This window comes from Mercurialis annua, linkage group LG5 (assembly GCF_937616625.2).
Source record: "Mercurialis annua linkage group LG5, ddMerAnnu1.2, whole genome shotgun sequence".
Classification (NCBI taxonomy): Eukaryota; Viridiplantae; Streptophyta; class Magnoliopsida; order Malpighiales; family Euphorbiaceae; genus Mercurialis; species Mercurialis annua.
In genome coordinates this window covers 50,455,236-50,597,038 of record NC_065574.1, presented here as the reverse complement: position 1 = coordinate 50,597,038, position 141,803 = coordinate 50,455,236, and the positions used below count along the sequence as shown (strand labels likewise).

Here is a 141,803-nt window from a genome sequence, read left to right as displayed (position 1 = left end):
TATTATTAATATTTTTGTAAATGAAAAAAGTCAACATATACTTTTGTAATTATTTTCATTTTTTTTTTTGGTAAATGGTGTAATTTCCTCTTTTATTATTGGGCTATCGACAAAATATGTCTTTCAAATCATTTGCAAAAAATACTTAATAAATGGTTCATTTACTTTTCCTCTCTAAAAATTGTCATTTTATTTTTTTACTCCAAATTTTACGGATATTTTTTATATCAAAATAACGCAGAGATCTTTTTATACTTCAACCATGTTGTATTTTTTGTACATTAACCACGAGGAGGTTGTTTAGTAATTTTTTACTTTACCATCTAAAATTGTACTAAGACGCAAGAAATGGTATGAAACCATGTTAAATTATATGATACTGTATGAAATCTTGTGAAACTAATTGGAATTAACTTTTGTGAATATACAAAATCTTTCAAAAGTAACTAAAGTCGTATGAAATTTTATGATTCAGTCTAAACTTGAATTATTAACTTCTATAAAATTATAAAAAACCTTTTTTAAACGGATTAATATTGTACACCTAATGAAATTAATAGGAACTAACTTTTGTGGATCTTAATGAAACATTTAGAAAACAAGTGAAAATGCAAAACCTTATAAAACTATATGAAATCATTTGGAAGTAATTGAAATTAACTTATAATAACTAAATGAAACTATATTCATAAAAAAATGAAACTATATGAAACTTTGTAAAACCTTTGAACTATATGTAATTATATTGTGCATATACCAAATAAAAGAATATAATAAAATTATTTTGCGATTATTGTCATTGTCAACATTACATGTCATATTATAGAAAGTATCAAATTTCAATCAGTATTATATAAAAAATTTCACCAATAATAGTAGATATTCTTATCAATTTCTTATCAATCTTTTTTACACTCCTTTTGAAAATTTAAACCCCTCTAAAAATGGTATATAACTTCAATATATAAAATGTAATATATGCATTCAATAATTAGAAAATTTATGAAACTTTATCAGATTATACAAAAATTAATAGATGCATTTTATTCAATAAAAAAAACTAATTAGCAATCAAAAAGAAATAACAAGATAGTCAATCCACAATATTAATTGCAAATATAAAGCTTACATTACTAGAATACAGGCGATTAACGACGGAAATTTTGGTCGCTAATCAGCTGTAATGACAGATTAGCGAGGAATCATGTCCGTCGCAAAACTGATTAGTGATGCAAAATTCTTTCTATCGCCAATTTTCGTCGCTAAAATTTTCAAATCAGTCGCAAAAAAGTCAAGCTAGGAGACGGAAAAGAAGACTAATGGCGACAAATTTTTTAATTTCGGCGACGAAAGTTATCCGTCACTAATTGCACTGTTTTAATATAATTTAAAAATAGAAATTATATTAAACCTAATTCTAATATAATTTTAAAAACAAAAAAGTTACCCTAAAAATAATATAAGTCAACACAAACTAATTAATTAAACTAATATAATTATTAACCTAATATAATTAAGCCTAAACTACTTTAATTTCTAATATACTAATTAAAATCTATAACCTAATTAAACTAATTTATACAATTTAATTAAACTAATTATTATTTAATAATCTAATTATATAATTTAATTAAACTAATCTAATAGCCTAATTAAACTAATTACAATTTAAACTAATTAATTAAATTAATAGTTAAATGGGTTACCTTGAAAAGTCGGCCAGAGGAGGAACGGAAAAGCGGCGGTCAGCGGTGGGGAGGCAGAACAGAGGAGATGTACAAAAAACAGCGGTCGGTTTTGGGGGAGGCAGCGTTGGAGAATCCGTAGCTGATGACGGCGTTCGGAGGAGGGACCGTTTGGAGGAGCGGCAGTCGGTTTCTGGGGGAGGCTTTTTGGAACGGCGGCAGTTTCATTGAAAGGAGAAGAAAAAATGGGGAAGAAAGGGTTCTGGTCGGTTATTAAGTTCTAATTTTAGCGACCGACGCTGAAATTCGTCACTAAAGTTAGAATTTAATGAAACGATTTGTTTCAGTTGCCAGATTAGCGACGGATTACAAAATCTGTCGCTAAACTTTAGCAACTGATAGCACAATTCGCTGCTAATCTGGCAACTGAAACGGGGTGTTTCAATTTTGTCCAAATTTAGCGATGGATTTCAGCATTCCTCGCTAAATTTAGCCAAATAGAGGCGCCAATCTTTCCCTCCAAGATCCCCCCATTTTTGTGACGGATTGTCCGTCGCTAAAATTGATTTGCGACAGAATATATGTCCATCGCCAATGTTCGTTGCTGATTGACTCTTTTCTAGTAGTGTTAGCTACAATATACAAGTAAATAAAGAAATTAAAATTTCTAAAAGTCGGAAAACTCGGATACACTCGTTTTGGATTGTTGACAATCGTTTCCTGACGAATCGTAAGTCTTATCCGTTATTATAATTGATATATTCGAATCAAGTTAAAAGAATTTTTAGTTAAAGGGCGAAATAATAATTTTCAGGGATGGTACCTAGTAAATAGGAGCGGCAAATAATAAAACCCTTAAAAAATATAAATAATAATTAAAAAATTTCCTATTATACGTAAGGCCAAGAGTCGTAAAAAGGCCAAACCTTTCACAAAAGTTTCACTAAAGTCCCGACCTTTCAATTTTGTCGATTTTGGCCAAAAACTGATTATTTGGTTTCACAAAAGTCATGACCTTTCAATTTTGTCGATTTTGGCCAAAAATGGATTATTTGATTTCACAAAAGTCCTGACCTTTCAATATATGTGCATGCCACGTAGGCACCACATAGGCAAATTGAAATCAATTTTAGAGTTGGCCACAATTGAAACCAAATAATATGTTTTTGACCAAAATCGACAAAATTAAAAGGTCAGGATTTTTGTGAAACTTTTATAAAAAGTTTGGTCTTTTTAAGACATTTGGTCTATATGTAAATATAACATGACACAATTATTGTATGAAATAAACACTCGTCAAAGTTTGCTTATTTTCACCATAACGGTGAAAATTTTGAATTTTTAAAAAATACAAATTTATTTCTGGCCAGTTGTGTAATTTTCTCTTTTGTTAAAGGCTGATAAAAACGGCAGCGTTTAGTACAGATGATAACCGACCAATAAAATATCTTTCGGTCTCACGCGGTTCAAATACATACGAAACAAATACAATCTGCACAATTCTATAAATATCTTCCCATTTTACCCTTGTCTTTGATATTTTCTCTCTTGCATGTGCAACTTGACTTCAAATACTTGGAAGAACAGTTTCCTAATCAAAATTGGCGAATAATTTGGTGTAATGGTGAAATCAGGGGATGATGGGTCTTTATTATCAGTGGCTCCTTTTCTCAAGAAATGCTATGAAATGGTAGATGACGATTCTACAAATTCCATCATTTCTTGGACCCAATCGGATGATAGTTTCATTATATGGGATTTGACTCAATTTTCCGTTCAATTGCTTCCCAAATACTTCAAGCATAACAATTTTTCAAGCTTTATTCGGCAGCTCAATATCTATGTGAGTTTTTATTTTCTTTAAATTTAATTGTGTTTTGGTGTTGCTTGAATTTGTCATAAAATTATTGAATTTTCTTGAATTCTTATTGATTTTGTATTGATTGTGGATTTGTATCATGTTAGGATCAAAAGTGTAGGTTTTTTTTTATTATTTGCAGTAGTGCAGTGTTTTTATTATAATTGGGGAGTGTAGCACTTGTGGAGGAGTAATAGAATGCGCGGCCTTTGCAGAATACTGCCCAACGCTTATACCATTCGAGCTGTAGCTCGTTGGTACAGTAGTTCATTGTTGAATTGAATATATTCTTTACTGAAGGATTAGTTAGGTGAAATGTTGGTGATGAAATGGATGTTCTTTGGAGATGAGTTGATGGAGTCAAACCAGTGAATGAAATTTTATTTTCTATATGTGGTTTCTCTTTAATGCTGTATTGTATCATGTTTATCTGGCTATGATGTAAATCTACTGATTTTCGATTGTTTATAAAAGTTATGATTAGTGTTCTAAGAAGTTGTGCTTCATCTTTGGGGCCGTCAACAAATGCAAAAGCTAAGTCATATTTGGGTAGAATCTTGATGCCAATGCACATACTTTTGTTTACATGTGATCTAGTGGGCACATAATACTTTTATGGATTATGTTGTTTCAACTATCTTTTTAATGATTTCAGAGTTTTAAGCCTTTTGGTGGCTAAATGTATGTGTAGAATGTAGATCAGGAATAGTACATGAACCTCTTATTTTCACATTCCTCAGCTATTGAATTCTTTTCATCGCCCACCCCGTTCTCCATCTCTCTTTCTCTAGTAATCCTTTATTGCTACTTTCCAACGTCCAACATCTAGTTTAACTTTACCTTGTTTTTAGATTTCACTGGCTTCATTTCCTTGCTTGGTTTTGGGGTTAAGTTTGTTCTTGGTTCGAGATTAGTTACATAGGATTCAAATTGAAAGTATATTCTTTTACCGTGTTGTTTCACAATTATTGAGCTGTAAACATTGGCTTGGTGTTTGTTCTGCTAACATATGGCACACTGAAACCTCTCTTGTATTGTGGCTTTTGTCGCTTCTCCTTGTGTTGTTGTCCAATCCTTTTGTAAAATATACTTTACTTTCTTGTGCTCACCTATGTTCGTTCTTTCTTATTTGACTTCCTTTAATGGGCGTGTTTTTTTTCTTGAAATTAATTATGTTTTGCGGTTTTTATGTTTTTGAGTTTTGGTGTTTGATTTTTTGTACGTGGATGTACTCAAGATTTTTTGAATTTGTCATAAATATATTGAATTTTCTTGAATTCCTAATGATTTATTTATTTATTGTGTATTTGTATAATGTAAGGGACGGAAGTATAGGCATAAAATGTTCGGTGGATTGTCGAATTGAAGTTAGGTGAAATGTTTGTGATGATTTACATGCTATTTGGAGATGAAATGATGACAATTTCCTTTTATTTGTACGGTTTTGTCTATCATGTAGCATTGTAGCATTTTTGTCCAACTATCATGCTCATACAGCCTATGCTTTGAATCGCTGATTTTTGGTTGTTCATAGATGTTTTATGGTTAATGTTGTAAAGGATTTATGCTACTTCTTTGGGGCCGTTGACAAAACCAGGTTGTGTAGGAAGACTAAGCAAACATATACCAAAGCTAAGTCACCTTTGAGTAGAATCTTGGCACATGCTTTTGTTTACATGTTAATTCTATCAGGGATTATGTTGTCTCAACCATCGTTTAAACTATATTAGAGTTTAAGTCTTTTAGTTGCTAAATGTATATGTGTAGATCATGAATAATCCTACGTGAATATCTTATTTTCACTCCTTATATATGCTTACCGCTAAAATTTATCGAATCCGTTTCATCTCCCTCCCTGTTTTCCATTTGTCTATATCTGGTGATCCTTTCGCTCTACTTTTTCTTATCATTTCAGTTCTACTTTTCAACATCCAATGTCTATTTCAACTTGCACCTCGTTTTTTTAAAGTTCACTGGATTCATTTCCTTTTACTTGATTTTGGGAGTTAAGTTTGCTCTTGGTTCGGGATTAGTAACATTTCAATTTTATTTTAGAAGAGCATTCTTTTTTCCGTTTCACAATTATTGAGCATAAAACATTTACTTGGCGTTTGTTCTGCGAAAATATGTCACTCTACAACCTTTCTTGTATTGTGGCTTATGCCACTTCTCCTTGTGTTGCTGTCGAATCCTTTTGTATAATATAGTGTACTTTCTTGTCTTCACCTTAATGGATGATAAAATGTACTTCCTGATATTGATCTGAATTTTTGAAGTCCGCATTTCCATGTTAGCCCTTAAAGTTAGAAGCGAAAACAATGGTTCTCATGCCATACTTTTCCTTTTTATACTATCTGTATTTATTTCTTTTGGCCTTGAGATGTTGTTTTATTACTGTTTTAGTTGAATAAATTTTTTGGAAGTACAGATTTTCTAAGCATGACTCCTTTTCAGGGATTCCGAAAGGTCGATACTGATCGTTGGGAATTTGCGAATGATGGTTTTATCAGAGGTAAAAAGCATTTGTTAAAGAATATTCAAAGAAGGAAATATTCTCATGCGACAGACAATCGAAAATCATTGCCGCAGCATAACAGCTCAGCTGAATCCTCCGATAAAATTGAAAATAAGGACCTGTGGAAGGAAATTGAGAATCTGAAGATTGACAGAACTGCGCTTATGCAGGAGTTGGTTAATCTTAGGCAGCATCAGGAAAATGCAGACACTAAGTTGCTCACCTTGAGAGACCGCATTCAAGGAATGGAAACAAATCAGCAACAGCTGCTGTCCTTCTTAGTCATGGTCATGCAAAACCCGGGATTTCTGGTTCAGCTGCTTCACCCTAAAGAAAATAACTGGCGGATGGCGGAACCAGGAAGTATTGTAGAAAAGGATGTAGAAGAAGAAAAATTGGTTTCTAACGGGATGATAGTAAAGTACCATCCACCAATTGTTGACATGCCTACGCCTATGGTTTCAGGAAGCCCGCAACAACCTAATCATTTTCCTGATGAAATTAAAGATTCTTTTTTGAATCCTGATTTTGTAAAAATGCTCGTGGATGAAAATTTGTATTCATTTGAAACTCTTGCCCCATTTATTCTACCAGAATCACCGGAAGATGGGGCATGGGAACGGCTTCTTTTATCGAGTCCTTTCGTGCAGAATGTTGATGATATCAAACAAGATGGGGAAGAACCTGATGATGCAGAAAATGGAAATGGGTTAGCCGCTTCTGGTGATCAGGTTGACTGGTTGAATGAGTCTGAAAATTTTGGGGTTTTATTGGAAAACAAATCAATGGATTATGAACCTCGGTCTCAGGAGTTGGAAATTGTGACCAAGAAGATGGCTCATTTGACTTCTGAAACCAACCAAGAAAATGGACTATAGCTCAGAAAAAGTAAATAGTAAATATCATATAGATAATTTTTGCTGTGGCCGGCGCAGTCCGCTTAGTATAAAACCATGTAAGTTGCTTCTTTTCTCGCCTGTTTTTTCCATGTGAATCAAACTAGTTTGACTGTTTGTTGATTATGGGAAGTGTAATCTTAAAATGCTGATTATTTCTTCATTTGATAGATTTTTGCTGTAATGATGGTGGAAGAATCGGCAGGACAAAGACAGTGTTTTGTTCCATGACAATGAAATCAACTGCTGTTAACTTGAGTTCTGCCTCTGATACGTAAATGTGTTCGCCTACTCTTTACATATCCTCAAATTTCAAAGATACTCAGTATTTTTATACTCCTCTCCTATGCAAAAGCTTGCCATTGTTGAGCTATTTTTGGGATGAATATTTGCCAACTTGGATAGTCTAGTAAAAACTTCCCTAATACTCCTTGATCTCTGATTGTTTTCAAAGGAAAAAACCATGTATTGTATTATGTTAGGGAGAACAAATCGGCTTCATTTTGATTGGGATCAGTTCAAGCATGAACTGGAACTCCATGATTTTTAAAAGGCATATGGCCGAAGTCCTAGCTTGATGTTCACTACTTTAGACCATGCTTGTGCTTGACTTTCTACTTAAATTTCTAGATTTAAGTATCATTTTTTGCTCACTATGAGCAATTAATACTAAAATTAATTCTTTTCAGGCCTAATGGTAAAAAAAAACCAAACCTTTACGACTTGTTGCAATTATATCTAAACTTTTTAATTTTTGCAATAATATCCAAATTGCATTTTTTTGTTGCAATAATATCCAAATTACATTTTTTGTAGCAATAATAGTCAAATTGATGGCTAAACTTGTTGTTTTTAATTAAGATATTGGGCTATTATTATGTTTTGATGTATAATAATATAGTAAAAGTCCCAAAAAATGACAAAAAACTCAAAAACATTCACATAAAAAGTGCAATTTGGATATTATTGCAATAAAATAATGCAATTTGGATATTATTGTAAAAATTAAAAGGTTTGGATATAATTGCAACAAGTCGTAAAGGTTTGGGTTTTTTTTGCCATTAAGCCTTCTTTTTATCTGTTAATCCCTTGAAAATTTTAAGTTTCAAATCAGTGTTTCCTTTTTCTAAATGTTAGAAAACTTTGACACATGAATTTCTGCACTATAGACTATGGTAAATGCCCAAGGCCTCAGCCGAGCCAAACCAATGAAAAAAAACAGTCAATTTACGATCAAATTAAAATGTTCAAAACCAGTGCAATTTTTCTAACATCTGAACATCATTGGCATCTAAACTTGAGCAAAAAACCATGTGTACTTACTTAATAGTAACTAGGAAGACTATGCTTGGATGAGCTTAGCCATACCAAACGCAGCAGCCGATGCAATGGCTCCAATAAAGCAAGTTTGCAATGCACTCCTGAAGGGTTTACTACCTGTAAAGTATCCCTTAGCATACCCAAAAATGAGCAATGCTATTAAGGTTAAAATGACAGATGCAACCACAGCCTCTTGAGCTCTCGGAATGAACATGTATGGAACGAGCGGTACTATGCCTCCCAAAATGTACGAAATCGCAATAGTTAGGGCGCTATGCAGTGCTCTTCTGGGGTCTGGTTTCTCCAATCCCAGTTCAAACCTGCATCAGCACAACATAGTCATCATTTGCTTTCTGACGATTTTGAAGATTAATTGCATATTTTAGTAAACTCATCTTCTTAAATATGCTACTTACAAGCTATGAACATAATTACTTTCAGAGCGAATTTGACATGTTTTAGGTAAGAAAACTCTACAAGTTGACCATAGTTGCTTAAAGCAGAGTCTGTATATAGTGAAATATATATTTTTGAGCTACATCCATATATGGGTATTAATTTCGGAATGTCACTAAATTTTGATTTTATTACTAAATATGGATTCTGAATTTTAATTTGTTTCTTTACCTAAAATTGAACTTTATTACAGTGACATATTTTTTTAATGAATTATTTAATGAAAAATTATTATATGCGCATGTTCTCCATCATCTACTAGGTCGGTGAATAACATGTTCATTGAAAAGGATTCACCCATTGTAATAGAAATTGATTTAAGATAATCATCAAAAAATGAACTAAAGTTCAGTATTTATTTTGTAATAAGAGCTTAATAAGCCATTAGTATATAATACAATGGCTGCGTTGGCATTATAATTAGGGACAATGTATTTGGTTCGAACTTAACCAAATTTTTTTAAAAATATTGAATCTAATCGAATTCGCAAAAATATAGTAATTTGTTTCAAAATAAACTGAATCAAATCATTTGATTTGATTGATTTTTTTATTTGATTTGGTTTATACTAAAATTTAACTGAACTTTGTTTTTGTCAAAACCAAACCTAACTAATTTATATATATATATATATATATATATATATATATATATATATGTATATATATATATATATATATATATATATATATATATATATGTATGTATAATATCAACAAACTAAATGAGTTTTATTGATTTAATTCAGTTATTCAGTTTAGTTCATGCTAAAAGCATATGCATGGGCAATTGAACTATAATATAATAGTGCCTATAATAATGATTGCTCAACTAGCTCAAAATGATTTTTGAATATACACACACAAAAATATGGCAGTCCTAAAAGCCGGGGCAATTAGGAAAAGAATCTAGAGATATCCATTCAAAACGTGCTATGAAAAAAAAAAGTGGTATCAACTAAATTGGAGTAGAATATGCACCACTTGGAATTGTCCTCATCTAAAATGAAAGTGGAGATACTATTTAAGTTGACATTGCACCTTTTGCTTTATCACCAAACCTTGGATTAATTACTATGGACTTATTCTAGTTTTATTATCACCAAACTTTGGATCAATTGCTATGGACTTATTCTAATTTAATCAAAGTTATAAAGATTAATCGTAAAAAAAAAATGAGCTTTAGTGTATTTTATAATTACAACACGAACTTTAAATTTTGACTATGTCAAACATAAACTATTATTTTTTTATAATTTGAAATACGAGTACTTTTCTAATAAACAATATTATCCTAAATGTCGAAAGAGTGCATATTTCAATGTCCACGTAAGCATTTTTTATTATAAATTTACTTGACTCTTCAAATGTTAAAAAAATTGATAGTTTGTAGTCTGATCCGATTCAAATTATAATCAATTGGTGTTTAATTTGGTGATTAGATAGGGATGGTTAAATAAAAAAGTAATTTTTAAAAAAATGCAGTTATTTATTGATAAAATATAGAAACAGTAAAGATAATATGAATCTAGATTCCTAGTACTGGATCAGTCGGACTAAACTAATTATTTTCGTACCGGACCGGAAAATTAAAAGAGATGAAGAAAAAAATTACTTACTTCATCATGAAATCAAGCCAAGCCTGAGGATTTTTCCGAAGAGCATTAACAACCGGTGCATATTCATGCGGTTCTATTCCATACTGTGCTAATACTTCTGCAACCTCAGCAGCTTCTGTAATTTCAAATATTAAAATCATTATAATCTTCCATTATTATAAAATTATTTTGAAATACTCGCACGAATTTAGTCTAATAGTTTAAGCCTCGATCATCTGGGCGCTATGATTGCGGGTTCAAACTCTCTGACTACACCTTTTTTTTTAATAAATATAGTGTTTGGAAGTGAATTATTAGTTATCATAGTCCGGAATTGCCAGGTATATAGACTTGCGGGCAGTCCATATTCCGGAATTTAACAGTGATTACCTGTTTCAGGAACCGCCACAATCTCTTCTTCTTCTCTCTTTAATTCTCTCGCGTAATGATCCGCTTCACTTTTAGCAGCTAAATACCTTTAAAAAAAAATGAAAATTTCGACTCTAAATTTCGAGTTTATTATTTGAAAGTAAAAAGAAAAATTTATTTTACCCTCCGAGTCCCATGGAAATAGCACCGGCGGCGACTTCAGCTACTCCGGCGGTGAGAATGATCGCGGAGGTGGCATTGGCGCCTGATAAACCGGCGGCGAGAGCGAAGGGAACGGTGAGGCCATCAGATACTCCGATGATGATGTCGCGGACAATTTCGCCGGCGGTGAAGTGGCGTTCCTTGTGCTGATTGAGGAGAGATTGTTTCTCAGGTTCTAGGTTAACTTGGATTGAAGAGGCGTCACCGTTACCACTAGCAGCCATTTTCTTTAGTTATTAGAATTGTCTCTATTACTATGTTAATTTATGCAACTGAATTTTGTAAAGAGTTTTGTTGTTTTGAATTGTTTGTGTTATGTTTGTTTGTATGCAAATATTTAGGAATAATTGCTATTGTGGTCCTTGGATTTTTCAAATCTATCAATTCAGTACAGGAATTACTATTTTTATTAATTTAATTAGTTAATTTAAGAAAATTATAGTGATTTTAGATGATTTAGTCTCACCAGAATACTGATAAGAAACAATTAAATATTTGAAATTAAGTTTCAGATTTAATCTATATAGATTTATTTTATACATATTATAAATTATTTAAAATACTATGAGATTTTATTCTATGCTATTAATATTTTAATGTGATTAAATTGAATAAAAACATTATATTGGTATAATTTTTCAACATTCATTAACTAATTTGATAAAATAATAAACATTCTATTAGTAGATTCAATAAAGATCAGAAATCATTGATATTATTATATCTATAAAAATAATTCTTTTATTTTTTTTGGTGATGGCCAAATTGTCGAATATACTCATATTTTATGTATTATTTTAAATATAATAATAATAATATCAATACTAATAATATATGTTCTATTTTTTATTTGTCAAACATATATTGATATAATTAACCGACTACACATGAACGATGAAGTACATTGTAAAAGAAAATTACAAATATGAAAACAACGGAAACTTATAATCGACCAAGAAATAAAATAGTAATAGAAATTTAAAAATATAAATTTGGCAGATGACTAAAAATAGCATGAATTCAATTAGTAAAAATTTAAAGGCACTAATCGCACCTTTATAACTTCTATTAACCACTGATTCTGTTGCTAACAGATTCGAACGAAATTAGAAAAATTTCAGACTTCTAACGAAACTAGAAAAATTTTGAATTTTCAAAAACGTGAAGCTGAAGGTTGAATAGATGTTGAATTTTTTTGAACGAGTCTAAAATCTACACAAAGAAAACGGAAAACGAACAAAAACACCTGAAAAAATATATAAATTTTCCAAAACTTAACAATTTATTCAAAAAAACAACACATAAATAGAGAGAAACGAGTTAAAAAACGGTAATGAAATTATATCCGTAGTTGACGCCTTCTAAAGATTTAAACCGTTTTTCAAAAGTAGGGAAGAGAAGACTGCTGGTGGGAGTTCTCTAGGGCGGCCGGGCTTCGGGTGTGACGAGAAGGTTAAAAAAATTAAAAGAAATGTTGCTGCCCGGGATCGAACCGGGGACCTGCAGCGTGTAAAGCTGACGTGATAACCACTACACCACAGCAACTTTGTTAATAAATGTTTCAATTAACTTATTACTACTTGAGACCTAAAGGAGGCTTATACAAAATTTATTAATACCACTGGAGGGAAGAATTTGGAAATTTTAGTCATTTAAATTTATGTAACTTCATCAATTGTAGTCTATAATAAATATTTTTCAATTGAAAAGAGAGTTAAATTTGATCACAAATTATATATAGGAATTTTTAAATATTATTTTATTTTTAGCAAAAAAATGAAAAAAGTAAATTTTACTTTGAAATATATATATATATATATATATTTGGTTACGATTGAAATGTACTTAACGAAATTAGGATAAAATTGATGCTTTTAAAAGAATTATGCATAAATGAAGTCCGGCAGCTGCCCATCTCCAGATCTATTTTTTTTGTAAAAATTATAAAAAAAGCCTTCTATGTTTTAATTTAAATTAATTTTATATATAAAGTTTTAAAATTAGAAGGGTTAAATTGAATTTTTAGATTATTATGTGTTAATTTAAAAAAATTAGAAAATATTTTGAACTATTTTGAACTTTTTTACCATCAAATACCACTATGTGTATGCCATGTGGACCATGAGTGGACAAATTTTTTGCCACATTGCTTTCATTTTTGCTTCCACTCTCGTTAACTGTGTTTGAAACGCACGTATAATTTGCCACCCTCGTAAGGGCTTGAACATGTCAATAATGAAAGTAAAGAGACCTATCAGTGACGAACTTTGAGGTAGGGACTTACTGAGTTAAAATGATAAAGTAGAGGGGCCTTTGAATAGGTTTAGCCGTTTTTAATAACTAAACCTATTTTATTTTAATTAAATTTCCAGAAAATTTAAATGTTTGCTGGCAATTCAGGTTTTCTTTCCAATTTTAAAAATGTCAGATGGAAAATGATTTTTGAAACCAGAATTGGATTTTTTTTATGGAACTAATGGATAGAGGAAAATAATTATTTGAAAGGGATTAATAATGTCTTCTTTTTGCCAATAATTAAGTTACTTATAAACGTATGAAATTATAAAAGCCACAAACACAGATGCGTGAAAGAAGTATAAATGGAAATTATGGAAGTAAAACAGCCATGGAACTTTGAACTTATATTTTTCTAGAGATAACAGTAGAAATACGGTGTCCAGATTTCAAGGGTTATTGCCATAAAAATCTCTAGCTTTCGTGCTTTTTTCGGTTCTAATATATTTTACCAAACGTGATATTTTACATTTTAATCTTTTATTAGCTCAACCTTTTATTTTTTTACATTTTACAATCCAAATATCTCATCTGATGTTGTTTTGATCATTTAAGACGGTCAAAACTGCATTTTCTTATATAGAATAGACGTCTAAAATAGCTCTGGAGTTATAGGATGAAAAGTTTAGAAAGGTAAGGATATGGGGTGCCATGTTCGGTATAATATTACTCAGATGGGAAAAACGCAAAAAGTGGAAATTTTTATATAATAACAACCCATCTTTAGATAAGATGATACATTGTTGATCCTCTCATCCCATTGTAATAAATAAAAATGTTATAAGACTTAAAATTATTCAATTATATATAATTTCAACATGAAATTTTATTTATTAATTTTTGTTAAGTAGTATTGATATTTATTTCAAATTGGAAGTTTAAGATTTGATTCTCGGTTTCTTCTTAAGAGTTTATATAGTATTAATTGAAGAAGTTTAAAAAGGAAAAGCAGAATCAACACAAACGCAGGAGGACCAAAAAGAAAGAGCCAACCAAATCATCTAACTGACCATACCCAATTTTAAAATTTTAATCTTATAACATAAACTATCTGGATATTTAAATGCAGAAACCAAACCCTGCATGATAAATGCAAATACCAAAATGAACAATGCCTATGAACACCCAAATAGGCAAATAGACAGTTCTTTACACTTAATACAAACAAAAACTGTATAAACATACATGTTATGTGCTACTGCATACAAAATCGGGAAACAAAGCTAATGATATTTTACCAATTCACGCCATCAAAATGATAATAATAGTAAAACTAAATGATAAAACATTTTAATCAAGCAGAAAAAAGATAACTATAACTCGACGCTCTTTTATAGACAATCTATCAACTCTCAATTGCTATAAATTTTTTATATTACTACTTATATTAGATATAGATGACTTCTGATCTATCAGGACTCCGTAAGCGTGTCCTCATGTCGTAACCCCTGTTGACACGTCGACTCGTCTGACTATCAGTCAAACGGCGGTAACGTCTTCCATCTGGTCCGGAGCTTCTCTCTCCACTATCGGCGACTGGACTGGCCACATCCTCAATCTCGTCATCATCATGCACATCAGGAGCAGGAGCCTGTGAGGAGGGGTCTAACCCTAATCCCAGAGAAAAAGAAGGAGCCTGCATTTCTTGGAAGTCACAAAACGGCTGTGGGTCCTGAACCAAATTGTTGATCCAAGGATCATCCAGAGAAAAATGCATCTGGGAGGGACTCTGAGTCGGGCGAGAAGAGGAGCCCGGATCTTGACCTGGCAGCATCGGAATGTAGCCCCCCTCCATAAGTCGGGACCGCTGTGAGGGAGGAGTGGTCAGGGAGCTAAAGTTCCAAGAATCGTCAAATACAGGAACAGTCGGCAAATACGTAGGTGTCTGAGGAGGAGGTGTCTGCGCCGTCTGAGTCGCCTGGAACGGGGTAAAAGCAGAAGCCGGATGCTGTGAGAACTGTGGAGGAGGAGTGGCCAGCGGCGTGATGTACTCTGCCTCCCCAAATGACGGGCCTACATAGGGTACAGACGCAGGCGGTACCGTAAAAGACGAAGCTGGATAGCGGCGAATGAAGTCCTCGGTATCCCCAAAGAAATCATGCTGAAAGAAAAGAAATTAATAATTATTATAATTGATATTAATTTGGAAAATATTTAAATTGAGATTGAAACGTACCTGTGCCGGGAGAGGGTCCGTAGGTGGTACCGAAAATGATGCAGCTGGTGGGCACTGTGTCTGCGCTGAGGTACTCCCATAATACGTCGTAGACCCGTAATACTGTCGGACGAAATCCTCAGTATCCCCGTGAAAGTCGACCTAAAAAACAAATTGTTTATTAGAATTATTGATTTAATATTCAATAAAAAAATTTTAGATTAAAACGTACTGGGGGTGGCATAGGGTTCTCTGCCATCTCGCGCGTCGCCTCGTGAGGTCTGGCTCTATCCCGACGACGACCTCGTATACGCTGTACGTCGACCGTCGGGGGATCTATATGAGGCAAGGGCTGTGGCAGAACAGCAGGCTCTGGGGGTGGCCACTGTGTGTCCCTCCGGTCCTCCATGGTGCCTAACTGGTGACTACGAGCGTAAGTACCAATACTTGACCCTGCCTCTGACTGTAAGCGAATCCTTTCCATGGCATCACGCTGAAAAAAAATTAAAATAGAAAGTCAGTTAGCATATTGAATAAAAGAAAATTTAAATTAGAATTATGTAGATTACATACAGCTGATCCAGTCTCTGCTCCGTGATGGGTAATCCATCTCCTACTGATGCGTCTGTACCACTCCATGTACTCTGAATGGAAGTGGGGCGGATGGTCCAGCAACGGGCCTTGGACCACATACAGTTCCCTGGAGTCCCAAATCGCGACATACTCTCTAAAAGTGTTTTGGAAGCTTGAGCTCCCCCGAAACTGGACAGTGTGGTGGATGTGGAGCTGGGAAGGTGGTTCAGGTATAGGCTGAAGCAAACCAAACTGCGCCATCACCCTATCCGGCTGGTGCCACTCGATAATATGATAGTAAATCAGTGGCACGCGAGCACGCCAGAACTGAGCACCATCCAAAAAATAAGGATGTAGCTGGCTGATAACATCCTCGGTGTATGGTTGCCAATCGATCTGCATTTATAAAATAAAGACTTTAGCAATGTTGTTGTGCAAATTGATAACTATAAAATAAAGGTTTCCAAAATAACTCACATCCGAGTAACGTAATACATCTAGTGCTAATCTCATGGCATCCAGATTGCGATGAAGAACCCGTCGAAAATCTAGCGGACCCGCCCATCTGCGCAAGTACAACATTTTTAATAAAAAAAATAAAAATTACTAATAATTGTTCATGTAAGTATTAATAAAATGATGTACCTGTCACCCAACGGTAAGTGCGGTGTGATGGCCGGGTATCTCAACCTCGGCCTGAATGGTCTAAGGCGCTCGAATGCCCATAGCTGAAGAATCCAAAGCAGCCCCCCGATGTTTCGCCTATTCTGCGAAACCATAGTACACAAGCACATCTCGCGGTAAAGGTGTGCGAGCGCCGCTGAACCCCAACTAATGCTCCCTAATGCCGTCAAGTCCTCCAGATGTGGAAGAATCCTCAGTCCGATCTGCCCGCTGTTCGTGTCGGAAAAACACCAGGCGTGTAGATGGAACAACAAGTACGCCCGAACTGCCCAGTCGATCTGCTCATCTGAAGCCGCATCAGGTATCCGTGTGAAGCTATCAAACTCATCGACTAGCCAACTAGTGGTAACAAAGGATCCCTGACAATTTCTACTCCCTACCATATCTCTTCCAAGCAGTCGGCGAGTAACACTGCTCCAACCTCTGATAGTCGATCCGGTAACAGCAGCCCTATTTATGGGGAGTCCCGTCAAGATCGCTATGTCCTGAAGGGTTATTGTGCACTCCCCCTCAGGAAACATAAAAGTGTGGGTCTCCGGCCTCCACCGCTCAACTAATGCAGTCACCAGAGTCATGTCTACGGTGTATTTCCGCATAGTAATGAAGGGTCCCAGTGCTGTCCGCAATACTCCATCTCGAATGCGCGGATGAATATCCTCTATTCGGGTCAATGAGGCACTCCTGCGCGAGCCCAAAGCCGAAGTCTCCTGAAATGAAAAATTTAAAGATATCAGTTGGAAAATAAAACAACAACGAAACGTTATCCGTTTAAAGAAATCATTGCCTACCGGATGCTGCCAAACCGTGTCGGACCTGTGATCATGCTGTCTGTGCAGTACTAAACCTCCATCCCGCGGTCCGGGAAGGAAGTAATCGTATGGAGCAGGGCCAGCCATATCTGAAAATGCACAAATAGATTTATAATAAATTAAATATATTAAAATTAGATACGAATTTAACGTCCAAAATTCCAGATACATTAAAAACATAGATAGATGAAAGCTCCAAAAATTATACACCAATTGACATACGAAATAGGAAATAGAAATTACATATGATAACTTCGATACAAATTTAACCGAATAAGTTCGATACAAATTAGATACGATTTTACAAATTTAACACAAGGTCCAGTTACAAATTCATCACAATAGCTTTCACCAGTTATAGCACTGTGAACAACATCTTATTAAAGTCCAGGGGAGATATTTCACAAAATCATCAGAATCACTGTCGTCGTAATCCTGTAATTCCATACTATTCCATGACTGGGGGTTACTTTCATCAACATGAAAATCCGTCAACCATCGGAAAGAAGGTCCAAAACATTCGCTTGAAAATTCTACATTGCACCCCACCGCAATCAGTTAGTCGGCCTGTTTAAAATGGATATAGTTAGGATATAATGTAAATTTAATTACATATTAAATTTACAAAAGTGATTTATTTTCATACCTTCACCATGCCAAAAGGATCCAGGATTCACTTCGACCACATTATCCATGAATTTCGTGATTTGCGTGTAGTTATATTCCCAGTCCCCATAGACGCTGCTAATTGCTCTCTCTTTTGCATACCATACCCGCTTATATGGAAGGTCCAGTCCTAAGGATTCTAAAATCCCTGCCATAAGCGTCTTAATCCGAATATCACGCTGCCCCAACACTTGAGTCTTAATAAAATCGGCAATTTGAATAATTCCAAAATTTCTGTGGTTACGAGTTGACGCTAGCATATCGCATTTGTGTGGCCCTATATATTTCGTCAACGTCCATGTGTTGGTTTTCTGAAGCAGGGTGGCCCGCAGCCACCAATCGCACATTTCTCGATGCTTGCAAACTAGGACCAGTGTTGTTTTTGTTGTCCGGCGACTCTTAAACTCTCGTCCATTATCAACCGAATAAGTAATGGCACATGTTCGCACAGCCAATCGACTCGAGAAAATCATCCCGGTTTGAAATTCCATCCCCCGCTGCCATTCAATGTTCGGCGCTTCCCATGTCTCGTCCACATCAAAGTCACTGAGATCGACACATCGTATGTGTTGCGGAAGTCGAGACTGGTAATGTGTAATATTACTTGGTTGTTCAGCGATTAGAATATCCTCCATATCCTCTTCCTCACTATCATAGTGCTCATCTTCTTCCTCTTCCACACTGCCTCTCTCAGACTCACTAGAACATAAATCTAGTTGCATCGAAGTTTCATTAGAAGCCGAAATATGATACTCCACGTAGAACTCTAACACGTTCAACGTCGGCATTCGAGCTGTCTGGTTCAGAATCGCAAATACGTGTTGGTCATCTTGCACTTCGAACAACGAGTATGAACATATCTCGTACCTTTCAACATGAGGTAGCCGAAAATAAATTTTCGTCACCTCCGGAGGGCTCACACTAGTAGATACTGCCGTTCTACAGATTTCGGCCAACTCCCCAAAATTTATTCTTCCATTAATCGGCACATGAACATATCTACCCCCCAAATATTCAACTCCACGAGGGGAGTTTATGATGCTACCATCACACCATATCACAAATAATATATTGTTTGACGCCATTACTACAAACATGCGTAATAAATTAATATTAAAGTAATTTCTACAAATGTACATTTCTAGGCTTAATTAATATTAAAGTAATTTCTACATATATATTTATAAAGTAATATTTTTAACAATTTATAAACAGTTTATTTAAAAATTTAAATTAATTTATTTAACTATTTAGCAAATCGTCCACATTTTAACCAAACTATTATATATTATATCAAATATTTATGAGTAATGTTCATTCTATAATGTTTTTGTGTTTTATATTCATACAAATCGTTTTAATATTCTAAATCTAAATTTAATAATATAAATTTTAAATCTAATATTAACTAAATTCTAAATCTAACAATACACATTTATTATTCTAAATCTAACAATACACATTTATTATTTATTAAAAAAATTAGCTATAAAAAGTAAAAAGTAATACGGACTTACCTCTTGTAGTCCTCGCAAAATAATAATAATAAAATATTAAGCTCCAAAATAATCCGATTAAGCTCTAAAAATAAACCGCCAAATTACTCCAAATCCGCCAAATTACTCCAAATCCGCCGAAACTAATCTAAAGCCATTTTTGTTATGTTTGTAGTGTAAGTGTGGTGAAACAATTCACCACACACCCCTTTATATAGGGGATGTCGCCCGCAAACAGCCATTGCGGGCGACATTAAATTCCCTGCCATGTGGCAGGGAATTTCATTACTGGCCCGCAATGGCTGTTTGCGGGCAGCGTGGGCCCCAGGCACAAAAATGTAATTTTTGTGTTCTGGGGCACAAAATTCGAATTTCCCCTATAAGGGGGGAACTTTTTTGTCAAAAACCCGGGTTATTGCCATAAAAATCTCTAGCTTTCGTGCTTTTTTCAGTTCTAATATATTTTACCAAACGTGATATTTTACATTTTAATCTTTTATTAGCTCAACCTTTTATTTTTTTACATTTTACAATCCAAATATCTCATCTGATGTTGTTTTGATCATTTAAGACGGTCAAAACTGCATTTTCTTATATAGAATAGACGTCTAAAATAGCTCTGGAGTTATAGGATGAAAAGTTTAGAAAGGTAAGGATATGGGGTGCCATGTTCGGTATAATATTACTCAGATGGGAAAAACGCAAAAAGTGGAAATTTTTATATAATAACAACCCATCTTTAGATAAGATGATACATTGTTGATCCTCTCATCCCATTGTAATAAATAAAAATGTTATAAGACTTAAAATTATTCAATTATATATAATTTCAACATGAAATTTTATTTATTAATTTTTGTTAAGTAGTATTGATATTTATTTCAAATTGGAAGTTTAAGATTTGATTCTCGGTTTCTTCTTAAGAGTTTATATAGTATTAATTGAAGAAGTTTAAAAAAGAAAAGCAGAATCAACACAAACGCAGGAGGACCAAAAAGAAAGAGCCAACCAAATCATCTAACTGACCATACCCAATTTTAAAATTTTAATCTTATAACATAAACTATCTGGATATTTAAATGCAGAAACCAAACCCTGCATGATAAATGCAAATACCAAAATGAACAATGCCTATGAACACCCAAATAGGCAAATAGACAGTTCTTTACACTTAATACAAACAAAAACTGTATAAACATACATGTTATGTGCTACTGCATACAAAATCGGGAAACAAAGCTAATGATATTTTACCAATTCACGCCATCAAAATGATAATAATAGTAAAACTAAATGATAAAACATTTTAATCAAGCAGAAAAAAGATAACTATAACTCGACGCTCTTTTATAGACAATCTATCAACTCTCAATTGCTATAAATTTTTTATATTACTACTTATATTAGATATAGATGACTTCTGCACAGTTCTAATTGCCTTTACATTGCCATTGAAACCAACTCACTAGTTTGTTCCATTGTAAAACCTTAATCTATCCTTGGTAGGGGAGGTCACAGTTCCTGAACCAGTAGACTAATGAACCGCCAACGATAATTTGGATAATTTTCAACCATAGCTCCTAATTCATTTCTTCTACAGGATGGTGTGATCTCCAGTGGAGATATATACAAATCCTTTGGTTAAATGAAAAATAGAATACAGAAAAATACTAGTGATAAGCTAAAAGTTGATAGGGGGACTAATTAAACAAGAACTTGGACAATAAACTAGTTCGGACAAGGATTCACTGTTCTATACTGATTTTTCAACCGCTCTATTTGAACTTCATATGGTGATCCAAGCATTGTTAGAATCATTGAGAAAAATTGCAGGAACACGGATTTCTGTAAATTCTTAGTGTATTGATAACATAAAAGAGGCAGATGCATATAATTAAGCAGAGCTAGTCTCTAAGTCACAAAAACGAAAAATAAATTAGTTCAACGACAGGTACTCTAATCAGCTTCAACAAATTCAAGGTTTAACTTGCATAAAGATGCAATGGAACTACCTCAGTACCTCCAACGTCTAGGAAAGATGTCGTGGAGAAGCCATTCGACCTCAACTTGAAGACAACTATCCCCAATAAGTTTAGGTTGAGATCGTCCAACATGGAGCGGAACAAAGAAAGTTGCGGCAGCAGACACAACAAGGCGGCCATGTTGATCACACAATTGGTCGACTCCAATGACCAGAGAGGCATTTGAGGGAACAGCAACGAGTGATCTCTTGAGCTGAATGGTCCCATCAGGTTCCACACCGGCTTCTTCGGCCCTGATAAGCGGGATTTTACCAATGAAAGAGCAAGGGCGTGCATAAACACAGCCATGGACACGGCTGACGTCCGGCCTATTCAAGATTTTAATTTTAATACCGGCAGCCGCTCCAGGACTCATAATAGCATAGCGTACAAACACATCAACAGGACCATCATCATCAAATGTCATACCCCAGGTTTTGATAGGCCTGACCTGTTCGTGCAGGACACGGTTCATAAGCCAGGGAAACATGCGAAAACGCAGCTCGTGAAAGAAGAGAGTTCCTTTATTAAACTTGTCGCCATCTTTGAATGCATCAAAAGAATCAACCTCCTCACCTTGAATGAGTTCTTGATCATCCAACCTTAGGCCCACATCCAATATCATACTAATCTCACAGTGAGGGAACCGTCTGAGATGAGGACCAAAGAGAGTAATCTCAGCTCGAGCATCGTCGGCCGACAGATCCACTGACTCCGCCTCCGTGTCGTCTTTTTTCATCTTGTACAAGTAGAGATCCTCCCTGTGAACATAATGTTTCCTCATCAGAAATGACTCCGCGATCTCATCCGGGATTTTGATAACCTCGGTGAAAATTGTACCGCTCAGTTTGCCTCGCAAACACAAGTTCTCACGGCCGGTGAAATTCTCGTTGGGCCTGAGGATAATTGAGTAAATATCCAACAAACACGGCAGTTCATCAAAAGAACGCCAATGAGCGAAATCACAAACTCCTCGCAGCGGGCACTTTCGTTCTTCCCACATCGTATCCAGATCTAAATCCTCCTCCATATCTGTTTTTTGTTCTTCCGCCTGTTCCTTTGGCAAGTCTTCGTCTTCTTCAGCTTTTAGAATGAAATTGTCATAATCACGTACATCTTCCTCCATGTCTGCAGCATCTTCATGGTGTTTGTTTTCAAAAAAATTGTAATCTTCCGCCCGTTGACGCTTCAACCGATATCCTCCTTCCGCCCAAATCGGCCCGGCAACGGACGTTTCTGGAGTAGCTGGTTTAGCTGGTTTTGGCTTCATCATTATTTGCTTGCAAACTCTGTAGAAAATAAATAATTAAGAGCTGAGCAATCAACTCATAAACTAGTGTAACATGCAAGACACCTCCCTTATTAACCCAGGTATCATGTTGGGGGCAGGACCTGTCTAGATTTATCATAAAATCATAACAAAAATCTACAACAGCAATACCTGTCAACTGCTTCTGCCTTCTTTCTCACATCAGCTGACAAAAGAACTGGGCTGACATATTTAGAAAGAGAGTCTTGTTGCTGCTTTTTCTCTCTTAGCCAAGCGTCTGCTTCTACACACTCATTCAATACCTGCAACACATCAAATTGACAGTTCTAAAAGTCTTTTAAACAAGGAGGGTCAGGATCAGGGCTAGCTAAAGACGGGACCAGCCGTTACCTTCTGCTTTACAGACAAGTCAATGTGGTCAAATTTGAGATCATTTGACACTGCTGCCTCTCTGTAGCTATTAATGCAATATATAAGTTGTTCGACAACAGATCCTCTTTCTGTGTACTCCTTGTACCTCTCTTCAATGGGATCACCACGCTGCAATTATTGATCATATCAAACATGCAACTAAAACAGTAGTTGAAAATCTGACAGAAACAAAGGCAGAGAAACACAAGAACTAATCATTAACACGTAAAAAGCAGTCACCTCTTTGAGCTCCTCAAGTTCGTCAGCATAAACACCTTTTGTTGTATTTTTACCATCTTCATACAACCAATCTTCAACCTCTTGCAGTTTTCTTATAAATTCTTTCCTCTCGGAATCAGTAACAAATTCCTGATATTTTTCGGTAAGCTGGACACACAAAACCATTAGTTATGCATACAACATCGGCTCAAAGTCATCAATGAAACTCATGCAAACATCAGCAGGCAAAATGTACCTTAGTTCTCATAACATACACATAGGACTCAACAGCATTCCTCTTGTCTTTGGTCTCTTGTATAACCCTATCCTGCAATGCCATTTCAAATTCCTTTTCTACTGCTTTCTGCACATCTGCCGGCGCCATTGCACCATAAACAACTTCTGCCACAGGTAGATTTGTCTTCATTACTTTCCTTTTTGGAGCCTCAACCTACTTCATCAGGAAAATGGGACCAACATGTAAGATTTGGCTCCATCAACCACACAATATCTCGCAATGGTCTACACATGCAAGATAAAAGAAATCCAATTGGCATCAGCGCCTACTAATTTACCTTGTTATCTGTTTCCATCTGGGTAGGCTTGTCTCCTGAGTCAGGAACACCATTTTCAGCGCCAGAAGCATCGGCAGTTTCTCTGGCATCTTGCATATTGACATCAGCATCATTTGAACTGGGAGGAGCAGCATCATTAGGAGCTTCGGTTTCCATTTTCGTAGCATCCTTTGCTGGTTCTTTTGTGACAGGAATTTCTACCTCTTCTTCCTCAATAAGCTGAGGAACACATCAACAAAATTTAATGAGAGGTTCAAAAAGAAACTGACAAGAGTAAACAACAATCGTAAAGCCACCGCAAAGCTCACCATAGCCGAGTCAACAGACACAATCCCATGAAGATTTAGGTGAGCTTTCACCTTCACCTTCGCTCGCTCACTTGTCGAAGACTGAAAAGGACCAATCTGAAAAATGGCATTACATACAGAATTTAGCAATTTAGAACAGAAGCATACGCATGATATTATAAATATAGAATAAGCATGAAGAAGGGTGCAAGCTTATTTCATACCGTGTATGTACTGATCTTAGCAGGCACCGGCAGCTCGCCTGCATCAGCATACAGTAGATCAATTGTGAATGTTCCTGACCTGTAAAACGTCAATGCCTTGACACTAGGTATGGCATTTCCTTTAGGGAAGACAACAGAACTTTGCTGATTATCTGCTTTCCCATCCTGACTATCAAGAGCAGCACCTTTCCAAGATGCAGCAATATAAAATGGGAAACTCTCATGTACCTGCAAGCCAGTTCAAATTTAACAACAAAATAAAAACATGCTAAAAAGATAAAACTAAGGACAATACACAATCCTGAATGAAGCAATTAAACTCCACAAGAAACAAAACGGAACATTGTTGCCCAATAGGTAAAACCAAATGAGTAACAGAACCACGATGAGGGTGTGCTTAAATAGAACTTCATGTAGTGCAGCTTAAAGAGAGGAATTTACCTGGAACTCTCTCACTTTAAATGTAGGGCTGAGAATAGCACACTGCAAGGTACAACCCCTGGCTACACACTCACTGGCATTCATTGTAAGCCTAGGCTCCTTACCAAAGAACTCGGTCAGTATGTTGATTATAGCAGGCACGCGTGAACCAGAACCAACTAGCTCAACCATGTGAATATTATCAATTGCCAATTGTGCATCTTGAAGAGCCTTTTCCAAAGGTTTCTTGACACGTTCTAAAATTGGAATACTTATCTGCTCAAACTCGTCCCTCTTGATATAACCTCTAACATCCTTCTCTTCCATTAAGCATTCGATATTCAGCGGAGCCTCAGCGTTGGCACTAAGAACTTTTTTCATTTTCTCACAGGCAGCTCTAAGCCGTAGACAAGCCCTAGCACTCTTGAGAACATCAATCTTGTACTCGTCCTTAAACTTGGCAGCGAAGTGCTGAAATAAACCCTCATCAAAGTCTCTACCACCTAAAGATTGATCAAAAGAATGTGCCAACACTTTGAGCTGACCCTTCTTAAATCCGGCGATGCACACTTGCATGCTCGCGTGGCCAATGTCAACAAAAGCAACATTTAGCGGGTCAGTCTCTGGTAAATCCGTCTTATATATACCATAAGCTAGCGCTGCAGCTGTAGTTTCATGAATCAAACGGAGAGGACGAAGTCCAGCGATAGTGGCCGCATCCATGACAGCCCTTCTCTGAAGATCAGTAAAATAAACTGGAATTCCTATGCAGCAATCCACCACTGCAGTATTCAGATTCTTCTCAGCTATCCCTTTCATATTTGAGAACATCATTCCCAAAACCTGGGTTGGCGTAAAGTACTTGGGTTCATTCCAAGACCAAGCGCGAATCATAGGAAACCCATCAGGGCCTTCAATTACAGAAAAAGGCACTGTTTTAATATCCTTCTGCAACTCCGGATCAGAGAAAGGTTTTCCGATGAGGCGCTTAAACTGAGATATAGAGTTTGCAGGGTTCGTCATAGTGGCTAAAGCTCCTGCAGTCCCAATGAAGCGCTGCTCATCACCAAAGCATACAAAGGCAGGAGTTTGACGCTTTGATTCATCATTAAGTACAACATCAATCCCTCTTTGCCTAGCAACTGCAACAATGCAGCTCTGATTCCCCAAATCAAACCCAACCACGCTCATTTTTCACCCAATTTATACCAATTAGGTTTCGTACAGCAATTAATAAATCAATTGTTCCCCCACAAATAAGAATCAATGACACATAATAGCATAATCAATCAACATAAAGTGAACAATCTGAACATGATAAGCACTACGAGAAGGCCATATGCAATCAATATAATTCAAGTTATTTAATTTTACCTGCGAATTCTCTTTAAACGGAGGAGCCTTCTTGTGGAACACTAGAACCACATTACTCAGCCCTTTTATTTGAATTGAAACAAAAGACATTTTTAAATTTTTAAATTTTATTTTTAGTTTATACATCTTTCCGGGAAAAAAAAAAGATTTCAAATTTTTAATTTAATTTACGTTTTTGTTTTATTTATTTATTAGTGCGGGAGAAAAGGAGTAAGTTCTAGAAAGATCTATCAGCATAAAAATCATTTTTGGGCTTCAATTCAGCTCATAAGTAAATAAATATGGGTTAATTCTTAAAAAAATCACGAACTTTACACGAAATTTCATTTTAATCATGATCTTTAATGTCAAAACAAAAAATATTTATCCACCCGTAAATCTGCGTAGTCGTGTGAAATTAATATAGCAAAATTTTTTTATAATAAATTTATATATCAAATTTAATTTATTTAAATTAAGAAATTTTATGTTAAATACTCCCTCCGTCCCACAAAAATAGACCACCTTTCTATTTTGAACGTCCCAAATTATAGACCACATTCTATTTTTGATTAATAATTTTAAACCTAAAAGTCTTGGGTTAATGACGTTTTTACATAAAAAATTAAGAAAATTTCTAAAATTACCCCATGATTAGAATTTTTTCTATATTTAGGCTATACAGACCGCGGAACACTTCAGCGGTTTGTTGTAAACCGCGGAAGTGTTCCGCGGTCTGCGCACGTGGCTCCACCTGGACGCAGGTGGAACCACGTGGATGTAAACCGCGGAAAGCTTCCGCGGTTTACAGTGACAGGTCACTGTAAACCGCGGAAGCTTTCCGCGGTTTACAGAGGGAATTTATTCCCTCTGACAGGGAATAAATTCCCTTGACCAAAGTGGTTGTAGACCGCGGAAAATTTCCGCGGTCTACACCACTATATAAGGGGGAAATCGTTCGCCCTTATCTGCACACAAAGAAAATTTATTTAGGAAAAAATTTTAGAGAGATGTTAGAGAGAGAGAGTTAGAGAGTTAGAGGGAATATTATTTAGGAAAAAAATTTACGGAGCCTATTTTCGGAAAGTGATATTATTTTCGTGGTGGATATTATTTTGCGTGGCGGATATTATTTTGCGTGGCGGATATTACTTTGCGTGGCGGATATTATTTTTCGGCGCGGAATATTATTTTTCGGCGCGGAATATTATTTTTTGGCGCGTAATTATCGGGTGAGTCTTTAAAATTTATAGATATATTAATTTTTAATTATTGAATATAGTTAGATTTAAATGATGTTTACTTAGATTAAAATAATATTTCAAATGTAGTTAGTTAATATTATAGTTAGATTTAGTTTAAAATTCTAAAAAAATATGTATTTTATTGAATATAGTTAGATTTAAATGATGTTTACTTAGATTAAAATAATATTTCAAATGTAGTTAGTTAATATGGTAGTTAGATTTAGTTCAAAATTTTAAAAAATATGTATTATAAAATAAATTAGATTAATGTGTAAATTTAATTAGATTAATGTGTAAATGTAATTAGATTAAAATAATGTTTGAAGTGTAGTTAATTAATATTAAAGTTAGATTTAGTTCAAAATTTTAAAAAATATGTATTATAAAATGAATTAGATTTATGTGTAAATGAAATTAGAATAATGTGTATAAAATTTATAGGAATGAATAGAGTATATTAAAATTAGAAAATCGAATATATGAAATTTTTTAAAATATTTTAAAATTAGGTTGAAATTAGTGAAAATATTAAAATTTATTAGATTCGGAATTTACATTTAATGTAATCCATTTGAATTTACATTTAATGTAGGAATTAGTGAAAATATTAAAATGTAGTTAAAATTATATTTTTTTAATGTAGTAATGACGACAAATGCGCTGCCAGCCCTAAAAATTTATTGGGATGGTACAATATTATCGACTCCGGGTGGAGTGGATTATGTTTCCGGTAAATCGGAAATGGTTGAGCTGACGAGAGTAGTGAATTTTGCACAACTACAAGTCGTAATTAGAAGGGTAATTGGGCTGAACGATGCTGACGAGATAGTGAAGATTTATCTAAGAGTACCTCGGTTCGATGAACATGGAAGATTTCAAAAATATGATGGTTTTCCTATGGAGACAGATTTGTTACCCCGCCACCAGCAACGACGAGTACGGCCATTCCCCAGGACCAGCAGGGTGACGACGGAACCGACGACGAGGACGCTGATGCAGGAGAGGGAGATGGTGACGGTCGCCCAGGTCGACGTTACCTCACCATCAGTACAGGCCGTCGGGCGAACCGTAACAGAAACAACTTGCGCTCGAACCTCCCGGTCACTAGCAGATATGACGATAGGACTCCTAGGAGATTTCTTTTCTGTACTTTGTACATTATTATCTGATGTAGTAATCTTTTTTAATTTGTAATTTTTAGTTTATTAAATATGTTATTGTTATGAAGTATAAATTATATTTGAATATTTGTTAATATAATTATTTTGTAGTATTTTATACATTTATTTTTGTAGAATGTTAAAAAAATTAACTAATTCAAACGTTTTAAATTTAAAAAAATCAACAATTAAAACGTATAATTTTTTTAACCAAAGATTGTTTTATTTTCAAATAATAAAATATATTAATTTTTTTTTAATGATTGGGAGAATTTTCTCCCAATCAGTGCAGCCAGGGAATTAATTCCCTGGCTGCACAAAAGCAAACCGCGTAACACTTACGCGGTTTGCCACGTTGGCAATGCAAACCGCGTAAGTGTTACGCGGTTTGCTTTTGCCTATGTGGCTCCTCCAGCGAGGAGCCACGTAGGACAGACCGCGGAACTGTTCCGCGGTTTACATAAACCGCTGAACAGTTCCGCGGTCTGGAAGCCATAAAATGGGAATTTTATCATTTTGGGTGATAATTTTGGAAATAATTAACAAAAATCCAATTTAATGGTCATTAACCCAAAAGTCTTAGTTACCCTTAATAAATGTACATTGTTATCTTCAACTTAATAAATTGCTCTATATTCTAATATGGAATAAATGTCAATTTTTAATATCTATGCAAAATACACTAATACAAAAATTATTCATCAATATATTATTTATTTATTTAAAAAATTATTAAAGGCTAAAAATGAAAAAGTACATAAATAAACTAATTTTAACTAATCTAACTATTTTTTTCTTAATTCTCGTATTTGTTCAAACGGCCTAATTTTAAATTTTCATGTTAGGAATGGTAGTTATAATTTTACTATATATAGTTATACAAAAACTATTACATAAAATTGGGTTAATTTCATAAAAAATTATGAACTTTACGTGAAATTTCATTTTAATCACAACCTTTAAAAGTTGTCATATAAAATCATGACCTTTCATTTTTTTTCAAATCTATCATCTCAGTATTAATGAAAGACTCAAATTATAAATCGACACCAAATATTATTATCTTTCAGTTAGATAGTCTCCGGTATCTTTGGGTTTTTCATGAATGCATGCATGTATATATGATAAACTGTATCATTTTTTTGGGAAGAGGGGTGTTCGGAGGCATGTGGTGGAATGTTTTTGTCTGTTTTTCGTTTGTGGAAATATTATACAGTCTAGTTAGAGATTTTTTTTTTAATTAATTGGTTCTTGATGTTTGATATCTGTTCACAGCATAAGTAAATGGAGGAGGAACTGTACAATTTTATCACCTAAAGACTGCCCATCTAAACAAAATTCCCTTTTCTTGTTGCATTGTAAGTAATTGTTTTGTTCTAATTCAGTGTGGCATTCGATTCTATTAGCTGCTTATTATTGATTCATGCCACAGAAATCTCAAGCAAGAAAACTTTAGCGTGCATGTAATGCTCCATGGATCGGGAAACTTGGCAATTTCTTGTTATCGCTTAATCTTTATGTTGGCTGGTTCTTGATTTATCTTCATATTCCAACTCTTCAATCTGATTTAAGGATATGAAGATGACTATATTGAATTCCGCATTGAAAAAGAAGAGGCTTAATACATAGTTTAACCTCTGAACTTGTATTTCTTTATTCGATCTGACCCCTAAACTCAACGTGTCTCCTATTTCAGAGGTCAAATGGGTTTATTTTATAAGTACAGAGGTTAAATAGGAGACACGTTGAGTTCAGGGGTCAGATCGGATAGGCTTAATCACTAAAAAAATCCTCACCTTTTAGCCCTTTTTCAGTTGCACCTTGACGTTGCAATTTTATCAGTTGCGCCCTAATTCGCACCTTTGGGTTTCAATTCCACCCTCAAAATTAAATTGGACTTTTTTCATTTGGGAAAAATTCATAAAAACCCTTATAAAGTACTCGTTTGAACTCTTTTACACATAAAAAGTTAAAAATAGATGACTGATTTTAACTTTTTTAAAATGAAAAAGAGATCAATTTAGTACTCGAGGGTGGAATTGAAAACCAAAGGTGCGAATTAGGGTGCAACTGACAAAATTGCAACGTCAGAGTGCATTTGAAAAGAGGCTAAAAGGTGGGGGGTATTTTGGTGATTAAGCCGATCGGATAAAGGGTACAAGTTCATGGGTTAAACTATGTATTAAGCTAAAAAGAAGATATATAACTTGTACTAGTATTTGTTTAGGCCAAATAATTAAAAAATGTCAAAATTTTAATAAAAAATTTATAAACGTTCAAACCTTTCAATTTTATCTAATTTGTCCTGAAACGCATGATTTCGTTTCAATTTTGTCCAATTACATAATTCTGCTTATTTGGCACTGATACGTGACATGCCACATCAGCGCCACATAGGCCCCACATGAATAAAATTACATAATTGGACAAATTTGAAATAAAATCATGCGTTTCATGATAAATTAGATAAAATTAAAATATTTGAATTTTTGTGAAACTTTCATGAAAAATTTGGTCTTTTTTGGTCGGTTGGCCATTTTTTTATGTTTATGCTTTACATTATTAGTTTAACTAGATTTCACTTTTTATTTTGTTATGTCATGTGTATTGATTCTATCCATTTTTAGCTGTAAAATTGTGAAATCTATATATTTATATATATAGGAGGGAGAAGAAATAATTTTACTTTAATTTTAGACTGAATTCTACCGCATGATTCAACATACTTATTTAAATTTCTTGGATGAAGAGAGAATGAAATTTACAATCACTTTCTTATCACATCAAATTTGTTGCCTCCAATTTCATATGTAGAATCCTTTTAGGCCCTCTTTGGAACAATTCTTTTTACTCACTGGAATTCATTTATAAATGAATTCCATAAGAATTCATTTGCAAATGAATTCCGCTGTTTGGAATGAAAAACTGTAAACTATAGAATTAAAATGAATTCTGCATATTTATGTTTGGAATGAATTCTAGAATTCAATTCTTTTTAATCTATTCCTATATTAACCTTATAACCATTTTACTAAATATTAAAAATTAACTAAAATACTATTAAAATTTATTATATGCTAAAAATAACTAACTATATTAAAATATATAATTTATTTTTTAAATTTCAAAAAATTAAAACATAGCAACATAAACCACAAATTAGTATTTCTAGAAATTACCGTGGGCACGCTTTAACTGAAGAGATCTTCCGTTTTTTTTTGTTCAAAAAATTTCCGAAGCACCGATTTTTATAAATTTTATAAATTCAAAATATAACAACATAAATCACCAAATTAGGCATAAGCTACTATTTTAAACAAAGATCAAAATGCATAACTTGTTCTTCAAATTTTACAAATCCAAAATATAGCATATATTTTGTTAGAAGTATATGCTATATCAACATATTTAACATACATATTATTGAATATATTCATAAGCAACAAAATAACAACTAATATAAAAAATTTAAACCATTTAAAAATTATACACATATAATTAAAATCAAATACATAATATATAATAAGAAAAAAATAAAAAGAAATTCCACTAGTTTATTTACCTAATTATAAAAATCTGAAAAAATATTAATACACTATTTGAAATAATAATTAAAAAAATAAAGATAAGTTGATAAAACTAAACTTTTTGGTTTGAGATTTGTTGTAATAGGTATTATAATGATTGGTTGTGTAATATGGAGTAGAGAAAATTAAAAAAAAAACGAGAAGGAAAATTGAAATCAAAATGGAAAGAAATAAAATGAAAAGGAAAATTGAATGAAAATGGAAATAGATAAAATGAAAAGAAAAATTGAAATGAAAGTGACAGCAAATAATGTCAAAAGAAAAGAGAACCTTTAAAAAATTGAGGGTATCATTGTCAAAAAAAGATTGTTCTTTTTGTCATGTGTTGTTCATTTGTAAATTCTATCTATTTTGCTTGAATTTATAAATCTACAAATTATAACTAACATTAATTCCCTGATTTTAATTCCAAGAATTGTATTTGTCCATTCATTCATTCCAAACATAAAAAATTGGAATTATAAATGAATTCCAACTTTTTTTAAGGAATTCATTCATTCCAAAGGGGCTCTTAATATCTAACGTCTTATTTACAGAAAAAACATTTATCATCTCTATTTTACTCTCTCATTTACATACTACTTTAATGCTTTCTTGAAAGAAATAAACATATTAATTTGGAATAAAAAAATATCTTCAAATGTGCTACTCACCTTGTTTCAAGTCAGTAATTAGTTGGAGAGTCAGACCTTAATATAGTAATATAATAACGGCTTAATGCCTTAAAAAACCCCGACATTTCATCCCCTATTCAATCCTACCCTGACGTTGAAAAATTGTCAATTTTACCCCAATTTATATTTTTTTCATTTCAATTGTACCCTGAAGCATAAAATTGACCTTTATTTATTTGACAAAAGTTTAATAATTTTTTTTAAAAATGGTAAATTTAATATAAAAAGTTAATGTAATGCAAAAAGGATCAATTTAGAAAATAAATTGCCAAATAAAAAATCAATTTTATACTTTAGGGTACAATTGAAATAAAAAAATGCAAAATAGGTAAAATTGACAGATTTGCAACGTCAGAGTAAGATTGAAAAGGGGACGAAAAGTCAGGGTTTTTTAAGACATTAAGTCTATAATAACTAAAGTACGAAGAGGTAAGAAAGATTATTATTTTCTTCAATTTGTTGTTGCTTTACTTCATTTATGAAATACTATTATTTATATTTTAAATGTATATTTAAATAAAAAAGTATTAAAAGTTCATTATGTAAATTAATATCATCGTGTAAAACGCGTGTATCGACCTAGTTAAAATAATAGAGCATAGTTTAAATGTTATAAGCGGCAAACAACATTTTATTAAGATTGTGAGTTCAATTTCTCTCGCAAGCGTTCTCACTTTTTAAAGAAAATAAATCAGAAAATTAAAAAGAAATGTGCCCCAATTATATTAAACATTAAAACCCATACAAATCACAATTAGTCATAGATTAAGACCAAGAAATGAGAATGAAGAAAAATCAAACTCTAACAATCTTGGCAATGGAATAGGCAGCAGCAGAAGCTATAGCTCCGATGAGAGCTGTTTGGAGAGCACTCTTAAAAGGCTGATTCCCAGTAAAATAGCCTTTGATAAACCCAAAAAATAGAAGTGCCAAAATAGTTATTATAATTGATCCAAACATGGCCTCTCTAGCAACTGGAAAAATGATGTATGGTGAAAGAGGAATTAATCCACCCAGTATGTAAGAAATTGCAATTGTCAATGCACTTTGTAATGCTCTCATTGGGTCTGGTTTTTCCAATCCAAGTTCAAACCTGCAGCATCAGTTAATTTACATTGTTATTGCTATTTTGACTAGTGTTTTGTTTCTTTTGATAGTTAATTAATGTTTGTTATAGAAAAAAATAAAATATTTTAGAAATAAAATCAAAAATAGATGAAATTATAATTTTCACTGTCTTTTTCTTTTAAGGAAAAATGATTCTTTTATCAATAAATATAATTTTTTATTAAATATATTTCTAAAAACTAATTTGAATATTTTGATTCATCCCTTTTATAATTTAAAATAGTTATTTCAAAGCTTTAAATTGTACCTACTTTTAGGATTTATTTTATTATTTTTAAATAATTAAAATGATTATTTACATAAATGACAATTTATAAAATATTATGTGGGTTTAAAATGAAACGTGTGTCTAGAAAAAATTGAAGTTGAATATAATTATTCGGACCATAATATTTATGCTATTTCTTAGAAGATATAGTTGATAAAATAAACTAATATTATAGATTTACAAAATTATTTTCTCTATTTTAATAATTCTATCGTGGTTTTAAATTTAAAAAATATATGGTGTTGTGGAAATTAGGCTGCCCCTTTGTTGCCTTCAAATATGTCGTCATATCATATTCAATTCGCTGACGGTGATAAATTTATAAAATAAATTCATTGATAAATAACATTGCTGATTTTTAAAATAAAGTGATAAAATTATAGTAATTTAATGTAGAAAAATGCTATTTAACCCACCATTTTGTACCTCATTCATTGTCTCTCCTTACGTGGCAGCATTTAATTCGTCCAATTACCCTCTAAAAGTGTATATCTCAAAAAACAACTTTTAATGCATCCACTAGTTTGTTGCCACGTCAGGTGGGTTAAAGAATGTGGGTTAAAAAGGAGAGTTATATAGCACTACTCTTTAATGTATTTGTATATATTCTTAAAAGAATTAAACTAAATTAAAGAAATATTTAATTTTAATTACCTCATCATGAAATTAAGCCAATGCTGATGGTTCCTCTTTAGAGCATTTACTACTGGCTCATATTCATGTGGCTCAACTCCATATTCTGCTAATATATCTCCACATTCAGCAGCCTCTGCAGTTTTCAATAACATTTCATTAATTATTTTCACCTTTGTAAATAAATAATAATCAAATTTAAAACTCGAACTCGAAATCCATCCTTAAATAATCATTTTGGCAAATAAAAATAATAAATTTAGATGAGAAAATAAATAAAAACCTATATCAGGAACACTAATAATCTCTTCTTGTTCTCGTTTTAGTTCTCTCATGTAATGATCAGCTTCACTTTTGGCTGCCAAATATCTACAAAATCAGTATTAATTTACATTATTTGAATATTAAACTTAAAATCTGTAATCAATTAAATTAGAAAATATAATATGAAAAATTAATGACATACCCTCCAAGTCCCATGGAAATGGCACCGGCCGCCACTTCAGCTATTCCGGCGACCAGAATGATATTTGACGTCACATTAGCACCGGACAAGCCGGCGGCTAGGGCGAAAGGAACGGTGAGACCGTCGGAGACACCGATGATTATGTCACGAACAATCTCACTGGACAAGAAATGTTTCTCTTCATGTTCTTCAACCAACAACTTTTGCTTCTCTGGATTAATGTGACCGTTTTGTGCCATTTTTGGTAATTAAATTAAGCACTAAATTTAAAACCAAGAACTGAATTTCAAATTTTTTTTGTTTGTTTTTCTATGTTGATTGGAATGAATATTTGAGCAATAAAAGAAGGTGTATTTATACAAGGAGAAAGTGTGGATTTGGAGTAATTGTTCATGTATCTATGTACATTATTGTAATTTAGCAGATTCTCATAGAGAAAGAAAAAATATTTTACCAAAAGCGACCACTCAGTATTTTGAGAATCAAATTAAGATTGACTGATTTAACCGGTTTAATCGCAGTCATTTTGGTTCGATTCTATTTCAAATATTAAAAATATGGTTCAACCTCTTTGAATTCTTTTTTCTTCTTTTTAAATCACAAGACAAGATCAGTGTAAGAATTAAACAAAAAATCGTTTAGTACTATTTTTTTTTATCATATTAGAATATAGAGATTGTTTTTTTATTTAACTAGTTGAATCAATTATTGAACCTATACAAGAATAAACTAGTGACCACGTTGTATTTTTTTTGAAAGTTTTTTAATAATTATATATAAAAGTTTAATTAGTAAATAAATAGACAAAAATAAATCACATTATGACTAGCAAATAAAGAATTAAATAATTTTTACAATTCAATCGGTTCAATTATTTTAAATCACATTTTCCAATTTTTTAAAAAGGAATAAATCAAACTAATTTTAAATTAATACCGGTTGGATCGATCAATCCGATACGGTTCTCCCAACACTGCTCTCAAATGCCCTAGAAAGGTGTGTTCACATTGTCTGATTTGAAATTAGTGTATAGGTAATTGATATCTTGACTAGCTAGCTATGTTGGAACAATACGATTCGTGAAGTTAAAATTAAGAGCAATTTACAATTTAATCCCTCTTATTTAAAAATTGAATTATATAACCTCTCACTTTTAATTTTGTTAACGATTTAGTCCTTCCATTCAATTTGGATGTTAGTCAACAAAGTCAACAAAACTATATGGTTCCCCACTTTTATTTTTCTCAACAATTTCACCCCTCACTTTTGTTTTTGTCAACGATTTCGTCCCTCAGATTTGATAATTAATTTACCCATAAATCCCTTAACTTTGTTGACTAACACTAAAAATGGATGGAGGGACTAAAATGTTGACGGAAGCAAAAGTGAACCACATAGTTTAGTTTTTAAACAGGAAGGACTAAAATATAAATTATGTCAAATTTGAAGGGTTTCATAGTAATTTGCTCTAAAATTAATTAAAACAAATCTGAGAATAATTGGGCATGTGTGCGGCACAAGTGTATAGCGACAGTGTGAAATGAATAATCGTCGGATGAATTAATTGATTAATAAGACAAATAGAGAAGCATGGTCATCTTGAGTGGGGTATGGACTTGTGGCTGGCACACGCCTTGCTGTTTCATTTTCCCCTTTTTTCAGCACAACAGTATCACCTATTGCTGTCATCTTTCATAGCCAAATAAGGATAAGTTTTGTAGGATTAATTCATTTTAAGGTCCCTTATCTTTACGCGTTTTAGTTATCTAATCGCTAAACTTTCATTTGGATTTAATTTGTCCTTTAATTTTACGTTTTTTATTTATTTGGTCCTTAAACTTTTAATTGGTCTTATCTGTCCCCAAATTTTGATTTTTTGCTTCCTCGTATCCTCAAAAACAGAAACTTAAAAGACCAGATAAAGGAAAAAAATGTAAAATTAAGGGACCAAATAAATTCAAATGACAGTTTAAAGACCAGATAAATAAAAAATACAAAATTAAGGGACCAGATAAGCCTAAATGAAAGTTTAAGGACTAGATAAATAAAATTTATAAAGTTAAGGGACCTTAAATGAGTAAACCATTTGTGTATAAACTCATGAATTCATATTAAATCATTTTGACAGGAACGATTAATAACTTTTAAAATATGAAATCACAATAAATAAATGTCTTAAAATTTTATAAATTATATTATTGATAATTTTTTAATAATGTGGTGTAATACGGGTGAAGCCAAAAATATTTTAAAAGGAAAAAATAAAAAATTTACACTGATAATAAAAATGGACAATACATTATATTGAAAAATGTATAAAAATATTTAAATACCTATAACAAATTAAAAATAAAAGCTATAGATATTCGCTTTAATCCAAAGGTGATTTCTCCAATAATTGCAAAGTGATTCATTCTGTTTATGGATTATGTGTATGAGCATGTTTATTTATTTATTTCAAGAAATTAATCTTTTCAGTCATCTTTTACAATTAGGGATGGGGAAGTTTGATGTTTTTTGGGATGTTCCATCCCAAAAATTTAAAAGAATAATACCCGGCACATATGCCACTTGAGATAAAACTCGTACGTTCGAACAAATTATGTAACATTTTCTAAAATATTTATTATTATATAAAATAGAAAAAATAATAGCTATTGAATTCAAAAAGTTACGTCATTTTTATTGAGTTTAGAGCATCTCCACTCTAATGCCAAAATACCTCACAATGCTATAATTTAGTATTTAGTATAAAAAACACATCTCCATTGCACTTTTATTTCATGTGCTAAATTTAGCATATGCTAAACTTTGTGCCAAATTTGTTAGAAAGTTTAGCATATGCTAAATTTTATTATATCTAAATTATTTACAGATTTGCCATCAATAATGATAATCACTTATAAAACTATAAATTTAGCATTTAGTTTAGCATTTTGCAATGGAGTAAATTCCAATAATATGTACTATATGTAGCATTTTATCTTATTTTGTGCTAAAAATAGCAAAAAAATACAACATGCAATGAAGATGCTCTTAGTCTTATCATCTTTTTGCAAATACGAGTGTGGATGAAAAAGTTCAGTAGTGAGGCACTGATCAGTATATGTAATTTATAAGATAAAACAAGAAAATAATTGGTCTAATGGTAAAAAAATCAAAATTTTTATGACTTCTTATAATTATATCCAATTTTTTTAATTTTTACAATAATATCCAAATTGCATTTTGTTGTTGTAAAAATATCCAAATTGTATTTTTTATAGTAATAATAGTCAAATTGATGACTAAACTTGTTGTTTTCAATTAAGATATTAGGCTATTATTATATTTTAATATATAATAATATAGTAAAAGCTCCAAAAATAGCAAAGAACTCAAAAAATTTACATAAAATGCAATTTGAATATTATTACAACAAAATAATACAATTTAAATATTATTGTAAAAATTAAAAGATTTGGATATAATTACAATAAGTCGTAAAGGTTTGCCATGAAGCCAAAATAATTTGTAACAACAATTTTACATTTATCGTATGTCACATGCACAGGAAACTGAATTGCTACACCACGTCTGTATGTGGAGAGTGATGTATCGATCATGACTGCAACTTAAAAACTTATCCATCCACCTTAATCAATCCCAAAAGAGGGAAGCAGCCAAATACAACATTGTAATTTGTATATATCACGTGAATCTGTTTTCTTGTTAATCAATGTTGAGGTGAAACCTCTTTTTTTATATTTTTTTGCATAGCGTAAATTATCAGTGATCATCGGTCGAATCGGTTTAGTTCGATTTGATTCTAAATTGACAGAACCAATGGCGTCGAAGTTTTATAAATGTAAAATAGAATTGTTACTTTTTTTATCAAATATTGAATTTTTCTTAATTGAACTTTTTGATCGGTTCAGTTTCGGTTATAAAATTTGGCTACAATATGTTATCTTCGTTAGGTTATAAATCTTGCTGCTTGTTGCGAATAAAAGTAGAGTAAATAATTGTGGATTGAATCTGAAAAATAGATTAAACATGAACAAAAAACCCCATCAAAAGGTAGCACAATATTCATTTTCATTCAGCATATTTAAGTCTTTAATCATTAAATAAAGGTCTAATGGCAAAAAAAATTACGATTTGCTGCAATTTAAACCAAATTTTTTAATTTTTATAATAATAGCCAAATTACATTTTTTTTATTATAATGATTAGCAAAATTTATATTTTTTTACTGTAAGTTTGGCCACCAATTTGGCTATTTTACAACAATAAAATACAATTTGATTATTATCATAAAAATGTAAAAGTTTGTTTTAAATTGTAACGAGTTATAAAGATTTATTTATTTTTCACTATAAACCTTTAATAAATAGAGTAAATTAACACAAAACAATATACTAAAATATACCAAACTACATATGGAATATTGCAAAATCATATTATATTTCTGATAATTTAAATTGATTCTATCATATATATATATTTGCCTGTTGTATTTTGTTTCTATTCGTGGGTGGTTTGTGCCAACCACACGCCTTTTATTAAATTTAAAATAAAAAAGAAATTGATAGTGGGTAGCTGGTACTGGTAGTGGAACTTTATGCACTGGTACTCCATTTGAAACATGTATGAGAACATAATGTTTTGCAATTAAGTGTGTAGGGAATTTGAAATATATCAAAGTTTGAATCTTGACATAAAGCAGTCAATAGAAATGTTGACATCCTTATAACATATATTAACATGTACATTTATATATCTACATATATAATAACTAGAACTAGATACGTCTTCTACTTTTTTTTTATTCAGATTTTAATTTGAAATATTATTATTAATGTATTAAAAAAATAAGAAAATAAAGTTCGGTTTTCCACTCATGACATTGAGAATTTCAGTTACAAAAATAATTTCGACTCTTCATATCAGTCAGGACGAAATTCAAAATGGACTACCTCCGGTCAGAACGGACACACAGTCATGTTCGTGTATAACTCCGCTATAGATATAAATGCAACACTATCTTTCTTGAAATTGAATATAGATGATTGTATGAGGATAGACTATTTTTTTTTTTTTTGAACAAGAGGCTGGCTATGGCCAGAAAAACTAGAACGTCCAACTCACGCGAGGAAAGGCGACCCCCAGAATATCATTCGAGATGAGCTCAGAAATGTAACCAGCATTAGACTCATAAGTGACCAGACCAAGATCATGAGAAAAACCAAGATTTGCCATCCAATCTGCATACCGGTTCCCTTCCCGATAAGTATGACGGATAGTCACTTGCCAACTTTTTTTAAGCAAATTTCTGATACTGCAAAGAAGGTACGTGTTGGCATTAAAATTGTCATCATCTTTGAGAAGAACGTCAACAGCAAGCTTGCTATCCATCTCCAAAATGATGTTTTTGTAACCTTGATTCCAAGAAATTTCCAAACCATCATAGGCACCCCAAAATTCAGCTTGAAGGACGGAGCAACGCCCAATACACCGGCTAAACCAAAAAGCCAATCTCCATTATTGTCACGGGCTATACCACCTGAAGCCGCACTGTTGGAAGGAGAGCGGACCGCGCCGTCAGTGTTGATTTTAATCCAATTCAAAGGAGGGGAAATCGAGCTTATTAGCATCTCCTTCTTGGAACCTAAACCTGGATTGTTGAGAAGAACGTATTCTTGCGCTTTGATTGTATAGTTCACCATGCGATTAACAGAAAGAAAAATCTCCTCGAACTGCAAGTAACGCTGTTGAAGATGAAGTTGTTCCTTTGCTTCCATAAGCTCCAGCAGGTAATGCCAAAGACAACCCTCCAATTTGCATCGTCTGCTTCGTTATGAACCTGCAAGTTCCCCATAAACCAATCAGAAAAGGGAGAAGCGAAAAAAGCAACATAATGATTAGGATGTATAATTTTACGCCACACTTCCCTTGCGATAATGCAGTGCTGAAGCACATGGTCCCTGTTTTCAGCTGGGTCACCACAAACAATACAAGTGGTATCATTACACATATGTCTCTTTGATCGTTCTTGATTAGTCAATAATTTATCTTTAGCTGTCAGCGAAAGGAAGGATCTAACTCGTTGAGCACCAAGCCAACTCCATATTAACTTCCATATAGCCTGCTCCTCTTCCCACATGTCAACACTCTGAAGATTATAAGCAGAGTTGACGCTGAAATTTCCAGAACTAGTTAACCCCCAATACATATGGTCTTTTTCCTCAGAATTCGTCGGAGGTTTAACTGCTGCAATACTGAGAAGGATGAAGGTAGCAAGTTAGAGAGATAGCTCCAATCCCAAATACCATTCACAGCAACATCTTTTAATTTCTTGATCAGATCATGCTCATTCAAAGGGGCGAACGACAGCAGCTGAAGAGGGCCGAAGTCTCCCAGCCAATTGTCCCTCCAGAAGTTGATAGACGAACCATCCCCGATAGACCAATGAGTACCAAGCGAAATATAATCCCAAAGGTGGGAAATGTTTTTCCAAAGACTCGAGCTTCTGCTATTGGATTTACAACATATATTGCACGTTATTTTATAATCATTTCTCGTATTAATAGATATGCAAATCATATTTTTAAATATATTGATTGTTTAAACAAAAAGTTTATAATGGTGTACTACTCGCATGACATAATTATCCTATGACCTATCTAATGAGGTGTTAGAAAAATGAGAAAAAAGAAAAAATAATGAGAATAGAGAGAAAATTGTGTTAGATTTTCAAACATCTCATTGGATAGGTGCATGGAAAATTCATGGATTAAATTTAGGTTAGAATTTCCCATTACCCTATTATGAGATAGTCGTGGGTCGTTATATGATGTCAAAGTTAAAATTCAAAAGTAGATCATCTTAAAATTTGATAATGTTTAATTTGACATGAGATGTTTAAAAATTAGGACATGGGGATCTATGAATTTGGAAACAACAAAATCTAGGGATTTTAACAATTAATATTATACCAACGAGCTGTAGCTCAAATGGTATAAGCGCTGGACAACAAACTGTCAAGGTCGTGGGTTCAATTCCTCCCACAAGCGCTCCCCCTCCCCAATTATTAAAAAAAAAACAATTAATATTATATTTTATGGACATTTATTGTTTGACACCAAAAAATAAAATAAAATTCATGAATTTTCAAAAATTTCATGCTTTAAAATCCATCACCTAAACCCCATCTCTTAAATAAAAAAAGATTAAAATTTATTAATCTCTCTATTTTTTTTATATTATCCATTTAGTTAAAACTATACATACCAAAATAGTGATCTTTTTATTTTAACTTATAAGGAAAAATACTAATATGGTCCTATTAATTAATAAATACTTTATAAATTAAAACATAGTCATTTATTAGAGATGGATAAACTTAAAATATAATACTCTTTCCGTTTTTATTTAATTGTCCATTTAGCAAAATGTATTTATCTTTATTTACTTATTTATTTAGAATTTCAATGCTAATTTAGCTATTATCTTCCAAATATAATCCTTCTTAATAAATAAACTATATGAATTAATTTACAAGTATTTATTAATTAAGAGGATTATATTAGTAGTATTTACTCTTATAATTTAAAACAAAACACCCACAATTTTAATATGTACAATTTTGACTAAATGGACAACTAAATAACAACGGAGGGAGTAGTTAAAGTCATATTAAAATTTTAAATAGATAATTAATTAGATATAAATATAATTTACTAAATGGACAATTAAAAAATGGAAGGAGTAATTTTTTAATAAATAATGAACTTCAATTATTCCAAATACATTTTTACAAATACAAAATTCATAAATTTATTAAAAATTCATTAAAAGTTCATCACTTCAAACTGTGTCATATTAAATTTTGATTTTTTTTTTGCATTGTTCCTAAAAAAAGCTTCCACCTCTCCTATTTGTTTTGATGGTCGGTTTATTTTGTTTTTGATAGCATGTGGCCAGCACACGCCACACATCAAAAAGTAAATATAAAAACAAATAAAGTGATGTATTAGAGATTCAGTGAGTATTATTTGATTTTGGATCACTCCATATCCAGTATTTTATTCAGATGCCGCCATACTAATTGGAATCATTTCTCTCGTTTCAAATATAGATAAGGACTTGACAAAAAAAAATATATAGATAAGTCCCTCTTTTTATTTTATTTTTGGATTAATCATTTAAAATAATTTTGTATTTCTTGAATTTTCTGATTTTGTAATCCAACATTTTTGAAAATTATTAATTTTTATATAATTTTAATAAATATATGATCAACCTTTTAAATTTTGTCAATTATAATTTAATTTTAATAAGTATCTTTTTATCAAGAATTATTGTCCATATTATATATAAAAATACAAATGTGGAATAACATTTAATGCTCTCTATTTTATAATATTAAATAAAATTATGAATTTAGTTATTAATTAAAAATTAAACTTGTAACATATTTGATATAGATTTCCGACAAAGATATAAACTCATCTGAAATACTAATTAAATTACTTAAAATAAAATATAATTTTAATTATTATCTGATAACTTTTACTTTTTAATGTAATATATAATTAAAAAAAATTAAATTTCTGAGATTGATTTATAATTTTAACCAAAATAAATTATTATTTTCATTATTATCTAATTATTTTAATTTAATAATATGTTTAGACTGTCCAAAAAGCTTGGTCCACAAGTTGAACTGGCTTTATGGTTTAAGACCCAAAAGACCTTATTTAAATTTAATTTTATTATTTATTTATTTTTTCGTATACATCTAATAAAAGGTTAAATTTCAATAGAATATGTTGTTCATTAAAGTTTGTTTTCTATGAATAATTGTAATTTCTATTATTCAAATATACACATTTTATCAACAAAAATCAAAGCTAATATATTATCTATCAATTTCTGAGATTTTTTAATTTAGAAATAGATTTGAAATTTATTTTGCGTTAACTTTTAAGCCAGATTAATACTTCTTAAAATTCAGATAAGTTATTTAACCAAATAGAAATCTAGTTACTGTTCTACATAAAATTGATTAAAGCATTAGACCTGGTAGAATCCTTTAATAAATGTATAATTTTATATAGAATCCATCATAATCAATTGTTCATATAAAAGATTAATTCTACATATGAATTATTTTTCCTAATTTTTTTTAACAGGTTCATGAGTGGGAAATCTATCATTTTGAATCATTTTTAAAATCCACAGCCACAATTGTTGTTGCAGCAGGACATATAATATAAGAGACTACTGAGGATGGCCTCTAGAAAATTAAATTAAAAAAATCAAGTAATTAAGATAGTTAATTTGCTTAATATGAAATAAGCTTATGAGGTAATCTGAATGTTAACCAGAAATTTCTTAAAAGCATATTCATAAGGGCTTTTTACACAAACAACCTACATTGCCCACTTTATAACTTTTATACGGGTGCAGGTTTGAATTTTCTAAACTACCATGTGCGGATTGAATTATAACTTTTATACGGACTCTATATATTAAACCCTAACAGCATACAAATCATAATTTCATTTATTTTCTCTCTCCTCATCATTCAATTCTCTCTTCCTCTCAGTTATTCCTCTCTTTTTTCACCGTTCGCCGTCTTCCGCTGAGCCGTCCTCTGTTCCTCCGCTCCTCCGTCATCGTTCTTATCATCATCTTCGTTGTCATCTTCGTCAACGCCATCATCTCCTCGGCTCATCGTCGTCATCTATTTGATTTCAGATCTATAATTTATTAATTGTTCTTCTTCTTCTTCTTTTTTATTTTCAGATCTACAATTTTTTTACTGTTTTTCACCATTAAACATGTATAGAGATTATATTTTAAGAATATAATGCTAATTTCATGTTATGTAATATAAATTTATGGTTATACGGAATAAATTTTTGTTATTTCTGCATTTTTTTGTGTTTGGTTGTATTTCTGTGTTTTTTATTCTGCAGTTCGATTTATTGATGATGGTTGATTGCTGAAATATTATAATATTACAGTGTTGTTGATTTTATGTTGATTTTGTGTTGATAATCAGTTGGTATTTCCTTAATTTTAACATTCAAAAAATTTATTCTAAAAAAAAAATTAGCAAATTAGATAATTTTGTGCGTGAACTAACTAAAAAAATAAAATTTAAATGAGATTAGATAAGGATATGTTAGCATTATCATGTTGACATGTTGTTGATTTCTTGTTGATATTTTATCGATTGTCACAATTTTTCAAAAAATTATGTTTTATTTTATTCCATATGTTGATTCGTTGTTGATTTATTGTTGACATTATGTTCATATGTATTTCAACTTTTTTTTATTTTCAATTTTATGTTGACATGTTGTTGATATACTGTTGATAACATGTTGACTTTTCAATCATTGAAAGAAAAATAAACTTAGTCTTAAATTGATGTATTAATGAGCTATTGATATGTTTTTGATAATATGTTGATTGTTTTTGACTTAAATCAATCAATGTTCTCATTTTACAAATATCTTGACTAAATTAGCATAAATTGTTGATTCGTTGTTGATTTATTGTTGACATTATGTTGATAAGTATTTCAACTTTTTTTGATTTTCAATTTTATGTTAACATGTTGTTGATATACTGTTGATAACATGTTGATTTTTCACTCATTAAAAAAAATAAAGTTAGTCTTAAATTGCCGTATTGATGAGCTATTGACATGTTTTTGATAATATATTGATTGTTTTTGGCTTAAATCAATCGATGTTCTTATTTTACAAACATCTTGACTAAATTAGCATTAATTGTTGATATCATGTTGACATTATGTTGATAACTTGTTAATATGATAGTAGTAATTCTACTAAAAAACAAAAAAGGTACAAAATGTTTAAAATAAATGAATCAGATAAAGATATTAGCAGAGTAAGTAATCAAAACAATATGAAAAAACAACAACAATAATTCAAATAAAAAAATAAAATTATTCTTACATATAAAAATAAAAATATATTAAATATACACCAACACAACAGTTCACAAATTAAAAAAATCTATTTTTTCCTCAATTCTCTTTACAGCTGCACAGTTTCTTCAAAATCACTTGTATAATTGTTTTGCGTTCCACCTCTCATACCTAACTAAATTTCGACAAAGACGGTTATGATACAGTTTCATTTCATCAAACGAAAATTTATTTCACAAACAATATTATCTTATTTGTCAATGTTAAAATAAAAAGAATCAGTAGATATCAACATAATATCAACATAAAGTCAACATAAAATCAACAACACTGTAACATTACAATAATTCAGCAATCAATCATCATCAACAAATCGTTCTGCAGAATAAAAAAAACGCAGAAATACAACAAAACACAAAAAAATGCAGAAATAACAGAATTTTATTATATAAAATCACAAAATTATTCTATAGAACATGAAATAAGTATTGGATTCTTTAAAGACCCTCTTTATACATGTTTAATGGTTAATCAACAGTAAAAGATAAACAAATTGCAGATTTGAAAATAAAAAAAGAACAAAAAATTTCAGATCTAAAACTAAAAAGATAAAAGAAAGATGGCGCGGCGAGACAAAGGCGGAACGATGGAGGCGAAACGGCGAAGGCGGAACGACGAAGGCAGAACGGCGGAACGGAGGAGGCGGAACGACAGAAGCGAAGGAGCAAAAATCGTGAATTTTTTTTTTTACAGCTCAAAAGAAATCGTGGAGAAGAAGAATGATTGAGAGAAATAAGAAAAATCGTATAAAAGAAAAGAATTTGAAGTACAAGTTATCAAAGTAAGAAAATGAGGTAGGTAAAGTAAAGAATTGGGTTGGGCCGTATAAAAGAAAATAGTGGATGAATTCCTGTATTTTATATAAAAAGCCCTATTCATAATTGGTTAATACTTAATAGGCCATTTCGACTTTGAAGGACTTTTTTTATATGATGAAAGAGGAAGAGCGTTTGTGAAATAAATTGAGCCCACAATGTAACAGATTATTGTGCATCGCTTATACCATTTCAGCCATATCTCATTGGTGACTTCCAAATCCTTTTTGAAACAATATCAAACTAGAGGAATCAGATGTTACAATGGTTATCTGTATACACAAGATATCTCTCTCTAAAAAATTGCTCTCCCTTCTCTCTAGAAAAAACTTCTTCATCTTCAACACTTTAAGGGTGGGAGAAGGTGATTTTCCGGCTATAGCCGGAAAATCATCTTCTCTCCGCTCATATTAATAAGATTAGAATCTTTAGTTTGATTTCAATAAAACTCTTTTATGTTGTTTATGTTGATTTGGTCTTTTTTTTAAGTCTAATAAAGCTTGTTCATTCTTCATATTCAAGTTCTTATAGATCTAAAGATCGGAAGGTTTATGGCGTCTAACTTTGTAGATCTAGATGAAGATGTTGATTGGAGATAATAGGATTCAACGGATCAAGCGTTTCTTCCGTCTCATCGATTGGGAGAAGGAGATCGAAGTCCCCGCTCAACGGATTTGTTCATCGTTGTTCTAAGTTTACGGGATCCATGACTAGATCTCTTTTTATCTTTGCTTGTATCATGGGTTGTTTGCCTTTATTTGGTTTATTCAAACCTTGAAAGATCATATAAAAAGGCAAAACCCATACGGAAGCCCCTCTACTTTATTGGTTTTGTTCGAGAGGTCCTTGTCTCAAAGTTTGTCTCGTCTGGATCCCTGTACTTGTTAATAATTCAATTTTTACGCCCTTACTTGGACGGAATTGGGCAAGTGTATCTCACTTACCGTTAAAGAGAGTATGAATAAGTAATTTATAAAATAACCTCTTAACTTTTTACGCTTACAATTAATACATAAAATACATGTAAAGTATAAGGACCTTTAACTATATTTTTCACATCATCTTCCACCTCTAGACCTGCAAAATCTTCATGAAATATCTTCCAGGAAAAAAATTATCCCTCACGGCTCCACCGATAAAAAAATAGGTAAATGTTAAAAATAACAAAAATAATGCAATATCCGGAAAGAACAAACAACAAAACAAATTAAAAATAAAAAAATCGAATAACTTTCTAGCTAGTAGGAATTATTGCTGAGTAACTTTGGGGTTGAGATTGTAATCGAATAACCTTCACTGCTTCCGCCACCATCACCGCCGGGAAGCGCCTCCGCTATTTGATATGCTGTTAAGAGATGTTGGTTGAGCTTGTCTTAACATTTTTGATATAATAGCGGGTTCCGAAAGGGTAAACCCAAACCTTTCTACTTCAAAATGCTTTTTTCTTATCCCAAATTCTCAATCTTTCAATTTTCGTATTTTTTTTAGATTTCATATTAAAGAGTTCCATATCATAACACCAATACCCACCAAATAAATTAGTGTTTTTTTAATGATTTAGCTGGTTTAGCTTAAATTAGATCATTATTAAGAACTTGGCTTTATCAAAGTTTATTTCAATTTCATTATCTTTCTAATTTTATATTTTGTTGTTCAGTCTAGTGTCTACTACGAAAATTGAAATTTATGTTCTTTATAATTTGTAATATTATTTTTGTATGATTTTTGGTGGGGAAGATAGAGAACTGAGATGTCCAATTTATCCCGATAGATTGGTCAGGGCAAGTCAAGCTTCAATCATTTGCAGGTATTAAAAATCTGGTTTGTTGCTGATGAAGAATACCCAGAAAGAACAAAAATCCATTGTTAAAAATGAGAAAGATGGAAAAATTATCATTTTGCCATTAAAATTATTTTGTTTTACTGTTTTTTATTAAGTAGTAATTTTATATAAAATAGCTCCTCAATTTTTTTGGAATTAACGGCAATTTTGTTAGTTAACGGCAAGTGAGATACACTTGCCAAATTCCGTCCATGTAAGGGCGTAAAAATTGAATTATTGACAAGTATAGGGATCCAGATGTGACAAACTTTGGGATAGGGACCTTTCTAACAAAACCGATAAAGTAGAGGGGCTTCCCCATGGATTTTGCCTATAAAAAATTCTTGTGATATGACTTTCATCCTTGTTTTGTAATCTTAATCTTCATCAATGGATTTACCTTTGGGAAAAAAAAAATGTTACAATGGTTCAAGGATTTAGAGAGGGATAACGAATATAATTAAAAATTGTATAAAAATGTCAAATTTTATTAGCTGTAATAGTTTTAGGAACTGAAATGAAGACTATACACTAATGGGTTCATGAAATTTCTGTTTTGTTGTATTAATTACACTTTACAAATATTTTATTTTTTTAATTAACCAGTTGAACAAGCGGTTCAGTTTGGCCACCAGTTCAGAATTCAGGATTTAAAACATTGACTAATCGCATAATTATACAACAAATACAAGTTCAACAATTTGAATGAAAATGGTGAATATCAACTCTAATTGATCATTATTAAGAGTATGTTTGGTTCAAATAAATTTTATAATTTTTACAAAATTGAATTGAATTTTAAAAAATATATGTTTGGTTCAAATAATTTTCACAATTTAAATTTGTACTTGCATTCCAAATATAATATTCAATTTAGTTGATTTCATTTAAAATTCGGAATACCAAAAATAAAAATTCAATTAGAAATAAAATAAATTCTCCACTAAAATTTATCCAAACAATACCTAATTGTAAATTACTTGACCAAAATTACAAATTTGTCATCAGAAAGTTTTTAAACAAACACATCATTATAGAACAGATACTCACTGCCCACAATAATAACAAAAAATAAGGTCTAGAAAATCTGAAAATTACTGTAAAAAAAAATATTAAAAGCCTCTTCAGTTCAGGTCTCCAAATTAAGTTTCCGCACAGAGAATCTCAGAAGAACGAAAGTAATTTTTTAATCATCATCAGAGGCTAAAACAAAATCTCTTTCATAATCAAATAGATTTTAAAACAAATTACAAGGCAACAAACTAAGAGCACAAAATTTTAAAAAAAATGTCTCTTCAGTTAAAATATTTAATAGATTTCCGCAAGGTGATTATCTCAGAAGAACGAAAGTTTTAAAAATTAAACATCATTAGAGACAACAAAAACTATAGATCTAACATAATTATGAAACAGTGAAAAAAGGGAACAAGGAGAAGAATACCCGAGTGACGGTTTCGGATCCAACGATGGATATGGTCAGTAGTGAGTTTTATAGCCTGCGGTTTTACCGCAAACCCTAGCCTCCATTAATCCTTTTCTTTGTGTGTGGGTTTTAGAATCGAAGCCTTGTCATTGTGCTTGGGTTTGTTTTAGCCCAGCCCAACATAATATTTACAAATATAGATAAATAAATTTAAGTTTGTAGAACACTATCATTTAATTATTATTTTTAACAAGCCGTTTGAAAGTAAATATTGCAATTTTTTTATCATATGTGTATTTTATAGGTCTACAATCGAATCTTGCAGCTAGGTGCGCCTCATTTTATTAAACATTTTAGTGCTTTATTAGCTATCAAATTCGACGAAAAATTTAAAAATAAACTCTAATTACCACTTTTCGACCATTTTAATGGTGATTGGTGAATAATGATCATTTTCAAGGTTTTGGAGCTTCTAGTTCCATTCTCAAAATTACTTTTTTACTAAAAATTAGCTGAAATCGCCGAATTTTGTTGTCTATTTTATAGTTCAATTTTCATTTATAAATTTATCAATTCGCAGTTTTATTACACTAAACTAACTATGGTAACAAGTGAGATGAAAAAATTATTTTTTATAAATTTTGATTGTCAATAAAAGTATATTGGTTGAGTTTTAATAGAGAAATAAACTTTTTGTAACTGTTTATGATTTCAAAATTAAAGAAAATTAAAGAAAAATTATTGCACACAACCGTTGCGCCATGTCATTCGTGCAACAAACCAATTATGCGTTAGCCATGTGGAAAATTGAATGATAAAAAAAATAAGTAATAATTAAAAGATTCCCTATCGCAAATGCTCATTGGCTTGATGTAAAAATGACGTGGCGCAACGGTTGCATGGGATAAACACTCAAATTAAATGATAAGAGATGACAGATAGTACATTTTAACAAACAATGGAATACATTTTCGTTAAAAAAACTCAATGAAGCCATCAAAGTATCTATTTCGGTCCCTATTTTTTAAAATTAGATAAATTATAAATTTATTTATTCCACTTATAAATTTAGTTAGGCTTAAATGCACCAAAAATCAGAAACTTTCGCGTGTTTTTAGTATTTAATATAATCTTTTAATTTTGGCAAAAAAATACATAAAATTTTAAAATTTTATAATTAAAGACACCGGCACCGTTTTGGATGTAAAACGGTACCGTTTTACATTAAAACGACGTCGTTTTGCTTATAGAATTACACTATTTTTCAAAAGAAAACATACTTGGTCTTAATTGCAAAAAATTGGAAAGTCTATGTTAAATATATCAAAATTAAAAAATTATGTTAAATACCAAAAACACGCGAAAGTTGGTGATTTTTGGTGCATTTAAGCCATTTAATTATATAAACTAAAAATATAAAAACATACAATGCAATATGATAATAGTATAACAAAAATAAACATATACTATCATTTTATGGATATTATATAAATGGAAAGTATAATAAATTATACCAACAATGAATACACTAATATTTTATTAAACTATACTAAAATTAAACTTACGATATTTTAAAAATATACACATTTTAAAATATTTATAATTATAAATAAACGAAAAATATACTTATATGCAGATAATTACTAACAACATACTAAACCTAAACGAATGATATATCCAAAATTACATATTAAACTATATTTATATTATATCAATTATAATATTAAAATTATACTAAAAATAAATTTATTATGTTCTTTTGTATTTCTTTTATTCTTTGGTTCTTTTACAATTTTTGATGTCAACTTGGTATTAATAAAATCAACACCTGTTTTAGTAAATAATTTTATAATTTTTTAGTATATGTTTTTATAAAACCACCATAAAATATACGCTCCATGATTCACTTTTCTTAAAAAAATTATATTAGTGATCCAAAAAAAATTAAGCAAAAATATTTTAAATTATTGATCGAAATCAACTCATAAAATCAATTATATGTCAATTCGAAATCAACTTTGTGATATAAATACAAATTATTTTTAGATTTGAAAAAACCGGCTCATCCCTATTTCTATGTTAACTCTTTCCGTCCAATAAAAATAGCATTAAAATTAAATAATTGTGGTAATATATTAGATATTCCTACAACACCTTTAAAAGCTTTTAAAGCTAATTATTGAGAAACCATTATATTTGGTGCTCATACAGTAAAATATTTTAATAATTTTTTTTTTAATAATTAGAAAAGAAGAGCGTCTGCGAGAGAAATCAAACACACGACTTAATAAATTTCTATTTAACGTTTATACTATTTGAATTATAACTTGTTGATAATAAATTTTATCTTTAACTAACATAAAATATATGACATATTTTTTCCTATCTTTATTGGCTACCAAAACTGATAAATTTTTATATCTTAATGGGATGAAGTATATGTTACTGTATTGAACAATGAACAATGAACCCCTTAACATGACACAAAATATCGAAAAGAGTATTTTTAAACAAATAGGGTCACTTTTATATTAAACTTGATAAAAAGAAAGAGTGAGATATTTACTTTAACTTAATTAATTAAAATTTAATCATACTTAACTCTAATTATCCCTAATAAAATTCATAGTTAAAACCCTAATTAGTCTCATAATTAAAATTCTAATTAATCTTAATTAAACCTAATTAAATTTAATTAATTTACCAACAACTGATGTCGCCACCACCCTACATTCTATGTTGAGCGGCCACGAGCATCGCTATCTTCGTGTTCTATCTGAAGACGATTTGTTGGTTCATCGAAGACGAAGATGACCCCTGTTGAAGATGGTTCGTACTAGACAAATGAACTAACGAAGGAAACATGATTGTGAGATGAACACAGTTTGTCTTCTTCTTCGATTTTATATGGATGGCAAAGGAAAACGCGGCGGCAGACAGCCAGATTTGCAGACGGCGACTACGGTGAAGGAGAAAGAAAAATAATTAAATAGAAAAAGATCAAAATAGCCTTTACATTTTTATTTAATAATTGATATGATTTTGTACTTTTAAAAATTATAGAGATTATATTTAAATTTTAAATGATTAAGTGCCAATTTGAGGAATGAACAAAATAAACCTTTCAGACTTCTGACAATTCCGAATTGTAGCGCGTGTTTCACGCAAAGGAATAAGATCGAAGAATGGGCTTTTTAATCCACCTCTGCCAATAATAGAGTTAAAGTGATCCAGTTTGCTCAAAAATGAGTTGAGGGAATAAATTGATCCTTTTTTCTTACTGCTCTCTCCGTCCTAAAACAATAGTCCATTTTTCTCTTTTTACACAGTTTATGAAACACAATTAATGCTTTAATTTTTTACAATTTTATATTTATATCTCTTATTATTATACTTATTAAATGTGATGACTAATTTATTTTTTAGGCTAATGACATTATTTAGTAAACTTTAAATAATGGTAATATGAAAAAATCAACCTCTTGAATTGTGATCTACTAGGACAACTATTTGAGAATAAAAAGAAAAAAGTATATTTGAAGGGCTTAATTATCAAAAAGATATTTGAAGACGTAAATAGTCTTTTTGTGAAAGTTGAAGGTCTTATCTGTAAAATGTGCCCAAAAAAAGTGTGCACACACAAGAAATTAATTAAACACAAACAGTTGAATTTGAGTATTACTCCTCTCACTTTACTATTCAAATTTTCTTACATCTCAACCGTTCACGCATATATCCATCATAAGAAAAACAATCAACGGCCATAGTTTATTTCATCATATTTATATTGAATTAACAGAATGTATACAATGCACTCTATCAGACCCCAAAAATGGCCATCAACAAACAACAAATAAAATTATTTTAAAAAATAAAAAAACTGCAAGAAAGAGAAACTGATCACTCCCACGTGGGTCCACTCGCAGCGTATAAATTGCTCATTTGCACACACAGAGCATCACCACCACCACGCACTACTTAACGTTCATAACCGCTTTTTCTCATCTCTCTCAACTCTCTCTGTGTAATTTGAATTTGAAATTAGACAAACAAAATGAAGCTCAAATCAACTAAAAACTATTCAAAACTAAAACCAGAGCCTGAGCCTTACATTATGAAGAAGCAGCGAACCAAGACCACTCGCCGGCTCCGGCAAAAAATCTCTCCGATTGTCATTTCTCCGACGGCGAACTCCGTATCTTGTGACTCAAGCAGAGTTACATTTGATTCAAATGCGAAGAAGAGGAAATTACACGATCTCGACGGTAGCAGCAACACCGTGCCGGTTCGGAGAATCACGAGATCTTACTATAAGCAGCTACAGGACGAGAAGAGATTTCACGGAGTTAACGACGTTGAAGTTAGTGAAGCTTCTTCATGCGTTGAATCTAACTCCGAAGCTGATTTTGCTGCTATTTCTGCTAATAATGTACGTAACGGTGTCGTTTCTAGTGCTTCTGAAGCACGTTATTGTAAACACAAGAAATCGCTTGAAACAGAGCAGCTGATTCAGCCTGAGTTTTCTAAAAACGACGCAGTTTCAGTTGATGAATCATCTGTCGTCGACCAGAAGTCGAAGAGCAGCTTAGGATTTGAAACTGATTTATCTTGCGCAGAGCAATTCTCTTACGACGATGTCGTTTCGGAGTATTCTTCTAGTCACGAGAATGATTTCTCTGAGCTTTTCGAAGTGTTTCAGAGCTCATCGGACGGCTATGAGTTCTCAGATGACTACACACCGTCGATTTTCTTTGACTCTGGAAGTCAGTTCTCCGAGAAATCTACCGATGATTCTACTCAGTCTCCTACGTACTCCTTATCGCTTGAGTTTCGACGTCAATTCTTGAGATCTAGTGTCTCTCTAGATCCGACTGGATCTTCGCTTATGAAAGCAGAGTGTCTAAACGTAAGTTATCAAACTAATTTTCCATCCATCCAAACAGAGCCTTAATTATGTTTGTTTTATTTCTTAATCAATAAAGTTAGTTATTATTATTATTATATTATTATTATTAAATTCTGGTACGATTTATTAATTTCTACAGTTCGAGAAGTTCAAAAATGAAGATGACGAGGATAGCTATCAAAGGCTACGGGAAAGAGAGAGACGGCAATTATTTTTACATGACTACGTGGAGGTTTATCGGTCCACGACGGAGTACGGCGAGCTAGTATCACAGCAACGGCTACTAATGGTCCATTGGATTATTGAGGTGAGATTTTAGACTTTGATTATTAATTTATTTGGTTCAGTTCATCAATTGCGTAGTTAATTAGTTTTCCTAGTGCTCGTACAACTGATAACATGTTAATTAAAATAGAACATCCAATCATTTAATGACACGTCATAGTAGCAAGATCTTCTGGTTCTTCTGTACTTTCAGTATCTTGTGTTACTATGGAGCTCTACATTTTTGCACTTTTTGTTCTTCTATTTTTCTATTGGCTAGGAATGTAGTTTGTTTTTCTATTTTTATTTATTTGTTGTCGTTTTGGCTCTTGAAGCTGTTCCATCAGTATTTCATTTGTATTTAGTTATAACTTTTTCTTCTTTTTAGTTTTTTAATAGATTTTTAAATTGCTCATTTTATTACTATTTTGCATCATCAACAGCAAGCAACTGCTAAGAAGTTGCAGCAGGAAACTTTGTTCCTTGGGGTTAGCCTTCTGGATAGGTTCTTGAGCAAAGGACTTTTCAAGAGCCTAAAAAACCTTCAGATTGTTGGAATAGCCTGTCTTGCATTGGCTACCAGAATTGAAGAAAATCAGCCCTACAACTGGTAATTTATCTTTAGCTACCTCATTCCGTCGTTGTCATTACTAGTCCTTTGATCGACAACATCGTGAATAAAAATAGGGGCCGGTTTTAGTTTCATGATATATCATTATCACTAGATGCAAAACATGTCTCCACTTGACTACAAACTCATTAATTTGTTGGTTTAAGATGTAAATTGTGATAGCTAGACACAAATTGATGTGAAGTTGCCATTAGATCAAAGCTGAAATGAACCTGATGAGTCCAAATTTGATTGTTGCATCCATTAGTTTATGTTTTCTTCAACTGTTTTATAGCCAGATACAGCTAGTCAGCTACACACACTCCAAGAACACAATGTTTAAACTGTATATATCTAGCTAACGGGACTTCTTTTCAGTGTGAGGCAAAGAAATTTCCATATAGAGAGCAATAAGTATACCAGGACAGAAGTAGTTGCCATGGAGTGGGTGGTGCAGGAGATCCTCAACTTCCAATGCTTATTGCCTACAATCCACAACTTTATGTGGTAATTTCCTTTGCCTTACTTCACATATATACTGGGAATGAATAAAGTAAAGTTAGAGTTTTAAACACTGTAATTTGATTGATGAATTTCAGGTTCTATCTGAAAGCTGCTAAAGCTGATGCGGAGATGGAGAAGACTGCCAGATACTTGGCAAGACTAGCACTATCAGTCAATGAGCATCTTCGCTACTGGCCCTCGACTGTTGCAGCAGGACTTGTTATTCTCGCTTCTCTGCTAAGCGAGCAAATGGAATCCTATCAACGGGTCATTGAGGTAAAATTTAATACTTCATAGGCTTGATCCTCGTAGTACTGTGTTCTATATCATATTCTAATTAATTGAGCATTTCTGCAGGTTCACATCAGAACAAAAGAAAACGACTTACACGAGTGCATAAAGGTAAATACATAACTTTATACCGTCTTCCGAAAAACTTCAATTTCTTATATATTTCACTGATTATAATTTTTTTTACTTTGACAGACAATGGAGTGGCTGATACAATATGTAAGCTAGAAAAATGCACAAAGGATTGTAACTTCACATTTTTTCTCTCCAGCCATTCATTACTACTCATATACATTACAAAAGTCATTTAATAGCTCCCTATATACTCATAAAAAAAGCAACTTATAGGTATCTGATTCTTTTCCAATTGTAGTATAAAGTCTCTCGTTTTCTGTCCATAAAATGGCCGGAGACAGAGTCTGTAATTCATTCAAATGTGCAAATTTTTGAGACTAGGCATCGCCTGTTAATTGCAAATATCCCCTTTATTGGTTAAAAATTCATTATAATACAAACAAAATAGAATCTTGAATGGTAATCTCTCCTGTTCCAACAAATTTCCTCCTATATTCTTTGTTTTATTAGGCGCAGCGGCAGAGTTGATCTCAATGCTTACTGCTAAATGGCATGTCGTTTACTGTACCAGAAACAAAACATGTAGCAACGACGTGTCGTTTGGAGGACATAAAACAACAATTTTCTTGGTAACCAAACAAAGAAGCATTTTCTCATGAACCCAACAGAAAATAATAACATAGCCAAGTTTCTTTTTCTTGAAATGGAAAAAGCAAAAAAAATCTTTTATAGACCCAAACCTATCTACAGATCCTCCTCAGAAAACGTGAGAGAGAGAGAGAGCAGAAGCAACAAAAATCAAGTTAGTTACTCCACTATTTCTTTCCTCTCTCTTAAAAACAACCCAAAATTACAAAAATACCCCAACGAAATTCTCCCGCCTATAAAAAGGGGCCTCAACAAAACAATCGTGAAAGAAAAAAAAACTCAAAATAAATTGCAGTTTCCTCTTCTCTTTCACTCACTCCCCAACACTAAAAAAATTTCAAAAATGGCGATCACCGTATTCGAAGCTTGCAAGAAAAGAAAACGAACCCCAAAAAACATCTTCGACACTTCGCAATTCTCCGATAACAATTCTTCCACTAATTTCAAAATGGAATTCTCCCGTTCTTTCCGTGAAAACATCAAAGAATTTCTCAAACGCTGCGCCGAGTCGGAAGATTATCAACTCGCCGGAGTTAACCCTGTTTATTGCGCTTTACTTGTTCACGAATCAACCGGCGTCGTTTTCCCTTTATTTATCGTCGAGGAATCCGTTTTTCTTGTGAAAGACTCCTCCTCCTCTCCGTCTCCTCCTCATCACCACCACCATCACCGCCGCCGTCTCCAAGAACAACAACCGCCGCTTTGTGACTTCTGTAGATTCGTCGGTAATTAAATTGTTTCTCACGTATTCTTGATTTTTCTTTAATGTTTTGGTTGTGATCTTGAATTCTTGATCGATTTTGGGGTTTTCTTGATAGGGTGGAGTCATCATTTTGTTTCGAAACGGAATTATCATTTTATTATACCTGATGATGATAAATGGAACAAACCCTTGAAGAATGATTCACTTAACCATCAGAATCATCTGTTACATGGTGTAATCCATTGTAATGGATTTGGTCATTTGCTTTCCCTCAAGATCGAATCGAATTCGGATTCTCTTAATAGTGATGAACTCATGAATCTCTGGGATAATCTCTGTTCTTGTCTTCAAACACGGTATGATCAAGATTTTCTTTTAAATTCCGTAATTTAATTAGTTATAGTCTTATAGACTAGGTAGCACGGACACAAAGAATCAGACACGGTGAAACGGTGTTAGTTTAAGTAAAAAAAATGAAGTTTCGTGTCAGAAACGTTTCTGAAACGGGACACTTTGGTTGAATGAAGTGTCGGTGCTACCTAGTTATTATAGACTTATAGTGGGGTTTTAAGTTATTTTTCTTGATTTGAGTTGTTTGTACAGTGATATTTCAGTGCATGATTTGTCAAAGAAGGGGACTATGGATTTAAGATTGCTTCATGGAGTTGCGTATGGTCGTTCTTGGTTTGGGAAATGGGATTATAAGTTACGCCGGGGGAGTTTCGGAGTTAAAAAGCAGAAATATAATCGAGCTATTGAGATTCTTAGTTCTTTAGAGCTTAGTAAGATTGTGAGTGACTTTGTTAAATGGAAACGAGGTAAGTTAATTCAACAAATTGTACAGACTTATAGCGATGTTAGTGAGACCGAGTTGGTTACGATTAGAGATTTGATACAATTCATGCTTGCTTTTGAGTCTAAACCACTTATTCAAAGAAAAACTGCATTAGCATTGGCTTCAGTGTCGTTTGAATCTTCGAGAGAAACAACCCGTCAAATTAAACCTTCTGTACGTAGTGATTATCGATCACTTGATGCTTTTGTTGCTAAATTAGATGGTAGATGGCCTAAGCGGAGATTTGAGCAGGCAGTTGAAGTGATTTTTCAGTGTTTGGAAGCAAAAGGGTCTGCAATGCTCCGCGCAGACTTGAGAGGTGACGTTAGAAAAGAAATTGGTGATACTGGTTTGATTGATTTTGTGCTAAAGCACATAGATAAAGTTACTTTGGGAAGTAAAGCTATTGTTCGCACAACGAAGCCGGTGAACAAATTGTTAGAATTTTCACTTGAAAATGTATCTGATGAAGCTACACCAATTGAAATGAAAACAGAATCGCGTATTGATGTGCCATCGTTGAAGCCGGGTCTAGATGTTTATAAGGATTTACTTTTCCTGTACAAGAATGTTTTGCTGGGCTACCCTGATTATCACGCAGTTGCTATTGCTGTTGGTGTAATCATAGACTGCAAGCATTTTGTTAAGGAGTGGCAATTTAAGAGCGATAATGAGGATCCAGTGCTGAAGCTAAACTGCCAAGTTAGGCCAAGTTATGATGAGTTAGTGAATGACTTAACTCGGCCACTACCGCCGGGTGAACCAGTGATGGCTCCTGAGTGTGCAACAGTCGGTGAGCTTAAATTAACAGTGCAATGTGCATTAAGAGACACTTACTGCATAACGGATAAGTTTATAGTGAATGACATAAAGATTGGGGAATTAGCAATAAAAGAGGATCAGGATTTGCTTAAATGTGGAGTGAAACAGGGTATGCAAGTTTGGGTTAGAGGGTGTGACCTGGACTTGGATACAAAACTGCGATATCAAGGCGGGGATAATGATTGGACCGTGGATTGTAAATGCGGGGCAAAGGATGATGACGGGGAACGAATGGTGGAATGTGATGCTTGCCATGTTTGGCAGCATACTAGGTGTAACAGCATAAAGGATGACGCTTCCCCTCCGACTTTGTATTTATGTCGTACGTGTAATTCCAGGATGAAGAAGTTGTCTTCATGATCTGTATCCGTTGACAAAAACGGATCTGGTAGTTCGCGTATTTTACGCAGTATAATTGAGTTTGAACAGTTTAATGTAGTAGAATTTTATACAGATCTCAGGTTTTTATTTAAGAGTCTGCTAGATCTCAGGTTTAGGAATCTGATTCTTTTTTTCTTTGTTCAAATTATTATTAAGTTAACAAATAGATCAGTTTGCAAGCAATGGCATATATACATAGAAGTTCTATGATAGAACACAAATCTTTTTCTATCTTTTGAAGAAAATTTTACTTTGCTGTATTAAATCTTTTCAGAAATTGTCATGCAGTTATTCTGCTTTGCTTTTTCTCAGCATCTGTCAAGTTGTACTTAAGTATTCATCAAAAAAAAAAATTTGTACTTAGGTATTTTCTTTTCGCTTCCACAAGTACAATTGAAATTCCGAAATTTTATATTTATATATAATATATTTATATATAATATATTTATATATAATATATTTTTGTAAAGAAAGCACTCAAGAAAATTCTAGTGTTGCATTCAAATTATATCCATCTTGTCAATGTAGAAAATCCACCTAAAAGTACAATTAATCTAGAAAAAATCTGGATATTTTAATAGAGATTTCAATCCGTATTTTAAAACTGAACCAATAACCAAATTAATAAAGTCACTGATTCATATTAGAGTCAATTTAATCAGCAATTGAATTATTTGAATAAATATAAATTATTTTCAATTTTTTATATCATGTATTTGTATGTATTTATATAAAATTTATATACAAGTCTCCTTTATAACAATAAAAATACAATTAAACCTTATAGTAAAAAAATATTATAACAATTTATTATCCACAACAAATAATAAATTTATAATTTTTTATTAAATAAAATAAAAACTAATGATAAGAGTTGTTCGGTGATTCTAACAAAAAGCTGAAATTCATTATTCTTTTATGAATTGAAATTTCAAAATATCAAGATAATAAATTTATATATTATTTATTAATAGTTATCTAGATTTTATGACGTATCTTTTGCAACATATGATAAATATATGAGTATTTGTAACAATTTTATTTTTGTTCAAAAAAAAGTTAATTTTTTTTGTCACATTTTGGATGTAATTTAAGGAATTTATTGAACTATTATTGCTTTTAATCATCAAAGCTACTAGTTCTTTTAAACATCAATTTAGCAATCTTCTATACCGAACATGATTCAACTTTGAATCTACTAAAACTATGCAACATCTACTTTCTATAAAAGTGCTCACTCAATTTAATTTTCACTCCAAATCAAAGAAGGACAAAGTCCAAGAAACTCACATCATTAACCAAATAAAGGAAAAGATATAGCAAAATCCCACATCGCCATATAATAAACAATTCCAGCGCTTTATATAGTTTTTACTAACATTATTGTCTCGTCGAGCTTAGTAACGTGGGCTTGTAACCCAAGTGGGGACTTTGAAGTGGTGGGATGCTGCTTTGGCCCAGAAGGTTGGGTTTGCTCTGACAGTGTCTGGCCCGCTCATTCCAAGCTGAGAGTTGGGCTGCGTGGAACGAGCGAAGGCTTGGCCCACTCAGCTCTTAGAGAGGAGGGTACTGCGTGAGGCTGGTTTCACAGAGCAGCGAGTACCTCCCGCTCCTGGCAGTGGAAGGATAACGGGCCGGTGTCATCCGGATCCAATTAGCCCAATGGGTTGTGCTTAATGATACCACCACTTTTTTGCTTTTTTATTTTTAATTTTCTTTAAGGTCATAACAAAATTTGAGTGTCAAAAATACAGATACATTCCCTTTCCATTTTTTTTATTTCTTATTAATAAAATAAAATGTTTTGAAAGGATTGATTCTCTCTTCAAGTATATTAGGACAGGGCTAATTTTTTTTGTCGATCAAATAATTAATATTATAATCTTATTAATAAAATAAATTATATTTCTTCTAGGTCATAATAATTTTGAATGTCAAATAAAGATACATTCATTAAATTTAATATCTAAGAAAAATCATTTTAATACCCAAAATAATCATTACTCTGTTTTAGTATAATTTTCACTACTTAAAATGTTTTGAAAGGATTGATTCTCTCTTCAAGTATATTAGGACAGAGCTACTTTTTTTTTGCCGATCAAATAATTAATATTATAATCTTTTTAAATTGATAGATGTATTTAAATTTTTTTTCTATCATAAATTACAAGAAGTCAAAACTTAACAAATCCGTATAACAAAAAAAATCATAGCTTTTTAATAATAAAGTTGATTTCTTCTCAATATTGTAACCGAGTCAAATACTTTCATCACCGACGTGCTAGTCGCAACTAACATATTCTATATAATTATTTCATCAACACGATTAGAAAATGTTACATCAAAACTCATCTTTATTTATAATGTACTTTTAAAAAAAAATTGATAGCTTACTCATTATTGATAGAAAACTCCACTATTTATTTAAACAATAAAGTTATAAGCGCTCATATACTATTTTGAATATTGTCATATACATTTTATTAATTATAAGTAAAATATATTACAATAACCACTGAATATATAAATTTACCACAAAATTAAATGATTATATTACTTTTATTATAGATTAATTCATTTTACTAATAACTAATTTTTTTAATATTTGCATTTGTTCTAAAAAAATTAACAATTAAAATGAAATATATTCAAGTTGATGTGTCTTTTAAGTAAAATATATTCTCCTAAATATACTGTTTTATTTAACTATTATACAATTTTAATTCTATAATTATATTATATTACTAAAATAAATATATTTAACATAATGATAAGTGCATTAAAAATATCAATAAAACTTTATTATGTTGAAAGTACATATAATACATTATTACTTTCCTATAAATCAATTTAAATTATTTTTTTAAAAGCTATTGTTAGAATATGAAGTCTTATGACTTTGCATAATCTATATACTCTATATGTTTTTTTGAGAGGATATACTCTATATATATTTCTAGAATAATTTAGTTTTTAGTATGAGCATCCATTTGATAAGTTACCAATAAATTAATAAGGGATTTCAATTTTTAGTATAAAATTAAAAATACCATTTGTATTATTTATCTAACAATAAAATTTTAAGAACAAAATTATAAGTTTGTTTAATATGGATATGTTTATGGTTAATTTTATATAAATTAAGTCAATGCGATTTTTGGAATGGTATACTCCTTCTAACTTCAATTAATACAAATCCGTCTCTCTTAAAATTTAAATAAACTACTATTTAAAAAAAATGTTATTTTGAGTTTAGTATGAAAAAACAAGTACATTAAGAGTGTAGGATTACCTCAAAAAAGTGTAGGATTATAACTCATGAAACCAAATAAAACATAATGATTTACATCATGTTTGCTTTATAGAATATAAAAAAAATATGAAATCAAGTAATTAGTTTTTATTTATGGAGGAATATTTGTTTTATAAAAATCATAGTTTAAACAATAATTTTATTATGTATAAAATTTAAATCAAAACTAAAATTAACTATTTCGGTATATTCCCTGACTAATAAATATACTTTCACTTTGTCCATGTCTGGACAGTGAGAAAAGTATCTCTATAGCTGGTAAAATCTATGGGCAACACCAGCAATAGAACCTTGTATAAAAAATATTTTTATATATGACTAGTCAGGATCACAGTCTCAACACAGCTCTAACATATTTTTTTTAGTATCTGTTAAAATTTATAGCATTATCGCAACATCTATAACACAAAAATTTTAATTCACATGATCCTAAGTAGAGACAAATTAAGAGCATATAACAAGCCTTTTCTTGCTTATTATAAAAAAGATTATTACTTTAATACGATAAATCTTAACATTATATGTATGACTAGTCAGGACCACAGCCACACACGAACTTTATCAACCGGCATATGTCCTTTTAGTATCTGTTAAAATTTATAGCATTATCGCAGCGTTTATAACACAAAGTTTTAGTTCACAAGATTCTTAGTAGAGGTAAGTGAAAAGTAATACCCTTATCTCTTTTTCTAACATTTAAATTTAAATTCTAACATTTAAATACCAACATTTAACTTATAACATTACTTTTAAAAAATTCTAACATTTAATTTATAACATTTAAATTTTAATATTTAATTACTAACATTTAAATAATTTATATAAATTTAAATTCTAATACTATGCAACATACATTTAATTAATTTCTAACATTTGAATTTCAATATTTAATTAAAAATTAAAATTTACCTCTTGATGATCTCATGCTTTGCGAAAAATAATAATGATTCAAATTTCCACCACTCCAAAAATATGCAAAATACTGTTTACACATATTTAAAACATTTAAATCAGTATATAATAATATTAATAAACGTTAAAATTGATATTATTAATATTTTATAAAATCTACCTTTAAAATCAAATCAACAATATAGCGCAAATAATAACAATATTTTTTAGGAGAGAGAAATGGAAAGAGGTATATATATATCCACAAACAATTTTACAGACAATCAAACATAACCAAACTGAATGTCATTTGACAGCTAGTTTGACTGTGTAGTGTTGTTCGCGGATGTAATCCGCAAACAACATCAAATTTCAAATATGTTTGCGTATTATATTGCAAATAGGCTCTCAAAAGCCACTAAATAAAAATATGGCAATAACATACGGAAATTTTTATCTAGATCGCTCCATACAAAATTTATGGACTTATCCAATAAGATGTTAGAAAAAAAATGGAAAGCGAGAGAAAATTGTGTTAGATTTTCTAACACCTCATTAGGTGCATGAAAAATTTATAGATTACGTTTAGATTAGAATTTCCATAGGAAAAAATATTTCCTGTCAAATAGAGAAATAGCCCCGCATAAACAGCATGTTTTGAATTATTTTCATGGATGGCACACTTATTGTGACTGCGATTTTTTTTTTTTAAAGAAAACTTAAAAGCATGTCCAAAAGAATGTTATACAAAAACAAAAATATGAAGCCAAGCCGAGTAATGACAATAACAACAACCAATCTCATTGGCCTACCACACAAAAAGCTCACGATGTGAAAACTATTACAAAAATAAACATCTCAAAAAAGCTTTTTATCTTTGAAGCATGTCACGTTTCTTTTTATAAATAATAGATAGCCAAAGATTTAAATTTGGAAATTTCTTTTTTAAAATCATAGATAGCCAAACATCTAGAAATTTAGATAATCTATATCTTTATCATTATTATTATATTAATAAAAATGTAGCACAAATGTTTCATTTTACTTATGTATATAATCAATAAAATTATTACTTATTATTTCTTTTAATAAAAATGTGTTAGTTTTCTCAAAATAAAATTATTAGATACTTCTCAATTAGACTATATTTACAGAAATGTATCATACTTTTAAAAAATTATATATATATATATACATATATTATGCCGATTATATTATTTGTAAATACATGTAATAAATATCCATGAATAATTGTTTTTTTTTAAATAATTGACGTGTATCTAATAATGTGTGTAATTTTATTAGTTATGTAACTTATGTATGCAGATATAATTTATTGGGTTAATTTCATATAAAATCACTCGTCCTCATAGAATCGTTGGTGGTACCTTATCTATGGGTATTTCGGTAATTATTCTGGCGTAGCCTCAAAAATATTTTGTTGGACATAGTCAGTGGCGGAACCAGAAACTTTTTTTAGGAGGGTCGAAATTTCATAAAAAAAAATGAAAATAATAAAAAAAATTAATTTAATTCACCAAATCAATTTATCAAATTATAACAAAAAAAAAACTGTAACGCATAAAATAGAATATTGATTGTAATTTTTTTTACTATAGAACACAAATTTGAACATTTTGATATTTTGTGCTAATTCAAAGGGGTTTAAAAATTAAATGATATTGGGTGATTAATTTAGTGAATGAAATTCAATTTTAGGGTCTAGAATTTGGATACTTTTCTTTAGTGCAAAGAATAATCCTTAGTAAAATAAAAAATAAAAATAAAAAATGATATATGTTAATAATAGGAATTGAACTAAAGACCGTTTGAAGAGAAGATGAATCTTTCAACAGCCGAGCTAAAGTTTTTTCAGCCCGGCTAAACGATATCTAATTAATAAATATTATTTGCATAATAACTTTTTATATTAATATAAAAATTTATAGAAATTTAATAAATTAAATTTACAAATATCATTGCGGACATGCCGCTTAACACGGGACTGGTGCAAATGAAATTAGCCTTAATCCGTTTTACTTTGTTTTATCAAAACATCATATGGAATATTTGACCGTGTTATTTAAGTAAATGATGGGCCAATTGGCCTTTTTTTTAAGGGCTTTTTATACAAACAACCTACTTTGCCAATTTCTTATCTTTTATACGGGTCCAAGTTTGCCTTTTCTAAACTACCATGTGCAGCCTATTTTATTACTTTTATACGGACTCTATATATTAAACCCTAACAGCATACAAATCATAATTTCATTTATTTTCTCTCTCCTCATCATTCAATTCTCTCTTCCTCTCAGTTCATCTTCCTCCCTCTTTTTACCGTTCGCCGTCTTCTGCTGAGCCGTCCTCTGTTCCTCCGCCCCTCCGTCATCGTTATCATCATCGTCTCCGTTGTCATCTTTGTTAACGCCATCATCTCCTCTGCTCATCGTCGTCATCTATTTGATTTCAGATCTATAATTTATTCATTGTTCTTCTTCTTCTTCTTTTTTATTTTCAGATCTACAATTTTTTTACTGTTATTTCACCATTAAACATGTATAGAGATTATATTTTAAGAATATAATGCTAATTTCATGTTATGTAATATAAATTTATGGTTATATGGAATAAATTTTTGTTATTTCTGCATTTTTTGTGTTTGGTTGTATTTCTGTGTTTTTTTTATTCTGTAGTTCGATTTATTGATGATGGTTGATTGCTGAAATATTATAATATTACAGTGTTGTTGATTTTATGTTGATTTTGTGTTGATAATCAGTTGGTATTTCCTTAATTTTAACATTGAAAAAATTTATTCTAAAAAAAACATTAGCAAATTAGATAATTTCGTGCGTGAAATAAACTAAAAAAAACAAAATTTAAATGATATTAGATAATGATATGTTAGCATTATCATGTTGACATGTTGTTGATTTCTTGTTGATATTTTATAGATTGTCACAATTTTTCAAAAAATTATGTTTTATTTCATTCCTTATGTTGATTCGTTGTTGATTTATTGTTGACATTATATTGATATGTATTTCAACTTTTTTTGATTTTCAAGTTTATGTTGACATGTTGTTAATATACTGTTGATAACATGTTGATTTTTCAATCATTGAAAGAAAAATAAAGTTAGTCTTAAATTGATGTATTAATGTACTATTGATATGTTTTTGATAATATGTTGATTGTTTTTGACTTAAATCAATCAATGTTCTCATTTTACAAACATCTTGACTAAATTAGCATTAATTGTTGATTCGTTGTTGATTTATTGTTGACATTATGTTGATAAGTATTTTTACTTTTTTTTATTTTCAATTTTTATGTTGACATGTTGTTGATATACTGTTGATAATATGTTGATTTTTCAATCATTAAAATAAAAGTAAAGTTAGTCTTAAATTGCTGTATTGATGACCTGTTGACATGCTTTTGATAATATGTTGATTGTTTTTTGCTTAAATCAATCGATGTTCTCATTTTACAAACATCTTGACTAAATTAGCATTAATTGTTGATATCATGTTGACATTATGTTGATAATTTGTTAATATGGTAGTGTTAATTCTACTAAAGAACAACAAAAGTATAAAATGTTTAAAATAAATGAATTAGATAAAGATATTAGCATAGTAAGTAATCAAAACAATATGAAAAAACAACAACAATAATTCAAATGAAAAAATAAAATTATTCTTACATATAAAAATAAAAATATATTAAATATACACCAACACAACAGTTCACAAATTAAAGATATCTATTTTAAAATATTTTTTTCCTCAATTCTCTTTGCAGCTGCACAGTTTCTTCAAAATCACTTGTATAACTGTTTTGCGTTCCACCTCTCATACCTAACTAAATTTCGACAATCACGGTTATGATACAGTTTCATTTCATCTAACGAAAGTTTATTTCACAGACAATATTATCTTATTTGTCAATGTTAAAATAAAAAAAATCAGTAGATATCAACATAATATCAACATAATGTCAACATAAAATCAATAACACTGTAACATTACAATAATTCAGCAATCAATCATCATCGACAAATCATTCTGCAGAATAAAAAAACGCAGAAATACAACAAAACACAAAAAAATGCAGAAATAACAGAATTTTATTATATAAAATCACAAAATTATTCTATATAACATGAAATAAGTATTAAATTCTTTAAAAATACTCTTTATACATGTATAATGGTGAATCAACAGTAAAAGATAAACAAATTACAGATCTGAAAATAAAAAAAAGAACAAAAAATTTCAGATCTAAAATTAAAAAGATAAAAGAAAGATAACACGGCGAGACAAAGTCGGAACGATGGAGGCGAAACGGCGGAGGCGGTACGGCGAAGCCAGAACGGCGAAGGCAAAACGGCGGAACGAAGGAGGCGGAACGGCGAAGGCAGAATGTCGAAGGCAGAACGGCGAAACGGAGGAGGTGGAACAGCGGAAGCGAAGGAGCAGAAATCGTGAAAATCGTCTTCCACAGCTCAAAAGAAATCATGGAGAAGAAGAATGATTGAGAGAAATAAGAAAAATCGTATAAAAGAGAGAAATTTGAAGTACAGGTTATTAAAGTAAGAAAATGAGGTAGGTAAAGTAAAGATTTAACTTGTCCTGTATAAAAATAAATGAGCTGCCAAAATCAGTATTTTATATAAAAAGCCCTTTTTTTAATTAAAAGATGGGCCAATTCAGCCCTCTTTTTAAAGTAAAATTAGGGTAAAAATATCTCTTCATTCATCTTCCTCTTAAGAACTCTGAAACGAGTTCATCGCCGTCACTGTAACTGTCAACCATGGCTGAACATAGAAACTTTTCGCCAGCCTTCATCACTCATATATCGAACTTTAGATTTTCAAACGGCAGCCCAGTTTAAGCCTTACCAACCCTGAACGTAGTTCCGCCCCTGACCGGTGAAGTTGCACCGGTCCCTCGATTTTCTCCGGCGAGGAGGGTCGGCCGACCCTCCTGACCCTCCCGTGGTTCCGCCACTGGACATAGTGACGTTACATGTTATTGAAGTTGTTTCGTCCTTATGATACGTTATCAGATACGAAAAACAATTTCTTATTCATTCTCTTTGTCACAATAAGTGCGAACTATACAATAGAAAAGAACTCGTTTCCATACATGCACCTTAAATCATTTCAATTAGTGGTGTGCACTATTCGGATATAACCGAATTAACTGATCAAGCGAAATAGAAATTTTAATTTGGTTTCAGTTTCGGTTAATTCGGTTCAGTTGCGGTTAACAATTTGTAAAAGATAATAATTAATTTAATTCGGTTCAGCTTTCGGTATAAAATTTCCGAACTAACCGAACTAACTTAATTATATGTATATATAATGCTAGTAATAGTGATCGATACTATAGAAACATAACATGTTGATGCCTTGATGAACATAAAATCTAGTAACTCGTAAAGGCTAAAGCAGTCGATGGTAGCATGGTGTAATGAAAAAAATGGAATAAAAAAACAAGATTGATGTAATGCTACATGCTCTGTATTTAAATTATTAACTCTATTGTTCACTCACATGATTCTTGAAATATAAAATTGATATTCAATCTTAAAAACCAACCTTTTAGGCGGCTTTTTGTGTCTGCCACATTAAAATGAAAACATTTTTGCCATAACGCCAGGAGAAGAGGGTCCCCCAACTACCAAAGAAATCTACAGTATGAAAATGTGACTCCCACCATTTCTTCTATTCTCACATATATTGCGACGACCGTCGCATTTCTTGACGGCCGAACTATTTAAGTTAGGCGTAATTTCAGAACTTTCATGTAACATGTTTTGAGTCCGACCAATGAGATATAGCTCAAATGGTATAAGCGCTGAGCAGTAAACTACTAGGTCGTGGGTTCGATTTCTCCCACAAGCGCTCTCCCCTCCCCAAATTATAAAAAAAACATGTTTTGAGTCCGATCCCTAACTCGTCATCTATATTGAAAAAGGAAAATTATACACCAAATATGCCATCACACTTAAGATATTGAAATATATATACAGAAAAAACGGGAAATATTTTGTTTAAATTTTGAATTAACTAACTCGACCTAACTAACCAAATTATATAAAGTTATTTTTATAAATTTTTTAGAAATATAAGATACTTTATGATTTGTATAAAATTTAAACACCAAATTTGACATCTATATTATATGTAATTAAAAATTAGCTTAATATCTTAAAAATATGAGAATTTTAGGGGTGAAGTCAATTCTAACCAATACTTTCAAAATCATCTCATTTATCTTGATTTTGTATTTGTTGTATCGGTTATGGTAATTTTAAAAATAATTATAAATTTTAGGCAGAAGGTACAAAAAAGCCCTCGAGTTTTTCTCAAAAGTACAGATCAGCCCTTTTACTTTATCTGTGCACAATTAAGCCCCTGTATTTTTAAAATTGAACAATTAAACCCTTATTATTTTAAAATCGAACAAATAAACCCTTTTAATTTACTCTTGGGACACTTACCCCCTCAAATTTTTGGTAAATATTTTAAATATTAAAATTATTTTTGAACTTTTTTTCTATATGATTATGAGAGACATGTCAACCATTAACGAGTGTTTCTAATGATGTTGGATGAAAGGGGTTATTTGTTCTATTTGAAAACAAAAAGGGTTTAATTATACCCCAAAAAAGTAAAAGGGCTGATTTGTATTTTTGTGAAAACTACGAGGGTTTTTTTGTACCTTTTGCCTAAATTTTATCACATGTCAAATATGTCACAATCAAATCAACAAATTTTAATCACAAATGTTGACATGTCATCTAAAAATCGACCTAGACTATTAGTCATCTAAGAATCAGTTGGTCAATTTTATTTTTGGATTAAAGGTTACAAATAGTTTGGTTCAGTTTTTATGTGATATATCAATATTTTTTATTAAAATATTTTGAATCACATTGACATGACTGACATGTGATAAAATTTTCAATTATTTTTTACAAATGGCTATAATTGACATAATAGATACAAAATCAAATTAAATATGGTGATTTTAAAAGTAATGGTTATAATTGATCTCATTTTGCAATATTTTGGTATTTTTAAGATATATAAAAAATTAGAAGCATTTTTATAACGTAAGTGAAATGCTGGAAACGTAAAACTCGACAAATTTCCATGCTAACATAATTCCGAAAGCTAAAGTTTCACATAATCAAGAAAGGGAAGAAATTAGAATTATGATGGGAGAAGCAAAGGAAAAAAAAGAATGAATTAAAATTCATCAACAGATCCATTTCTATACCTATCAACTCATTCTGTACAGACTCTCAAGAAAAGTTTATCATCAAAAACAAAAATTATTACAATAACTAGCTGTGGTTATTCAATTTTTTTTCATTTCTGAGGCCAAAATTGTATAAATTGCTTCTGCCGATTAATCAATTAACAAAGAGGAGCTCTCCGAGGAACGCCTTTTCTTTTGCGGAGTTGTTTTGTTGGCTTCAATGGAGAGCTCATCATCATCCATTCTTGATTGCTTGTCTCCTCAGAAATCTCATCATTCAACGAAATCGAAACCGCTTCGTTTTCATAACTCGTTTCTTGATTTATGTAATCTTCTTTCCAAGAAAACTGAGAAAATTCTTGAATTGAAAATGTTATCATTTTGTTGTTTTTCTCATCTTTTGGCTTCAGTGCAACTGATTCCACCTGAAAAATAAAATTATAGATACAATCAAATACAAATTTAATTGTCATTCCTGCAACAAACTTGAGACGTTTGCAATATTAGAATATTTAATAATAAAAAATAAAAAATAATTGAATATTCTTATACCGCAAACACTCGTTAGCTTGTTGTAAGAATGACAGCGACATAACCGTGGCGTGAAATAATCACTAATTTTCATGAAAATTTAAGTTAGTACCTTGCATGCAATAGAGCAATAGAGATTAGGCAAATCTTGAAGATATCTTCCACAAGCATCACAAGAACCACCAAATTTTGCTTTAGTTGATGGTCTTGCATCCTTTTGTTGTGGCCTTGGATTCAAATGCACAGCTTTTTCTCCATTAATCTTATATGTCTACCAAAATAATTTAATCACAAATTTAATAATTCATAACTACATATAAATCAACTAAGACAAATTATAAATTTCAAGTCGTTCACATCAGCAATTTTTTTTATTAAAGTTTCGAATTACAAAAATTTAGTACTAAAATTTAAAATTCGTATTGAAATTGTAAGATATGATTTCAATCAATTGATAAGGTAGATGAACTAGATTTCAGTTTTAATACTTATCAACAAATTAATGATAACACTTATCTCCATTAATTCAGTATTAAATTTTAAACACAAAAATTAATAAAAAAAACAGAAATTAATTAAAATTAAGTTAAAAAAAAGAGGAGAATTTAAAAACCTGGATTCTAGAGCAATCAAGATGTTTCTGAATGTCAAGAAGACGAACAACATCATGATAAACATATTTGCAGATCTGAAGCTGGCGATGAAGGAAATGAGATTTGACACAGTGCCTACAAAATTCAAGATTACAATCCAAACAAAATACATTTTTTTCATTTTTTCTTAGTTGTTGATGATGATCACATGAATCAAAAAATTTGCTCTCTAATAGTGCACTTAACCAATCTCCTTTTTTCTTTATATACAATTTGCACCCCACCTGCATCACAAATTTAAACAAATCTCAAAAATTGATTAAAAACTTAAAAATACTTAAAAATTTAGCAGTTCATACCATTTCTTGAATTTGGATGAAATTACATGTATATGTTCTTGTTGTAATAACAATTAGAATCAAAAATTGGAGAACTAAAGGGAATATATTTGCAAAATTTGCAAAATTTGAAGAAAAAATTGAGAAAAAAAAGAGAGAGAAAGGAAAAAACAGAGAGTGTGGAAGCAAAGTAGAGTTATAGTGTTAAGCAAAAAGAAGTGGCCTACCAACGGCGGGAAGCTGAATAATGTATATATCTCTTCTTTTAGAATTAATAATAAATATACTTGGTAAATGTTTTAATTTACCACATTAACTTTTTTATTAATTTTTTTTGACCCAATTATTTTTTAAATTTAACTTTTTTCATTTTTATCAATTACGATAATTTTTTTAATTATTATAATTAGGTCTAATTTGAAAGAACTTTTTGCAATTATAATAAATTTTTTAAATTTTATCTTTTAAATTTATTTACATAGCGCCTTATATATTACGACCAAATTTTCAATTGATCGTAATTGATGAAAATATAAAAATTTGAATTTAAAATATAAGTTAAAATTTTAGACGTAATTAGAATATAAAACATTTTAACCCGGACTTAAATATAAAAATTAAAATTTTAGTTGCAATTAATAAAAAATATTAAGTTTGAATTTGAAATATAATTTTGACTTCTTTTTTCCCCTTCATTAAAAGGGAAAAGAAAAGGAAATGGTTTCATATATGGCAGTCTTTTGTTATTTTTATTCAATATATGGCAGTCTTTGTTAAGCATCTAATAATTATGTTTTTTTGACAGTCAAGTTTTTATGCATAAAAATCAAACTCAAAATTGCCATTAATAGCCAATTCCTAGATTGGATTTGGAAGGTTGTTTTTACAGTCAATTTTACAGTGGAGTATAAAGATATTGAAAATTATATAGATGGTAGTTTCCGATTACAATAATAAGAAAATTCTTATTTTAAATTTTTAAAATTAAAAATTCATGTAAAATATACTAAAATTAATGATTTTTAAATTATTTTCTTTTCATATAAAATGTACTAATTCCAAAATAAAACCAAAACTTGTTACTTTTGTGAATGAAAAAGGAAGAAAGAAAGCCATATATATATTTTTGTTTGTAATAGAAAGATATACTAAAAAGCAAAATCTTTGAGGTTTTCTATGAAAAGAAAAATCTTTGAAGTTTGACAAATAAAGATAGAGCCACAAATTTCTCCAATAAGTCAGCACTTTCCAGATTATAAATTACTGTAATTTACCCTTTAATCATGGGATGTAAATATTCTTCAATGTCTTTTCATTTCAAGGATGTGCCGAAAAGAATAAAACCAAACTTGCATTTTCATTTTATGATAAGAAAATGGAGGAATTTAAAAAAAAAACTCAGGCAACCAATCATAAATAAAGCTATCACATTTAAATACATTATTAAATATATGAAGGTTATAATTAATAAGATCATATTATTGTGATTATTTGATTATGATGAAATTTATCTACGAATGACGTACTGGATAGAATATATTTACAATTTTTTTTATTTTTTTTGTCAAAAGCTAAAACTATTTATAATTTTTTTAATAAAAATAAACATATCTTTTTTGTAATGTTTAATAAATAAATACATCATGTACTATAGTTTTGAATGGCCTGGAGTATCTCCAATGTAATGTTAAAATGAGGTGTTAATGTCATAATTTAACATTAAATTATCAAATGTAACTCCAATGCAGTTCATATTATGTGTTAAATTTAGCATATGTTATATCATGTGCTAAAGTTAACATTGATTATAGCATATGTTAAATTATAACATCCAATTGAAATTCATTATCAATTATAATTTTACCGTAGTTATTTTTTTTGCATTTATTATTTAACATTTTTTACTTTTTTATTTTAAATTTTGTGTTTCTTCAATTTACAATCTCAATGAACTGATTATTTAATAATAGACCACACACCAATATAATAAATAATTTTTTTTATGTACATCAACTTTTTTAATAATTTTTTTTAAACAAACTAATTTTATCAAAAAAAAAATCATTAATTTTTAGTTAAAATATATAATAAAAATAATCATCAAATAATAAAAATATTAAAAAAATAAAAAACAATTATAATAATAAATAATTATAACATTTATTTTTAACATTTTGTATTGAAAATATAAAATAAAAATACTATGCTAATTATAGCATTATACTACTTTTTTATACTAAATTTAATATAAAAGATAGCATTATATTGGAAATGCTCTTACATGATGCCCTTCTTACTACTTCATTAACAAGTGCATCTTATTTTTTTTCTCCATTATTAACAAAATACTTTTCTTTTTTCAATTATAATTTACAAAACTATTATGATGTGTAATTTTTATTTAAACATATTTTTATGTTGCTATTAAATTGATTTTTTCATATCTATATATTGTTTTTTTAAGAGATACTAGTACTTGTATAACTCTTAAGTTTATTTTATTTTAATTTTAATTTTAGCATTTTTGGTATTATTATCTTAATTATAGTAATACATTTGATACGAATATTGTTATTTATAGTAAATGAATTTTTAAGTTAACTATAGACCAGTATTTGATGGCATGGTAATTTTTTATTTTAACTAAAATTTGGTATTTTTCAACTACGGTAGAGGACCGAAACTTCAAACACTGATGAAGAAATTATTTTATCATCATTTCATCTTTAAAAAGAATTATTAAATTCCTCTAAATACAAAAAAATTCACTTTTATTAATAATAGAGAAGTTAAAGTGACAATTATTTTAGAATTAGAGCATGTTCAATCAATATATATTGTTTATTGAAAATTTTTTGTATATTAAATTAACATAATTTAAACTTTTTTCATCATAACCATTTATTTTATAATAAAAAATATAGATTAATTGAATATGATAGGTCATGTTTAATCAATTTGAAAGGATTTTAATTATTTTTTTAGTCTTATTAAAAAATAAATAAATTTCAGTTTGTACATTATACATATAATTGGATGACCTGTTTAATGGCTAAAAGGTTTTGTGAATGAGTATTTTTCATTAATCAATTTTGGAATAACTCACTCGTTATTATTGTTGAAGACCTTTTTGTCTTTGAATTAATTAAATGGTCTGATTGTTAGAAATAAAGTTCAATTTGATCCTTAAACTTATTTTTCTTTCAAAGAAGTCCATAAAATTATGAGATAATTTCAAATAATTTTAAATTACTTACCAAATCGTAATATTTTATAAATATTTTAATTTATTAAAATAAGATTAAAAATAATTTTTTTATCAAACTAAAGATAAAAATATTAAAAATTAATTAGAATGTAATTTAGTTTATTAAAAAATTTAAAATTTAATTTATTTTGTTTAGTTTAAAATTTAAAATTTACATAGTTTAAAATCAAGTCATATCATAAATGTATTGGATTATAAAATTTGCAAATAGAATTGAAACAAAAAAAATTATGTCTAATTCACTTAAAATTATTGAACTTAATTTTGAATTTTTATTAAAAATATTTAAAAATAATTATGCAAATATTTATATAAATATTTTTGTTGTTTATCAAATCATTATAAACAAACAATAAAAATTTATTTATTTGAATTGTTTATGATTTTACGACTTTATGAATTTTTTGATAGAAAAATAAATTTAATAGATAAAATTCAATTTTTAATTTTAATAAAAAGACCCTCTAATTGACTGGGAAGGAGGTAGTTAATTTAAGGCAAAAGGCTCACTTTGGTCCCTGAGGTCGTACCATAAAAATAAATAAGCCCCTAAAGTCGAGGTTGGCTCACTTCACACCTTGTAGTTGTCCAAAACGGCTCACATTGCACCGCCGTTAGTTTATTCCTGTTAAATGATGACATGGCAGGTAAGAAAAAATATCAAAAACATCCTTAATATTTAAAATACTCACCAATCTCATATTTATAGAAAATTTTAATCATTTTCACCCTTTTCGTCATTTAGATATCAATAATTAAAATATTTAAAATTAAAATATTTATTAAAACAATCAAAACTTAATTTAACGCTTCGAAATCCAATTAAATAAAAAAATAATCAAAAAAAACAAACGGAATAATTTTTCCTCCTAATTTATTCCAAAACGATCCGATATTTTTTGGTCAATTTGTTCTTCCCCATTTGGAAAGAACAAATTTGTTCTTCCCAAAATGGGAAGAACACGATTTGTTCTTCCCCTTTCGGAAGAACAGTTCAGTTCTTCCCACTTCTGGGAAGAACAGCCCACTTCTGGGAAGAACAGCTCGGACCGGAGATGACCGCCGAAAATTCCGGCGGTTTATAAAAAATGAGTGGCTAATGTTTAGAAATAACGGAAAAAAAATTGACGGTGATTAGAAATATTTTGATTACTATTGTTTTAGTGATTTAATTAGTTTTACATTCAATCGATTGATTTAATTGGATTCGATTTGTTTAGTTGGATTGCGAAGTGTTTAATTAGGTTTTAAAATGTTTAATTGCGTTTTCACTTTTTTAATAAATATTTTAATTTTAAATATTATTTAATTATATATATTTAATAAAGAAGAGGGTGAAAATGATTAAAAAAATTATAAATATAAAATTGGTAATTATTTTAAACATTAAGGATGCTTTTAAACTTTTTTTTTAAGGGTCTAAACAGAAAAAATTAACAGAGTTAGCATCCGGTGTAATGTGAGCCGTTTTGGTCAACTACGGGGTGTGAAGTGAGCCAACCTCGACTTTAGGGTCTTATTTGTTCTTTTGGTCCGACCTCAAGGGTCAAAGTGAGTCTTTTGCCTTAATTTAATCAAACGTCAAGAGAGTAAGCAGTTGACTTTTTAAAACTCGTGGAGGAACTAGTAAGTATGACCTAATATCAAGGGTAATAATAATTATCTCTTATATTTATTTGTAACAAACTCATTTGAAAAATCAGTTTTTAAAATCCAAAAACTGTTATCTATCATTATTTTCACCATATCAAGGGTATAAAATAAAAAAGTACAAAATTGTTGAATTAAACAGGGGATAAACTATTTTTCCTAATACATTTGAAAAAAAGAAACTTCATCTTTTTCATAGAGCAGATTTAGTCTAGAACACTAATTTATTCTGCTGTAGGCAACAGCAGAAGGAATACTATACATGATAGATTTAGGAGGCTTGAACTTGAATCCTCTTATCTCAATAACCAAATGATCTTCATTTGCAAACAAAATCGAACCGAATAGGCGAATATCCCCGTCAAACTCAAAACTGACAGGCTAGATGACCGGTATCTTTACCTTAAGCTGACCGAAGATTTGTCGCCCTTTCGTACAAGGCAAACAACTGCAGGCCTACGCCTCCAGCAGAATGCAGAAAAAATGCTCTTCGACAGCAAGATGAACCATGCAGGACATGTACGGAGTATTTATGTGGTTCTTCTTTGTATAATTAATCATAGTGAAAATGGAGTTTTCTCTTTCGGCACCTGTTAACATACCAAGTCGCATGCTTTTGTAGTCCCATGCCAATCATGACCTTCAAACTTGTTAGCATAACATAGGTCATTGAACACAAAAGCAGGATCCAAAAGAATCTCCATGCGAATGGACTACAGGGGAGGTGAGCAGCGTAAACCGGAGTCAACACTCGTATAACCTGAAAAACATTCAGAATGACTGAATATCTTTAACCACAACCCAATACATTTCTTATGTGAAATCACGAGAAACATCTTGAATCCCCTATTTAATATAAGCATACAACTAGCGCAACATGGAACAGAAGTTTGACACAATAAGAATTTGTTGCTACCGTAGAGCTTTGGAACTTTTAACTAAATGTTTACTGAAGTCCACAATAGTCTTAGCACTCTATTCCTGCCTTGTACACAAGTTAGTTAAGTTTGTCTTCAAAAGAGGCGCCGGAGGCCTCAAACTCACCCGGGGTAGGAGAAAGAATTTATTTTTAAAAAAAAAAACTTTTTAGAACTCTAACTAGAGCATAAGGGTAAAAAGCCAAGAATATTTTCCATTTGAAATGTAGCTCTCTAATTTTTTGGAGAATTAGGCACACGGAAAAAAAATGATAAATCACCGACCACCAAACCACTACGGTAATCTCCTTATCCAAATAAGAACACGCCAATATGTGTTCTTGAATCACAGTAACTCTTATAATCTAAAAACTGAAGTGCGTCAATGAAAAAGAGTATTACCACACAAGCTGGAGCCAGAGGAATGAAGGTGAGTTGTTTTTTCTTTCCCCCAGTTTGAATATCCAATGTCTGCAACAAACATAGTCCAACAAAACAGTTATGTTACAAAATATATATTATATTAACAAACAAAAATATAATGGTAGACAAATCTCATCTCTTAAATACAAACAGATAGACAAAGTTTGTGCCGCTTAAAAATGGAAAAAGAATTTGAAAGGGAAAAATCAAAAATTGAACGATCTTTACGGTAAAGAGGAAAGATTAAAAAGTAGTACAAGAACTTACCTGGTTGCAAAGCTCTTCAAGAAATTCGGAGTATGAAATGGGCTTTATGTCATTAAATTTGGCAAGAAATGAATGTTTGATGATGTCAATTAACATCTCGCACAGGAAGACCGTCATAGCATTCTAGAAAAATAAAATTCGATGTATATAAGCGCGCAAGTGAAACATATGAGGACGAACTCCATCTTAAATTCCACCTCTGAAAACACGAAGCGAAAATAGCTTTTATTGTTTAACTTACAATAAGAAAACTCTCGAACCAAGGACCCTCAGCCTCCAGAATGTTTTGAGCTAAGACAAATAAGAGAAATGCTGAAATGTGGAATCTCTCTACCGAATCTGGGGATAAGCAATGGCATCAAAATACATGAGAGAACATAAACTAAACAATTACACCAGAAAAAATGCAGCAAAAATGAGAAATGCAATAGCCAAATCTCTATGGATTTCCGTAACAGCAATAATGGGATTTTAAGATATAAATTGAACTCAAATGTGAATATGCCGTGCTAGATTGCATTTATTTACTTTATCTTTCCATCGAAATGCAAACTTGGATTCAGTTCCAAACACAAATGGAAATGGAAAATACATGACCTATGTACACTTGAACAACAAATGCAACTGTTAATAAAAATGTGTTGATCTGAAGACTAAAACTTGCATTAACATGCTTCCGACTGAAAAATGCATTAAATTGCTGAAAACATCACACAGGGTCTTTGTATAAATTTTCAAGCTCCTTATACATCTAGTTTGAAAAGAAAAAAATTTATCTAGAGATAAAAGCTCTGATCCTTATAATTATGACGGAAGCATCTACCAACAATAATAAACATGACAGATATCAAGCCCATATATCACCATTCCTGTAAAATTAATATGTTGACAAAAACTGGAAGCATAGGCTGCTGTTCAATAAATAGATGACAAATCACATCTTCATCAATAGTTCAACAAATTACAAGGAAGCAAACTCACCAGCATATACAAGACTATGAATGTTATCCTTGCTAAAACGTTTGAAGACGTTGCTTTTTATCTCAGCAAAGTTATTGGATACTAGCAACGCCATCAAGGCATTGTTATGTGCAACAATACAAACTGATAAAGTGATTGCCTGAACTAATAAAATGAAAGAATGAAGAAGTATTAACCGTCAAGGAAACAAATTGAGAGATGAGAAACCACTGAAACAAATAAAATCAATGCCATATAAAAGGATATTGGAAAAAGCCATAGCTAGAGCCTGATCACAGATAAATCTCCAAATCCAGAATCTTGTGCTTTCTTCTGAACAATTAGCCATCCCTTCTGCAGAATTAAACAGAGTCTCCATCACATCCCCGCCAAAACTTTGGCACAGTCTATCAAATATCTGCATGAGGACACAAATATGTTCATTAAGTTTTAGTACAACAGTCATGATTTAATTTGTTCAACAGATACAACTCAAGAGGTTAGTTTACAGAACCAGACAGACAAATAGAAATGGTAAAATAAAACCATCAATCTTAATCTGAGTTTAACGATTCTATGACCAGTTCTGTTTTTTCACCTCCAAAACATTGTAAACTACATAGAGTTTGATTGTTCCTTGACCACGAATCATGTGATAAATCAAGCTGATATCTGAAAGATAAACAAAAGGATTAAAGGGAACACAATTCTCAGCGTCCAAATCTTGCAAGTAAAATATGATATGATTTTCCCTTAGAAGTAGTGGTTATGGAAATTGAATATGCAAATAATACTTGTCACCAGACTGTTTATATTGAAATATAATTTACCATACCTGTGCGCCCCAAAAGTGCAACACCGGAAGCCAACACTATTAAGCAGCCAATATCAGAGAGCTCAGCTGCAGAAGGCTTCTTGAACTGCCTGCCACAAGCATGGTTAGGTTATCTTTGTTATTATTGAAAATTACCACAGATTTATAATAAAAACAGAAAAGGAGAAGAATCCAGTGCACGTATGTGTTAATTAAAATAAAAGAAGTTCCAGATAAAAAGAAAAACAAAGAAATGCTAACCAGAGATAATTCCAGTTAACATTCCTTAACTTTAAAACACAATAGCTATGCAGAAATCAATCCATTACTTCGGAATCATAATCTCCTAATCAGAGTAGGAGATTCAACAGCCTCTCCTCTGACAAACACGTATATTTTTCATGATCTAGTCCCATGGAAACTTCAACGGCAACCCTTAACCTCAAAAATATACCAGAATAGAATCCCGAGAATGGATTAACATATGAACCAGCTACCATGTCCAGGTTAATATCACTCACCAACTGCTCTTAGTTTGTTCATTTATAGGCTTCACAATTTAAAATCAAAGCGTTGATTCATAATGCCCAACAATAATCTCTTTTCACTCTACAACAACAAAAACGCACCTAACTCAGAAGTCAGAAATGTTCTAGCCAAAAGGATAAACCTACTAAAACATACCAGTTCTTTTGATATCCCAATAGACACTATTTTTCTTTTGGGTTAAACCACAGGTGTACCAAAAGCAGTCTCATTGAAAAGAAAGGTGAACCTGCTCGTAAAGAATCGACATAGCTGGAATCATTGACACCAAGTACTAGAAATCTTTCTTTGCATTTTCACCCTCAGAACAAACAATGTAACAGTATACAGTCTCAAAGAACAGGCATACGATAAGAAGCCAAAAAGATAAGCTACAAGTCACCAACTTGATAAACAAACGCGAATTTATTACAGCTTTGGAACAAGGTGGAAATTAGCATAACTCAACATGGCACTGATAATTCTTTTTTATGTTTCAAATAAACTTCTATACATTGATACTTATATTCTATATGCAGATACAGCCAAGCCTCTAACCCCAATACTACGATAAAAAAGAACAAGAAAATCAATTTACTAAAACACTTAAGATCTAAAGTATGCAAGTATGAAAGCATGCCATGTGAGCATAAAAACGTATGACTGACCTGGTATGATAAAACCTCCAAAGGATCATAAAAATCCTAGTTGGCATGATAGTTAAAAGTGATAGAAATGAATCCAAACATACAAAGAACCCAACATCTATAAGCTGCAAAAAAAACATAATTACCAATGGCATTAATCAAGGAAACAAAACGACGCACGGAAATGGCAATCGCATTGTATGCATAAAACAATTAAAAGGAGGACGATTAAATAAGTACCAATTCGCATCGCCACGGTAATCGAAAAATAGTATCATAAACTTTCTGTCTTTCTTTCTCACTGCCAAGAGTACTTGTGCTTCTTAATGAATTCCCTTTATACATCTCATCCATTAAGTACTTTACCGGCGATTTATCAACAGTAAATACAACTGTCACACCAAAATGTAGCAATTCCAATCACCAATAATCAATATTATTACTAATTCAAGATAATTAACACATTAGTAATTCATGATATAATAACTAAATAAAAATAAAGGAGCTAATTAATAGAAAAAACTTACAATTAGGATCTTGAGCCAAGAGAAGATTCCAATCCAATGACTCAGCCGGTTCTAATTTCGCCATCGGAACGTCAACATTTCCGTTAACAACCGGTTCACTACTCCGTTCCTTCTCCGGCGCCGTTATAACCTCCTGCGCTGCAGATACCGACGACTTCTCCTCCGTAACCGATTCATCTCCGCCGAAGCTAACATTCCGCTGTCTCAACTCCCTAGAACCACCGCCACTGTTTCTCCGATTATCATGATTAAACAAACTCTGTTTAAACTCCAAAATCTCCGGCACATCACTCACTGTACTACACACCGTACTGCTTCCTCCTCCGATATGATTACTCAAAAAATCATGTCTCCCGTCTCCATTTTCAATCAAATTAGAATCGGAGAAGCTGCCGTCGATCGGATCTTCCGGTATAACAGACGGAGACGGAGGTTTTTTCTTCTTGTGTTTCTTCTTTCTCCGATTGCTAGGTTTACTAATACCGTTACTGTTATCTGTAACGGAATTTGATTGGTCGAGAAGGAATTCATCGTCGTCGCCGTTAGAGCTGCCGGTCTCGCTTAGGATTTCGAAGGATAATTTTCTACCTAAGTTTTTTTTAATGGATCTAATTAACGCCATTAGTGAAAGATCTAAGTTTTGATTAAATATTTAAAAGAAATGGGTATTTATATGATGGGATTTTAATTTTATATTTTGCAATTATGCATGGAGATTGGAGGGGCTGAGCTGTGAGTTTTGTTTTTCCAAATTCTCGGTCTCTGTGTCTATCAGTTTCGTTTCCCAGTACAACTGGAAATTTTAATTTTTAATCTTTGTTCAGATTGACTTGGAATTAGGCTAATTACCAAATAATACCTAAACTTGTTGTGTTTATTCAATTTTTGGAATGTCTTTTGTAATTTTTAACTTTAGTTAATTTACTTATTTATAGTATTGTTTCCAGTTTTGACACTACCCTGAAATTAAATTTAGAAATTGATGATTCTTTTTTTTTTTGAGTTTGAGGTAATGGAGTAACTAATATGGTGACTCATGGATTTTTATTTTAAAATATGAGTCAACTTTGTTTTGTAGGAAGAATAATTCAACTATTTATTATAATAGAAATTAAACTCCTCTCTATAATATATTAATTGTGTATTGATTCAAATAAGTTTTATGAAATTTATTTATAATTATATTTATTTTAATTACAATTTAATTTCAATATTTTATAAACTAATTATGTTTACATTAAATAAATGTATTTATAAAAAACAGAACCATAATCAGTAAAAATTAACTTGAAACTATGGTCTGAGTATAGAAAAACACCATTGTTATTGCATAAGATAAAGAATAAATTACTGTGAGGCTCCTTATATATGTCATAATTTGATAATTTTTTTTAAATATTAAATAATTTAAATATTAAATATTAAATATTAAATAATTTTTAAAATATTAAAATATTAAATAATTTTTTTCAAACTAAAAATATCAAACTGTGAATTATAATGTACATATTCTTCTTAATAATTTTCTATAAAATGAAATATAGTTTTTTATTTTTAGAATTATTGAGAAATCGATACTATACATGTTAGTAAGTTTGAGACATTTTTAGATCATTTAAGCCTAAAAAACGAGAATTTCTCCTAAAAAGCAATTATTCCATCAAGTACTATTTTGGATAATTGATTCTGAAGGTCATTGAACTTTCAAGTTTTTTTTATTCCAGTCACTGAACTATTTGTTTTTTTTATCACTGAACTTTTAATTTTTTTCATTTGGTATTTTCTAGCCAAAAATGCTTCGGTAGCAGCCGGAATTATTTTTTTTACCTGAAAATTTGCCATATGTGCATAATTTGATCTAAAAATTAATTTTTAAAGTGAAATTATGTATATATGTGATAAATTTTCAAAATAAAACTAGCAAAATCCGGTTATCACATGTCAATTTTCGGCTGCCACCTAAGTATTTTTGGCCGAAAATACTAAATAAAAAAAATGAAAATTCAATAATTAAAAAGAAAAAAAATAGTTTAGTGACTGAAATGAAAAAACTGAAAAGTTCAGCAATAGTCAAGATCAATTATTCAATTATTTTATTTGTTTTGGTGATGGTGGTGACCGAATGGGAGTGTTGCACGGCATGTGGTGTCATGCTGGTGGTATAACCAGGTTTAATGACATGTTAAAACGAATCCAATTTCGCCACGTTTCACTTTTGTACTTATTATTGGATAAAAGGGCAGGTAGACCATTTTATTTTAAAGTCAAGTCCAAATTGACACGATTTTAACTTCTCGGTCTTTCTATAAACTTTTTTGCTTCCATTTAAGAACGCGTAGTGGAGTCAGGTGCACTTAAAAGTTAAAACAATGCGACAGAACTTCCATAGTTACGTGCGATCTTTGCTTCTTTTGTCGTAAGAATTCGATGAAGTTCAATCCGATAAGTTTTTCTATAGGAGGAATACTTAACTTGCTGGATTGATTATTAAATTAATTAAGCTACTGATTTGATTTCAAAACACTCATCAAAACAACTACCAATGTACAAATTCACTTCCTAAAGTTAATGAAAAGTATCACTAAAACTCATGGCAAGCAACCAACAGAGTTGGTCTAAATGGTAAACAACTTGTTATCGCTTAAATAAGATTTCGGATTCGAGTCTTGTGAATGCAGAAAATTCACAGACTCACCCATCATGCCAGGTGTGCGACGCGAGTCGGATCCGAATTAGTCAGGACGAAGCCCTGGAACCCGGATGAGCAACCGAAAAAAACTCATGGCAAACAATCTTTTTTTTTATATGTAATATAACATATTTTATTAATAGAAAAATAAAAATACAACTTAATTAATGATTATTTCAAAATTGTTTATAAAAGTTTATTTTTATATTTTTAAGCACAATAAGTAAACAGTGTCAGTTTACATTAAAAACGGTGTTGGTGTCTTAATTGCAAAAATTAAAAAGTTAGTGTATTTTTTTATCAAACTTAAAAGTTTTATATTAAATATGAAAAACGTAAAAATTGGTTATTTTTTTGCATTTAAGCCTAAAACTATATAAGAAAAGTATTATTCTAACAAAAAAAAATACGTATTTTGTTGACTGATTTCCAAGGAAACGCTTTACCTATACAGCCTAAAAACAGAAATAACTGAAAAGAAAGAGCAGTAAAAAAAAGCTTATTACTATTTCACTGCTAAACCTTTTACCAATTATTAATCTGCCAAGAAGAAAATAGTAGGCTTCTTTGGTTCAGTAATCTCCACGGACCCTTCCAACATTTTAGCCACTTTCCCCATAGAAGGCCTAGCCTCTGGTCTATCTTGTAGGCACCACATTGCACTTTTCACCATCCGGTCCACCATCTCAAAATGATGCCTCTCATCATAACAATGCTTGATTTTACGGTCCAATATCTCATCTACTTTCATTTCCTTGAACACCTTATCAAATGCCCATCTCGGAAAATACCAATCATCACTCTCCACCATTGAACCTTGCATCTCGAAATTCCGAGACCCGGTTACTAATTCTAGTAACACCATTCCGAAACTATATACATCGGCTTTCGGGGTGATCGGGTCGCTTTTTACCCATTCGGGGGCCATATATCCACGTGTGCCTCGAATGCGAGACAAGCTCACCATGTCTTCCTTTTTCCTCAACTTGGCTAGACCGAAATCTGATATTTTCGGACAAAAATCATCGCCTAATAGTATGTTTTCGGGCTTGATGTCGCAATGCAAAACCCACTCCAAACACTCCTCATGTAAATATGCAATTGCTCTTGCCACACCGAGGGCTATCCGGTATCGGATCCCCCAATCGAGTATGGGTTGCCGCCCGTCGATAGCAACTGGACCTGCATCCATCTCGGATCCTGAAGACGCAAGCTGACCCGCAGGAAAAAGGTACCTATCAAGAGAACCATTAGGCACATACTCGTAGACTAAAATCCTCTGCCCTTTCTCAGCACAGAAGCCCCATAACCTGACCAAATTGAGATGGTGCATCCTTGCAATAATCGTAACCTCAGCCCAAAATTCAGCATCACCACCGGTGACATGTTTCAAGCACTTCACCGCGACGATTCGCTTATCGGTCAGCTCGCCTTTATAGACATCACCGAACCCACCTTTCCCTATTGCATTAGAGAAGTCATTAGTTGCTGATTTGAGCTCTGCATATGTGAAACGTTTCGGCCCGCCAGCCGGGAAAAATTCAAGGCCTAAAGTTCTAGCCATGTCCCTATACGTTATATACTTTTTCAAAAACGCCCAGAAGAACAAAATTCCTGAAATCAACTCAGCAGCAAATAGTGTACATATAATTGCAATATTTCTTGTTCTAGAATTGGATTTTTCAGGTGGGAATGGAAGGCCGATTCGAACAGGACATGTCGTCTCTTGCACGCTAGTCATGGTACCAGCGTAATTCGACACGTCCTGTTCTTTAGCATCGACACGCAAGAACATAGCGGTTTCAGTGCCTGGAGACCAATACCCATAAGGCATTTTTCCAAGCTGAAGAACACAGTAGCCTTGACCATCATATTTGAACATAAAACCTTGACAACTCTTGTTTCTCAAGCAACTCGTTTCACAAGTTGTGAAATTCCTGACTTTCAAATTCGACTGATTTAACCCACCAGTGAAATTAACATAATCAAGTCGAAGAAACTTGGTTTTGTCCGAAAGTGGGATTTTCCTGTCACAAGCATCAGAATTTACAGAATTTCTCCTGAAACCTGGTGGACATACACATGACCTTAAATCTGATTCTCCAGGCATACAAATTGCATTAGGCCCACAAATCCCATGAACCTGACAGACCTCTTGTATTGCTTGCCAAGCAACAAACCATTGACCCTGACTCTGATCATAACTATAAATTCTCAAAACACCATCATCATCAAGAGTCAACCGTCGAATCCGATCGGTAGCATTAACAGAAAAATCAGCAGAAATTATAGAACCCCCACTTAATTGAGCCACACTACCATCATTTCTTAACTGTAAAAAAGCACTAGGGGTAGTGTAATAATTTTCAGAATCAGAAATAAAAACCAACTTGGAAGAATTTTCGAAACTGAACTTACCATTCCTGGAAACAAGATTAGTTTTCACAGTTATATTCTGTGTCGGTAAGAACGTATCAGTAGGATAATCAAAGCTATCCCAAATATCATTACCAAACACAAGCCTTCCACTTTCTTGCAAAGAAAGTAAAGAAAAACTGGAGTTTCTCATACTCTGAGAACCAGGCCATAGGTTTATTAATCCTGAAGAATCATTCAACAAGCGGAGCTGACCGGTCGGGGTGATAACCAGAGAGGCGGCGGTGGAGAGTGGAGAGGAAGTACTAGTCGGAGCTGACCAGATAATAGTCTTGACCGGCAATTTGAAGTACCATATAGAGAAAGTAAAGAGAGTTGATGAATTGGGTAGCGGTAGAAAGGCGGCGGCGAAGGTGGAGTTGGGAGAGAGGAGGATCTTGTTGTCGGCGGGACGCCATGGGGAGGCGGAGATGGAGAAAGAAGTGAGATTCTGTTGAAATGAGAGTGAAGGGGAATTTGAGAAGACAAGAAGAGCAAAGAGGAGATAGAATAGTGACATTTTTTAATATTTGTTGATGTTTGGTGTTTGTTTATGGGGACTGGTTGTTGGTAGTTATGGTGTGTGTTGAAGGTTTATTAATGGCGGACTGCCGTGGATAGAGTGGTATATAGTGCGTTGACCTGTGATGGCTTTAGTTACATAACTGTTGATAGTGCATTTAGACTTTGGCTGAGTCTTGGTCAAGCACTGGACCAGTTGCGCACTGGAAACAAAGTTAAATAAAACACAAAACAAAACCAAACAAAATATTAATTGGATCAACACTTAACAGAAAAAATTAGAGGAAATTACACCATTTACCAAAAAAAAATGAAAATAATACAAAACTACATGTTGACTTTTTTCATTTATAAAAATATTAATAATATTTACAAAAGTACAAAAAAATAAAAAATAATATCAAACATACGGTGTATACTGTGGGTATAATGTCAGTATACTAATAAACTAACATTATATCAACATTATATAAACATTATATCAAAATTATACCGACATTATACATACTGAGATTTTATTAATATTAAGTGGAAATTTACCAAAATTACATCAAATCGTATACTAAAAATTAAATTAATAATATACCAAAATTATACCAACAGTATACCAAAAGTATACACATCAAAATATACTGAAATTTTATTATTACATCAACATTACACCACATCGCATACTAAATATTAACCTAACAATATACTAAAATTATACCAATAATATACAAATTCTCTAGTTCATTACCAACTATAGTGAAAAATACATATAAAAAAAATATGCATGTTATCAACTAGAAAATATATATAAAAATTTATAATCGATATACCGAAAATATACTGAAATTATACCAATAATAAATCAAATATTATTTTTAAATTATCTTATTTATAGTTTTAGTATTCCAAAATTATACCATAATTATACCGACATTATACAAATCGTACTTTTGTAATTAATTTTTATTTTTTGGTACTTTTGTAATTAATTTTAAATCAGTCGTATTTTTGTAAATAAAAAAAGTGTACTGGTACTTTTGTAAATATTTTTAAAATTTTAGGTATTTTTGTCATCGCCCCAAAAAATTATACATTCATTTTCCTTTTCTTTTATTTATTTGCATAATACATTTATTTATTTATTTCTATTTTCTTTAAAATAAATAAATAGAATAATTTTTAAAAATTTTGACAGTTGAAAATGGAACAAATTAAGCATATATAAATTTAATTAGATAGAATAATTCATAACACGAATTATATAAATTATAAATTAATAAAAATAGTATTATATATTATTTAAATTTAAATAAAAAATATAATATTATTTATTCTATAACTAAATTTATTTTTATTAATATTTAATATAAGTAAATTTAAAAATATAATAAATATCACGCTTTTTAGAGTTTGAAATTTAATTATTAAAAAATTATAAACATATTTATATAAAATGTATGATTTGGTAGAGTCGTCATGCCTCCGCATAAGCAATAACTTCAATGACAATTTCTTCTTTTTTAAAGGATGAATTTGCATTTGATGTCTTCTTAAAAATTAGGGTTAATTGCAAATGCATACACAAACTTTATCCTAATTTGCAATTACAACATAAACTTTAAAACTTGACAATGTCAGTAACCAACTTTCATTTTTTGGCAAATTGGTACACCGACCAATCATGCAACGACACATGGCGGTATATTACAATGTACACGTTAGTGTTTTTCGTGTTTGGTGTATCGATTTGCCAAAAGTGTAAAGTTGGTTACTAACATTGTCAAATTTCAAAGTTTATGTTGTAATTGCAAATTAGGATAAAGTTCGTGTATAAATTTACAATTAACCCTAAAAATTATAGGTCTTTGAATTATCTTTTCAGTTTCGTTTGAATTTTTTTAGATTTGATGTCAGAAAAAAAAAGTTATACCAATATAATCAAATTGACTATCGATAAGAGCAATATGGGGAAAATTTCGTATTTTTCGGTAGATGTTAAGTATATTCATAGAATATTGAGAGACATATTAGATTAGATATGATGAAATTTTCCTAATTAAATTTTAAAAAAATAATTAAATTTCCTGGGTTTTATTTGGGTAAATCATCAAACACATGCATGGTGACCAATCCGAAAGTGTATAACAGAAAACCCAGATATGCTTTCTTTAGAACACAAAACATAGAAATACGAAGATTCATCATTAGAATAGGATAATAGAATAAAACGTTTGAAGAATTCTTTTTATGAATATTTGAAGAATATTCTTTAAAGGGTTTCTATTATAGATGCTCTTTTTTCATTAAAAAAATTAAGGGTAAACAAACAGCACAGCTAGTGGCAGTGATCATTCATATTAGGCAAAATCCATATGGAGGCCCCTCTATTTTACCAGTTTTGTTCGAAAAACTCCTATCTCAAAGTTGTTCATGTCCGGGTCCCTGTACTTGTCAAAATCCAATTTTAATATCCTTAGTTAGACGGAAATTGGCAAGTGTATTACACTCACCGATACTGAGAGTGGGGAGAAGAAAAAAATGGCATGGTCATTTTTTTTATTAAGTGGTGACATGGTAATACTGACTGGGTATTTCTTTTTTCTTTTGTCTCTTAAATTCAACCGCAGGTTTACATTTCTTCACCAAACACCGACCAATAAAACGAACAAGCAACCATTTTTCCTTCACTTTCGTCTAGCCTTTTACCAAATGTAATTCTGCAAAAAGTACTCGAAAAAGTCATTGTTTCTTCAGTCAAGTTTACAGGTTTAGATTCTTCGGCTAGTTTGGAAGAAACTTCATCTTCTCTAATGGGTCGAAAACTTTGGCCACGTTTTGATTTAAAAAAAGAGCAAATTACTATGACACCCCTCACATTTAACATAATTCACAGTTTAGTCCCTCTTATTTGAAAATTGAACTATATAGCCCCTCACTTTTGTTTTTGCCAACGATTTAGTCCTTCCGTCCATTTTGGATGTTAGTCAACAAAGTCAACAAAACTATATGGTCCCCCATTTTTGTTTTTCTCAACGATTTCACCCCTCACTTTTGTTTTTGTCAATGATTTAGTCCCTCATTTTTGATAATTAATTTATCCATAAGTCATTTGACTTCGTTGACTAACACTAAAAATGGATGGAGGGACTAAAATGTTGACGGAAGCAAATGTGAGGGGCCACATAGTTTAGTTTTCAAACAGGAGGGAGTAAAGTGTGAATTATGTCAAATGTGAGGGGCTTCATAGTAATTTGCTCTTAAAAAAATGAACAACGATGATTGAACCACATTTTTAATTAAGCTTACAAGATAGAGGTTCCCCTGCAGGCAAAGCATTACGAATTGCTCTCCAAATGTAAAGCTTCAGTTTAGACGGGATTTGAAGGTGCCAAAGTTGTTGCCACTAAGATTTTGAAAACAGACAATGCAGTTCATTATCCATAAAACTGACTAGAAAAAGGAGCCAAGGAACATGTAAAACAAATTAATTAACAATTTTTCTTCACATTAGGTTTCATAAAAGCTTATCAATGAACCCCGAAATACATGAAGAGAATCAGAAAATTAACAAGAACAAAGCAAATGCAACGCTTATCTAGCCTTTATGCTGAAAAACCAAAGAAAACTTATGGTAATATCCATCAGAAATTAACCATTTCTCGTCAAATATTTGCAAAATAATGATGCAAATGATTAGCTTTACGCATTTCGATTTCTAACCGTTTCCACCAATCCATACATATGGGTTATTTTTAAATTCAATTTTAGCAAGTGGGTTGATCTCAGATTTTCAAAAGAATAAGATAAAGTTTTTAATTTCAGAGCATGCAATGGCATCGAGGAAACAAAAATTGTTGTTGACGATGTTATGTTGCTGAAGCTTGAAGTTCATTTGTTTATTAAAGAATCCACATCATATTACTTCAATTATTTTTTTATAAATTTGTCTTTTGAAGTTTGAAGTTTGAACTTCCAGATTTGGTTACAATGGGAGAAAGATGATAGAGGTGGTCTTTTGAAGAAGATGGTAAAATATTAACTTTGCTCCCTTAAGTTTACTCTTAATTTTAAAGTAAATTCTGACGTGGCTCTGATACCAAGTTTGTCACGACCCATTTTCATGAATCGCGACCGGCGCTAGGGTATGGGTATAGTTGTACCAAAACCCGTAGCTAGCCTTGCGGATAATCAATTTATAACATTTAAACAATGTACCTGCATAAAACCACATGCTCGGGGGCAACCGAGACTTCAGCCTAGTCTAGCAGTACATAAAGCAATATATATTTAAATTACGCTTATCTCAGAAAAATCTCCAACAGTATGGCAATATAATATAAATACCATAAACACTGTAATCATGCCAAAAGCGATAAAGTAATAGTTGGACAAATCCAACAACAATAGTCAAAAATATAAATAAAAGACTAAGACATGAATAACTGATACTACTACTGCGGTCTAAGAGTTTAAAACAGTTCGACTCTTTTATTCTGAAAAATAAAAACCTCCGAGAATGAAGAAACGGAGATCGACCAAAGCTCAAATCATAAACCTGGAAAATTTGGGAAAACAACGGGGTCAGATTTACTGAGTAGAGTTTATATAACCATTTACATTTATTAAGTTAAAAACCTTTAAAACGTTTAATAAAACATTTTCATTATGGATTATCAATGAAACCCTAAACCACAATTCTAAATCCATTGTCGTGTCGGTGAGACGTATCTCAATAACCGATCCCCGACTATCACTTAATAAATAGTGAGCCCAGGAGACGTATCTTCCACCGGTGCCCTCACTAAGGTGAGACGTATCTCAAACCTACCTCAATACCATAATCATTACCGGTGCGCACGCAGTCCCGATGATGCCCATCGAGTAGCACGTTCCAAATCAAGTCCACAATGCCGAAAACAGTTCAAAAGCTGCTTATACATATATATATACAAAATATAATAATTGCTTAATAAAGAGGTAAATAGAGATATAAACTCACTGCTTGCTATTCCACGTGAAACTTGGCAAGCAATTTAAATCTTGTTCGCCTATGAAGTACGAACAGTCGACGGGTCTAGACAAGGTATAAAATCATAATTAAAAACAGACCCTAACTCTTGAGAGTACTAGACACCACATAGGACTAGCACAAACAACAAACCACGGTAAAGCAATTCAGAGTAAACACAAAGCTCAATAAATTGTAATGCCCAAAATAATACAGTCTATTGAGTTCTCGCTTAAAATACATTTCGGAAAAATATATTATTTAATTCATAATTAAATAATAAATAATAATAAATTAAATCAATTTTCAAATAGTGGGTTAGCCGAGTTACCGATAGCTACCAAGCTAACCTCACATGTCAGGCGACCCAAGTCTAACCCGACCCAAATATTTTATCAATACTATAAATCATAATTTATAATTATAAAATGATACTCTTGATAAAATAATAATTAAATATTAAAACAGAACTCAATAGCTTAAACACAAGTAACCAATAATTACTGACAATTTACTTAACTAAAATAATTTAAGAAAATAATTAAAAATTAAAACGTAAATTAGCCGAATTGGCACAACAAGTCAACAATTTAAAATTGACAATTACCCAAATAATTTTTCGTTTACAAGATTGTAATATAACTTATCGTTTTCAAAATATGATAAAAAAAATAATATAATCGATACTAATACTATTTTTAGATTTAATATAATTAGCAAAATTTAGAAATCAAAACGATAATCTAAAATACGGTTTTAAAATTTGTATTTAACCAAATTTTAAATTTAGATCAACATGATTATATCTTCAAATATAATCAATTCGTATAGCCAAAATAATTTAATAAACTACTTTAAAAATTAATTTATAAGTTTAATTCAAATTGGCATGTTAAATCTAATATTTATAAAACGATTTAAATTAAAATCAAACCAATATTATTATTCTATGTGGATAAAATCATCACTTAATTAGATTATTAATCAAAACAAAATTTTGATTAACCAACCTATAACTGAACCAATCAACATTTAATTTGATTAAATATCAAACAATACTTGGCATATAAACCCACTCAAATTTTTAAAATGGCATTATAAACTTGCCGCAAGAAATTAGAAATGTAATGTATTAGTTGTTCCTATTAGGGACAAGTTGCAGATTTTCCCAATTAAATATGAAACAATGTTGGCCTATTTGCTTAACTAAGCAAACCAATATAAATAATAAAAGAATCACAAAAAAAACCATACCCATCAATTATTTCAAACACAACAGATTATACATGATACCAAAAGTTAGTAAACTAATTAAGATATGAAACCGATTTATGCCCAAGTAAAAATGTAAATTTCAAAGATATTTGAGAGAATGAGAATACCTTGTAACGAAGAATCAATTTGAATCAAACAGTTGAAATTCGATGTTTTTGTTCTTTTTTTCTTTCAGCGTTGTTAATGTCTATATAAAGAATAGTTAGGAGTCCTTATATACACTTAGCTAGATTAGGGTTTTATTTAAAATAGATAAAATTCCAGCCTTAGCCCTTATCTCTTTCTTTACTTTATTTTATTATTGTTATTATTATTATTATTATTATTATTATTATTATTATTATTATTATTATTATTATTATTTTGGGTCTTACACAACAAAGGTTGAATTCTTATAAGGCCCACAAGTGATGAAGGAGCAAACCCAAAATGTATTCAACGAGTCAAACGAGACAGCCAAATCACAAAAACAATTAACCCGACATAATTTACAATAAAAAGAAAAAAAATACGGGGTATTACATTCTCCCCAACTTATATAAAATTCGTCTTCGAATTTAAAATAAAAACGACTAACGTAGTACACAACATAAATTACATACAGAACGCATATAACCAACGTAAAACTCACGAACCAGATATTTAAGGTAAACAAGGACAACAATAATAATAATTATGCGTAACGAACTCCGTCTCTTAAGAACATTCCCCAACCAAGTAACCAATAAAATCAAAACCATACAGTAATTAAGCCCTATCGAGTTCCATTTGAAAATATAATCCGGAAACCTTTTCAAACCATTTGGTAAAACAACTTAAAAGAAAACAAAATGGTATTTAGCCGAGTCAACCAAGACTTCCAAACTTAAATCACGTGTCGGGCGACCCAAGTCAAACCCGAAACAAAGAAACCCCATATATTTTCGGCATGTTTCGTCTTGAGTTAACCTTTCCGAGTGGAAATTTTGTTTGGAGTTATCATTGCAAGAGATTCGAGGTTTCGTTTTAGATTATTTTAATTGAATCTGAGACAGAGGAGGTGGCTAGAGTTGTTGAAAGACTACGACTGTACTATTCAGTACCATCCTGGTAAGGCTAATGTGGTAGCCGATGCGTTGAGTCGCAAGTCTTCGGGCAGTTTGGCCCATATTTCTGAGGTTGGACGTAGACCCATGGTTAGGGAGTGGCATGGTTTGATAGCTTCGGGCTACGGTTTTCAGGTTTCTCAGAACGGGAGTTTGTTGGCACAACTGCAGGTGCAGCCGGTTTTGATTGATAGGATTAAAGCTTTACAAGCTGAGGATCCACAATTGAAACGGATTATGGATGAGATCCATCTGGACGGGAATTCCGAGTTTGTTTTTGTTGACGGAGTTCTCAGGTTTGGTTCTAGACTGTGCGTTCCGGATTCAGATGGTTTGAGAGACCAGATTCTGGAGGAAGCGCATAGGTCAGCTTACAGTGTTCATCCGGGATCTACCAAGATGTACCATGACCTCAAGGGTACGTATTGGTGGAGCGGAATGAAGAAAGATGTTGCAGAATACGTTTCCAAGTGTCTGACTTGCCAGCAGGTGAAGCTGGAACATCAGAGACCTTTTGGCTATCTGCAGCCACTACCTATTCCAGAGTGGAAGTGGGAGCGGATTGCCATGGACTTTGTTGTTGGTTTACCACGTACTCGACAGGGGTACGATTCCATCTGGGTGATAGTTGATCGTATGACCAAGTCAGCTCATTTCCTTCCTATCAAGGTTTCGTATCCTGCTTCGAAGTTGGCTCAGTTGTACATCGACAGGATTGTCAGTTTGCATGGTGTACCGGTTTCGATTGTTTCTGACAGAGGTTCTGTTTTCACTTCGAGGTTCTGGAAAGCGTTACAGGGGTCCTTGGGTTCTCGGTTGGATTTCAGTACAGCTTTTCACCCTCAAACTGACGGTCAGTCTGAGAGGACTATTCAGACATTGGAGGATATGCTCAGGATGTGCATTCTTGATTTTCAGGGTAGCTGGGATACTCATTTGCCGTTGATTGAGTTCTCCTACAACAACAGTTATCATGCGAGCATTGAGATGGCACCTTATGAGGCTTTGTACGGACGCAAGTGTCGATCTCCTATCTGCTGGGAAGAGATCGGCGAGCGGAAGTTGTCTGGTGCTGAGATCATTCAGATTACCTCAGAGAAGGTACCGTTGATCAAACGGAGGTTGGAGACTGCTTTTAGTCGGCATAAGAGTTATGCTGATCCGAAGAGAAAAGACATCGAGTTTCAGGTGGGAGACTTTGTGTTTCTTCGGGTTTCGCCTATGAAAGGCGTGGTTCGTTTTGGTGTCAAAGGAAAGTTGGCACCGAGGTACGTCGGTCCTTATGAGATTTCAGAGAGGATTGGAGCTGTGGCATATCGTCTGGTTCTGCCGCCAGACATGTCGTTAGTACATCCTGTGTTTCACATTTCTATGTTGAGGAAGTGTATTTTCGATCCTTCGCATGTGATTGTGCCTCAGAGTGTTGAGATTGACCAGGAGCTGTCCTATGAGGAACAGCCAGTTGAGATTGTCGATACGCAAGTGCGTAGGTTACGGAACAAGGAGATTCCGATGGTCAAAGTTCTGTGGCGGAATCATTCTGTTGAGGAGTGCACTTGGGAGACGGAGTCCGATATGCGGAAACGTTATCCCTTCCTCTTTCCTTGAGGTACGTGTATCGTTGCTTATGTGATTTAGTTGATTGTTTTTGTACTTGGTGTGTTGTTATGTTTATTTGTTATGTTTAAATTCGAGGGCGAATTTTTAATAAGTTGGGGAGAATGTAATATCCCGTATTTTTTTTATAATTATTATTTTTAAATTATTTCAAATTTATTTTAATTTTTGTATTCCGTCAACCTTTAAATAATTTAGCATTATTATATTTTTTTTTTATTTAAATTTATTAGAGTCGTTCGTAATTCGGTCGTAGTTCGATTCGTAATTGGTTTGTTTTTTTACTTTTAAATAAAAAAAAAGGAAGAAAGCTTATTATGCATGAAAATGAGCCATGCACACTTTCCTTCCACGTGATTTGCCTTGTGCATAATAAGCCCATAAGTGTGTTTGGTTTAGCCATAACATAAAAAGAAAAGAAGCCCATACAAGTTGTTACATATCATCTTCTTCCTCCCTCATATATATGGTTTACTGCTTTACGTCTTCACTTCCTAAACCTAATATTTTTCATCATCTGGAATCAAACCTCAGCCGCCACCCTTCCTTTCAATCTCAAAAATCATAATCTTCATTATTCCCTTGCTTTCGATCAAGTTTCAGTAAGTAATCCTTTAACTTTCTTTTATTGTTTCGATATCGTCAAAATACGGTTCTTGATTTCAAGCTTATTGTTTTAGCTTTAAATCTGATTGTTCTTTGACGGTTCTCATCGACTCAGCGATCTCTTCGATCCTTACGTATTACATATAAAAAGGTACGTACAAATTCCTCCGCTTAATGCCGTCACGGTTTATCGTCACCGTAGTTTGGGTTTTGCCGTTGCTTAGGCTTTGAAGTTTCTTGATGTTATAGTTGATTATTATTCCATGATTCATTGATTGTTAATGGTTTGGGTAATTTTGGCCATCGTTTTTATCCATCGAAGTTTAGTTGTGGATTTGAATTTTGGTTCGAATCTGAGTTCATAATGAAGTTCTGTCTAATGGTTAGCCGAAGGTCATATCATTCTTGTTGAGTTGATAATTATAATCTTGCCTAATATTTGATTATGATCCCTTATTGAATTGTTTTGATAAGAAAATTATGTAGTTGTTTATATGGTTTGGGGTTACTGTGTAAAAATTCAATTTATGAAGATGATAAAGGGGCGGGGTTGTTGCTGTGTATATATGGCCTTGTTTCTTTAGTTTGCAAAGTGATGGTTAACTGGCATTTTGATCACCTTAATTGTTTATTTAAATATATTGAATTCCTTAAGTTATTATAGTTATAGTTTTGCTTTTCGATGATAATTTTTATATTGTTTCAACTTTAAATTGGCAACTTGAAAAGATAATTATTTTATAATCTAAATTAATATAATTACTCGAGTAATTATAGTTAATTTTGATTGACATGCCAATTTGGCTAATTTACGATTTAGCCCCTAAAAGTTTCTAAAAGCTTATTAAGTTATGTTTTATCTTTTGGGACTTCTAATTGATTTTTAATTAGTAAATGAAGAATGGGAAATTTATTGGATTTCATAATTGACTAAAGTACCATTTAGCCCTTTTTGGCTAAAGTACAGTTTAGTCCCTATTTGGCTAAAGTACAATTTAGTCCCTAAACTTTTATGACTTATTTAATTAAGTTTTTGGGGTGTAACTTGGGTTACTTGAATTATAAGATATTAAATTCTATTTTAATATAGATAATTGTTTTATCAAGTATCTTTAATTTATAAACTCGGGTTTATAAAATTAATAAGTTTTGTTTGGGTTAGACTATGGTCGCCCGACAAGTGGGAAGAAACTTGGTAGTTTTTAATAACTCGGCTGACTCACTGATACGGATTTTAACTCGGGTTAAATTAATTTGTTTATTTAAATTACTAAAATCGTAATTTAATATATAATTAATATGATTGTATTCTATAACTTGAATTATATTTGGAATGCATTTAATATAAGTGTTTATTAAATGTGGTTTGGTTTTGCGTTGTGCTAGTCCTATGTGTTGTCTAGTACTCTTTAGAGTTAGGGTCTGATTTTAATTATGATTTTAATATTTTATTTAGACCCGTCGACCGTTCGTACTTCAGAGGCGAACCACAGTTAGATTGCTTGTCAGGATCACGTGGATTTAGCAAGCAGTGAGTTTATATCTCTATTTACCTCTTTATTAAGCAAATGTATTATTTTGTATATATTTATGTATAAGCAGCTTTTGAACTGTTTTCGGCATTGTGGATTTGATTTGGAACGTGCTACTCGATGGGCATCATCGGGACTGCGTGCGCACCGGTAATGATTATGGTATTGAGGTAGGTTTGAGATACGTCTCACCTTAGTGAGGGCACCGGTGGAAGATACGTCTCCTGGGCTCACTATTTATTAAGTGATAGTCGGGGATCGGTTATTGAGATACGTCTCACCGACACGACAATGGATTTAGAATTGTGGTTTAGGGTTTCATTGAAAATCCATAATGAAAATGTTTTATTAAACGTTTTTAAAGGTTTTTAACTTAATAAATGTAAATGGTTATATAAACTCTACTCAGTAAATCTGACCCCGTTGTTTCCCAAATTTTCCAGGTTTATGATTTGAGCTTTGGTCGATCTCCGTTTCTTCATTCTCGGAGGTTTTTTATTTATTTCAGAAATAAAGTGTCGAACTATTTTAAACTCTTAGACCGCAGTAGTAGTTTCATATTATTCATGTCTTAGTCTTATGTTTATATTTTAGACTATTGTTGTTGGATTGGTCCAACTATTACTTATCGCTTGTGGCATGATTACAGTGTTATGGCATTTATATTATATTTCCATGTTGGATTTTATTTGAGATAAAGCGTACTTTAAATATATGCTGTTTATCTGTAATGCTAGATTAGGCTGAAGTCTCGGTTGCCCCCGAGCATGTGGTTTTCTGCAGGTACTTTGTTTTAAATGTAATTAAGTTGTTATCCGCAAGGCTTGCTACGGGTTTTGGTACAACCATACCCATACCCTAGCGCCGGTCACGATTCATGAAAATGGGTCGTGACACTTTATTATACATATTTTTTTTTTATTTAACGGAAAATTTTGTAGTTAACGGCGAGTGTAATACACTTGCCAATTTCCATCCAACCAAGGGTGTTAAAATTGGATTTTGCCAAGTACAGGGATCCAGTCGTAAACAATTTTGAGGTAGGGGTCTCTCGAACAAAACCGGTAAAGTAGAGGGGTCTCTATATGAGTTTTGCCTTCATATTAATACAAATAATCAAAATTTGAATTATGAGCTGATTAAATCCATTAAAGAAGCCTACATAAGGTGAGACTATCTCCGATAGAAATTTGTAATACTCAATGCGAGAATCGTTAGCCAAAAATTCACCCAGTTCCATAGACGTAAAGGCAAATAAAATCATAAACTATAGCAATTAAATATCAACTGATCTTAAAACATCAATTTGCCAATGTTTGTACAATACCAAAACTACTGCGTCTATAGAAATATATAGTTACCTGAGTCCATACTTGCTGGCAGAAACTTCTCGTATATATTTAAGTTTCTCATGCTCTCTAGGATATACGCTTGTTTTAAAGATACTGCCAACAAAAAACATGCAAATTCTACTAAACTACCTAGCTATTCATCTGAAACTTAATGAATTGCTATGTAAAATTGATAAAATCAGTATATATATAATGTAAAACGGAGGGTTTGGGTTAAAATATTTTGAGGTTGTCGAAATATAAGCCTTTTACATTTTGATAACCAACATTTTATTTGTTATATTTTGGTAATCCAGTTTTTATTTTTGTTACAACGAGAGGTTATTCATTTTAGGCGAAATTTTGCTTATGTGTCAAAAAAAAAAACTAATATCCTTCATGTGTCGTTTTTTAAAGGTATGATCCTTCATGTGTCGACATTTTTCCAGTGGTATGATCTGTGTCGATTTTTTCTATCGTTTTGCTAATATGACATTCTTACATGACACGGTTGGGTTAAAAAACGATTTAACATTGCCACTAAAGTAAAATTTAATATAAAATGAATGAGTGACCTCCCCTCCCATAGTAACGAATATGAAAATTTAGATCATCAAAATATAACAAATACAATATTAGTTACAGAAGTGAAAAAATATATAATTTAATAACAGCAAAATATCTTAATCCCGAAAGGTTTACACATAACTCTTTATCTTCTGACTGGAGTATGCATTTAGGGGGAAATTTAGGGAGGAGATTCACGAGCTTTAATTTGGAAACAAGAAAAATAAAAATAAAAATTTGTAGATGAGCAACTTGAAGAGGGGAAACCTCTGCTTACAAAGGGATGAAGAAGATAGAGTGATATCAGAGATTATTGTTAAATGACAAAATTTAGCAATACTTATTTTCAGTGGCGGAACCAGAAAATTTTTCCAGCCCGGGCTAAACGATATTTAATTAATAAATGTATAAATATTATTTGTATAAAATTTATATTAATAAAAAATAATTGCAATCATTACAATAATCTCTAATCACTGCGATGTATTTGCATTCTTCGCGTCAGTATAGTTTGAAAGCATTGTAAATAGACTAGTTATAAATTCTCACAAAAATAACATGTCTTTTTTTTTTGTTCGGAAATTGAGTTCGAACTATCTTCTTTACCACAAGAGTTGACGTTTTTTGGCGTCTTAATAACAAATTTATCTATAATCTAAATTGATTAATTTTCATAAGTTTTCATCAAGTTCTATTTTAAAATATTCTCGAAAACATCCAACCAACGAAATTATAGGATAGAATAAAATGACAATAATTCTAAAAATACTTGTAGTATTCTAATTAATAATTTGACTTTGATTTTTCATGACTAAAATCGATATAAATAATCTAAAACTATAATTTAATATAGTTATCATATAAAAATACAAATATATAAACTAAATCAATTTTTACAATATAATTTAAAAAGGGAAAAAAATTTCTTAAAATTTAAGGTGGATTGATTTTGGTGGAGAAACAATTAGAAAATTGTACGAATTAATAATCTACGAGTGAAGAAATTAGATATATTTAGGTTAAAATTTTTAAAAATAAATTAGAAAAATTGAGAATTAAACTAGAAAATTTGGTTAAACTTTTAATTAAATTTGAAAATTATTGGTTGGATACAGAATTTGAAAATTTTAATCCTCTTTGTGGGTTATTATGCTGAAAACGAGATTGTTTTACTCTCATTTACCAAAACAGTAGAAGTTAAAGATGGGCTAATTAGCCCTTTTATAAGTAAACAATGGGCCTATTTAGCCCTCCTTCTAAAGTAAAATTAGGGCAACACTATATCCTATTCTTTCTTTATCCTCTTTAGCCACAGAAGTTGGTTCATAGCCTGCAGCCATGGCTGAAACATAGAAGCTTTATGCCGGCGTTCATCACTTACATATCAGATTTTTTATTTTCCGATGGTAGCTCGGGCTCAAGCCTACCCGAGGCTGAACGTGGTTCCGCCCCTGCTTAGTTTACAAGGAGACATGCATAACCGTGTCAAAACAAATAAAAAATAAAAAGAGACATGCACAATTTTTGTTAACTCATATATGCAGCCGTTTGGGATTAGAGTTTCCGCAAGTGATCTACACAACTCGAGTGAAAATTAATCTGAATATAGAAGGTTTAAAAGTGTCGTCTTATAGTTGAAAGTCGTTCAGTAAACTTTATGAACCCTGCACTATAAAAAATTATGCAATTAATACTTTAAAAAGCTAATTAATAATGACATAATACCCATAGAGAAATTCTTATGTAAACTCAGTCTACCACGTCATCCGTGGACTAAGCCAATCATATTATAACATCTCATTAAAATGAGGTTATTCTTGTAATTTCGTTTGTTATTTGCGTACACTTTTAAATAATGATATTACAAGAATATCCTCATTTTAATAAGGTGTTATGACATGATTGACTTAGTCTACGGATAACGTGGTATACTTAGTCTACCTAAGAATTTCTCAATACCCATAATATTTTATTCCTTTCAACTTCAGTCTCACTATAAATACAAAACCATTTCGATTATGAATTTAAGATTTGGGCTTGAAATTAATAATTTCACCATCCTAATTAAATAATTATAATCAATTTTTTACTTAATTAAATAAAATATTATTCTAAGTAATTAAAATAATTTTTTTTATAAATAAAAGATATAAAATTAGCGCAAAATTATGAAAATAATCAATTATTTTTACTATTAAGCAAGCCATCAAAAACTAAAAATCACTAAAAATCAGTTAATAACTTATTAAACTGAAAAAATAATAATTAATTTAAAATAATTAATATAATTATATTTAACTAAAATAATTATCTTTTTTTTTAAGAAAAATTTAAGTTAGTCAATCTTTGATCACAAGTGTTTATTAGTATTTTTTATTTTAAAAATATATTTTTTTCAATGGTGTTAACTGTCAACTTTTTTCGTACTGTTTTTGATGATACAAAAAAGTCAAAATATTATTACCGAACCAAAGAATAAAAAATGGTTTAAGGTACAAAAATGATCCTAATGTTTATTTTGTGTCTCACATGCCTTCCTAATATTTTTTAAGTCTCAAAATGACCCTAATGTTATCAAAGTAGAACAAATATACCCTCTGTCTAACGGTAGCGTGCTTTAAAATTAATTCGGCTGATCTAGCATCCAATTAGCTATTGCCATAATGTTTTTAGAGTTTTAAATATGACCCTAACGTTATCAAAATGGAACAAATATAACCCTAATATTATCGAAATGGAACAAATATACTCGCCGTTCAACGATGGATTGGAGGGTATAGTTGTTCCACTTTGATAAGGTAAGGGTCATTTTTAAGATTCAAAAAACATTAAGGGGGACTGTGAGACACAAGGTAAGGGTCATTTTGTACCTTCTCCCTAAAATTTTGTTTTATTCCATTCACATTGGTGAATACCGAACCAGCCCTCAGAGGACAGAGCAACTCTAATAATGACACACATCGAAGTTGACGCACAAGCACCGCCGGCCACGGCGGAAACGAAGACAACTCCGACATTATAGAAGACAGTTTTGATGTCATATTTACTACCGTTGCAATGGCCTCACTCTCACAGCGAAGAGCTCCCGCTTTCCACGGAAGAATTTCAATCTTGAAGAGAAGGTACCAATTAAGATTCCCCAGTCTTGTATTTCATTATTTTAATTGATTTAGTTAATGAAACCAAAACCTAAATTATTTGCTTGCTATCAGTATTTTAACTTAATGTTTTTCTTTAATTTTGTATTTTCTATTAATTGCGCATAGTCTAAGCAATTTCTTAAAATCATTGATTTTAGGGCTAGATTCATTATATAATCTTACACTATCTGCAATGCATAATGGAGGATTAAGGATGAGCCATCATGTAATCAAAGGTTAAGTTAATCCCCAGTAGCACGAACACTTCATTCTATCAACATGTCCTGTTTCAAAAACATTTCGGACACAAAACTTCATTTTTTTACATAAGAACCCTTAAATAACGCTGTTTCGCCGTGTCCGTGTCAGAGTGTCCCGTTTTCCATGTCCGTGTCCATGCTACCTAGGTTATTCATTAATGACTATGAAATTTTCCTTTGTTAATCAGATGATAAGCTTTTGTCGACTAGTAACAGCTACAGTGATATATTACGGAAAGTGGCAATGGTGAAATTATTAATTTCAGGGCCAAATGCTGAATTTATAATAGACAAAGTTTGTATTTATGGGGAGACTGAAGTTGAAAGGAATTCGAAACAAACAGACAATATTATGGGTATAATGTCATTATTCATTAGCTTTTTAAAGTATTGCTTAATTTAACAAGAATTGTGCATGTCTCTTTATAAAATTAGTATTGCTAATTTTTGTCAGCTAACACTAATCTCTGATCTCACTCAATCTTCGTCTCCATATATTGCTCTGTGAATACAGGTTTCCCCTCTTCAAGCTGCTCATCTACGTATTTTGTTTTTATTGTTATTGTTTCCAAATTAAAAGTTCATGGATCGACTTCCTAATTTTCCTCCAAAAGGCATCCTCCAGTCGGAAGAGCTTAAAGAGGTATGCAGAGACCTTCTATTGTATAATATAACTATATAGGATTTGTTTTATAAATTTTCCATAGCGATTCATTAAGTTTTCAGAAGAATAGCTAAGTAGTTTAGTAGAATTTGCATGTTTTTTGTTGTCAGTACATCTTTAAAACTAGTGTATATCCTAGAGAGCATGAGGAACTCAAACATATACGAGAAGCTACTATCAACAAGTATGGACTCAGGTAAGTAGATACTTTTCTATAGACGCAGCTATATTGGTATTGTACAAACATTGGCAAATTGAATTTTGAAGAGTTTTTAGAGATTTAAAACTGTTATTTGTTTATAAGATTATTTATTAAAGGGTTAAATGCAAATTCATACACCAACTTGACCTAATTTGCAATTACAACATAAACTTTTAAATTTGGCAATGTCGGTAACCAACTTTAATTTCTTGGCAAATTGGTACACCGACCAATCATAAATCGACAAATGGCGTTTTATTACAATGTCCACGTTAGTGTTTTTTGAGTTTGGTGTATCGATTTGCCAAAAGTGTAAAGTTGGTTACTGACATTGCCAAGTTTTAAAGTTTATGTTGTAATTGCAAATTAGGTCAAAGTTGGTGTATGAATTTGCATTTAACCCTTTATTAAATGGTAAAAAAAAAATTGAAAGAAAATGGTAAAAGATTAAATGTGAATAAAACTATCAATTATGAACTATAACATGTTTTGTAATTTAACACGAACTTTTAATTTTTGAAATTTAAAACACGGATTTTCGGTTTTTGAAATTTGAATCGCCAATTTAAAACTCTGATCAGTCGGTAGTGTCATAGTGATATAAATGCCGAATCCTATGATTTGAATTATAGAACATTGAAAGTACATGTTTGAAATTGCATATATTAGAAGTTAAATTCATGATGAAATTATATAAAAAGAATAGTTTCATTTTATTTGCATAGGTAAATTAACGCAATTTTCAAGTGCAGGAGTATAGCATCTGTGCCGGTTGATGAAGGGCTATTTCTGACAATGCTTATGAAGATAATGAATCCAAAGAAAACATTGGAGATTGGTGTTTTTACTGGCTATTCTCTCTTAGCAACCGCACTTGGGTTGGCTGATGATGCCCAGGTAACTTACTGTTTTGCCCGTCAAAGATTACATAAAATGTGTGTTTCATTAGAATATATGAAGATTGTGTATGAACCTTTCTGATGATGAATAGGTAACAGCAATTGATACAGATAAAGAGGCTTATGAAGTTGGATTACCATTCATTCAAAAGGCAGGTGTAGATCACAAAATCAATTTCATCAACTCAGATGCTGAATCCGTTCTAACGAAAATGTTGGACAATGTAAGTAATTTGGAAATTCTTACCTCACTCATTAGTTTATATGAATTGCGTTTACGAGTTAAATGTTATAGAATGAAGGTTTGGAAGAAATTGATTTTGCATTTGTGGATGCTGAGAAACACAAGTACAAGGAATACCATGAGCCATTGCTGAAACTGGTCAAGGCTGGAGGAATAATTGCATATGATAATACCTTATTTTTCGGACTTGTTGCTCAACAAGAAGACACTGTCCAAGAGAATCTCAGGATAGCAACAAATGGTATATTGGAACTCAATGAATTTTTGGCTAACGATTCTCGCATCGAGATTTCACAAATTTCTATCGGAGATGGTCTCACCTTATGCAGGCGTCTTTAATGCAATTTAATCACCTCTTAATTATTTGTATTCTCATGTATGATCATTACCAGACTTGTTTTAGCTGTGGTGTTTGTTTTTCCATTTTTAATGGAAGAAGAGCTATGTCTAATAAAAAATTAGCCAAACCCATATAAAGGTCCTTGTATTTTACACTTTTTTTTCTGTAGGTCCTTATACTTCATTTTTGTATTATCTGGTCCCTCTATTTATCTATTTTTGATTTTCAGGTCTTTTGTGAGTTTTTTCCAGTCCCTCTACTTACAATTTTTGTTTCCTCCAGTCCCTCTACTTACAATTTTTGTTTCCTCCAGCCACACAAAAAGACCAAAAAAAACTCATAAAGGACTTGAAAATCAAAAATAGATAAGTAGAGGGACCAAATAATAGAAAAATGAAGTATAAGGACCTACGGAAAAAAAAGTGTAAAGTACAGGGACCTCTATATGGGTTAAGCCTAAAAAATTCTATAAAATGATAAAGACATATCCATAATTCAATAATACATCTGATAGTTAATTTTTTTTTCTTTTCATGGTTTAAGTGAACCACCTCCTAGGGGTGTTCATTCGGTTAAACCGAACCGAAATTTTTGATTTTTTCATAAACTGAACCGAAGTTTTGGGAAAATTTAATTTTTCAAACCGAACCGAACTGAACCTGTTGGTTCGGTCGGTTATTTTGGTTTGGTTTGATTTTTCGGTTCGGTTTACGTGTAAAATTGACTGAAATTTTTTTACTCTAAAAACCGAACCGAACCGAGCAACCGAAATTATTCTACTTTTCCAAACCAAACCGAACTGAATTTATCGGTTCGGTTCGGTTATTCAGTTTTAGTCGGTTTTTGCACATCCCTACCACCTCCTAGTTAGCAACAAATAAGCAACTTAATCCAACAATATCCTAACTGGTATAAAAAGGATCAACAATATCCTAACTGTTAAGTTGGATCCTTGAATCTACCTAAAAATATTAATTCTTAATTGGAAAATGTAACATGTGCAAAAGATGCTTGGCATGCTCTCCGATCTAAAGCCATAGTTTGAACATTTAAAATGAATTTCCATCGATTACAAAATGATCAAAATCTTCCTATACTGGGTAGGAAGAGCATGTTCGACCAACTTGCAGCTCTCGGTAATAATCCTGTCCAGGTTATTACAAATGGTAGACCTTCTACGGGCTCATTAGAATTTAGATTCTAGGAGTTACCGTACTTTTCCAAAGTTACAAAATGGTTACCGAACTAATGTTTGTTCCAAAATAGTTATTGAACTAGTTTGCTCCGGTCCAATGATCAACGACATAATCTGCTAAAATCTGCTGGCAGATTAATAATTTATTTAAATTATAAATTTATTTAAAAATGTATAAAAAAACTGTGAAAAAAAATCATAATATGTAGACTAATAAAATAAAAATCTATTTTCATGTTAATAATAAATTATTTGAAAATATTTATGATATTACTCTTTTAATAATAAATTTTATATTAGATAAAAATCAAATAAAGTATAATGTTAAAATAATAAAAATTAAATAAATATTTTTATAATATGCGAGTTTGTCAAAATTCTATCTTAATTTTATTTTTAAAACATTAATATTTAAAAAATTAATAATTTATAGAAATTAATATATATATATATATTTTATGATGAATAATTAATATATATTAAACACTATAAAATATAGAGATTAGAAATTTACCCTAATTGAGTTAGGATTGGATTCGAAACTCAGATCTATAGTTGAAACTTAAGACAAAATTATTTTTAACAATTAAATTTTATTTTTACGTATAATGAAATAAACCAATTTTAAGGAAAAGATTTTTCATTTTATTACCATAATTTTATCAAATCAAACTTGCAAAATATTAAAATGATGATGACCATAGAAATGAAATAGATTATTTTTTTTCTTTAAATGATGTAACCAAATGTGCCCTTGGCGATATATTTGTTGTAGGCAGGGGCGGAACCATATGAAACTCCGGGTACGTTTTAGTCCACTTCCATTATGTTATCAGAATTTTTGAAATATTTTATGAAAAGAAAATACTCTCTTCATTTTTATTTAACCGTCTATTTAACTAAAATTATACATATTAAAATAGTGGGTGTATATTTTATCTTAAATTATAAGAATAAATATAAATATAATCCTATTAATTAACAAATACATTATAAATTCAGTCATAAAATCATTTATTAAGAAGAGATAAATTTGTAAGATAACAACAAAAATTTGATTTTTATTTGTATTGATGGATATCAAAATATTATAATCCGAGTCCTGTGTGATTCGTCCACCGAGGTAGACCTCGAGACTCGCTGAAGGATGACATAATAGACAATCAAGATTAAGAAGAATCTATACGGATTCACGTAATAAATAGAAGACCGAATCTTATATATGGGATTCAGTGATCAAATTCAGATATGGATATTTAAAGATTCAGAAATTTGGATATCACTAATAAAGGAAGATTCTGAAAGACCTAGATATTCTAGAGGAATAAGGAAATATATTCTTATTCGGAGTCATACTCTTATTCAAGAAAGATAACCTTATTTAGGATATCCATTTCTAAATAAACTATATGACTATTTAGATTCACATGCCAAATAGAAATTCCTTTCCTATTTGAACTCTACGAGGTATTCATTCACTACTACTATATAAAGATAGTGATGTATGCCTAAACACACAACATATTCAATTACAATACTCTCTTAAACTCAATACTGACTTAAGCATCAAAGTGCCCATCAAACAACAACCGTCTGATGAGCAGTTTAATCTCTGTTTTGCAGGTCAAAGGCTGTCAAAGGAGATTCATGACCCGTCAGAAAGGACGGATCCATCATGTATCAATAAAAGAGCGGTTCATTATAGATATTACTATCATCATTTTATTTTTGACGGTAACGATGTATTTTAATGTTTAGACTTTTTTTGAGGTTTTAAAAATTGCTATTTCTTTAACCTACTACATCTTGCGGTAGTGTTAATATAATCACCTTTTATCAAAAAAATATTGAAATTCTAAATGAACAACTAATTAGAGATAAATATATTTTGCTGAATGTACACAACTGAAAAAACAGAGAGTATTAGAGCATCTCTAATGCAATGCTAAAATGGAGTGCTAATGCTATAATTTAGCATTAAATCTTAAAATGCAACTCCAATGCAGTGCTATAGTTTGTGCTAAATTTAGCATATGCTATATCACGTGCTAAATTTAGCACAGACTATAGCATATGCTAAACTACAACAACCAATAGCATTTTTTTATTAATTACAATTTTATCACGTTTAACTTTTTTGCATTTATTATTTTAATATCTTTTTACCTTTTTACTTTCTTCATTTTAAATTTTGTGCTTCAATTTAATTTTACGGCCTCGATTTGATTATTTAATAGTAGACCATATATTAATATAATATAAAAATTTATATAATTTATTTTTATATAGTTCATCGATTATCTTAAAAAAATTTATTATTATATCAAAAAAAAATTACATTAATTTTTGTTTAAAAAATTATCAAATAATTAGAAATTAGTAAAATTCAGAGATAATTATCTTAATAAATAATTATAACATTTATCTTCAACTTTGTGCATTGGAGAAAAAATTAAAATCTTATGCTATTTATAGCATTTTATCACTTTTTCATGCTAAATTTAGCATAAAAAATAACATTTCATTGGAAATGCTCTTAGTTTAAAAAAAATCAATTAATACTGTCAGAAAATCAGAAGTTAACAAGTTGAATTTGTTTTGGAATAAAAATAATGGGTAGCGATTTATGCACTCCATTATTTTTGAAATTGCATTTATTATCCTTATGCATCATTAGCATCATTTGTATAAATCCACCTGACAAATTCTAAAACACACCGATCCGACTTATGTAATATATCATTTAATATCTCTTATTTAATTTAATTAGTACATTATATTTTTTTTCTTTAATTTCAAATTATAATTTAATATTAAAAAATCGATGGAGTATTATTATTAGTATTATTTAATTTAGCTATTACATTTAGTATAAAGATTAGCATTAATTAGTAACTAATGAATTTGAAATTTTGATGGGAATAATGCTATATAATCTAACATTTTTAATCCATTTTTTTTACCACCTGACATGTCTATTAAAGAGTGAATTGATTAAATTCTATTTTTTGAATTATATATTTTTAGGTGGAATTAGATGAATTAAACCTTAATTATCACGTAAGGTGGGTTAAAAAGGTTGAATTAAAAAATGGATTATAAAATATTTTTCTTTTGATGGAGTTTATAATATTTCACTAAACATCAATGGATTCAGTAATTAGTTATATTTAAGAGGTTAAATAAAATACTCTCTCCGTCCATAATTGATAGGCTGATTTGAATAACACACATATTAAAAAAATTAGTTAGTTTAGTTAAAATTTCACTAACTAACTAACTATAATACCCTTAATCAATAGTAATTTACATCAAATACTTTTTTATTGTACTTCACGCATTCAATTATCGAAATATGCAGAGCACTATGAAGTGTAGAAATTTGAATCAACGCAACATTCTTGGTTTTTCTTAAAAGCATTTCTGACCAGTAAAGACACTACACTTGGAAAATTAATTCAAGGGAAGAGGGTCATTTATGCCCCTATGGTTCATCTCCAGAATCAATTAAGCCCTCAACGTTCGGAAAGGTTCAAATATGCCCCTAACGTCTTAAAATTTTGACAACCATGCCCCTAATTTTGTCGTATAAATGAAATGTTAGGGGCGTGGTTGTCAAAATCGGGGGCCTGATTATTCATTTTCTAAGACGTTAGGGGCATATTTGAACCTTTTTGTACGTTGAGGGCTTACTTGATCCTAAAGTCAAACCTTAAGGGCATAAATGACCCTTTTCCCTTAATTCAATGATGCTAGAATTAGAATTTATGGTAAATATAATCTCAGCACAGAATGTGTATTGAAACCATCAACTACTATTAATGCATTTATCAAAACTACAACCAAATTTAGGGTGGAGATTTTCGCACTCCACCCAATTATAAATGCACTCCAATATTTCTTACTTTAATTCTTAATGACTTCATTACCCCTGCTCATTATTATTGTTTTCAAATCTCTGTTTATATAGTTCTTTGGACCAATAACTATATCCCATTTTCATACTTATTTTCACTGCAATTACAAAAATATGAAATTTTTGATACTATAATTATGGAGCTTACATTTTTTATGATTAATTTACATTTTTCATAATTTGTTTAATTGTATTTAATTTTAAATTTGTGTTAGTTTTTATGTATTTTAAATTGTTTGTTGGCTTACATATAATTTTAAATGTTTGGAGTTGTTTACAATATCATATAAAATTTGTCCAAATTTATGCATGCAAAGAGAAATTTTTTAATTAAAAAATCAAAAAAAATATGTGTTTTATGAAAATTAATAAAATATACCATACAATTTTATGCATATAATCTAATGAAATTAGCCTTCTTATAAAAATACTATCTTTTAGTTGTCAATTTATTTTAAGTAAAATCATTGTTCATACTAAAAGAGTTAATATAATTAAAATATGAAAATGATTAAAAGATTAATAAAATTGTTTGAGGCTAAAAGTTAATCATTAAATAAAATTATGTAAAATCAAAGAGTTAAACAAATATTACAGATTATAATTGAAAAAATAATTATAGAATATTATAAATAAAAGATAGTAGTTTTATATAAAGGATAATAACGTCATTAGCTACTAGAAATAATAAAATTGGAGTGCAATTATTAATAGGTGTAGTGCAAAAATCCCCACCCCAAATTTAATATAGTTGACTATTCCAAATATAACTAAGGATATTTTAGACAATTCTCTGATTAACTAACTTTTAAATAAAGAAATCAGCCTATAATTTGGGACAACTAAAAATGGAAATCAGCTTATCAATTGTGGACGGAGAGAGTAATAGATAGAAGCTTGTTAAGGAATTAGAGTGCTATAATAAACTGGTGGCTTGCAAATATCGGTTCTCAAAAAGATACAATGGTAGTTGAAGATAAGAAATGGGAGCAGAGCAACGTGATCGTCCTCGATCATTTCAATACCAATAAATAGGAGCAGTACAATAATAGCATGCAATAAATGTGAATAAATTAGTACTTCTCAGGGTCATAATTTTAAAAAAATAAAAATAAATAATACTCTCTCAGTTCTGTTTATTAAGGACATATTCCATTTTTATTTGTCGAGTGTTTATCCCATGCATTGGTTGTGCCATGTCATATTTACAACAAGTCAATGAGCATTTGCGATAGGGAATCTTTTAATTACCATTTTTTTTATTATCTTTTTTCCACATGACTGACGCATCATTGGCTTGTTGCAGAATGACATGGCGCAACAGTTGCGTGCAGTAATTTTTCTTATTTGTCCCATCTAAAAATGTTATATCGTGTTTTCTATGCCAATTTATATTAAATTTTCACTTTTATCCCTTTAATTATTTCAATATATATTAATTGCAACTCAATTTACAATACATTTATGCTATTATTAGGAGAAAATATACTACTCCCTCCGTCCCATTTAGAAAATTCCATTGTCCATTTTTTTGTGTCCCACTTAAGAAGTTCTATTGTATCTTTTTAACTTAAATTTCTTTGTTTACCCCTTGTAATTAAACACATTTGCAAAGTAATCAATGACATGTACAATTTTAAAGCACAATTAATAAGGGTAAAATAAGAAAAAATATACATTCCCTCCGTACCACTTAAGAAGGGACATAGCCCTTATGCATATAGATTAAGAAAATAATAATTATTCTTAACTTTTTTTATTTTACCCTTATTAATTATTGTTTTATAATTTGAGTATTAGCTTTAATTATAGAAAGAGAAAATGAGAGTATAAGAGAGAATTTCTTATAAAATGACACAAAAATCATGAATTGGCCTTTTTAAATGGGACAAAAAAAAATTGAGATATGTCTCTTCTTAAACGGGACGGAGGGAATATGTCCTTTTGTCTTCTTAGTATGTGTGAAAAACAACAATGGGACTTTCGAAATGGGATGGAGGGAGAAATTAATAGGGGTAGACATGACAAAATAAAATATTGTCTTATTTTATTTAAAAAAACAAAAAAAAAAACAAACAATACAATTTTTTATTTTAATTTTGTTATTGATTTAATTTTTAGTCAAAAAACTTAATTGAAAATATTAAATTTAATCCTTAAATTTACTTTTAACATAAACATACATAAAATTTAGTGGCTTAATAATTTTAAAAATTAATTGCAAATTAAATCATGAACTTTACCCTAATTTGCAATTACAACGCAAATTTTAAAACTTGACAATGACATGTGGCGGTATATTACAATGTCATCATGCAATGACACGTGGTAGTACATGACAATGTCCACGTCAGTGTTTTTTAGATCGGTGTACCAATTTGTCAAAAAATCAAAATCGGTTATTGACATTATTAAGTTTTAAAGTTCGTGTTGTAATTATAAATTAAGATAAAGTTCGTGATTTAATTTGCTTTTAACCCTAAGTTTAAATCCTAAATTGAACTTTAATATTTTTAGTTAAGTCCTTTGACTTAATTGATTAACACTAAAATTAAACAAAAACATTAAAATATTAACGGAAATAAAAATAAAAGACTATATTATTTAGTATCAAATAAATAAGATAAAAATATAAATTATAAAAAACACGAGGGATCCAAGAGTAATTTGTTTAATTAATTTTTATACGTGCGTCATTTTCAATTGTAGATTTAGATTTGTTTTTACATAAAATGAATGAAAACATGAAATAATAAATTATTATAGTTTTATAAAGATGGATAAACAATAATTCAAAATTCCATAAAATTTATTGTAATTATCAAATCTATATTAACAATTTAAAAATTTAAATTTTGTAAAAATAGACAAATGCTTAAAATAAACTCTAGGTACGATTTATAGAAAATGAAGTGTGTATATATATATATATATATATATATATATATATATATATATATGCCCTTAAGGTTTGGCTCTAGGATCAAACAAGCCCTCAACGTTTAAAAAGGTTCAAATATGCCCCCAACGTCTTAAAAATTGAACAACCAGGCCCCTGTTTTGAGTTATAAATGAGACGTTGGGGGCCTGGTTGTCAAAATTTGAGGGCCTGGTTGTCCATTTCAAAACTTTGGGGGCATATTTGAAACTTTCTAAACGTTGAGGGCTTAATTGTCCTAAAGTCAAACCTCAGATGCACAAATGACCCTTTTCCCATGTATATATAATACTCCATTTAAATCAAATCTTTATAATTTTATCATTTTGTCCCGAGTTCATCATCTGGCCGTAATTATATTCAATTTTTTAAATTGCTTTAAATTTATCCATGTGACATGCCAAGTTGATCTTGCTGTAAAATAACAATTTTATCCAATTATGCGACACTCCAGTCAGTGACCTAATGATGCTAAAAAATTAATATTTTTTGTCTTTTGTTAATTTATCTAAAACTTTTGAAATTTACAAATCTATTCCAATTTAATAATTTTGTTACAATCCTATTCACCTTTTTAAATCAATTTAGTTGTATCAATATTTCACTTAAGTGCACTGTTTATTTTTTATATATCTTTTCTGATCCTTTTCTTCTCCTTTACTTCAACCACTGAAAATGTGTTGACGTTATTGCTTATTTTTTTAAGGCTTAATTACTTAAAAATCACTCACTTTGTAACTTTTTTTCATTTATACCATGATCTAGGAAAATTTTCAATTGTACCATATTTTTGATTTTTATGTTTCATCTCTACCCTAATGAGTTGAATTGACCTATTTTCTTTTAAAAAAGAGTTTAAATTAGTCTATTTTTAACCTATATTCTGATAAAACGTTAGTGTTAATCATTTATATATCTTGTTTTTAATATTTTCATCTTAAAATTAATTAAATAATCAAAAAATTTACTCTTGGGGTACAAACGAAACATAAAAATCGAAAATAGGGTACAATTGAAAATTTTCCTAGGTCGTGGTATAAATGAAAAAAAGTTACAAAGTGAGTGGTTTTTAAGTAATTAGGCCATTTTTTAAGTTAGGAGTTAAGATTTGACATTTTAAAAAAGAAAATTTTGCTAATTGCGTAGTTAATATTCAACTGAAAATTGAGACAATTAAATTGATTGGAAAAAAATTGAATAAGATTGTAACTTATCAAATTGGATTAAATTTACAAAATTTCTAAAAAATTTGCTTTTTGACACCATTAAACTACAAAATTGAATAAAACCATCATTTTACATTAAATTCCAATGTTGCATGTCAAGTGGGTAAAATCAAATCGATTTTGAAAAATTGGACAAAAGTACAGTAAAAAGATGAAATCGTGATAATATTATAAAATTTTAAATGTTTGATTTAAAGTGCAATGACACAAAAATGTGTGGATTTTTGACATTATTAGGCCTAAATAATAAAAATATAGATATATGTTTATAATTATTAAAAATTATAAAATTAAATATATCAAATTGTTATTTATAAAAAATAATTACTTTTATGTAAATACATTTTTATATATTTATGATAATTATAAAATAAATTATTTGAATATAATATATTTAAATTCTTAACAAATAATATCGTGGATGTGGAAATTAAAATTTTATAAAAAAAAATTGTTATTTATAGATTATGGGTAACATGAATAATACATATTTTTTAAATAATTATTTAGTCTTTTTATATAATTACTTTGTAAGTCTTTTTCATACTAGTTTCCTAACTAGTATCCCATCGGGAAACATATATTAATGAATATTGATTTTAAAATGTTTTATATCTTTTTTATTTTAAAATAATTGTACATTTTGTTATTTTCACACAATTTTAAAAAATATACTAATTAATATTTTAAATTTCATATTTTTTTTATTTTTCTTACTATGCTCCTATTAAATACAATAACTAATTCACTTTTTTGAGCTAACAACAATTACTAGTGGATATTAAATAAGTTTAGTATTAAATTTTTAAAAAAATTATAATAAAATACTCCATTTGATTCATAATATTTATCACATTTGAAAAAATAATTTAGTCCATAATACTTGTCACATTAGATTTTTAAGAAAGCATTAGAGTCTAATTAAAAATGGTTAATGTCATAAAAATTCACTAATTTTACATATTTTTTCATTTTAATCACGTAATTTAAATTTTCTCATTTTTATGCACGAACTACAACTTTTTTTCAAATTCATGCACGGTGCTGAGATGTCATGGCTCTACTGGTGTAATTCGCTGAGGTTGAGGTTATTTTACACCAACGAATGAGTGCCACCTCAGCACCGTGCATGAATTTAAAAAAAGCGGTAATTCGTGCATGAAAATGAGAAAATTTAAACTGTGTGATTTATGAAAAAGCGTGTAGAGTTCATGATTTTTTTTGACATTAACCCAATTAAAAGTTGTGTTCTTTATTTTATTAAAGGTACTCTTTAAAATAAGGGTTAATGTCAAAAAAATCACGAACTTTACACGTTTTCTCATTTTAATCACGCAGTTTTAATTTTCTCATTTTCATGCACGACACTGAAGTGTCACTCATTCATTGATGTAAAATGAACTCCACCTCAGCGAATTACACCAATGAAGTCGTGATACCTCAACACCGTGCATGAATTTGAGAAAAAATGATAGTTCGTGCATGAAAATGAGAAAATTTAAACTGCGTGATTAAAATGAGAAAACGTGTAAAGTTGGTGAATTTTTATGACATTAACCCTTAAAATAAAGAGCACCTTGACAGATGCTCTAATAAGATTAGAAGGACTAGTCAAATACTCCCTCCGTTTTTTTTATTTGTCCATTTAGCAACTTATATTTGTCTCTAATTAGTTGTCCATTTAAAATTTCAATGTGACTTTAGCTATTATCTTTTAAATTTAGTCCTTCTTAATAAATGATTTTATGAGTCAATTTACAATGCATTTATTATCTAATAGTGTTATGTTTGTATTTACTTTTATAATTTAAAATAAATATCCGCTATTTTAATATGTACATTTTTATCTAAATGAATAATTAAATAAAAACGGAAAGATTATAAAACTATTGCTAATTAACATAGACAATTTGATAAAAATATTTATAAATTAAAATATGTTTATTAATATTTTAATTTATATAAATGGTAAATGTGATAAATATTATAAATAGGAGAGGAGGAGTATGTACAAGATATGTGATGCAAAATAAAAATAGACCATTATTTTGAATAGATGAAATATTATTTTTAGAAAGTTTTCGGGGAAAAGGTGCAAAAATGACCCTAATGTATAGCCCGTATCTCATGTTGGCACCTCATGTATTTCGGATCTCAAAAAGGACCCTAACGTCTTGAAAAAGTGTCAAAAATGACCCTTCCGTTAACATTTCCGTTTAAGGCCGTACACATTTATGTTTAACGTCGTCCATGTTTTGTGTTTTTTTAATACTTTTTCGCAACGTTATGGTCATATTTGAGATCCGAAATACATGAAGTGCCAATAAGATACATGAGGTATACATGAGGGTCATTTTTGCACCTTTTTCCAAATTTTCATAACGGAAACGTATTTGAAGTGGAGAAAATGCAGCCAACTTAAACATTTTATGTGTATCATAGCCACCACCAAACTGTCACAGCTATTCGTTGTTATTGGGTAATATATTTTTTAATTTCTGAATTTGTATTTATATATATATTTATTTAAATTTTATTTTTTTATTTAATTTATTTAATATTTTTATTTTTAATTTTTGATGTTTAACTTTTTAAATAAAGAGTGAGGTACAAAAAATGTTGATGTGGTAGAAAATATTAATTGAACTGGCACCTAACTCAACATATCATCAAAATAAAAAAAAAAATAGGTCAAATAGTTTAAACTAATAAATAGAGAGGTCAGATATATTAAGTATTTTATTTTATTTTTTAAAGTATAAAAATAAAAATGAAATTTAATTTTATAAAATTTTGAGTTAATTACATGTAAAATCAAGACCTTTGCATCAAATTTCAGAAATAACATGACTTTTAACACGTGTCAATTATAAACACTATCTTTCATTTTTTTTCTCAATTTTATCATGGGCATACTTTTTCTGTGAAATTTTACTAACTTGGACATCCAAGGGTTTGCCACGTGTCATGCCATGTCAGAAAAAATGCCATTAAAAATTGCCGATGTTATTTTTGAAAAGAAATGAAAGGTGGTGTTTGTGATTGATACGTTTTAAAAATCATGTTATTTTTGAAATTTGGTGCAAAGGTCATAATTTCATGTGTAATTAGCCCTAAAACTTTAAATTTTAAATTTTAAATTTATATTCTATATTTTAATATGTTAATCATTTTCATTTTTAATTTTAACTTTTTTCCTTCTATTTTTTTAAAAAGATAAAAAAAAAACTTTTTTCTTAAAATTTTAATAATATTTTAATTCAAACATTGAAATTCACTAATTAGAGATCTATTTTTTTCATAATAAAAAAATTTATTATACAATAATTTAAAATTCAGGACGTCAAAGAGATTAAAATGAGAAGGATTAAATGTGTGAAAATGTATTAATTTAAAGGTCAAATAAAATATTTTTTGCCGCATTATACGCCAGTTTAAAAAAATATGTTCACGCTTTAGCTAAATGGGGTCTTTTTTTAGTAGAGATCGTATTTTTGAGAGAAACGTTCCGTTCCCGGTTAATGAACTTGTAACCGTTATTGATCATTAATAAAGCGATTCTTGTTTCTGAAAAAAAATATATATGTTCAAGCGCAATTTTTAATTTTTGACCAAACTCTTGTCCCAACTTAATAAGGAGGGGTCCAACGAATATAAAAATGATGATTTTAAAGGCTAATTAGGTAAATTTATAAACTAAAACATAAAGGATTAAATAAATTAATGAATATAAATTCATGGATCAAAAAATATATTAAGCCAATAATAATGTATTTCATTTCTTCTTCTCTATATAAAGGGTGTGTGAACAAAGCTGCTCATCTGCAACAAACGACCTTCCTTATTTTCAAAACTCATGCATCAAATTCCTACTAAGGGCATCCTTCAATCAGATGCTCTCAAAGAGGTATTGCTTGAACTTTCGGCTATTAAATATAGATTTAATCATTTAAAAGTATTCAGTGTTTTTCAATAATTTTATTTATAGTTCAACATTTTAAACATATTAATTTTAAACTTTATTTTGATAAACTAAGTTTCAACTATAGCTAACTAATCATATTTATTATATAAATAGCTAAACCTTTTTATATTTTTATTTATGATCAAATTTAATTTTTTTTCAACCTTATCAAAATTAAATTATAGTTGACGAAATTAAAAAGTATGGTTATAAAGAGAAATAATCTAAAAATTAAGATTGGCGTTTTAAAACAAATAAATAATTATACAACTAAAATGCATTTATTAAAACTAAATCAAAAATTGTGTTTTAAAAAATTGAACCGTAAATAAAAAAAATCAAAAAGGCCGAGAAATTTTAAGTGATTAAGCTTATAATGCATTAAACTTACTTTATAAATTTACATAGTAATTCATTATGTTTTTAGATGAAGAATTTTTTAAAGTAGCTATTTTTATTTTTTTTACATATTGTGTTTGCAGTACATCTATAAAAATGTATATCCTAGAGAGCACGGGGAACTCAAAAATTTACGAGAGGCTACTGTGACCAAGTATGGACACAGGTATTGTACAGAAGAACATTGGAAAAGTAAATTTTTTGAGAGTTAAAACTTTTATATTATTATTCATAAAAAAAAAACTTTTATATTATTGTTTCATTTAAGAAATCTAACTTTGTTATTTTGAGTACCATATTGTAACTGTCCATTTTCTATTACAATTATTTGTTTATCTCTTGTTTTATATTTCAAAAAATGATCAATATTTAAAAAAAAATTCCAAGATATTTTTTATAGAGATAAATAAGTAAAAAAGAAATTATTTAATAATTCTTAAAATATATTTAAAAAACAATTGAACATTTTAAATGGAACGAAGGATCAGTGTTTAAGAAAAATTATTATTTGATAAAGTGGTGTTTATTTGCAAATTCAGAAGTGTAATGGCTGTGCCAGTTGATGAAGGGCTATTTCTGACGATGCTTATGAAAATAATGAATCCGAAGAAGACATTGGAAATTGGTGTTTTTACTGGTTATTCTCTCTTAGCAACCGCACTTAGGTTGGCCAATGATGCTCAGGTTATATACATTATAAATGTATTTTTATCGCTTGTGGGAGGAATTGAATACACGACCTTAACAGTTTCCTGCTGAGCGTTTATATCATTTGAGCTATAACTCATTAGTTTTCATCTTCATTATTAAAATGTGAATCTTTATTACTGAAACATTCATCTTTATTGTTGCAATGTTTGTGTCTTTGATACTCGGGTTATCGCTTAATTTGCTCTTGCAGTAGATTGAGGTTATTATGTATGGTAGCAAACTTTTATCCTTAATATTCAATTGATTTTAAGATTTCAATTCGTATCAAAAGGATACCATAAATTAATTTATATTTTAGAGAATGATATTAGCCAAGATAGGTAATTATATATGCTGATGTGGTATCGGCATTCAAATATATCTTTATTTATCAAACTATCATATGCTACGGCAATGTGCATCACTCTAAATTTATCTAAAAATCCTTGCTTGCAATATAAATTATATCAATGGTCACACTTTCATACAAATTAAAGTTTTGATATCAAATTGAAACTACCATATAAGCTAATAATCCTCAAAAAATACATTTGTTCACTATACATAAAGATTATATATCAACTTTTATGGTTAAATACAGGTAACAGCAATAGATCCAAATCAAGAAGCTTATGAAGTTGGATTACCGTTCATTCAAAACGCAGGCGTAGATCACAAGATCAATTTCATCAAATCAGATGCCAAATCGGTTTTAACCAAAATGTTGGACGACGTAAGTAATTTTCATTCAAAAATTCTTACCTTAACTCGATTAGTTTATACGAATTGCATTTATATGTATATGGACATGTTATAGAATAAAGATGTAGAAGAAATTGATTTTGCATTTGTGGATGCTGAGAAACACAAGTACAAAGAATACCATGAACAATTGTTGAAGCTAGTGAAGGTTGGAGGAATAATCGCATACGATGATACCTTATATTTTGGCTTTGTTGCTCAACCACCAAACCATGCCGAAGAGAATCTCAAAAGAGCAATAAATGGCATATTGGAACTCAATGAATTTCTGGCTAACGATTCTCGCATTGAAATCTCACAAATTTCTATCGGAGGTGGTCTCACCTTATGCAGGCGTCTTAAATGAGATTTAATCAGCTCGCAATTATAACTATAATTATTCGTATTATTATGTATGATCACTACCGAACTTGTTACTGCTAGATGGGGTGTTTGTTTCCTTTTTTTTAATATAATAAGAGCATCTCTAATAAAACCTTTGGAGAATATTCTTAAAACGTTCAATTATTTTATACTAATGATGAATATTCTTATTTGTTTTGTTTAAATACCCATAAAAACTCGTCGCTCTCTAACTATTTCTTCCTTTAAGGTTGCGAACATCAAGATCAATATAATTATTTGAACTTCATCTAACCATTACGTTAAGGGCTGTTGAGTTTGACAAAGGAGATTGATCATGAAAGGAGATGATCATGAAAGAATAAAATAAATCATCAAAGATTTTTTTTTTTTAAAAAAGAACAGAAGAAATATAATGAATAAAGAATGAGAATATAGAAATAAAGAGGTAATTGTTTTAAAATATCTTTCAAAACATATTTACACCTTTTTTTTAGCTTACTTTCAGAAATTTTTCTTTCTATTTTTATTTGAAACATAATCAGAAATACTTGACTATTCCTTCGGTTTCAAATTGATAGACACTATTTCAAAATTTTTTTCCAAAATTATATTTTCTTTAAGTAATTGTCTCATATGCCTGTTAACACGAATTTGTTGTCCTGAAATTAAGAAGCAAGAAAATATGTACAAATGTTAATTTTATTGAATATAATCAAAAAGCGGAATACAATCTCTATTGGGTAATTTCTACACGTGTAGATATTAAATCCTTTGATACTTTCCTTCAAGATTTGTGGATCGAGGGCTTATAAAGTTTGTTCTTAAATCCGTTGTAGAATCTTCTTCGATTTCGTGAAGAAAATTGTTGAATCGTTAACGAGTGATAAACAAGTCGTATGAAGATTTGAATATGAAGACTTGATTTGATATGTAGTCACTTGGTTGAATCTCGATGGGTGATGAACACGACGTATGAAGATTCCATAGACGCGCAGATGGGGATGGGGATGGCTTCCCCGTCCCCACCCCGCCCCATTGCCATCCCTAGTCATACTTGCGGATTGGTGGTAATTACCCAATTTGGGTAATTAACACTAATTAACACCAATCTACAAGTCATACTTGCAGATTGGTGCTAAGACAGGTGATTCACTGCTAAATGGCAAGGAATCATTTGACTGGACTTCATATAATGGGAATTTTCATTCTCATCTCGCACCGAATTTGAGGAAAAAATATATGAGAAGAGAAGAAAAATTATGGTGCTGTAATTGACGGGGTGTTGTTTTCGGAGCGAAAAACAATTTTTTTTAGAGCCTCGTCCACTGTATGTGGACCCTATCCCGCCACCGGTGTATTTTCACGTGGAAGAGGGGGAGACCTCGGAGAGACGCCACTCATACTACAACCCACACAGTACTACGTGACGACTTCCCGGGCTCCACCACCGCCATCACAGTTACGAGTTTGAGTTACTTTATTTTTTTTTTAATTTGTTAGCTCGTATTCTATTAAATAATTTAATAAAACTTCATTTTATGCTCTTTATCTCAATGGCCCCTGACGATATTGTTTCAGATCCCGCCTGCGTCGATGTCATCTTTTGACTCGTTATTTGGAAAGATGACATTTACGACCTCTCGAAATCTACCTTAGGCGTCAGGATCACAGGTTTGAGTTACTTTAATATATTATTTTATTTGTAACCTTGTATTTTAGTCTATATTTTTATAAATTTTATTTTTCTGCTATTTGTCTCAGTAGCCCCAGACTTCATCGTTTCAGGCCCCGCCTGCACCAGTCCCATCATTTTTGGGACATATGGCATATACTCTTATAGGCATGCCACCTTAATACAGCCAGCTCAGACAGAGCCTGATCAGTTATGGCCTCCACCGACGACGCATTCAGATGTTTCCTGGCATACACCGACACTGGCATCTCCAACGGCCGCCGATCAGTATTACATTCCTGACCCGCCTGGTTTTGATCAGGCGTCGACGTCACATGATCCGCCTTCTTCTAGGTCGCCTCAGGCTAAGGATCTGTCACATATGTTTTTCTCGCTTATAGAGTCGTGGTTGACCAGTCCAGACCCGACGGATGATCTGTCGTTCAGCTTGCATCAGTCGCAGCTTTACACGGGTCCGACATTTTCACTCCTCCTGAACTTCTTCTCGTAGGATCTGCATAGTACTACACCAGCTCTAGTTGATGACCAGCCGGATTAGGCAGATTCCAATGATAGTGAGGTTTCCATGATAGTGGCGATGCTTGAGAGTATAACCCATTGACTGATATCTCGCTTCACCGACGGACTCAACAGGGTTACGACTTGAGGACCCGACTGCGGCGACCAAGCCGATTTACAAATTATTTTCATTGTTTTTCATATTATGTTGTTGTATATTTTTTTATTAGCATATGCATTTTTCCACACAAAAAAATAAAAACAAATAATTATTTTAACTTTTTCCAAATGAAAAAGAGATCAATTTAGTACTTGAGGGTGAAATTGAAACTAAAAGGTGCAAATTTGGGTGCAGCTGACAAAATTACAATTTCATGGTGCATTTGAAAATAGGCTAAAAGGTGAGGATTTTTTTGGTGATTAAACCTAAAAGTTTTTATCTCCCCAATCATTAGGATGGACCAATCCGCCGCAAGTATGACTTGCAGATTGGTGCTAATTAGTGTTAATTATCCAGATTGGCTAACTAGCACCAATCCGCACAATCCGCAAGTCATACTTGCAAATTGTGTGGGCCAAAGCACCATTTAGGAATTAATTTCCCAAATGGCGCCTATACAAAATTCTTTTTAAGGAAACTATTTCGTCAAAAACCATTTACAAGGTTAGGGTGCTATTAAATATCAAAAATCAAAAAATAAGGTAAAATTAATTATTTTACAAAATCGGGGTGCTATTGAAAAAGATAATGAAGGTCAATAATTTTTCAGTCTATTAGCCTTTTTTTATTTATTTCTTAAGGATAGAATTTCAAATTTTAAAAAATAAGTTAGTTATTTTTATTTAAAATATAATATTATCTGTTTATAATATAAAAATTAATTAATTAATTTAAAATAAAAATAAATTTATAATACTTATTGTAATATTTATTTTATTATTTATAAAATAGAATAAAAAAATAATGTTAGAAAATCCACTAAATTAATATTATTAATGTTTTTATTAATTTATTTATAAAAGTAAAATGTCAAAAATTTAATTAAAATAAAATTAAAAATATCACCTTTTATTTTAAAAATATTTTTAATTTTATTAAAAATGCTTATTGAAGATGTTCTTACCAACCCAAAAAATAAACAAATTGTTTCATTTCTTTGATAAAAATGAAAATTGTTTTATTCTATTCACATTGGTGAATACCGAACCAGCACCTCAGAGGTAACTCATATGACAGAAATCGGAGTTGACGCACAAGCACCGCCGGCCACGGCGGAAATGAAAACAATTCCGACATCATAGAAGACAATTTTGATGTCATATTTGTTACCGTTGCAATGGCCTCTCTCTCACAGCGAAGAGCTCCCGCTTTTCACGGAATCTTGAAGAGAAGGTACCAATTAAGATTCTCTAGTCATCTAATTCATTATTTTATCTTCAATAATTGATTTAGTTAATGAAACCAAACCCTAAATTATTTGCTTGCTATTAATATTTTAACAGATTGTTTGGATTTGATTAATTTTTCCTTCAACTCTTGTGTTTTCTATTAAGTGCACAAAGTCTAAGCAATCTCTTAAAATCATTGATTTTAGGGCTAGATTCATTATATAATCTTATACTATCTGCAATGCTTAATAGAGGATTAAGGATGAGCCATAACTTAATCAATGGTTTAAGTTAATTCCCAAATAGCACGAACACGTCATTCAATCGACGTATCCCGTTTCGAATCGAAAACGTTTCGGACACAAAACTTCTTTTTTTTTTACAAAAGAACCTTAAAATAACGCTGTTTCGCCGTGTCTGTGTCCAGTGTCCCGTTTTCCATGTCTGTGACTGTGTCCATGCTGCTAGGTTATTCTTTAGTGACTATGAAATTTGCCTCTTTTGTCCGCCGGTAACCGCTACAGTGATAAATTATGAAAGCTGACAATGGTGAAATTATTAATTTCAGGTCCAAACCCTAAATTGATAATAGACAAAGTTTTGTATTTATGGGGAGACTGAAGTTGAAAGGCATTGGAAACAAACAGACGATATTATGGGTATTATATCATTATTCATTAGCTTTTTAAAGTATTGCTTAATTTAACAAGAATTGTGCATGTCTCTTTATAAAATTAGTATTGTTAATTTTTGTCAGATAACAATAATCTCTGATCTCACTCAATCTTCGTCTCCATATATTGCTCTGTGAATACAGGTTTCCCCTTATCAAGCTGCTCATCTACGTATTTTGTTTCTATTTTTGTTGTTTCCAAATTAAAAGCTCATGAATCGACTTCCTAATTTTCCTCCTAAAGGCATCCTCCAGTTGGAAGAGCTTAAAGAGGTATGCATAGATCTTTCGTTGTATAATATATAGGACTTGTTTTATAAATTTTACATAGCAATTCTTTAAGTGTTCAGAAGAATAGCTAAGTAGTGTAGTAGAATTTGCTTGTTTTTTGTTGGCAGTACATCTTTAAAACTAGCGTATATCCTAGAGAGCATGAGGAACTCAAACATATACGAGAAGCTACCATCAACAAGTATGGACTCAGGTAAGTAGATACTTTTCTATAGACGCAGCTATATTGGTATTGTACAAACAGTGGCAAATTGAATTTTGTAGAGTTTTTAGAGATTTAAAACTGTTATATTTGTTTATAAGATTATTTATTAAATGGTATAAGATTAAATGTAAATAAAACTATCAACTCTGAACTATAATATGTTTTGTAAATTTTATACGAACTTTGAATTTTTGCAATTTAAAACACGGATTTTCATCTTTGAAATTTGAGTCGCCAATTTAATATCTGATCAGTCGGTAGTGTCATAGTGATATAAATGCCGAATTTTATGATTTGAATTATAAATCATTGAAAGTACATATTTCGAAGTGCAAAAATTAGAAGTTAAATTCATGATGAAATTATGTAAAAAAATAGTTTATCATTTTATTTGCATAGGTAAATTGCCGTAATTTTCAAGTGCAGGAGTATAGCATCTGTGCCGGTTGATGAAGGGCTATTTCTGACAATGCTTATGAAGATAATGAATCGAAAGAAGACATTGGAGATTGGTGTTTTTACTGGCTATTCTCTCTTAGCAACCGCACTTGGGTTGGCTGATGATGCCCAGGTAACTTACAGATTACATATAATTTGTGTTTCATTAGAATATATGATGATCGTGTATGAACTTTTGTGATGATGAATAGGTAACAGCAATAGATACAGATAAAGAAGCTTATGAAATTGGATTACCATTCATTCGAAAGGCAGGCGTAGATCGTAAAATCAATTTCATCAACTCAGATGCCGAATCCGTTCTAACCAAAATTTTGGACAACGTAAGTAATTTGGAATTCTTACCTCAACTCATTAATTTATATGAATTGCGTTTACGAGTTAAATGTTATAGAATGAAGGTTTGGAAGAAATTGATTTTGCATTTGTGGATGCTGAGAAACACAAGTATAAGAAATACCATGAGCCATTGCTGAAACTGGTCAAGGCTGGAGGAATAATTGCATATGATAATACCTTATTTTTCGGACTCGTTGCTCAACAAGAAAACACTGTCCAAGAGAATCTCAGGATAGCAACAAATGGTATATTGGAACTCAATGAATTTCTGGCTAACGATTCTCGCATTGAGATTTCACAAATTTCTATCGGAGATGGTCTCACCTTATGCAGGCGTCTTTAATGCAATTTAATCAACTCTTAATTATTTGCATTATCATGTATGATCATTACCAGACTTATTTTAGCTGTGGTGTTTGTTTTGCCCTTTTTAATGGAACAAGAGCTATGTCTAATAAAAAAACTCTATAAAATGATAAGGACATATCCATAATTCAGTAATACATCTAATAGTTAATTTTTTTTTCTTTTCATGGTATAAGTGAATCCCCTCCTAGTTACCAACAATTAATCCAGCAATATCCTAACAGGTATAAAAAGGATCAACTGGTGTTAAGTTGGATCCTTGAATCTACCTAAAAAAAAATTAATTCTCAATTGGAAAATGTAACATGTGCAAAAAATACTTGGCATGCTTTCGGATCTAAAGCCCTAGTCTGAACTATTAAAATGAATTTCCATCGATTACAAAATGATCAAAATCTTCCTATACCCTGTAGGAAGAGCATGTTCGACCAACTTGCATCTCTCGGTAGTCTTGTTCAAGAAAATAATCTTAGGAGTTACCGTACTTTTCTAAAGTTACAAAATGGTTACCGAACTAATTTTCGTTCCAAAATGGTTATTGAACTTATTATTTCTGAACTTCCGACGGTTCCTAATTGAATTACGACAATTTTGTCCTACGTGGCTCACCGAACGCTGAGTCAAACTTTCCCCTTTCGTCATGTCATCGTCCACGTTATTGTCTTTTTTCCTAATTTTTTTCAACATTTTTCTACAAACACCAAAAATAAATAAATCCAATAAACACAAAAAAATAAAAAAAATGTTTTTTTAATTAATCGAACCCAGACGAAGTGTTCATCGTCTGGGTAGGAGTAGCCACGGTTCATGAACCGGCAGTTCCGATTTGGAACCGTCGGATCACGGTTCAAGGAATACTTGAACCAGCCTTGAACATGCCTTTGGGCGGTTCCATGCCGGTTCAGAATCCGTCGGTTTCGTTTCACCGTTCCGGTTTTGAAGGTTTGAAAAATTAAAAGACATATTTTATGAAAATTAAATTTAAATATTTTAAATCAAGTTAAAATTAAAATTTTACTTAATATAAATGATTAATGATACTTAAAATTAAAAACTACATTTAATTTATCATAAATTTTGATAATTAATTATTTATATATAGTTGTATAATCATATGTTGCTATACAAGTAAAACAAAACTAATGGTTAGTATTTAAAAGAAATGAAAAAATTAAAATATATTGAAAATAAATAAATAATATTTATATAATTATAATAGTATATATTATAAATAAATATAGTATGTTATATTAAAAATAAATCATATGTATATATATGTAATAAATAATTTAAAGTATATATTTTAGAAAATATACTGTTCGGAACTGGTACCGATAATTCTGGTTCCAAAAAATATTGAACCGGCCCAAATCCGGCTATCCGGCGGTTCCGGACCGGTTTAGACATAGTTCAGGGTTTTACCAGTTCACGGTTCAACTCGGCTTATGGCCACCTCTACGTTTGGGTTCAGACCAGACGAGATCCCAAACGGGATCTTCGTCTGGTTTGAAACCCAGACGAACCTAGACGGATAAATATTTTATAAAAAAACGATTATTATTTCCGGCGGCTTAAAAAAAGTTAGAAAATTGATTCTGTAAACATTGATATTTAATGGAATTTATATTATTTTTAATGTGCAATGGAAAAAATTAAAAAAAAAATAGGGAAGAAGATGATGACGTGGAGTCTTAGGAGCGACGCAGACAATAACATGGCGAAAAGGGAAGGTGTGACTCAGCGTCCGGCCAGCCACATAGGACAAAATCGCCGAAATTCATTTAAGGACCGGTAACTATTTTGCAACGAAAATTAGTTTGGCAACCATTTTATAATTTTGAGAAAGTACCGCAGCCACCATAATCTATTAACCGAAGAAGGTATAGTTTAAAAGTAGATTCTATAACAAAAACATGAAAAATTATTGCACGCAACCGTTGCGCCATATCATTCATGCAACAAACCAATGGTGTGTTAGTCATGTGGAAAAATTAATAATAAAAAAAATTAAGTAATAATCAAAAAATTCCCTATCGCAAATGTTCATTGTCTTGTCGTAAATATGACATGACACAACCAACATGGGATAAACACTCCAAAAACAATATTGTGTTTTACTTCCACCAATAATTATTTACCTAAATATTCTTTGAGCTCTAATCGAGGATGCGGTGGACAAAACATGATGGTTGTGGCTCATTTGGTAGTAAAAAAAGTCCTATTAAATGACTTTTTGTAGTATCATGATTTGATTTTAATATCATTCACTCATTGTGATGAGGAGTTGCTATTTTTATATTGCAAATATTTTCACTTTATTTATTAGAGTTTAGCCTATGACAAAAAAATTAATACTTGCTTTGTTGATAAATATGGCAAATGGGTTATAATTGAAATATATATATCAAAATTTGATTTAAATTAATATTTTTGAATGGTTGGACCATAAATAGTAAAAATTTAAAAACAGATGAATATTTTATTGTTTTTTTTACTAAGATATGGCCAGCAGAGATTTGCGGATGTTAATTATATTATTAGTACTATTTAAAATTTATTTTTTAATTCAGTCCACTGATTGTAGAGGAGTGGGTCATACCCACACCTTCTAATTACAAACTGGGCCAACACTAAAAGTTACTAAGCCAATTTTTATTTTTGTGACGAAGACTTACTCTCTAAGTCCAGGATCACTGTCAAATTTCAGGATGTGGACCGCCCGCAAGTCCATATACCTGACAAATCCGAACTATAATGGCTCAGCAGTCCAGTTCTAACCACTCCATATTTTAGAAAAGGTGTAGCCGGAGTTTAAACCCCTGAATATGGCGCCTAAAGAGCTGAGACTTAAACTATTAGATCAAACCCGTACAGAACTACATTATTAGATAAATAAATGCCTTGTCTGAGGAGGGGGTCTCTCCTACCTAAATTTGATAAAAAAAGTTTATAGCTAACAAACCCAGCTTGGTTTAATTAATAAACCTTTCTTTCAAAAAAAAAATCGCAAGACGTAAGTAAATTGGTAAGGCGCTCTTCTGATTTAAGTGAGGTTGAGGGTTCAAACCGTGCTTATATATGCAATCGTTTAAAACTTGAGAATAAATTCTGCCTTATGTAAGAAATCTACACTATTCGAGCGAGGATTAGTATGAATGTAAAAGATTTAAAAATACCGTTTTATAGTTAAAAACCGTTCAGAAAACCTCATGGATCATACAACAAAAATAAACAAATAAATAAATGTCTAGCATAGGCTTTACTTTATGTAGGTCCGAGTTATCGAAAATGAAGTAGGTAAATGTTGTGGAGTATTTGGAATGAACGTGGATCATGTATTATCACAAAAGCAATCAATATTTTTATTTTTGTTTTATTGTCTCCAAAGCTAAATGGATTTTTATTGTTTTTTTTTTAAAGGTAATGAGTCATGAATGATGAATCTGCTGCCTGCTAAATGCGTCCTTCAGTCAGATGCTCTTAAAGAGGTATGTCGTAAACTTTCTTTTTGAAAATATATTAAATTAATTTTATAAATAAAAAAAACTATTTAACCCGTATTTTTTAACTTATCTTATTGTACCACTTGACGTGACAATTTTTCATTTGTTCAATTACTTTCGAAAAATGTATGTTCGAAATAACTAATTAAATTTCTTTACCTTTTTAGTATTACGCTAGGTGGTACAATAAAACGGATAGATTAAATAGCATTATTTTTTATTAATTATTTTTTCAGATGATAAATGGGTATTTGTCTTTATTTGTAGTAAGTTGTTTACATGATCATAGTTCATCTATCATATATATACATAGTTCATCTATCATATATATACATATATTATAATCTTTTATCCATAACAGTATGGTCTAATTTGTTTAGAGCATCGCTAAATATACTTATGATTAGTTTGGAGTTTACCTATTGTGATGTTATATACTTCTTGTAGAATAAATCTTATATGCATTGACGTTTCATATCAGATTGGTCATACTCCAAACGAATCATAAATATGTTCAATAATACTAAAAAAATTGAATAAAAGAATAAATTTAAAGAATATAATATATATGGCAAATAGATATAGTTATGGGTATTCATTTTGCGTTAATAGAAATGAATTTTATTTAAGAGTTTAGTGTGTACAATGATATAGTATTAAATATAAAAAATATATTTTATAAGCATATTATAAATGAAATATGGATATGCTGGGATAAAAAAAATTTGAGATCCGCCATAAGTAATACCAAAAGAAATCAAGAAGTATTTTTTAAGAAATCAAAAAGTGTTTAGTTACCATAAGAATCAAATAGTATTTAGGGTAGGTTTGATATCCCAATTTATATTCTCCTTTTAATTATTTAATTTGAGATAAATTTTTAGATATATTCGATCCACCACGTCATCGATATACTAAACCTATCAGGCTATCACATTATGACACGTTATTAAAATAATGACACTATTGTAATTTACAAACTTCAGATTTGTTTTAAGAATAGGAACTCACCTAAGCTTAACTTGCCTAATTTTGTTATTTGGTTGTATGAATTCTTTAGTTGTACTTTGGTTATAATGAGATGCTAGTCTTATGTGGTGTATAGTAATCTTAGAGTTAGGGGTTGAATGAATTTTAACTTATACATTGTTTTAGACCCGTCGACTGCTCGTGCTTCGGAGTCTACGCGGAGTTAGCTGTTTGCCAAAATTCACGTGGATACGCAAGCAGTGAGTTTATAGTGTTATTAAGTACCGTAAATTATTTTAGTATATCAACTGTTTACAAAATGTTTTAAGCGATTATGGATCTGGATTGGAACGAGCTACTCGATAGGCGAGTATCGAAACTGTGTGCACCGGTAAATACTTTGGGATTGGCTGACCAATGTCTGACCTATTTTGGGATTAATGAGGATTTGTTCCCATCTATTTTTGGCTATACTTTGAGATTTCATTTCAATACTGCATTCCATAATCAAGTATATAAGTATGTTAGTATAAAAGGATTTGGTTTTAAAGGTTTTAATCTTAATAAATGTGAATAGCATTATAAACTCATCTCAGTATATCTGACCCCGTTGTTTACCTAATTTTTCAGATTTATGATTTGAAAGCTGGGTCGACTCCGATTCTTTATTTTTCTCAGAGGTTTTTATGTCATTTAAACTAGTCAACTGTTTTACTTCTTAGACTGCAGTAAAACTAGTTTATTGTTTGGATATTATACTTTGGATTGTCGTGTTAGCACGACTGATTTATTATAATTTGAGCATGTTCTTTATGGATTATTATATATGAGGCATGTTTCTTAGTTTCAGATTGTTATTAAGTAATTATATTAGAATTGTTATATAAACTGGTAGACTTAGGATGAAGTCTCGGCTGCCCCCGAATGTTAGTTTTCATGCAGGTTTATATTGATCGTATGTTATCCGCGAGATTTTCTACGAGTTTTGTTACGATCATACCCATACTCTAGCGCCGGTCGCGATCCATGAAATTGGGTCGTGACATGAACCATATGAAACTTTAGGTACGTTTTAGTCCAATTTGCTGTCAGAATTTTTGAAATTTTTTAAGAAAATATTTCCTCCGTCCTAAATTATTAGGCTCTATTTCAAAAAAATTTATCGTAAATTATAGGCACTAAATATTTTTTTACTAAACAATTGTCCCATAGACCTCATTAATTACACTGAAAATCTTAAAAATGACAATAAAACTCGCAGAAAGAAAAAAATTATCACTATATTAAATAAGGGGGTAGTACTTTTTTATGTACTAAATTTCTAATTTGTTTTGAGAATTTAAATTTTTAATACCCGTCTTAAATTTTCTATCAATTTGAAACGGAGGGAGTATATTTTTTAAAAAGAAATTAAATTCATGCTGTCGGAAAGTCAGAAGTTAGCAAGTTAAATTTATTTTAGACTAAAAATAATTATGATACCACCGACACTGAATATGGGGCTAGATAGTTGAAGATTTGAAATGGGAGTAAAAAAACGTGATCGTCCTGGATCATTTGAATACCAAGTACAATAATAGCACGCAATAAATGTGAATAAGTTACTTCTCATAGGCCATAATTAGTTTTTAAACAGTTTTTTATTTTAATTTTTATTAACGCTTTAAATTTTTAGATCATTTTTAATCAATTAAGTCAAAACACTTAACTAAATATATTAAATTTAAATTTAAATTTAAATTTATTTTTAACATAAATATACATAAAATTTAGTGGCTTAATAAGTTTAAAGGTTTGAACTTTAATATTTTAGTTGAGTCATTTGACTTAATTGATTAACACTAAAATCAAATAAAAAAAATTAAAATATTAACGAAAATAAAAATAAAAGACTATATTATTTAATTATCAAATAAAAAATAAAAATATAAACTATAACATATGTTCGGGATCTGAGAGTAATTTGTTTAATTAATTTTTATAAGTTCATCACTTCTAGTTGTAGAATTATATTTGTTTTTACATAAAATGAATGAAAACATAAAATAATAAATTAGTATAGTTTTATAAAGATGGATAAAACAATAATTAAAAATTACAAAAAATTTATTGTAATTATCAAATCTATATTAATGATTTAAAAATTTAAATTTATAAAAATAGACAAATGTTTAACATAAACTCTAGGCCCAATGGCTTAAAACCCCCCGACTTTTTAGCCCTTTTCCAATCCTATCCTGACGTTGAAAACTGATCAATTTTACCGTATTTCACATTTTATAATTTCAATTGCACTCTAATTTTTCAATTTTTGTCAATTGGTTTTTACTTAAATGATAAAATCATTCAATTAATTAAATATAAAAATTCATTTTCATTCAAAAAAGTATAAATAAGTCCTTTATTTTTAAAAACTAACTAAAAACCATAATAAAATTAAAACTAATTTAAATTCTTAATTAATTTAACTAACTCTAAATAAATTTTAAACACGTACAATTAATATATGCTAGATATGAAGAACGTCTTTGAATTTTTTACAAATAAAAAAGACGTCAATTTAATATTTTATGGTACAATTAAAACACAAAAATGTAAAATAGGATAAAATTGACCAATTTTAACGTCAGAATATGATCGAAAAGAGGTTAAAAGATCAGAAGTTTTCAAGACATTAGACCTAAACTATATGCAGGATTTATAGAAAATGAAGTAAGTGGATGGTGCGGAGGATTTGGAATGAACGTGATAGTAAAAATAAGTTAACAACCAAAACTATATCACACGAAAATGAAATTATATATATTTATTCAATTTAAATCAAATCTTTATAATATTATTATTTTACCCTGAGTTCATCATTTCGCCGTAATTATGTTCAATTTTTTAAATTGATTTACCGCGTGACATGCCAAGCTGATTTTAGTGTAAAATAACAATTTTATCCAATTATGCCATATTAAATACTTTGGCTAATTCACTTTTTTGAGCTAACAATAATAACTACTGGACTTTAAATAAGTTCAGTATTAAATTCAAAAAAATAATTATAATTTAGGCTTAATTACTTAAAAACCACCCACCTTTAATTTTTTTTTCGTTTATACCCTGACCTAGGAAAAAAATTCATTTATACCCTGACGTATATGTTTATGTTTCACCTCTACCCCGAGGCACTAAATTAACCTCTTTTCATTTTAAAAAGTTTAAAATAGTCCTTCATTTAAAGAAAAAATCATTTTTAATTAAATTCTAATTAGCTTAGGTTAAAAATGAAAAACTATTTTAAACTTTTTTCTTAATGAAAAGAGGTTAATTTAGTGTCTCGGGGTAGAGGTGAAACATAAATACATACGTCAGGGTATAAATGAATTTTTTTCTAGGTCAGGGTATAAACGAAAAAAAAGTTTAAGGTGAGTGGTTTTTAAGTAATTAAGCCTATAATTTATAAGAAATATGTACCAATATTTGAGACAAAATAAAAATAGACAATTATTTTCGATAGATTAAATATGACTTTTAGAAAGTTTTTGTAATGGAAACGTGTTTGAAACGGAGAAAATGCAGCTAACTCAACATTTAGGTGCACCATAGTCGCCACCAAACTGTCATAGCTATTTGTTATTATTAGGAACTCCTTCCATTTTTTTGATACAAGAGAAGAGGTAAAAAGCCTAAAACAAATCAAGCACAAATGTTCCTGTCATAAGATGTGCCATGAATATCATGCAGAATCCAGGGCACCAAACTACTCGGAATGCTCTCATGAATAGCTAGACCGATCAACTTTCCATTCCTTATAGAGGCTAAATGATCCGCAACATTGTTTGCTTCTCTGTAGACATGACAAACTTGAACATCCCAGTCCCTAGAAATCAAGGCTCGAATAGAAAAAAGCAAATTAGAATACTGAGCCGCACTCTCCACACTATTAATCTTCTCCACCATTGCTTTATTGTTGACCTCGAGAATCACTCTCAGATACCCTAAATTTCAAGCCAGGAGTAGTCCCTGATATGCTCCCTTGAGCGCAACCCCCATCACATAATTTTACCTGATAGTCATCGAAAAACTCCCTATCTAATTACCCAGCTCGTTTCTCACCAGCCTTCCAGCTCTCGCAACCCTGAATTTTGATTAAAAGCGCCATCAGTATTGATATTAACCCAATTAGGGGGTGGGCAAGACCAACCAATACTCATAGTAACCTTCTCTTTAGCCGCATGATTATTCAAATCAGAAGCAGAATAAGCCAAATGCATATAGCGCATATGCGCATGAATCTCAGCCAAAACTTGAGACACATTGATAACTTCCTTAGCAATAAAAACTCGATTCCTCCAAGCCCAAGCTTTCCAAATAATCACACCGAAAGTTGAACCCAATTTTCAACATAATCCAGCCTGAACGAATCAGACATGCTATCAATAATCCCCTCCTGAAATGGTTTATTAAAAAAATAATATGTGTCTTTTGGTTTATAAAGTTGAACCGGAGAAGCTTCGTTGTCCAACAGTCTCGCAGAACATGGTTGTAGTCTTCCTCCTCAACTCCACATCGACTTCAAAACGCAGCAACCGGAACGTGCCTTCTGTTAAGCTCCATATTGGTTAGTAGCTTACCGTGTAGAAAGCCAGATGAATTGTTTAATTCGCTCTAGACTAGCCCAATCCCAAACCACCTTCCAAAAGCTATTTTTAGCATTACAATTAGGACCTTCAATGAGATTATAAGCTGATTTCATTGAGAAATACCTAGAAGGAGAATGACCCGAATAAATGAAATCATTTCCATTATCAATATTAGGAGGACACATATTTGCAATTTTACTTAAATACTCAGCAGGCAGCAGGTGAGTAAATTTATTCCAGCTCCAATTATAATTATCCTCAGCATAGTAGCTAATAGTGCAATCAAGTTCATTAGGAGGAATTTGAGCAATAACTACTTGATTAAGAACAACATTGTCCCCAAGCCAAGGATCAAGCCAAAAACGAGCTTTTCGACCATCACAAACAGCCCACCGCACTCCTTGGATCACAACATTCCAGATTTTGAACATATTTTTTCAAATATGGGAAGAACCCTTCACCTTACGCAATGAATGATAATTATCCGAATCAAAACTGTATTTTCCAGCCATAACTCTAACCCATTGCTTGTCTTAATTAGTGATAAGACTCCAACCCAATTTCATTAAAATTGCCACGTTCATAGACCTCATTTTTTTAAAACCAGTACCTCCATGCATTCTAGGCTGACAAACATTTTCCTATTGAACTAAATTCATCTTACGGATTCCAGAAGCAGATCCCCAAAGAAACTTACGACAATTAGCATCCATTTTCTTGCAATAACCCAGCGGGATAGACATAATTTGCATAGAATAGATAGGCATTAAGGAAATAACAGATTTGATGAGAGTATCACGCCTTTCCATAGAGAGCGTTTTAGCTTGCCAGCTTGTTAATTTATTACGAATACGATCCGCAAAACCCTCAGAATGTTTCTTAAACACTCTTCCATGAATAAGTTCTACTACCACGTATTTACCAAAATCTAGGGTTTTAGCAAAGCCTAAATTATTAGCAATAATACTGCTCAGGTTACTCAAAATATTCGACGAAAACAAGACTTTAGTTTTATCATTATTCACTCTTTTCCTAGAAGCTTTGCAAAAAGCATTCAGAACCTGATTAACAACCTCCCTTGATCCAAAGAAGCCTGACAGAAGAGGAAAAGATCATTCGCAAAAAATAGATGGGATAGCGGAGGACAATCTACCCATACGAAGAGGTTTCCAGCTATTATTCGCAACTGCAGCGCTGATAACGTGAGCAAGCCTTTCAATGCACAAGACAAATAGATAAGGTGGTAGCGGATCACCTTGCCGAAGGCCGCAAGAGGGATAGAACGCAGGTAATGGAGCACCATTCCAGATGATGATTAACGAAGTAGTGGTAACGCACTGCATAATGACTTGAATTATGTTTTCCGGAATATTGGCTAGAACAAGAGTTTCACGAAGGAAACTCCAAGCAATCTTATTGTAAGCTTTTTCCATGTCGATTTTTATCGCCATATAACCCTTTTTACCGGTTTTGTTACGCATAGAATGCATAGCCTCCTGAGCCAAAATAATATTGCCCGTAATGTGACGACCAACCACAAAACTAGTTTGCTCCGGCCCAATGATCAACGACATAATCGGCTAAAATATGCTGGCAATCAACTTCGTAATAATCTTGAATGAAACATTGCATAAGCTGATAGGGAAATATTGTTTAAAAGACTCGGGATTATTGATAGGAGTAGAATACTCCTAGTATTTAAGTGGTTTTTGCACCGTTTAGTTATGCTTTAGCATGTGTTTATAAGCGTTTATGTGCCTTATTATGTTTGTAAGTGTTTCAGGCATAACGTAGTGGTTTCAGAGCGAATTTGGTCAAAAAGCACAAAGAATCAGAGAATTGTCGAAGTTACAAAAGCCTTGAGTGAAGAAATGTTGGCAGATGAATTTTTGTTCATGTCTTGATCGAGAAGGTCTTGATCAAGACATGTGGAAAAATTCTACTGAAAATTATCAAGAATTGAGGACCAATCGAGAAGCCTCAAGTTCTCAATCTAGAAGGGCTTGATTAACACATGTCTCGATCGAGACATGTCCTTCTCGATCGAGAAGCCCTCTAAATGAATGATGAGATTTTAACTTTTGAGCAACAAGACATGAGGGACCACTTCCTCTTTTAGGCCAACCTTAGACTTGTACTAGGAGGATTCTTTCCTATTTTGTAAGCCCTATTTAAGACACTTTATCTCAAAATTAGGGATACACTACACTTAGCATATTCCTACCAACTTTTGTATTCCTTTGTCAGCGGCAGAATATTTTTAGGGCTTTGAGCCGTCTTCTTCATTGGAATTTTCAGCATTTTATATTTTCACCATTGTTGAGAGCTTTGAAGCTCTAGTGTATGAACAAGATTTATTTTCTAATGCAACTTATTATTATGGGTTTTACATCTTGTTGTGAGTATTTCTTAAGCATGTCTTTTATATATAATATTATTAATTTATCCCTTAGTATGTGTAGCTAATCCCGCATGTTTGGGGGTTGAGATGAATTCCTTTATGTTATGTTAAATAGTTTGCTTGAGTGGTTAAATTCTTGTTCTAATTCTAGACTCTAATGTTTGTGTTAGATTAGCTACCTAATGCATGATTAAGTGTTTGCTTGACTCATTGAGAAATGATTAGGGGGATAGACTTTTGGAATTAGGAGCCTAGATTATAATGCCACGAGAGTGGGTTAGGATTTAGGTGACCATGAATTTGTTGATTAATTGATGTTGAGTAATTGGTTGTGTTTAGTATCACGAGAGTGAGTTAGGCATTAATAGTTTATTTGATTATTAGTTTTGTCGTTCTTTGAGGCTCGAGAGAGCGGGAACGGTGCTTTAGGCACAACTCGGCCCTTGCCATACACCAACTCATCCATGACTATGAATGCATGACTTAGGAATACTCTCAACCCCTTGACTCTTTTCCCTTATTAGATTACCTGTTCGTTTTAATCGTTTTGTTTAAGTGTTGCTTCGTGCCTTTTAATTCATTGTGATTTTATTAAGAGAAAGTTTAGTTTAATTGATTAGTAATCTTTTGCAATTTGTAGTTGTTTGATTGTGTTTCGGATCAAATCGTTTTCCTTTGCGAAACAAATTGAGTTTTAAGTCGTTTTCATTCTCATCGAGTCTCTCATCTTTGTGGGTACGACAACCCGAACTTAAGTCCATTTTATTACTTGTGACAACCCGTATACTTGCGGTAAATCATCAACAACTATCACTCTTCGAGATGAGGGTAATAAGCATTTTATTCACCTCCGTCGGGATAGGATTACATGAAAAGATATCTTTAATAAAGCGAACAAGTTTCTGCCCAACAATACTCCAACGACTTTGATAGAAAAAAGTATGCAACCTGTCAACACCAGGGGCTTTCCAAGGCT

General features: G+C 30.9%; 16 protein-coding genes, 3 long non-coding RNA genes and 3 other non-coding genes across 31 annotated transcripts; 8 read left to right on the top strand and 14 right to left on the bottom strand.

Annotated features, from left to right (window-relative positions):
- The first annotated feature begins 3,171 nt into the window (after positions 1-3,171).
- On the top strand, positions 3,172-7,546 carry LOC126682973 (heat stress transcription factor A-8). Its single transcript, XM_050378778.2, has 3 exons — positions 3,172-3,528; positions 5,998-7,013; positions 7,126-7,546. Exons 1-2 carry the CDS (start codon positions 3,307-3,309, stop codon positions 6,934-6,936), a joined length of 1,161 nt encoding a protein of 386 aa, XP_050234735.1. The 5' UTR covers positions 3,172-3,306; the 3' UTR covers positions 6,937-7,013; positions 7,126-7,546.
- A 617-nt stretch (positions 7,547-8,163) lies between these two features.
- LOC126680180 (vacuolar iron transporter 1) lies at positions 8,164-11,210 on the bottom strand. The gene is made up of 4 exons (XM_050375234.1): positions 10,881-11,210; positions 10,719-10,804; positions 10,350-10,464; positions 8,164-8,594 (listed from the first exon to the last, which is right to left on the bottom strand). The coding sequence occupies exons 1-4, from the start codon at positions 11,141-11,143 to the stop codon at positions 8,297-8,299; spliced, it is 762 nt and encodes a 253-aa protein (XP_050231191.1). The 5' UTR covers positions 11,144-11,210; the 3' UTR covers positions 8,164-8,296.
- A 1,181-nt stretch (positions 11,211-12,391) lies between these two features.
- TRNAV-UAC (transfer RNA valine (anticodon UAC)) lies at positions 12,392-12,464 on the bottom strand. Its single transcript has one exon. It is a non-coding gene; the product is annotated as a tRNA-Val (tRNA).
- A 2,137-nt stretch (positions 12,465-14,601) lies between these two features.
- LOC130015565 (uncharacterized) lies at positions 14,602-15,853 on the bottom strand. The gene is made up of 3 exons (XM_056105931.1): positions 15,602-15,853; positions 15,391-15,531; positions 14,602-15,315 (listed from the first exon to the last, which is right to left on the bottom strand). Exons 1-3 carry the CDS (start codon positions 15,851-15,853, stop codon positions 14,602-14,604), a joined length of 1,107 nt encoding a protein of 368 aa, XP_055961906.1.
- Positions 15,854-15,873: 20 nt separating this feature from the next.
- On the bottom strand, positions 15,874-17,607 carry LOC126682017 (serine/threonine-protein phosphatase 7 long form homolog). The gene is made up of 4 exons (XM_050377573.2): positions 17,415-17,607; positions 16,588-17,333; positions 16,420-16,507; positions 15,874-16,338 (listed from the first exon to the last, which is right to left on the bottom strand). The coding sequence occupies exons 1-4, from the start codon at positions 17,604-17,606 to the stop codon at positions 15,874-15,876; spliced, it is 1,491 nt and encodes a 496-aa protein (XP_050233530.2). The 5' UTR covers position 17,607.
- Positions 17,608-17,783: 176 nt separating this feature from the next.
- Positions 17,784-19,186, bottom strand: LOC130015564 (uncharacterized). Its single transcript, XM_056105930.1, has 2 exons — positions 18,082-19,186; positions 17,784-17,968 (listed from the first exon to the last, which is right to left on the bottom strand). The coding sequence occupies exons 1-2, from the start codon at positions 19,184-19,186 to the stop codon at positions 17,784-17,786; spliced, it is 1,290 nt and encodes a 429-aa protein (XP_055961905.1).
- A 2,228-nt stretch (positions 19,187-21,414) lies between these two features.
- LOC126681341 (heat shock 70 kDa protein 15-like) lies at positions 21,415-26,499 on the bottom strand. Of its 2 annotated transcripts, XM_050376887.2 has the most exons (10): positions 26,399-26,499; positions 25,046-26,166; positions 24,605-24,832; positions 24,402-24,497; positions 24,094-24,312; positions 23,775-23,969; positions 23,540-23,686; positions 23,279-23,428; positions 23,060-23,190; positions 21,415-22,907 (listed from the first exon to the last, which is right to left on the bottom strand). In XM_050376887.2, the coding sequence occupies exons 2-10, from the start codon at positions 26,045-26,047 to the stop codon at positions 21,611-21,613; spliced, it is 3,465 nt and encodes a 1,154-aa protein (XP_050232844.1). In that variant the 5' UTR covers positions 26,048-26,166; positions 26,399-26,499; the 3' UTR covers positions 21,415-21,610. The 2 variants fall into 2 exon arrangements, with proteins under 2 accessions (XP_050232844.1, XP_050232843.1); XM_050376886.2 differs by having other exon boundaries at positions 25,046-26,497.
- A 7,245-nt stretch (positions 26,500-33,744) lies between these two features.
- LOC126682409 (vacuolar iron transporter 1-like) lies at positions 33,745-35,870 on the bottom strand. Its single transcript, XM_050378077.2, has 4 exons — positions 35,541-35,870; positions 35,358-35,443; positions 35,096-35,210; positions 33,745-34,138 (listed from the first exon to the last, which is right to left on the bottom strand). Exons 1-4 carry the CDS (start codon positions 35,777-35,779, stop codon positions 33,841-33,843), a joined length of 738 nt encoding a protein of 245 aa, XP_050234034.1. The 5' UTR covers positions 35,780-35,870; the 3' UTR covers positions 33,745-33,840.
- A 14,433-nt stretch (positions 35,871-50,303) lies between these two features.
- LOC126685243 (small nucleolar RNA Z159/U59) lies at positions 50,304-50,389 on the bottom strand. The gene has a single exon (XR_007643354.1). It is a non-coding gene; the product is annotated as a small nucleolar RNA Z159/U59 (small nucleolar RNA).
- An 85-nt stretch (positions 50,390-50,474) lies between these two features.
- Positions 50,475-50,562, bottom strand: LOC126685244 (small nucleolar RNA Z159/U59). Its single transcript, XR_007643355.1, has one exon. It is a non-coding gene; the product is annotated as a small nucleolar RNA Z159/U59 (small nucleolar RNA).
- A 3,986-nt stretch (positions 50,563-54,548) lies between these two features.
- Positions 54,549-57,685, top strand: LOC126682448 (cyclin-SDS). The gene is made up of 7 exons (XM_050378149.2): positions 54,549-55,514; positions 55,654-55,821; positions 56,222-56,388; positions 56,767-56,895; positions 56,988-57,168; positions 57,250-57,294; positions 57,379-57,685. Exons 1-7 carry the CDS (start codon positions 54,663-54,665, stop codon positions 57,409-57,411), a joined length of 1,575 nt encoding a protein of 524 aa, XP_050234106.1. The 5' UTR covers positions 54,549-54,662; the 3' UTR covers positions 57,412-57,685.
- Positions 57,686-58,163: 478 nt separating this feature from the next.
- On the top strand, positions 58,164-60,826 carry LOC126679858 (PHD finger protein At2g01810). Its single transcript, XM_050374867.2, has 3 exons — positions 58,164-58,631; positions 58,725-58,965; positions 59,213-60,826. Exons 1-3 carry the CDS (start codon positions 58,250-58,252, stop codon positions 60,624-60,626), a joined length of 2,037 nt encoding a protein of 678 aa, XP_050230824.1. The 5' UTR covers positions 58,164-58,249; the 3' UTR covers positions 60,627-60,826.
- Positions 60,827-72,111: 11,285 nt separating this feature from the next.
- LOC126682544 (protein RGF1 INDUCIBLE TRANSCRIPTION FACTOR 1) lies at positions 72,112-73,781 on the bottom strand. The gene is made up of 4 exons (XM_050378262.2): positions 73,612-73,781; positions 73,273-73,536; positions 72,772-72,930; positions 72,112-72,553 (listed from the first exon to the last, which is right to left on the bottom strand). The coding sequence occupies exons 1-4, from the start codon at positions 73,612-73,614 to the stop codon at positions 72,287-72,289; spliced, it is 693 nt and encodes a 230-aa protein (XP_050234219.1). The 5' UTR covers positions 73,615-73,781; the 3' UTR covers positions 72,112-72,286.
- A 4,833-nt stretch (positions 73,782-78,614) lies between these two features.
- Positions 78,615-84,370, bottom strand: LOC126682254 (protein POLLEN DEFECTIVE IN GUIDANCE 1). The gene is made up of 11 exons (XM_050377860.2): positions 83,589-84,370; positions 83,302-83,453; positions 83,083-83,186; positions 81,911-81,999; positions 81,674-81,747; positions 81,343-81,493; positions 81,097-81,264; positions 80,357-80,454; positions 80,116-80,238; positions 79,828-79,896; positions 78,615-79,268 (listed from the first exon to the last, which is right to left on the bottom strand). Exons 1-11 carry the CDS (start codon positions 84,208-84,210, stop codon positions 79,062-79,064), a joined length of 1,857 nt encoding a protein of 618 aa, XP_050233817.1. The 5' UTR covers positions 84,211-84,370; the 3' UTR covers positions 78,615-79,061.
- Positions 84,371-86,765: 2,395 nt separating this feature from the next.
- LOC126683020 (G-type lectin S-receptor-like serine/threonine-protein kinase At1g34300) lies at positions 86,766-89,354 on the bottom strand. Its single transcript, XM_050378838.2, has one exon. It carries the CDS (start codon positions 89,210-89,212, stop codon positions 86,813-86,815), a length of 2,400 nt encoding a protein of 799 aa, XP_050234795.1. The 5' UTR covers positions 89,213-89,354; the 3' UTR covers positions 86,766-86,812.
- A 4,119-nt stretch (positions 89,355-93,473) lies between these two features.
- On the bottom strand, positions 93,474-95,745 carry LOC126682969 (uncharacterized). The gene is made up of 2 exons (XR_007641566.2): positions 95,596-95,745; positions 93,474-94,279 (listed from the first exon to the last, which is right to left on the bottom strand). It is a non-coding gene; the product is annotated as an uncharacterized LOC126682969 (long non-coding RNA).
- A 4,503-nt stretch (positions 95,746-100,248) lies between these two features.
- LOC126683105 (uncharacterized) lies at positions 100,249-101,004 on the top strand. The gene is made up of 2 exons (XR_007641605.1): positions 100,249-100,327; positions 100,772-101,004. It is a non-coding gene; the product is annotated as an uncharacterized LOC126683105 (long non-coding RNA).
- A 4,129-nt stretch (positions 101,005-105,133) lies between these two features.
- Positions 105,134-108,503, top strand: LOC126680648 (caffeoyl-CoA O-methyltransferase-like). Of its 6 annotated transcripts, XM_056105780.1 has the most exons (7): positions 105,137-105,348; positions 105,815-105,982; positions 106,141-106,269; positions 106,377-106,486; positions 107,245-107,389; positions 107,484-107,615; positions 107,687-108,503. In XM_056105780.1, the coding sequence occupies exons 3-7, from the start codon at positions 106,210-106,212 to the stop codon at positions 107,972-107,974; spliced, it is 735 nt and encodes a 244-aa protein (XP_055961755.1). In that variant the 5' UTR covers positions 105,137-105,348; positions 105,815-105,982; positions 106,141-106,209; the 3' UTR covers positions 107,975-108,503. The 6 variants fall into 6 exon arrangements, with proteins under 6 accessions (XP_050231759.1, XP_055961755.1, XP_050231756.1 ...); XM_050375802.2 differs by lacking the exon at positions 105,815-105,982 and having other exon boundaries at positions 105,134-105,348; positions 106,430-106,486; positions 107,694-107,995; XM_050375799.2 differs by lacking the exon at positions 105,815-105,982 and having other exon boundaries at positions 106,430-106,486.
- A 12,555-nt stretch (positions 108,504-121,058) lies between these two features.
- Positions 121,059-123,553, top strand: LOC126680652 (caffeoyl-CoA O-methyltransferase-like). The gene is made up of 5 exons (XM_050375809.2): positions 121,059-121,157; positions 121,697-121,779; positions 122,153-122,297; positions 122,905-123,036; positions 123,121-123,553. Exons 1-5 carry the CDS (start codon positions 121,107-121,109, stop codon positions 123,409-123,411), a joined length of 702 nt encoding a protein of 233 aa, XP_050231766.1. The 5' UTR covers positions 121,059-121,106; the 3' UTR covers positions 123,412-123,553.
- Positions 123,554-126,757: 3,204 nt separating this feature from the next.
- LOC126680650 (caffeoyl-CoA O-methyltransferase-like) lies at positions 126,758-129,458 on the top strand. 4 transcript variants are annotated; one of them, XM_050375806.2, is made up of 7 exons: positions 126,759-126,994; positions 127,559-127,649; positions 127,874-127,936; positions 128,062-128,147; positions 128,586-128,730; positions 128,810-128,941; positions 129,013-129,458. In XM_050375806.2, the coding sequence occupies exons 2-7, from the start codon at positions 127,599-127,601 to the stop codon at positions 129,298-129,300; spliced, it is 765 nt and encodes a 254-aa protein (XP_050231763.1). In that variant the 5' UTR covers positions 126,759-126,994; positions 127,559-127,598; the 3' UTR covers positions 129,301-129,458. The 4 variants fall into 4 exon arrangements, with proteins under 4 accessions (XP_055961757.1, XP_050231763.1, XP_055961758.1 ...); XM_056105782.1 differs by lacking the exon at positions 127,559-127,649 and having other exon boundaries at positions 126,758-126,994; positions 127,808-127,936; positions 128,038-128,147; XM_056105783.1 differs by lacking the exon at positions 126,759-126,994 and having other exon boundaries at positions 127,808-127,936.
- A 3,223-nt stretch (positions 129,459-132,681) lies between these two features.
- On the top strand, positions 132,682-134,618 carry LOC130015578 (uncharacterized). The gene is made up of 3 exons (XR_008790741.1): positions 132,682-132,811; positions 133,982-134,055; positions 134,426-134,618. It is a non-coding gene; the product is annotated as an uncharacterized LOC130015578 (long non-coding RNA).
- Positions 134,619-137,479: 2,861 nt separating this feature from the next.
- On the bottom strand, positions 137,480-140,000 carry LOC130015563 (uncharacterized). Its single transcript, XM_056105929.1, has 5 exons — positions 139,580-140,000; positions 139,091-139,519; positions 138,418-138,826; positions 137,900-138,133; positions 137,480-137,663 (listed from the first exon to the last, which is right to left on the bottom strand). Exons 1-5 carry the CDS (start codon positions 139,998-140,000, stop codon positions 137,480-137,482), a joined length of 1,677 nt encoding a protein of 558 aa, XP_055961904.1.
- Positions 140,001-141,803: the final 1,803 nt, after the last annotated feature.

Coding starts and splice junctions, on each gene's coding strand:
- LOC126682409 (XM_050378077.2), bottom strand. CDS start 35,779: ATGGCACAAAACGGTCACATTAATCCAGAGAAGCAAAAGTTGTTGGTT. Junction 35,444..35,540: donor ATTTCCATGGGACTTGGAGG/GTATGTCATTAA, acceptor CTGATTTTGTAG/ATATTTGGCAGCCAAAAGTG. Junction 35,211..35,357: donor TATTAGTGTTCCTGATATAG/GTTTTTATTTAT, acceptor TGAAAACTGCAG/AGGCTGCTGAATGTGGAGAT.
- LOC126682973 (XM_050378778.2), top strand. CDS start 3,307: ATGGTGAAATCAGGGGATGATGGGTCTTTATTATCAGTGGCTCCTTTT. Junction 3,529..5,997: donor TTCGGCAGCTCAATATCTAT/GTGAGTTTTTAT, acceptor ACTCCTTTTCAG/GGATTCCGAAAGGTCGATAC.
- LOC130015565 (XM_056105931.1), bottom strand. CDS start 15,853: ATGGAAAGGATTCGCTTACAGTCAGAGGCAGGGTCAAGTATTGGTACT. Junction 15,532..15,601: donor AGAACCCTATGCCACCCCCA/GTACGTTTTAAT, acceptor TTTGTTTTTTAG/GTCGACTTTCACGGGGATAC. Junction 15,316..15,390: donor CGGACCCTCTCCCGGCACAG/GTACGTTTCAAT, acceptor CTTTTCTTTCAG/CATGATTTCTTTGGGGATAC.
- LOC126680648 (XM_050375799.2), top strand. CDS start 105,284: ATGGCCTCACTCTCACAGCGAAGAGCTCCCGCTTTCCACGGAAGAATT. Junction 106,487..107,244: donor ATCAACAAGTATGGACTCAG/GTAAGTAGATAC, acceptor TTTCAAGTGCAG/GAGTATAGCATCTGTGCCGG. Junction 107,390..107,483: donor GGTTGGCTGATGATGCCCAG/GTAACTTACTGT, acceptor GATGATGAATAG/GTAACAGCAATTGATACAGA.
- LOC126681341 (XM_050376886.2), bottom strand. CDS start 26,215: ATGAGCGTGGTTGGGTTTGATTTGGGGAATCAGAGCTGCATTGTTGCA. Junction 23,687..23,774: donor TGTATGTTATGAGAACTAAG/GTACATTTTGCC, acceptor TTGTGTGTCCAG/CTTACCGAAAAATATCAGGA. Junction 23,191..23,278: donor ACTTGTCTGTAAAGCAGAAG/GTAACGGCTGGT, acceptor GATGTGTTGCAG/GTATTGAATGAGTGTGTAGA.
- LOC126682017 (XM_050377573.2), bottom strand. CDS start 17,606: ATGTATCTGGAATTTTGGACGTTAAATTCGTATCTAATTTTAATATAT. Junction 17,334..17,414: donor ACACGGTTTGGCAGCATCCG/GTAGGCAATGAT, acceptor TTTTCATTTCAG/GAGACTTCGGCTTTGGGCTC. Junction 16,508..16,587: donor CACTTACCGTTGGGTGACAG/GTACATCATTTT, acceptor GTACTTGCGCAG/ATGGGCGGGTCCGCTAGATT.
- LOC126683020 (XM_050378838.2), bottom strand. CDS start 89,212: ATGTCACTATTCTATCTCCTCTTTGCTCTTCTTGTCTTCTCAAATTCC.
- LOC126680652 (XM_050375809.2), top strand. CDS start 121,107: ATGCATCAAATTCCTACTAAGGGCATCCTTCAATCAGATGCTCTCAAA. Junction 121,780..122,152: donor GTGACCAAGTATGGACACAG/GTATTGTACAGA, acceptor TTGCAAATTCAG/AAGTGTAATGGCTGTGCCAG. Junction 123,037..123,120: donor TAACCAAAATGTTGGACGAC/GTAAGTAATTTT, acceptor GACATGTTATAG/AATAAAGATGTAGAAGAAAT.
- LOC126680650 (XM_050375806.2), top strand. CDS start 127,599: ATGGGGAGACTGAAGTTGAAAGGCATTGGAAACAAACAGACGATATTA. Junction 127,650..127,873: donor ACAAACAGACGATATTATGG/GTATTATATCAT, acceptor CCAAATTAAAAG/CTCATGAATCGACTTCCTAA. Junction 127,937..128,061: donor AGTTGGAAGAGCTTAAAGAG/GTATGCATAGAT, acceptor TTTTGTTGGCAG/TACATCTTTAAAACTAGCGT.
- LOC130015563 (XM_056105929.1), bottom strand. CDS start 140,000: ATGTCGTTGATCATTGGGCCGGAGCAAACTAGTTTTGTGGTTGGTCGT. Junction 138,134..138,417: donor TTCATCTGGCTTTCTACACG/GTAAGCTACTAA, acceptor TTGGGCTTGGAG/GAATCGAGTTTTTATTGCTA. Junction 137,664..137,899: donor TTGCGAGAGCTGGAAGGCTG/GTGAGAAACGAG, acceptor CTTGATTTCTAG/GGACTGGGATGTTCAAGTTT.
- LOC126682448 (XM_050378149.2), top strand. CDS start 54,663: ATGAAGCTCAAATCAACTAAAAACTATTCAAAACTAAAACCAGAGCCT. Junction 55,515..55,653: donor TGAAAGCAGAGTGTCTAAAC/GTAAGTTATCAA, acceptor TAATTTCTACAG/TTCGAGAAGTTCAAAAATGA. Junction 56,389..56,766: donor GAAAATCAGCCCTACAACTG/GTAATTTATCTT, acceptor ACTTCTTTTCAG/TGTGAGGCAAAGAAATTTCC.
- LOC126682544 (XM_050378262.2), bottom strand. Junction 72,931..73,272: donor TTGATTGCTCTAGAATCCAG/GTTTTTAAATTC, acceptor TTATTTTGGTAG/ACATATAAGATTAATGGAGA. Junction 72,554..72,771: donor ATTGCTCTATTGCATGCAAG/GTACTAACTTAA, acceptor TTTATTTTTCAG/GTGGAATCAGTTGCACTGAA.
- LOC130015564 (XM_056105930.1), bottom strand. CDS start 19,186: ATGGCGTCAAACAATATATTATTTGTGATATGGTGTGATGGTAGCATC. Junction 17,969..18,081: donor ATCCTTTTGGCATGGTGAAG/GTATGAAAATAA, acceptor GGTGCAATGTAG/AATTTTCAAGCGAATGTTTT.
- LOC126680180 (XM_050375234.1), bottom strand. CDS start 11,143: ATGGCTGCTAGTGGTAACGGTGACGCCTCTTCAATCCAAGTTAACCTA. Junction 10,805..10,880: donor ATTTCCATGGGACTCGGAGG/GTAAAATAAATT, acceptor TTTTTTTTAAAG/GTATTTAGCTGCTAAAAGTG. Junction 8,595..10,349: donor TGGCTTGATTTCATGATGAA/GTAAGTAATTTT, acceptor GTGCTGATGCAG/GTTTGAACTGGGATTGGAGA.
- LOC126682254 (XM_050377860.2), bottom strand. CDS start 84,210: ATGGCGTTAATTAGATCCATTAAAAAAAACTTAGGTAGAAAATTATCC. Junction 80,239..80,356: donor GGTTCGAGAGTTTTCTTATT/GTAAGTTAAACA, acceptor TTATTTTTCTAG/AATGCTATGACGGTCTTCCT. Junction 79,897..80,115: donor TTGAAGAGCTTTGCAACCAG/GTAAGTTCTTGT, acceptor TGTTTGTTGCAG/ACATTGGATATTCAAACTGG.
- LOC126679858 (XM_050374867.2), top strand. CDS start 58,250: ATGGCGATCACCGTATTCGAAGCTTGCAAGAAAAGAAAACGAACCCCA. Junction 58,632..58,724: donor TGACTTCTGTAGATTCGTCG/GTAATTAAATTG, acceptor TTTTCTTGATAG/GGTGGAGTCATCATTTTGTT. Junction 58,966..59,212: donor TGTTCTTGTCTTCAAACACG/GTATGATCAAGA, acceptor TTGTTTGTACAG/TGATATTTCAGTGCATGATT.